The sequence below is a fragment of the Orcinus orca genome, chromosome 13 (assembly GCF_937001465.1).
Source record: "Orcinus orca chromosome 13, mOrcOrc1.1, whole genome shotgun sequence".
In the NCBI taxonomy this organism is placed as follows: Eukaryota; Metazoa; Chordata; class Mammalia; order Artiodactyla; family Delphinidae; genus Orcinus; species Orcinus orca.
Genome location: NC_064571.1, coordinates 37,076,491 through 37,198,386, shown reverse-complemented (window position 1 = coordinate 37,198,386; position 121,896 = coordinate 37,076,491). Strand labels below are relative to the sequence as shown.

At 45.3% G+C, this 121,896-nt stretch overlaps 1 protein-coding gene and 2 long non-coding RNA genes across 6 annotated transcripts; 1 reads left to right on the top strand and 2 right to left on the bottom strand.

The window, feature by feature from the left end:
- The first annotated feature begins 5,702 nt into the window (after nucleotides 1-5,702).
- Nucleotides 5,703-115,960, top strand: SLC1A4 (solute carrier family 1 member 4). 4 transcript variants are annotated; one of them, XM_049696413.1, is made up of 15 exons: nucleotides 5,703-5,718; nucleotides 6,861-6,957; nucleotides 8,209-8,484; nucleotides 8,938-9,042; nucleotides 16,556-16,693; nucleotides 17,664-17,759; nucleotides 19,755-20,002; nucleotides 87,322-87,427; nucleotides 102,809-102,851; nucleotides 104,804-104,866; nucleotides 106,462-106,628; nucleotides 108,877-109,110; nucleotides 110,635-110,829; nucleotides 111,132-111,266; nucleotides 113,096-115,960. In XM_049696413.1, exons 11-15 carry the CDS (start codon nucleotides 106,489-106,491, stop codon nucleotides 113,322-113,324), a joined length of 933 nt encoding a protein of 310 aa, XP_049552370.1. In that variant the 5' UTR covers nucleotides 5,703-5,718; nucleotides 6,861-6,957; nucleotides 8,209-8,484; nucleotides 8,938-9,042; nucleotides 16,556-16,693; nucleotides 17,664-17,759; nucleotides 19,755-20,002; nucleotides 87,322-87,427; nucleotides 102,809-102,851; nucleotides 104,804-104,866; nucleotides 106,462-106,488; the 3' UTR covers nucleotides 113,325-115,960. The 4 variants fall into 4 exon arrangements, with proteins under 4 accessions (XP_049552370.1, XP_033263094.1, XP_033263095.1 ...); XM_033407203.2 differs by lacking the exons at nucleotides 5,703-5,718; nucleotides 6,861-6,957; nucleotides 8,209-8,484; ... (2 more) ...; nucleotides 17,664-17,759; nucleotides 19,755-20,002 and adding an exon at nucleotides 20,051-21,891; XM_033407204.1 differs by lacking the exons at nucleotides 5,703-5,718; nucleotides 6,861-6,957; nucleotides 8,209-8,484; ... (3 more) ...; nucleotides 19,755-20,002; nucleotides 87,322-87,427 and adding an exon at nucleotides 21,690-21,891.
- On the bottom strand, nucleotides 37,145-51,313 carry LOC117196921 (uncharacterized). Its single transcript, XR_007471107.1, has 4 exons — nucleotides 49,738-51,313; nucleotides 44,351-44,480; nucleotides 40,977-41,011; nucleotides 37,145-40,005 (listed from the first exon to the last, which is right to left on the bottom strand). It is a non-coding gene; the product is annotated as an uncharacterized LOC117196921 (long non-coding RNA).
- LOC125960914 (uncharacterized) lies at nucleotides 77,329-80,555 on the bottom strand. Its single transcript, XR_007471101.1, has 3 exons — nucleotides 79,513-80,555; nucleotides 78,518-78,600; nucleotides 77,329-77,884 (listed from the first exon to the last, which is right to left on the bottom strand). It is a non-coding gene; the product is annotated as an uncharacterized LOC125960914 (long non-coding RNA).
- Nucleotides 115,961-121,896: the final 5,936 nt, after the last annotated feature.

Genomic DNA, 121,896 nt, shown 5'->3' with positions numbered 1-121,896 from the left:
CCCCCAATAGTCATTTTCAGATATGACCTAGAACTGGATTCCATACAAATACTATTTGCAAATGTATCATTTCCCCCTTTCAATCCATGTTTTAAGAAAGTAGAAACTGTTTCTTTAATTTACACAGAAACACCCTTCAGGTACATGGGAGTTTATTTTAGTATTCCTATTTGTGTAATAATTCATTTTAAATTAAAATTAAAAAAATTTTTTCTAAAAAATTTTCAAACAGAAAAGAAACATTCAAAATGTTCTTTCAACATTTTTGAAGAAAATCTGGTCTTTGTGAAGAATGATAAGAGGTTATGAAATAAACACCATTATCTACAAAAGGAACTCATAGATTGTAAGCCTTAATCCTTATTAGGGCTATGGTGAAAATGGCATAGCCTAACATTTTAGCTTTGAAGCACAAGAAGAATATAAATAAACCTTTAAAGTATAATAAAGTATAGATAGTAGGGGGAAATTTTTAAAAATCAATTAATCACGCTGTCCTTCCACAACGCCTTCCCATCTTTTCCCCAGCAGCCCCCTCACCCTTCACAACCTTTAAAACTTCCACAATGAGAAACCCAGGCAGTGAGAACACCTGCTGCTCTTGTCCTAAACAAAGGTTGGGTAAATTACGGTCCTTGGGCCATTTCTGGCCCAGGGCCTGTTTTTGTGTGGCCAGTCAGCTAAGAATGTTTTTTTACATTCTTAAAGGGCTATAAAACAAGCAAACACACAAAGGAGAATATGCGACAGAAACTAGATGTCCACCCTGTGGCCATGTGTGATCTGTGAACCATCTCTTCTGTTGGCTGCAGGAATCCTGGTGAAAGGTGGCTTTTCTTCCATCCAGGCAGCAGTGACAAGAGGTACAGCCGAAGTTGCCATGCCGACAGGGAATTCAGTTCTTAAAATAGTCAACTGCGCTCAGGCATTTTTGGGGTGGGTGGGTTTGGAGGGAGGGGGTTAGGGAGAGGGGTGGGGAGAGATGATAAACGAATGAGTCAGACCCAACTGGTGACAGGTGTTCCATCATCTCTCTGGGAAGACGGCAGGAGGGGACTCTCTAAAAGGAGGTCTGAAAGAGACCTTTTCCATTCAAAGAGTAGGGATAGCTCTGTTTCCTTGCGTTATTTTCCTGCCCGACAGAAGGAAATTCCCCCTACCACCTCTCCTCCCCTCCGCCACCCTGCAGCCTCTTCCCTGCAGAGAACAGAAGGGGAAACACACCCATCTCAAAAAGAGCCTGCCCTGATTCGAAGGGACTGAGTGTGCTGGGGATTCGTCTGTGCAGGGGTGGGAGGCGTCCATTCTCACTCTGGGCTGCCTCAAGGCTTCCTCTGTGGGAGGCCCGCGTCTCTTCATCATCTTGGTCATCCTAATCAGCGTCATGGAACCGAAAGGAAAGTGTATCCCTATCAATGTGTCTTTTATCCAGATAGCCCAATCAACCAACAGTCATTCTTTGAGAATCTCCTGTCACCCCTTTGTTGTGCCCCCAATGCCTGGAAAGGTGAACTAAGTCCTTTTTTTTTAACTGTGGTAAAATATACATAACATAAAATTTGCCATTTTAACCAACTTTTTTTTTTTTTGCGGTATGCAGGCCTCTCACTGTTGTGGCCTCTCCCGTTGAGGAGCACAGGCTCCGGACGCGCAGGCTCAGCGGCCATGGCTCACAGGCCCAGCCGCTCCGCGGCATGTGGGATCTTCCCGGACCGGGGCACGAACCCGCGTCCCCTGCATCGGCAGGCGGACTCTCAACCACTGTGCCACCAGGGAAGCCCCATTTTAACCAATTTTTAACTGCACAACTCAGTAGCATTAAATACATTCACATCGTTGTGCAACTGTCACCACCGTCCATCTTCAGAATTTGTTCATCTTCCCATATTCTGAAACTCTACACGTAACTCCCCATTCTGTACCCGTCCCCCCATCCCCTAGCAACCACTATTCTACTTTCTGTCTCTATGAATTTGGCTATTCTAGGAATCTTATGTAAGTGGAATCAGTATTTTCTTTTGTATCTGGCTTATTTCACTTAGCACATCTTTAAGGTTCCTCCATGTGTCAGAATTCCATTCCTTTTAAAGGCTGAATAATATTCCATTGTAGGTATATACACATTCTGTGTATCCGTTCATCCATCAGTGGAAATTTGGTTTGTTTCTACCTTTTGCCTACCGTGGATAATGTTGTTCGAACTTCGGCAGCTGTTTGAGTCCCTAATTTCAATTCTTTTTCTGGCTAAGTTCATTTTCAGAAAGAAAAAAACTAAGCCGAATGAGATCCCACCCAGGGTGCAGAAGATGCTACAGCAACATTTTCTTATCTCTTCTATCGCATCCATTCAAAATCCATCTCTTATGAGGCCAGCAGCCCCTGGTTCCCTGCTGTCTTCCCTTCTCCAGGCTCTAGCCCTCTGCCCTTACTCCTCACTACCTTGAGTTTAAGGTCCTGGGGACTTGCGGTCTCAGATCCTTCATCAAGGACAGTGGAGAACTTTAAGGTTGATAGTTAGTTCTTTCATTTTTTTCATAGTTGAGCATCATTAAAGTAAAACTTTCTAGGTTTAATGCCAATTGTATATTTTAGCATCATTTCAATGTGGGGTTTTTTTTTTTGTTTTTTGTTTTGTTTTTTTTGCGGTACACGGGCCTCTCACTGTTGTGGCCTTGCCCGTTGTGGAGCACAGGCTTCAGACGCACAGGCTCAGCGGCCATGGCTCATGGGCCCAGCCGCTCCGCGGCATGTGGGATCTTCCTGGACCGGGGCACGAACCTGTGTCCTCTGCATCGGCAGGCGGACCCTCAACCACTGCGCCACCAGGGAAGCCCTCAATGTGTTTTTATACAAAAGGACCCATTTCCCACCAGGAGCAGGGAAGGAAAGGATTCAGCGGAGAGGCATATCACTAGGAATTTTTTTGGTCGGGAATGAGTACATGGTCTTAGTTGGCTCACTCAGGCTGAAGGGAAGGAATTTTATTTTGTGGCTGGGCAAGATGTTCTTTTTTTTTTCCCCTGGGGGTGTTCCACTTGTTGCTGATTGAAAGGAAGCTGGGCTGTGGATAAAGCTGACACCTATGGAGGAAGGCCGAGCTAAGAGAATAGCAGAATATGGTGCTAGTGTCCTGATCGTGCAGTGCCTGAAGCTTACTCTACTCCAGTTACCTGTTAGGGAACCAATAAACTGCCTTGTATTTTAAGCCTGATTTGGTAGGGCTTTCTGACCCTCAGGACCAAATTTACCCCAAGAAGAGTGGAAAGTCATTACAAGGTATAAGCAGGGAGAGTCCAGGAAGAGGGTGACATGATCAGATCTGCATCACATGGTTGCCCTGAGCTCTAGCTGCAAGGTGGAAATGGGTTAGTGGGGAGCTGGGTTAGTGGTTGCAGTTGGAGGTGCTACTGGACCAGTTCTGGTGAGAGGTTATGGAGGAGGAGAGAGGGGAGCAGATCTGGGAGATTTTAAAGAAGTTTTCTATATGAAATCACGTTGATCCCCCCGAAACACCAAACACACACAGACACATGGATTCCAACGTCAATGGCTATCCAAAGCCCCCGCCCCATTTCTACAAATTTGGGGAAGCAGGGAAGAGGTTTTCATTTCTCATGGACATTTCTGCCTCACAGGCTCCCACCTCTAAGAGCGGTTTAGTTGTTCTGCCAAGTCATGGCTGGTGTGAAGCTCAGTCCGTTGTTGGTTTCTACAGCCCCTCACGTAGACGGTCCTGGTGAGGCGGGCTCACGCTGCAGTCTTCCGCCACTTTGTCTCACTGCTTTCCTTTTCCTCCTCCCAACTCTGTTCTTGATCCCCTCCCTCATGGGTTCCTTGGGGAGCTCCATTTTTTCTCTCTTCATGGTGGAAAAAATTCAGCTTTCCCAGCTCCTTCCCTCAAACTTGCACATCCGGCCTCTTCAGGGAGCTGGGAAGAACCAAGGGCCCCCATCGGGCACAGTCTGCTCGCCTTACAAGGCAGGTGAGTTCAAAATAGCCAGCTTTCCCCCGTTGTCATTCTCAGTACGGATACTTGTCTCCCACGGCTGGATTACGAACTCCTTGCAAGCCGGACCATGTTGTCCTGGTCTCTGTGATGTCCACTGCACCTAGCGCTGTGGGCACTTGTGCAACTGGTCAAACCCTGCTTGTTCCAAAGCAGCCTAGACGCAGGCCATAGCCAAGTAAACCCAGTGTCTTCAGGAGGATGTTTAAGAGACACTGATTGATTGAGGGCTCCTGTGCACAGGAAAGGCCTGAAATGATTTCATAGAGCAAATATTTGTTGGGCATTTCCTGTGTGCAGCATGCAGTGGCCTGTGGCACTGGGGCATACAAAGATGAAATCGTTCCTCTGCCCTCGAGGTCCCACCATGGAGGGGAAGACACACACACTGCTGACAGCCTATCAGGGGACCAAAATGGGAATTACTGGATATGGACTATGGGACCCAGAAGGAATGGATTCTGTCTGGGGTGGGAAGGTAGGTTGAGTGATTAGGGTGGGAGGGTGAGTCAAGAGGGCTTTACAGAGGATATGACACTATCGTGGGCACTTGAGGCATAACTGAGATGCGAGGAACTGCCTGGTCCCCTCTGAGAGTGGGGAGTAGTTGGCATGACGAGTGTGCCTGGAGCTGGGATGCAGGGGAGGGGCCAGGCTGGACAGGCCCTGTCATGCTTCGCCCAGGAGATGTGCTGCTTTCCTGGAGGTGATGTTTGGGCGCCCAGCAAGTGTTTTACCTTGATTCCCCTCGCTCCATGCCAGGGAAGAGCAGGGGGCGGAATGGGTGAAAATCTTTAAGATGTTGGCTTCCCTTAATCAGCCCCTTAGGCCACTGACATTCTGGTTCCCTGGAGTCTAAGAGGGAAGAAAGGAGTCGATTGAAAGTGAGAAAATTGTCGTGTGAAGGAGTAAAAAACAGCTGCAAGCACAACACTCCTTCGGAGATGGAATGAATAAATGAGATAAAATCCTAAATAAATACCTTGCATGGTACTAATTGCGTTTTAAAGGCTGCCACCGGAGCACAGATAAAACGATGCTGTATTTCATTAGTGGCTCCTTTAATTCTATGGTATTTGCCAGCAAAGCCCTATTAAAGCACTCTGTAATTAAAGACCAGTTCTGGGTCCTGTAATTTAGAGCATTATCAAAATAGGGCAAGTGACTGGAGGTAAGGAAATAGAAACAAACACCACTTTCATAAGGTCCTTGGAGATCACACAGAGTGTGAATTTTAAAAGCTCAGCCTCTGTACCGCCCCTGCCCGAGGGGTCTTGTCCACATCAGTGTTTTCCATTTGATGGGCAACCAGTTACATTTTTATTATCCCACAGGAGTGTAGGTGGAGAAGTAAATCAGTTCTTTTATTAAAATGATTTTTTATTGTGATATAATTCTCATAACATAAAATTACCACTTTAAAGTGTATAAATGAGTGGGTTTTAGTATATTTATAACGTTGTACAGCCATCACCACTATCTAATTCCAGGACATTTTTATCATCCCCAAAAGAAACCCCGTGGCTGTGAGCGATCCGTTCCCATTCCCACCCACGCAGCCCCGATCCAGCCCCTGGAAACCACTCACCTGCGTTCTGCCTCTATAGATTTGCCTATTCTGAACATTTCATATAAAGGGAATCGTACAGTATGTGGCCTTTTGTGGCAGGCTTCTTTTACTTAGAATATCTTCAAGGTTCATCTGTGTTACAGTACGTATCAGGACTTCATTCCTTTTTGAGGCTAAATCATGCTCTGTTGTCTGGATATACCACTTTGGTTTATCCATTCATCCGCTGATGAACATTTGGGTTGTTTCCATTTTTTAACCGTAATTAATAATGCTGCTAGGAACGTTCACGTACAAGGTTTTGTGTGAATCTATGTTTTCAGTTCTTTCAGATAGTGGAATCGCTGGGTCATATGGTAGATCTTTGCTTAACCTTTTAGGAGCTGCCAGGCTATTCTTCACAGCAGCAGCAACTATTTTATGTTCCCAGAAGCAACGTATGAGGTTTTCAATTTTCCCACATCCTCACCAACTCTTGCTATCGTCCGTTAGTTTTTTTTTTTCTTTTTTAATAAATGAATTTATTTATTTTTGGCTGCGTTGGGTCTTCGTTGCTTTCCCCGGGCTTTCTCTAGTTGCGGTGAGCGGGGGCTACTCTTCGTTGTGGTGCGCGGGCTTCTCATTGTTGTGGTGCGCGGGCTTCTCTTCGTTGTGGTGCGCGTCTCTTGTTGCGGAGCACGGGCTCTAGGCACACAGGCTTCAGTAGTTGTGACACATGGGCTTCCGTAGTTGCGGCGCACGGGCTTAGTTGCTCCACGGCATGTGGGATCTTCCCGGACCAGGGCTCAAACCCGTGTCCCCTGCGTTGGCAGGCGGATTCTTCACCACTGCCCCACCAGGGAAGCCCAGGATGTGTCTTAACGTGTATGTCAGGCAGGCTGAAGTCGGGACCTTGTTGTCACTGCCTGGACATCAAAACTTGCTGACCAGCTGTCAGCTGCCAGGGAGAAAACCCCAGAGACAGTAGTGGAGCCTCCTTTTAATGAGGCTGTGTCACAAGCTCTTGGCACCCAGGACAACAATGTGGGGAAAAACACAGGCCACCATGACTCTGAGTCAAAGCGTGACAAGAAGAGTGGACCCCAAGTGTGAGGAAGTTTGGAAATACCATAACCAATTTATTTCACTTGTATTTTGCTTTTTATCAGTGCACAGGAGTGATGTATGGCAAATATCTTTAAATAAATCTCAGAGAGCTCGCTCTTTCAGTAAGTACAAAATAAAACTTGTAAGTACTAAGAAACTCTTGTGTCGATTAATTGGCTTTTTTTTTTTCTTTTTTAGGCAAGCATAAAATTATGACACAGGTTACAATTGCTGGTGAAATACAGACACCTACTTCCCATGGGGAGAAGCTGTTGAGAGAACCGGCTGGGACGCCGTGAGTGAAACACTTACCACCGGGCCTGGCAGGGAGCAGTCCTGTTATCAACACTGATGGTTAAGAGTGTTGTTAATAACAATGTACCCACTCGACTCATATTAGGACATGTGTAATGAGTGACACCTCTTCTGATCCTTCACTGCATGACTAATCCTGGAGAAGGGGAAAACCATAACTAATGCTTTTTTTTAAATAATAGATCTCACAAAAAAAATCAATAAAATCAGCTGTGCTAATGAATATAACATTTCAACAATGTTAGTCAGAGACTCTTAAGGCTTGCTGTGTGCTCTCTGCAACACTGGAAGGTAACACAGAGATGTTGGCCTCTTCCTAGGGGACACGCACTGGGCACCATACACGTCAGTCCTGTCCAGCAGTGGAGTTCTGTGCCCCCAGGGGTGCATGTGGCTCAGCCACTCCCTCTGGGAAGCCCGCTAACTCTGCCCTCTGTTGTGTGGATCTCTTCCCAGCGCCTCACACCGGTAACTTGAAATTGGCTGAGGCATGAGTATTTACACAAGGGGAATTGGCAAACACCATTAATCAGGACTTTTTTAAAAGTTAACTTACTAGCTTACCACTGCATCGAAGGTACTGAGTTCCTGGGGTGGAGGTGGTATCTGTAAACTCAGTCCCACACCACAAGCCAAGGGCCACTCACTGGATCAGCAGGGATGTTTGGGCACCATGGGCATTCGCCCTACTTCCCTGGATACATATTCTTGCCACATCGTCCACTTCCATGTGGCTGTCTTTGGGGTGTGGGTGACCTGTTAGAAGGTTCTTCTTGCTCCTGTTTGTGTGATGAAAGTCAACGTAGAGTCAGCGTCGCTAACAGCGTTCTCTAAAATGGAGCTGAGAGACCGTGGAAGAAGTATGATTTACACACGCCTCGGCCTGGATGGAGTCTGAGCTCTGACCATTTATTGTCTTAACGCAGGCATCCAGAACATTTGCCCCGTGTTCCAGAAACTCAAGATACTTATCAGACCCTCACCCTAAAATAACCCATGACAACCTATCCCTTAAGGACAAATATTTCCTTTCTTGCGTCAGGGTCAATCCTAGTTCTTACAACTCAACAACCCGGTGCCTTTTACCTTTATAAGCCCCTGACTCTTTCTCTTCCCTGGAACACTCTTTCGGTTTTACCTGAACCAGTATCTCCTGAATTGCAATTCCTAATTCCACAGAAGCTCTCTTCTAATTCGCAGCCTTCTGTGTTTCTTGGTCGACATGTTTCAGCTGCAAAACATCTTCCAGACGCTGAGCAACCTTCTCCACGGTTTCTGTGTGGCTGGAATTAGGCTGAGAGCTCAGGCTTCTGAGGGCTGAGTCAGGATGAGAGTGGAACAGAAACAAAAGCACAACGGAAGAAGAAAACAATGCCTGTTTGACTACTGGAAAGAGGATGGAGACAGGCTTTCTCTTAATTCCTTAGTAGAGGGGAACCCAACAGACATTATTAGCATGCTCGGGTGCATAGACTTCCTGCCCCTCCAGCTCCTCAAGGAGAATTCTGTAAGTGCTAGCCTGGTATCTCTACTCCTTCCCTCAACTCTCCTTATGAGGGTTAGAAGACATAGTAATAAAGACCAGACAAGAGAAGAATGGGGAGAGGAGAAAAGCAAGCCAAGTTGCCTGGGGGAGAGGCAGTGTGAGGAACGGGGTGCTAGGACAGCTATGGGGGGAGGGAAGTAGATGGGAGGGCCGGGAGTCTCATGATTCTTGGGTTATTTGAATAGACATACATGCACAAGGGACCCAATTACGAAATCTCCCCCACCCTCTACCTTTGGGCTCCAGCACCCCATTATTTTCCCTAGAAATAACCCCTCTTATTAGTTCTTTGCATATCCTTCCAGAAATTCTCCATGGCAGAGGTTTTCAAACTTCCCTGTGGATGAGAATCACCTGGAAGGTATGTTAAAACAAAGAATGCTAACTGACCCCTGAGTTTCTTTTCTGATTCAGAGGCTCTGAGTGCTGTCTGAGAATCTGCATTTCTTACAAGTTCTCTCTGATGCTGATGCTGCTTGCTGGTCCAGGGACAACACTCTGAGAACCACTTTTCTGAAGGTATTCATGGGAACATTTAACACTTACCCCTTTTTTCTGAAGTAATTTGAGCATCTGTTCCTGGCAATGGACATATTCCTTAGGACACCATTGATGGCCCTTCCCTATGCTGGTTTCTTCCCCTGGGCTACTCTCCTCCCTGACCTCTGTTTATCCAAGGCCCAGTTCAATGTCTGCTTCCTCCAGGCAGTCTTTCTTGGTTCTTTCCCTATATGGAAGGAACCTTCTGCTCCTTTAGACTCTCATAGGAGTGTTTGTCTGAGCCTTCTAAGGGCACCTGTTATTTATGAGAATGGGATGTTAAATGGAACCCTTTCTTCTTTGGTTTTTACAATTTTGTTAAAGAGATATCAGACCCTAAAGTGAGTTTAAGAGATCATTAAATGCAGAATTTAGGTTTCAAGACCTTTGGACTTTCCCTGGTCATAAAATGGTTGATAGGATTTTTTTAGAATTTCTTAGGAGTGGGCTGTGCTGTAAACCTGGAGAGAGAAAGGTGAGACCAAATGGGAGTGTCACTTCTTTCCCCTCAAGCCCAGAGAGATTGGGCTTCAGTGGTTGCTTGAGAGCTTAATGTGGGGTCTTTGCAGCTGGGGGCCTCTATGGACCAGGGCCAGATCAATGCTTGCCTGAGAGAGCTGAAGCAGCCTGGGGCCAGGGAGAGAGAGGGAAGGAACTGCCCTCCACCCAGGGCACAGCAAGGGGAGTGTTGCTTTCCTTGTAGACCAAGAAAAGTGTCCAAGGAAGCCACTGTGGGAACTTCTTAAATCCCATCCAATATGGTCAGGATGGTAGGGGGGCAGCCAAAAAGAAGTGGGAACCTCCAGATTCCATGTTCTGCAGTGACAGAGTCCTGGGAACTGTGGGTAAGCCCCCAGTTTGGGGGATCTTTCAGGAACCCCCAGAGTGCCCACGAGCTCGAGAGTTACCTTAACCCACCTGCCATTCAGAGGACCCTGGGGTCTGGAGACAAGGGTACCATCTTGGATTCTGCCCTTTCTCCCTGTGGGCAGGGACCCTGTTGGCCTGCTGGTGGGAAAGGGGGTGGGGAGGAGAAAAGCTACACCACCTCCCTTCTCAGGTCGCCGGGGAGATGGAAGAAAAGGTAAGGCCACATCAAGTTCAGAGTTTTGATTATATAGGATGAACATTCTACCCACAGGTGACTGTGGTTGGGCCTTAAAGGGGCTAGGGGCTATAACACTGCCATTCCCTAGAGTGGGGGGACAGTCCAGAGCCCTGCTGGAGTTTCCATCAGGGGCTGACAAAGTTGTCCTTCTGATTGCTTATGCACTGTGTTTGTTTAAAATACCAGACACACACACGCATCCCCTACACAATCTTGTTATCGCTTTATGCTCTAAACTCCTTGATATCATGGCTTATAACACCTTTGTGGCCCTTTGGTGCCTAGCTCCATATCTGGCACACAGTAGGCACACAGGGGGTATCTGCCCAGTTACTCCTTTATTCTTTTATCCAACATTTACTGAGAATCCATGCTCAGCGCTAGTGATAGAGCAGGAAAAGAAGTGGACACGCCTCCTGTCTTCCAGGCTCTTGCTGTCTGCTGAGCAGTACAAGAGAAGCTCAGAAGCTCGTGTACAGCTCACGCCAGCCAAGGGGGAGCAAATGCAAATCCCCACGGCAGCCAGGCAGGTTCGTGTACATGGGCAAGCGTAAGACAACCGGGGTGTCGGCAGCTTTGGCAGAACAGGACACCCACCACGCCCCTCGGAAGGCTGCAGCTGCTCTTCGTTGCCTTCTGAGAATTCAAGCCCATTTGTCCAAAAGGAGTAATAAATCTGGATTTTCACGTGAAATGTCCCGAACAAAACACATCTGGTGGGCCAGTTCAGTGCAAGGGTCACCGTTCGGGGCCCCTTTGCTGTTGTTGGCGCTCTCCCTGGTATCCTCCTGTAGAAGGAGGGGCTGCCAGTAATCGAGGACCACGTGCTGCTTCTTTAGGAATTAATAAGTCATGGTTTGGAGAAGCTTTATACAAAGAACTTAGCTTTATTAAAATGCTCCTTTGGCCCAAAGAATAAATATTTAAAAAATCCCAACCCTAAGTGCTTAATCTGCTAAAATGTACAACAAATAAAATGAACGCTCTAAAAAGAGCTTGCTTCCTGTTTTAGAAGAGGCCCCATGGCTCTACAATCTGATTACAGAGAAGCGGCCTTTCCTGCCAGGGGTATGACAAGAAGCCACAAACGGACCACGCCACAGTTTGAGAGGAACTAGCCACAAGTTGCATTAACTGCAATTTCATTACCCTGAAAAGGATTCCATTAGTTGGAGACTTAGTGACTGCGTCTGGGCCTGATTCCTCCTTCTGGGGCCGTCCTATGCTCCCTGCCCTGTCACTGCTGGGATCACAAGGTCCAGAAGCCAGGCTGTAAGTGGAGCTGAAGAAGTTCTGGGAGACAGCACACAACAAGGCAGGCAGCCCAGGAGAGACAGCCAGCTGAAACCCTTCTCTCCAAGTTCTGTTTCCTGTTCTGCAGACAGACCCAGGGGTGACACTCTACACAAGTATGATGTATGTCTCCTTTGGGGTACAAATATAGTCACATTTCTTATTTTTACCATTAATAACTCCCATCTACTTTTATTAGTGGAAAATCTAATCATCTACCTATTGAGCCATCCCTTTAAACTTTCCAAGAATCCTATATTTTTAGTCGGAAGAGGTCAGTACTATGAGCCATACCAGCTCACCAGCGCTGTTGTTTCGATTTCCGCCACAAGGCGTCGCTGTTGAAGACTGGTTTTGCGTAGGTCAGCACAGCACTTGCTCTAGATTTTGGCGATGCCCTTGCCCGTACAGGTCCCTTGCCAGCCACCGTAGTGCCACATTCCAGCTTTTAAGGCGGCAATACTTTTTATTAGTACACATATGTGGGACTTCCCTGGTGGTCCAGTGGTTAAGACTCTGTGCTTCCAATGCACAGGGGGTGGGTTCAATCCCTGGTCTGGGAATTAAGATCCCCCATGCTGCACAGTGCAGACAAAGGAAAAAAAAAAAAAGTACACATATGTATTCCCAAAGCCTGACCCTGTGCCAGGGTGGCTGCCTCTGGATTGCCATTATGTATTTGTATGAAGGTCACCATCCCTGAATCCCCATAACCTCCCTCAAACTTCCCCTTTTGTGGCCCCGGGTGTCCTTTCCTGCTGTCAGACTTTGGTCAATGACATCCCAACGAGCTTTTGTAAGTTTAAATCTCAGAGAGCTTGGGGTAAAGGGGTCTTCGTTCCTTCCCTCCTTTAAGACTCTGAGATGGTTTTGCAAATGCGTCCCTCCCTTTTCAGAACTCTACCTAACAAGGGGTCTTAGTGAAGGGTTGCCTTGCTAAATCAAGCAAAAAGTCCTGTTATTCCTTTTAATTGTCGAAGACAAAGATCTTACACCCAGGGCAGGGGAGGCTGTGTTTGCCAAAAAAAATTTTTAACTAAAAGGGGCAAATAGCAGCTCCTCTCATAAAAAAAAAAAAAAAAAGCCTTGCTCCAACATGACTCTCTCCTAACTGTACTGAGAAGGAGTCAGTGACTTAAAAATTAATTCAGACCTTACCTCACTATGCACCCTATTCCAGGTTGTTGAAGTTAAGAAGAGATAGTTGAGACTCATGGAAGATAAATAAACTGCCCAGGATCACACAGGGGTGGGAGAAGAGCCACGACAAGACTCTGAAGTCTAGGCACTTTCCACTGCTCTGCTTCCTTTCCCAAGAGATCCTGTAGAAGGAAGGAGGAAGGTCACCGGAAGTCAGGGTGGCTAGGAAAGGCTTAAGAAAGAGATCAAGTCTTGACCTGCACACAGAAGTAGGGATAGGGACGCTCCCAGGGGACCGGAGTAGGGAGTCCCTGCATGGCTCATATTTAGGAGACAGGAATGGACCAGACAGCTGGAGAGGGTTCCCAAGGAAGCACCTAGTGATGGGGCGGCTCTAGAAATGCCAGAGGCTGCTATGGTCAACCCCTATATCTGTTCTACCCTATTCCTTAGTTAAAGCCTTCCTGCAACAATGCTTACTTGTCCCACTCTCCCTTTCAGCTATGTGTTTTCATGTGACTTGGTGTGGGCCAATGAAATGTAAGCAGAAATGTTTTGTAGAAACTTCTGGGAAAACCTCTTAAAATAGAACAAGTTCCTCCTTAACCCTTCTTCCTTCCTTCCTCCATCTTGATGTCTGGGAGATATATGTGATGACTGGTCCTCTAGCATTATCCGAGACAACGACTACAAGGGCCACACTTTAGAAATGATGTAGTGATGAAACTGTAACCCCTATAACTGTGGAGCTGCTGTACTATCCCTGGACCGCCAATCTGTCGACTTTCATTTAGGTACTAGGGAGAAACTTCTTTCTTGTTTATGTCATGGTTATTTTGGGTTTTCTATCACATACAGCTGAATTTGTTCCTAACTGCAGTAGCCTGCCTAGATTATTGGGGAAGGGGGGGGGAATCCCTGAGTGCCAGGTCAAGGAGTCTGGACTTTATCCTGTGGGTCAGTGGGGAGTAGCAGAGTGACATGACAAAAGCCGTGACTTATTGATGTTCATTTGGCCACCAGGTATGACATCCACTAGAAGAAAGTGCAAGGCCGCCGACCAGCTAGATGACTTTTACTGTAGCACAATAGCTGGGCTGGTGAGGGAGTAGAGGGTGTGTCTAACCTGATTTCTCAACTGGCCACTCTGAGATATCAGGCCAACCTCCAGAAGTTCTGTTTCCATAAACTCTCCATAGCTTTCTAGAAGGCCAGCAAGACTTTGGGACTGACAGGTCCTGGCACACTCCTCCTGGGATAAGAGAAGGCAGTGGGCAGTGGTTAAGAGCGGAGTTTTGGAGTCAGATCCATCTTGGTTCAAATTCTGGCCTCCTCTTTTGGTAGCTGTATGGTTTAGGGCAGTTATTTAATCTTTCCTGGCTTCAGTTTTCTCATCTATAAAACAAGGATGAAAATACCTGTTTCACAGGATCGAGAGCTAAGCCATGTGAGAAGCTTAGCGTGGTGTCTGGCCGTGCCTGATTCACAGCTGAAATGGCCACACTTGTGTGTTTTATTTGGGGCTCAGTTATCCTGATATTTTTATCACAAGGATCTATTTTAATTTGATAACTACAGACAATGAATACATTTTGGCTTGAAACTTTTGGATAGGCCACCAACCTGTTCTATATTCCTGTTTTTAATGATCGAATCATAGAAAAAACTTCTTCTTCTCCAGTCCTATTCAGGGATGGCCTTGTGTGGTACTTGACAGACTGAGTTAAACTGTGTCTGGTTTTTAGTTCTTGTACTTTTAGACAACGCAACACGACAGTGATGGGGAGGATGCAGGGCCCACTCTCCCACCCCTGAACACTTACATAAACTCTCCCGGCTTGACTTTCTTTCTTTCTTTTTTTTTTTTTTTTTTTTGCGGTACGCGGGCCTCTCACTGTTGTGGCCTCTCCCGTTGCGGAGCACAGGCTCCGGACGTGCAGGCTCAGCGGCCATGGCTCAGGGGCCCAGCCGCTCCACGGCATGTGGGATCCTCCTGGACCGGGGCACGAACCCACGTCCCCTGCATCAGCAGGCGGACTCTCAACCACTGCGCCACCAGGGAAGCCCCCCGGCTTGACTTTCTTACTTCTCTCTCCCCTCCTGCTTCCCTGAGAAAAGGAAGGGACTGCCTCAACTTCCTGCTCCCAAATCTCAAGTCTCCTGCTCGCAGATCCCCTCATCTGCCATTCCCCTTAATCCGAGTGGAGTGGTGTCCCTCCCACCATCAGGGCCAGGCCCCTCCACCTGGGCTCTGCACTCCCTTTCGTCCTGCCTTCTCAGTGCCCTTGCACTTAACCATCGTCCTGGGTCACTCTTTGCTTTCAACCTCTCCTTCTCCTGGTTTCTTCCGATTGACCTTGGAACGCATTCATAATTCATTACACACAAAAAAGTGAAGAACCTTCTTCCCCCTTTATTATTAGAAAGTAGGCTTGGGGCTTCCCTGGTGGTGCGGTGGCTAAGAATCCGCCTGCTGATGCAGGGGACATGGGTTCAAACCCTGGTCTGGGAAGATCCCACATGCCGCGGAGCAGCTGGACCCGTGAGCCATGGCCGCTGAGCCTGCGCAGAGGTTCTATTACTATAGAAGAAGGAGGTTACTGGGTTGGTATAAAGGTGATCATTTAATTTATTTATTTATTTTAAAATATTTATTTATTTATTTTGGCTGCGCCCTGTCTTAGTTGTGGCATGTGGGATCTTTTTTTTTTTTTTAGTTGCAGCATGTGGGCTCTTAGTTTCATGCGGGATCTAGTTCCCCAACCAGGGATGGAACCCAGACTTCCTGCCTTGGGAGTACGGAGTCTTACCCTCTGGACCACCAGGGAAGTCCCCAAAAGTGATCATTTTAATATTATATATGAAAATATTTTGTCCAACTTAAAAGTTCACTTTTTTCCTCCTAATTTAAAAAAGAAGTTACATTTCTCCTCTGGTTCAAGGTGCTTCAGGAGCCTTCGGCTTCCTTGCAGACATGGCTGAGGCCAAGAACCACACCATGTACAACCCTTCCCCATATAGCACAGAAATGGCATCAAGAAACCCTGATCAAAAAGATCTGAATCTCTTAAGGGCATGGACCCAAGTTCCTCAGAAACATGCACTTTGCCAAGAAGCACAGCAAGAAGGATCAAAAGAAGATGCAGGTCAACACCACCAAGGCCACGGGCATGGTGCCCAGGCTGTCAAGACCCTCGTAAAGCCCAAGGGCAGAATGGGAATCCAGATCTCCACCAGGGCCATAGATTTCACAGGCAAGATGGAGGCCTGGCAGAGATGTCCTCAAAATAATTAGCTGGACTCACCCAGGGGTGGAAAGGAGAGTGTTCTACACAATGTCCAGGCATTGAAGCTGTTCTGTCTCAAGGCAGCTGTAACCCCCTGTCAATGAGTGAGGAATGGGGAAGAACCCTAACATAGTCTGCATCCTCTCCTCTTTTCTGCTTTAATATTAAGCCTCTGTAACGTTGAGTAGGTTCATCCTTTAAAAAAAATTTAACCAGTTAGGGTAGGTTAGGTTATGCTGTGGTAACAAATGATGTCCAGATCTCAGTGCTCAGAACAACAAAGATTTATTTTATATTCATTCCACCTGCCTATCTTGAGGTGGCTGGGGCCTCTCTTCCATGGGCCTCATTCAGGGACCACAGCTGATGGAGTAGCCACCATGTGGAATGGCGACAGCAGCAGTGGTAGGAAGATGGAAAATGTGACAAGTTATGGATTGGCTCATAGGGTCAAAGTGACATGGGTCGCTTTCACCCACTCTTCTTGGGCTCCCAAAACTCAGAGGCCTCGAGAGGGTAAGGAAGTGCAATTCCACCACATTTCCAGAAGGGGGAGAATGAGAACGTGGGTGTCAGACTTAGTGATCATCACAATACTTTTAACCTTTTTTTTTACATTGAATTCACAGAAAACCTGTAATGGTAACTAATAGCTTCATTTCAGGGTTGAGGAAATAGCCTGGGTCACTGTCATCCTTAAGGACAGGAAATGCATCCACCTGCTAAGTCGCTGGTGACATCTTGTGACAGCCAAGAAGCAGCCACCTACTAGCCAGGGAGGAGAAGGTGTCCCAGCCTCCAGGTGAGAGTCACCAGAACAGGCCTCTCCTGCTGGGCTGAGACACACGGGGTTGAGGGACTGGGGTTATAGTAGGTTATAATAGGGCCAAGGACTCCTGGGGATCGAAGAAAGGGCTTCTCCTGATAGATTCTCTGGGGCGTTGGGTCTTTGAAGAGTGAAAGGAATGTGACCTTGCACTTTGCCCTCACAGCCAGTGAAGCAGGGCATCCCCTGATGTATGGCTCTCTCCATGGAAACTTTGTGGACATGGTTGGGGAGTGTAGATAATCACATTGCATCATGTCCGTAATATAAGCTAGGTGAAAAAGCAGGATGCAAAAGTACAACTAGACTACAGTTGAAATGTGTGTGTGTGTGTGTGTGTGTGTGTGTGTGTGTAGCACGTATGAATCTCAGCCTGCAAACTATATGAGCAAGAAATGTTTAAGTCCTTTATTTCCTTTTACTCAATTTAATTCTGCCTCCTAACCCTCACTTGTCCTGATGGGAATTTGCCTTCAGTGATTCTCAGGTGTCCCCATCACCACAGTTGTGCTGGGATCCGTGGTCCACAGCAGCAAAACCCCAGTATGCTTCTGTGATTTTTGACCATATATACGCACAGATCCCACAGCAGCCCTCCCCTCCCCAGCCCACTCGGTCCCTGTGGGCTTTAGTGCCTGGCCTGGGTGCAGGAATCTTGGAAATCCTGGAGACTGGCTTCCTCAGACCCACCCTCTGAAGTATCACCTCTGAGGTCTTGCCACCTCCCTCCTCAAATACCTGCCTTTCCTTTTTCCCTTCATCCCTAACTCCCTGCTGCCTCAAGACCTCTCTCCAGCCTGCCCCCTTCAGATGCCTAATCTCTTCAATGGGTTTAAGTTTTTCAAAAGGAAGAAGTATACTAGCCCTGCTACAATACTTAAATAAAGGGATTACCAGCAACATGGGAATTAGATGATTTGAAAATTCTCCTGTTACAAACTCCTAGAAATGCTGAGCTTTCAAGAAAAAAAAAAGAAAGGAAGAAAGAAAGAAACCTTCAGGTGCCAAGACTTCACCTTGCTTTGGGATGAAAGAAGCATTGGTGAGTAAAGAAACAGGTAAACCAGGGGGTAAATCTAAAAACAATAATAATAATTTATAAAACTAATTTAGGATATGTAAAAATGAGATAGGACTAAAACACTAGACAACAGTAATTATAAAATGGGAGCTTAATGATCTGATTTAATGTTTTAATATCATTGAATTGTTTAGGAGGAGAATAAAGACATTGATTCACTTTATATTTTGTCGCATCAGATAAGCATGTTTGCAATTTAGGGTATCCAGTAGAATAATAAAAATTGAGTGCATATCTTCCGTGCAGGAAGGAGGTTAAACAAAGCCTGGATTTCCAGCTGAAAGGGAAATGGAGGAAAAATACAGAGCCTAATATATGAGTTAAGAGTCAGAAAAAAAATCTGCCATACACACACATACAAATACACGTGTGACGTACAGGAATTACCTCTCAGTGCTACAGTGATCATTTATGGAGAGTGAGGGTTCAGGTGAGTTTTATCTTCTTTTTCATCTTTGTGATGAGCAGCCTCCAAAATGACCCCCAGTGGCCCCCACCTCTGGGTACTCACACCTATGCAGTCCTTTCCCACAATGCAACAGGGTTACTCTGTGGTCAACAGAATGCAGCAGGGTTGATGGTACAGCACATCATGTTGAGGTTACGAAAGGCTGCAGCTTCCATTTTAGGTCCTCTCTCTTGCTCTCTCATCATTTGCTCTTGGGGGCGACGTTGTCATGAGCAGCCCTATCGAGAGGCCCACCTGTGGCCTCCTGGCAACAGCCATGTTGAAGAAGAGTATATATATTCTTTGTCAGAATCTTTCCCCTTATAGGTTATTACAAGATATTGAGTATAGTTCCCTGTACTATACAGTAAGTCCTTGTTGGTTATCTATTTTATATATAGTGGTATGTATATTTTAATACCAAAGTCCTAATTTATGCCTACCCCCTTTCTCCTTTGGTAACCATAAGTTTGTTTTCTGTCTGTGAATCTATTTCTGTTTTATAAATAAGTTCATTTGTGCCATTTTTTTAGGTTCCACATATAAGCGATAGCATATGATATTTGTCTTTGTCTGGCTTACTTTACTTAGTATGATAATCTCTAGGTCCATCCATGTTGCTGCACATGGCATTATTTCACTTTTTTTTGATTGAATAATATTCCATTGTATATATATACCACATCTTCAAGGTTGGAGTCTATTAATCTCCCATGGCTCTAAAAATCTGTTAATCAATAATCCTGCTTTAACCTACCATGGAATTTTGGCTCTTCTATAACAAGCTAGCCTAAGCCCCCCCTCATGAGGGACCCTGCTCTGTCCAGTATGGGATACACTAGCCACAGAGGGGCTATTTACTTTTAAAGTAGTTGAAATTAATGAAAATTTTAGTTTCTCAGTTGCAGTAGCCATATTTCAAGTGCTCGATGGCCACAGGTGGCTAGTGGCCAATGTGTTGGACAGCGTGGGGTTAGACCCTTCCGTGTTCTACCGGACAGCACTGCTCTGGGTCTTGCCTCTTAGTGTGGTCCGTGATCCAGCATCAGCATCACTTGGGAGCCCTTAGAAATGCAGGATCTTGGGTGCCTGCCCAGATCTGCTGAATCAGGATCTGCATTGTAACAAGATCCCCAGGTGTTGCCTGCACTTGTGGGTTTGAGAAGCAGGGCTATAAAGAGCATTCCCCACTGGAACTTGGAAGAGCATGAAAGGACAGATGGGTACTTAGTTGTGTCACCTCCCTACAGACTTTTGGGGACTTATAGCCTGGCTCACTTTTAGCAGCTGTGTGACCTTATCTACCGCGTAGGAAACTCTGAGGCAATGATTACCGTGCTTAACACACAGTAAATGCTCTTTAAATGGGCGTTTTGTTATGTTTGGATTTGATGAGGTTTAAGGTCTCTGCAGACTCCAAGCCCAATGCAGACCGCCGTGCAGAGTGGCTCTTTCCCTCCCCGCCACAGGGTGGCGCTGTGACACCAACGTCCTTTCTTCTCCAACAGGCTTCCAGCTGGCTCCCCGGCAGGAAGCCTGAATTGGCCCCGAGACTTCCAGGTCTCTGTTTCGGATTACCAAGCACGAGCGGGCAGCCGGACACCAATCCAAGCATTCATCTGACAGACAATGGGAAAACAGGCCTCAGCTTTGTGCCCCGCTGGAATGCAAAAGCAAGGTCGGCACAGCGAGTTGAATACGGACTGTGTGAAAGTCGTGGCGGAAGCAAAGGGCTCCTGTTGGCAAGCAGGGGGAGGTACGCCTTGCGATTCTTTAACTCAGCTTCGGAGCGACCCGGGCTCCACATCTCACAGATGCACGCTCTGGCTCTTTCCGAGTCAAGTGCGTCCGTGCGTGCGTGTGTGTGAGAGAGAGACGAGGTGATCAGGAGTGGGCTGGTGGGGAATGTTTTTAAGGAGTCACTTTCTACAGTTTCTCAAACTTCAGCCTACATCACAATCACCCAGAGGGCTTTTGAAAACGCAGAGGGCTGGCTTCCACCTCCAGAGGTCTGGGGTGGCCTGATAATTTGCATTTCAAACAAGTTCCCAGGTGGCGCGGAGACTGCTGACCCAGAGACTGCCCTTTGAGAACCACGACTCTAAACTCTTGAAAAGCTCTCAAGCAACAAATTATATAAGCCCAGTTCTAGAGAAAGACGTGACTCCAAAGGAACTTAGTCCAAATCGCCACCCCCCACCCCCCATTGCCTTCTTCACTGCCCTCACCCCTTCCCGCGATGAGGCCTCAGCTGTCTCAGTAACCTTTCAAAGTACCCTCAGGCCGTGGCAGGTACTTGCTAGTCGGAACGTGGTCTGGAAGGCTAGCTGGGAGCCAGAGTTTCTTCGCAGGTGATAGGCCCCCTCCCTCCTTTGCCATAACTCATAATCCTTGCTGGCCCAAGAAGGGTGATTAAGACGCGCAGAGCAAACTTAGCCCCACTTTGAGCACAAAACCTGCAGAGACCATGCTCCTTGCCTGGTGCCACCAGTTCAAGGCAGAGTCACTCCCCCGCCAGAAATAGGTGGAAATGGCAGGGGCCTGGATTTGGTGGGAGTGTTGGATATCATAGAGGAAGTGCAGACGCATCGTATGGGCCCCTCCAGTGGTTGATATGGGCTGACTGGAGTGCATGTCACGAGAAGGAGTCATAGGAAAAAAGCCTGGGTCCCTCCTCTGAGTTCCTCCAGCACCAGGGCTTCTGCAGAGGTGGCACTGACCACTTACTGCCTGGTTACGAATTGTGAGCTCTGCTATTTATTGGAAAAGGGTGTATAGAGCACGCGTGATGTACCAAGCTCAGCACCAAGGTTTGATGGGCTGGAAAGCCGAAGGTCCAACGTCATGGGCTTGTGCCCACTAGGAGGCCACATCCTGAAAACTGAGCAGGTCCCTGTGGGGCCCTCCTGGACACAAAAGCCTTTCCATGTCCCCCATTTCTTGTTTGTAGGAAATAGGCTTCATTCAGCCTCCTGGACCTTCCCTGAGTTCCAAAGGGCAGATTCAAACAGTTGCTAATTAGGAAATGGGAGGGGTGCAGAAACAAAGAAGGAGCAGTCAAGAAACAATAGTGCAACCCTGGGGCAGGATCCTGGTTCCTCCTGAAGGGATACACATAACAATACCTTTGAGCTCTTCTGTAGGAACTAAGGCCTCCACTGAGGTGGAGGATGGCAACTTCAGGCTGAGCATTACCCTGTTACCTCACCACCAACCAATCAGAAGAAAGTCACACACCCTGCCAACCCTCATCCCAAATTTTGTCTATAAAAACTTCTCCCTGAAAACCATCAGGGAGTTCACGGTTTTTAGCATGAGCCACCCATTCTCCTTGCCTGGCCCTGCAGTAAACCTTTCTCTGCTCCAAATTTCAACGTTTCCGTTTGTTTGGCCTCACCGTGGGGTGGGCATACAAACCTGCATTCGGTAACAGTTTTGGTGAGCCAGCCCAGGAGCTCATGCCTGTGGCAAGTCGACCCTGGCCAGGAGCAGCCCTTTCCCCGAATCCCCGGCAGCTGCCGGAGCTCATTTTGCTCTGGGGAACTCAGAGAGACTCTCCGTGGCAGGCGCTGGCCGCCTCAGCCCAAGTCTGTTTGGAGCCAAGGAATGTCCTAAGCTACAGTTCACTTTCGGTGTCGCTTGGGGGTGAGTAGCTCCAGTATGCATGCAGGCTGGGAATTCTCTCCACTCCTTCTGGGCTCACTCTTGTGGGAAGTGAGCCACTCTGGGCTAGCCACTCTGGGTTCATTCTCTTTCAAGAGCTGGGCCAATCTGGAGGCCTCTGTCTGGGAGTGGAAGTGGAATTTTTAGACGACACCTCCCCTGATTTTCTGTGTGACCATACCTTATTTGTTGTTTGTGGTTTTGTGTGTATCATCCTGGCTTGCGCGGGATGGGAAAATTCTACTTGCTCCATCTAGGGCTCACTTCACTTTCAGGGAGTGAGCCATCCAGGGCTCATTGCAAGCCACTCTGGGCCCATTCTCTTTCGGGAGCCAGGACACTCTGGCAGCCTCCATCTCGGAGTCGAAGTGGAATTTGGGGGCTACACCTTGTGTTATCTTTTGTTTGTGGGACGATATTTGTTGTTTGTCTATGTGTGTATATCAGTACTTGTGTTGGCTGGTTGAGACATCTCTGGTCTCTGACAACATGAGGGTATCCTTCCCTATTGCATTGGCTTTTTCTATGGCAGAGGACTGGTTGGGAATTTCCCTTTCTGGAGCCAGGGAATTGTGACCCTGAGAGACCTGCAATTCTGCGTTGCATTGGTTTGCTGTTTGTCCATGAATAATTAGGTATGAGTGATCAGAGAACAATTGTAAGATCTCTGTGTCTAAATAGATATATGTATGTACCTTATAGATACGAGGTGTCTCTGGCTCCAAAGTGGCATTGCCAAGATTGGTTCATGGATGAGTTCTGTTTAATTGGCTTAAAAGAAATTAAGTGCTTATATAAATTCTCAGAAATAAAAAAGAAACTTGTCAGAATGAATTTTAGGTTCAAGTGATCTGGGAGATATTCAGTGCTGAATCAACATCTGGTATCGAAGCTAGCTTAAGCTTGTTGGTTTGACTAATATTGACATGTCTTTAGTGTCATAATGTTAAGTATAGTACTTCTGTTGTACCTAGGTTTACTAGAGGTCAAATAAGACCTTATTTTAGCTGTTGTGAATTTGTCAGCAAGGAAAGTAACTTGATAACTTGAAACTAAATTAAGTTGAATGGTGAGAATTCATCGACTATCTGGGTCATTTCAGATAGGATAAAATATTGGAACATTAATTGCTGGGTGGTAAGTTTACCTACCTTTGCCTTCTTAGGAGAGGAAGACTAAAGCATAAGTTTTCTAATCAGGAAATGCTGGTTTGACAGATAGCTCACAATTACTTGCTCCTTGGTTTTTTGCTGGAGATTAAGGTTTCTAAGGGTTAAAATTATATGTGATTAAATCTACTAAAACAAGAGAAACATTTCAATATGTTAGGAAAGTAAGATGTGTGTTTTCAGTAAAACAGAGTGTGAGGAATGGAACTGCATTTTGTTAAGGGAAAAGAAAGTAATTTTGTCCTAGACCTGGTTGTTTCTAGATGGTTAAAAAAAAAAAAAAAAAAAGTGGGAGAAGGGGACATATAATGTGGATACAGAAAGTGATGGGAAGTTTGTGGAAAAGGAACCTTAAGAAAAGAGTTTTGTACATGGTCAGGATTAGCCAAGATTGGATTAAATTTAATTAGGTAAATGAATTTTGTTATTAAAAGTAGACTGGTGCAAGACTAGACAGAGAACTTTGTTAAGAGAGCAAAGTTTTCTTGGAATACTGCTTTCAATAACAGATTGTGTGAGGTTCTTTGCCTTTAAGTGATCTGTGTTTGCTTTTGAAATCTTTTGCCACTTTGGTTAAGTGAATTTAAGTACTGTTTCACAGTGACCTGTGATCTTATTTGACCAAGTGTTTTGAAACCTCTTTGATATTTTTGACAAACTTCCCAAATATCAGATTCTAACTGAATTTCTTTTGACCTGAAGCTAACTTTGAGATACTTCAGAGGAACCTTGAGGCATCTGAGAGAGAGAGATTAAGTTAACTAGGATTATTTGGTAATGTTAAATTACACAGAAAGCGTTACCAAATGAATGATAAGCCTTCTCAGGTTATACTCTATGGATAAATGATATTAATACAGATTGTTCTAAAAATGATATGGAATTTCTAAACACCTGGTATGTCCTGATAAAATGCTAACAGTCATAGTTCGTTTCTTTATCGATTACATCGTAAGCAGGTGTTTAACCATGTCTTTTAAAGTCTTTCGGTTGTTTATAGACAGTTATCGTTGTACTCTGATGCTTTTGCAAAAGTGCTTCACCGTCAGGAAGAGTCATAGGAGGGACATTCTGACAAGTGCAGGTTTCTGATGAATTTCAGATAAACCTCACTCTGCTCCGAACACAGACGTTTTGGTTTGTTTGGCCTCACTGTGCATCGGGCACACGTACTTGCATTCGGTAACATACTCACAATAGAACACACATAAGTATAAGTGTATGTAAGTAGTTGTCCTCTTATCTCTTGCAGCTGACACCCCTCATGCAGCCACTGGGCTCTGAGCCTTGTTCAGGTTTCCCTTAAAGGGGATCAGAATATGCCACCCCAAAATATGCCACTTTGGCAAGGGTTGTTTTTAACTGAAGACAATTAGCTGTCTGTCTAAAAGCAGGGCATAACTTTCCCTTTGTTAAGGTAACATAAATCTTCCAGAAATACCAGAAAAAGGAGAAGGACTCAATCACCAGAGAGGAGAAGCTTTTTCAGCGGAGAAAGCACCAACTTGAACATAACAAACCTTACTAAATAACCCTATTATCCATTATAATCCATTAGCTTCCCCCATATATTTACCTTCCCACAACTTATACCCCTAGAAGTCCAACCCCTATTCCTTCCTTTGTCTACTTACTTCTCCACAGTTTATTACTCTTTGTTAAAATGGTATATAAGTCCTCAGGTCTAACCACTTCTTTGGGGTTTTCACTTTTTTTCTGTAAGGCCCTCATATGTATGCAAAATAATCTTTTCTCCTATTAATCTCTCTTTAATCAGTTTGATTCAAATGACCAATGTATTGAAACGAAGAGGGTAGAGGGAAGGGTTTTTTAACCTCCCCGGTACCCCAAGACAGCCTTTCACAGAGTGTGCAGTGAGTCCCCCTGGTGGCCCATGAGGTGAGTCAGGAGTTCAGGGACTCATGTTTTTAATTTAAGTAGTTTAAAAAACTTTATCAGTTTAAGATTGAGACAAAGATGAAATGAATTGGTGAAAGTGAATCTTTTAGAGAAGAATAATAGTCATGGAATAGGTGTTTATCTGCAGTTTGGAAAACACTGGCCCACAGAATTCACTTACTCAGAAGCAGTGGTGAGCAGTACAGAGTTCACTGGAGATTTCATGGCAGATGACTGAAGAGGTCTTTATATAGCACAGCTTACAACTCACACAGCCATAAAATCCCACAGGAGACATTTGTGTTCTTCCCAACTGACTGTGGCTACACAGTCACGGGGTCTTTTAATCTTCTGTGTTTCTGCCATCAGGGCCCAAATTCCTAGCTCCATCTGGAGGCCCTACCCTACACCACCCATCCAATTCTTTCCTTTTATTATGAGAAAGAACTTAGCTCTCTCTCAACTCTCACCCTAAATTCTGTGACTGAGGAAAGTTTATACACAGTGATCAGTGAATACCAGTAAAACCATTTTAAAAAAACTTTTATTAAGAGAGTAATGTGAAATGATGCAAGTATTTTGAAAACAGTTTAGTAGTTTCTTAAAATGTTAAACATACACTTACTGTATGACCTAGTCATCCCACTCCTGGGTATTTATTGTATTATATTTACCCAAGATAAATGAAAACATATGCCCAAAGACTTGTACATGAATGTTCATAGCAGCTGTTTTGGTAACCGTTGAAAATGTCCATCAGCAGGTGAATGTATAAGCAAATTGAGGTGTATCCAATTCAATGAAATAATACTCTCAGCAATAAAACAGGCATGAACTATTGATACATACATGGATGAATCGCAGAACAATTATGCTAAGTGAAAGAAGCCAGATTTTAAAAAGTGCATACTGTATGATTCCATTTATATAAAATTCTGGAAAATGCAAACTGACTCGCAAAACAGATCACCGGTTGCCTGGGGAGTGGGTGTTGGCAGGAAGAGGAATGGAAAAAGGATTATCAAGTGGCATGAGGAAGCTTTGGGGGGTGATGGATGTGTCCATTATCTTGGTTGTGGCAGTGGTTTCATGGGTGTATGCTTATGACAGATTTATCAAACTATGCATTTTAAATACATGCAGTATATTGTATGTCAATTAGTATCAATAGAGCTCTTAAAAATAGTAATGCAACTCAACTGTAACAAAACAAACAATCCAAAAACATGTGCAAAAATTGAATAGACACTTTACCAAGAAAGATAGCAAAAAAATGAAGCACACGAAACAATCCTCAATACCATTACTCAGTAGGGAAATGCAAATTAAAACCACAATGAGGTTATCGCCTACCAGAATGGTTACAATCCAAAACACTTATCATATCAAGTACAAGTTCTGGAGAGGATGCAGAGCTACTGGAACGCTCATACATTTCTTTATTTCATAATGTAAGATGGTACAGCCATTTTGGAAAGTGGTTTGACAATTTCTTATCAAATTAAACATATACTTAATATATGACCCAGCAATCCTACTCCTAGGTATTTACCCAAAATAAATTATGTTGATGTAAAAACCTGCACATGAGTGTTTATAGCTCCTTTATTCATAATTGTCAAAAACAAGGAACCAGCCTAATATACTTCAAGAGGTGAATGGGAAACAAACTGCATACATCATCCAGTGGGATCCTACTCAGCAGTCAAAGGAATGAACTAGTGATACACACAATGGCATGAATGAACCTCAAAATAGTTATGTTGAATGAAAGAAGCCAAGCTCAAAAGGCTGCATACTGTAAGATCCCATTGACATGACGTTCTGGAAAAGGCACAACTAGAGTGATGAAGAACCGCTCACTGGTTCCAATGGTTGGGATAGAGAGAGGGTTGACTGTAAAGGGATTTTTTTTTTAGGTGATAGGACTATATTCTTTATTGTTTAGTTTTAAATTTTTATTTATTTATTTATTTTAAAAATACATTTTATTTATTTGTTTATTTTTGGCTGTGTTGGATCTTCGTTGCTGCATGCGGGCTTTCTCTAGTTGTGACGAGCGGGGGCTACTCTTTGTTGCGGTGCGCGGCCTTCTCATTGCAGTGGCTTCTCTTGTTGCGGAGCGCAGGCTCTAGGCATGCGGGCTTCAGTAGTTGTGGCACGTGGGCTCAGTAGTTGTGGCTCACGGGCTCTAGAGCGCAGGTTCAGTAGTTGTGGTGCGTGGGCTTAGTTGCCCCGCAGCATGTGGGATCTTCCCAGACCAGGGCTCGAACCCATGTCCCCTGCATCGGCAGGCGGACTGTCAACCACTGCACCACCAGGGAAGCCCCTGCGTATAACTTTTCAAATTAGTGTTTTTGTTTTCTTCAGGTAAATGCCCAGAAGTGAAAATGCTGGATCATGTGGTTCTGATTGTGATGGTAGTTACACAAATCTACACATTTGTCAAAACTCATAGAACTGTACACCAAAAAGAGTGCATTTTACTGTATATAAATTTTAAAATAATAATTCATATTGTTATAAAAATGTCAAACGATATAGAAGTACGGGGAGGAAGAAGTGTAAGGGCCCTTTACACAAACACAGCAGAGCTGTGAACCTGCTCCCTGAAGCTAACTGTGGTTGCAGTTTACTAAGCATCCTCTCAGATTGTTTCCTATGAAAATACATGAAATTATATAGAGATTTTTTTTTATAGAAATGGTATTATACCATATATATGGTTCAGCAACTGCTTTTTTGTGCAATGTTGTGAGGGTCTTAAAGAAATAAAGCTTAACTCCAAAGCACAACTGGACATAACTTTAAAACCACTGCACCATTTTCAAGGTTACATAAACGATTATGCTATACCAGTGGCACTGGTCTTGGAAGAAGTTAGTCTGTGTCTAAGGCAAATCAGGAAACACTTAGGAAAAGGTAGAATTAACAACCCATCTCCCCACTTCATTAGATTCTCCCTAGTCGATCTGCTATAGGGAGGGAGGCACAAACCTCCCCCCAGAACTGGGGGGTGTGGGAGTATCTTTGGGGGAGCCTGATGAGCCATGGCAGGGGCTAACTCTTGTCAGGGAGGATAGAACCAATGCCAGTCTTCCAAGGTGGGGAAGAAAATTGCTATGAACACAGCAGAATATTTCAAATCTGTTCTTTGAGAAGCTGTGTTCCTTTTGTCTTCTTATGCATTTATCTTTTAAAGCTCCCTTTGTCTTGACAACAGAGTCTAAATCATGTTCTCATCATTGGAAGTTGGCATCGTGAAGAGCTGGGCTCTGTAGTGGAGCAGATGGCCTGGAATCACAGCTCTCAATTTGACCATCTGGGTGACCTTGGGCAAGTCACGACCTTCCCCTATTGGATTCACAGGCTTGTTGTGGAGGTTATTACTGTAGATGCAAATGCCTGGTGATCTGCAGCCATTTAGTACAGTCAGTAATTTTACTGTTTAAATCCTGTCCCTTACTTCCTGTGGCAGCCATTGACCTCAGACCTAAGGAAAATTAAATCCCTCTCTTGGGGGGCTTCCCTGAGTGGTTACTAAATGGGTTTTGCCAACAGCCTCCACCTCCCCGCAGGGCAGCTGGGCTCCTCTCAACTCTTTCTAGTTCAGCACCAGTAAACAGCTGAACCTTGCTGGGGAAATCTTGGCTAACAGGGCCCGTTTTGATTTTGTTGTCCAAGCCTTTCAAGTGGTCACAGCCTCTGTGATCTCCCTAAAATGCCCAGTTACAGAAGCCAGCAGCTTCCCTGAACTACTGCCGGAGACTCATGACCTTCTGGAAAGAAACCAAGACCCCTGGGCCAGTAGGGTCAGCCTTGCCTTTGTCTTAAAGCCCCTAGGTCTCAGGGCTCAGCCCCTTTCACTGGGTTATTTAACAGCTCCACAGATAATGGCTAAGAGGCATGGCCAAGACACCTGTGCCTAATTTTACCTTCCTTCAAACAGCTAACAAATATTGATCATCCCTGCTCTGGGCAAGTGGGGAGCAAAACCCTACCCGCTGCTCTCAGGACTTTTACAGCCCAGCACTGTTCATTTGCTAGGTCAGCGGTCAACAAAGGGAAGACAACCTTAGCTGAGCCCCTGTTGCCCTTCCTGCCAATATTTAAACCAGGTCAATTCTTCCAGCCTAGCACACCATTTAACTCTTGCTGTAGCTGAACTGTTTGATAGTTCTGACAGCTCATTGAGGGCCTGGTAGGGCAGGAGGTTCTGGAAAGAAACCCAGATCCCTGAGATCTGTCTTGTGTTTATCTCGGAACCCCAGGTATCAGGGCTTAGAACAAATATATTGAGGCAAGGCAGGTGGCCCAGCTGGGAACTCATCGCCAACCAGGTGTGTGGCCTTCCAACAAGTCACTTACCTCTCTGTGCTGTTTTCACTTGTCATTTTCTAATTTGTACGGAAATAAGACCATAATCTCAGAATATTTTGAAATGTGACTTTTTCAGTTTACTAAATCCTGCAGGCAGAAGTGAATGGAAGAGCCAGCAACCTAAAAGTGCTAACTACTTTTTCTCAGTTTTTTTTTTGTGTGTGTGATACGCGGGCCTCTCACTGTTGTGGCCTCTCCCGTTGCGGAGCACAGGCTCCGGACGCGCAGGCTCAGCGGCCATGGCTCACGGGCCCAGCCACTCCACGGCATGTGGGATCTTCCCGGATCGGGCACGAACCCGCGTTCCCCGCATCGGCAGGCGGACTGTCAACCACTGCGCCACCAGGGAAGCCCCTTTTTCTCAGTTTTAAACCCAACACTTTGAGTCCTCGTTTACATAAAGGGTCGCAAGACCCTCAACAGACACCCCTCCAGAAATGGTGTTGGGATTCGCAGAGGAGGGAAGTCTTGTACTTAGAAGTAAACAAACTTTTATTTGACATTTGAAAGACAAGTAGATATTTTGAAAGCAGGTGGAATAATAGTAAACAAGGTAAAATATACTCTTGAAGAGAGATTCTATATAAAACAAGGAGAATCTCAGTAAACAAAATAAAGCAAACATCTGAAAAAGTTAAGAGATACATTATAAATTTAATTTTTAAAAGGGATCATGATCATGGGAGAATTGCAAATTAAAACAACAAGGTACTACTACACACCTTTTAGAGTCCAAAGCACTGACAACACCAAATATTGGTGAGGATGTAGAGCAACAAGAACCCTCATTCCTTGCTGATGGGAACGCAAAGTGGTACAGCCACTTTGGAAGACAGTTCAGAGGTTTCTTACAAAACTAAACATACTCTTCCCGTTTGATCCAGTGACTGTGTTCCTTGGTATTTACCCAAATAAGTTGACAACTTAGGTTTACACAAAAAGTGCACACATATTTATGGCAGCTTTATTCATCATTGCCCAGACTTGGAAGCAACCAAGATGTCCTTCAGTAAGTGAATGGATAAAATAAATTGTGGTGCATCCAGTCAGTGGAATATTATTTGGCTTAAAAACAATTGAGCTATCAAGCCACGAGGAGACATGGAGGAATCTTAAATGCATATTATTAAGTAAAAGAAGCCAGTTGGAAAACGCTACTTAGTGTAAGATTCCAACGATATGACATTCTTGGAAAAGTAAGGAGACAGTAATAGGATCAATGGTTGCCTGACCCTAGGGGGAAGAGAGGGATGAATAGGAGGAGCACAGAGGGTTTTTAGGGTGGCAAAACTACTCTGTGTGATACTGTAATGGTGGATACACGTCATCATACATTTGTAAAGAACCATACGTTGTACAACACCAAGAGTGAACCCTGATGTCAACTATGGACTTTGGGCAATAATGATGTGTCAATGTAGGTTCATCGTTGGTAACAAATGTACTGCTCTGGTGGGGGATGTTGATAGTGGAGGAGGCCATGCATGAATGGGGGCGGGGAGTATATGGGAAATCTCTGTACTTTCTGTTCAATTTTGCTGTAAACCTAAAAGTGCTCTAAAAATAAAGTCTATTAAAAAAATGATGGGGGCTTCCCTGGTGGCGCAGTGGTTGAGAGTCCGCCTGCCGATGCAGGGGACGCGGGTTCGTGCCCCGGTCCGGGAAGATCCCACATGCCGCGGAGCGGCTGGGCCCGTGAGCCATGGCCGCTGAGCCTGCGCGTCCGGAGCCTGTGCTCCGCAACGGGAGAGGCCGCAACAGGGAGAGGCCCCGCGTACTGCAAAAAAAAAAAAGGATGGGGTGGAGATCATGATGTTCATTCAAATTTTTTAACTTTTCTAATATCCGACATAAAGTTCTTTTCATTATGGTGGGGAGGCTTACTTATTTTCATCATCACCATGTCTTGAAATACTCTTTTAAAATACTATTGATATTTCAATGCCTTCATAAAATGCTAGTGTATAAGTGTGCCATGGTTTATTTGTTTTCCTAATATGGGATATTTAATTTATTTCCTTTGTGTGTGTATGTTGCTATCATAGATAACACCGCATGTATAGCTAATACTTACCCAGTGCTCACTACGTGCCAGGCACTGTTGTAAGTACTCTGCAAGTATTAACAAACATTTAATCTAGATAACAGCCCTAAAACATTTTACAATCCCTGTGTAAACAGATGGGGAAATTGAGGCCTAGCGAGAGCAGAGCCAGGATTTGAACTAGTCAGTCTGGCTCCAGCCCCTGTGCTCAGATCCAGTGTGCTAAGTTGAAATGCATTGCTGGTTATGCCTCCTTTTCTAGAAGAGGAATTTCCAGATGAAAAGAACACGAACATTCTTCTGGCCACACATAATGCATGTGTTCAAGCCGCTCTCCAGGCAGTGGCACAGTTCACCCTCCTCCTGCACAGTTGCTGGGCCAGACTCATCCCAGCATGGCCCACACTTAGCGCAGTATGTGTTCTTATTTTCTATATGATAGGGGGAAAGTGAGATAGGGCTTAATTAGTCCCTGATAAGTGATGAACCCACCTGACGTCAATTCCCCCTGTAGATGGAAGCCTCCTCTCCCCTGAGTGGTAAAGACTGCTGCCATGTCCTGTCTGCCGTCTGCTGCGCACAGTGGGGTGTCGCTCCAGGACCCTTTGTGTAAGATCCCCCTGTCCAACACATCATTAATGTCTCTGTCACTGTCCCTGGGCTCTTTCTTCAGTCTTGAGGCTGGGCAACTACAAGGCTTGCAGGCCTGCAGGGTGCAGCCCCAAAATTGGTGAACGAGCCAGGAGGCTGAGGAAACTCCCATGAGTGCTGAGATGTCGGGAAATAGGACAGGGAATGGCAAGTTGTAGGGGTGATCCCCAGATGGCTGTCCACTAGCCTGTGGGGCCCTGTGGCAGCTGTCTACTGTGAGAGGTGTCTTCCTCTTCCATTATATCAATGATATGCTATTAACCTCAGAGACTCTCCAGTTCCAAAGTAGCAGCCCTAGGCTCGTGGCTCCTCTGACTGCATGCAGATTGCTGGTGAATACAGACAAATGCAAGGACCTGGATTATCTACAAAAGACAGGCATGCCCCTGACTCATCACCCCTAAACAATCACAGACACAAGGTTTAGGTATATTAACTCAGGGACAGGCTTGTGCATTGGATATGGCCAGTTATCTGGAAGGGTTTGGTTGGGGCCTGTGGCAATGGCCAAATAATAAAGTAACTTTGGGCTTCTGGTCCCAGCTGTGGAAGGGGACAGAGCAACTACATAGTGGAACAACAGCTATGTCCAGTCTACAGTGTGTTACAACAGGTGGAAGACGTTTACCCAAGTTGTCCAGCAATGCTAAAACAAACAAACAAACAAACACACACTATTCAGGGTCTAGAGCTGTGCGAGACATACAGGACCCCCATGGACGTCAACAGCAACCAAGGAACCCGCTTTACTGGCCGTGAAGCTCAGGAATGGGCTGATAAAAATGATCTACACGGGCGTTTCCACCTACCCTCCAACCCCACTGCTGCCAGGCTAATGGAAAGGACGAATGGACTACTTAACAACGGAAACAGAAACTCTCTGTCAACATGCGGACAGGAGGCTAACTCAAACCCTACGAACTATAACTGGACATCCCAGGAGCAATTGTCCTAGTGCCTACACCATGTTAACCCAAAGGCAACTAGTCAATACCATCCGAGTTCAGCTGTTGACCACCGAAGGACCATTGCCAACTATCTGTCAGGACAGTAACTCACTTTTGCCTTTGCCGTAGGATCTACTCCCAGGGGAAAGTATTATAAATGGCCTTGGAACTGGCAGGTAAGTCCCCGGTGGTTTCGGTTTCTAATCCTGTTGCCCATGGGTGCTGTCCCATGGGGAATAAGATTAGGAAGGGACTTAACAGATTTCACCTGTCTTCTACCCAGGCCCACCTAAGACTACTAAGGTAATTAATCCCAGGTCCCTACTGGAGAAAAGCATCATTATATCATACCGCCTCTCCAGTATCCGGCACGGGCTGTGGGGACTGAGGGTGGAAGGGTGGTATGGCACTGCTGGCCAGGACGTAAACCACAGGCAGGAGTGGTATGATCTCAGAATGCTGTTACTTCTTGTATTTTGCTTAATGGTCATGATCTTCACTGTGTTGTGCCTGTTACACATCTTACATTTTGTCTGTAGTCTGAGCAAAGGGCATCTGATCCTGGACTGGGTGACAATGGTGGCCTCACTGTAAAATGGGTCTGATTGCTGAGTTTACACTGAGATGCTGTTGTCGTCCCCCTCTGGGTACGCCATTCAAAACGGGCGTTCTGGGCTTCCCTGGTGGCGCAGTGGTTGAGAGTCCGCCTGCCGATGCAGGGGACACGGGTTCGTGCCCTGGTCCGGGAAGATCCCACATGCCGCGGAGCGGCTGGGCCCGTGAGCCATGGCCGCTGAGCCTGCGCGTCCAGAGCCTGTGCTCCACAATGGGAGAGGCCACAATAGTGAGAGGCCCGCGTACAGCAAAAAAATAAAAAAAGGGCGTTCTCTTGCTCTCTGTACATCCCCTGCTCCACCAGGGCCTGCTTCACTCACATGACTATTCAATCCTCAGATTAGAGGGCTTAATTAGCTCCTGGTAACTGGTGAGCCCCCGTGACATCAATTCCCCCTATAAATGGTAGCTTTTTCTCCAAGTAGTGAAGATTGCTGCCATGTCCTGCCCGCCTTCTGCTGCACATGGTGGGGTGTTGATCCAAGACCCTTTGTGTAAGATCCCCCGTCCAACAGATCACTGATGTCTCTGTTACTGGGCTCTTTCTTCAGTCTCGAGGCTAGAGAGCTACAGGGATTGGAGGCCCGCGGGGTGCAGCTCAACGTGTACCTAGGCATTTTTCTTAGGTTTACCAGTCATTTGTATTTTTGTTTGTTTGTTTCAGCAAATAAGCTGATGTGTTATTTGTCTTTATTTTCATTGAGATTTTGATGTTTTTCTTAGAATAATTCTTTATATACCTTAAGGCTTCAAACCTTTGCATGTTATATTTATTGCAACTATTTCTCAGGTTATGAACAGTTTCATTTTATTCAAAGCACTGTTTCATGTTCAGCCATTCTTCATTTTTGTTTAGTAAAATCTACTCATCCCCCTTCCCACCACCACCATTGTGCTTCCTTTATTCCATTACTCCTTAGAAAGCACTGGGCTAGAGAGGAATCGTTTTTCTTTGGAGTCAGAGCTTGTAAAGCAGGTCCATCCTTCTTCCTTCTCTGGATCCACAGGTCCTCCAAACTCCACACGAAACTAACACACATGCCTCCTCCAGAAGTTTCCATGGCAGCCTATGCTCCGGAGGCTCCCTTACAAGCCTTGTTTGTGAGTTGGAAGCTGCCTATGTTCTAGAAGGGTTTTAACAAGGATTGTTGAAACAAAAAGGCATTTTCATCCTCTGAAGACCTGGATAGGTGCAAGCCTCAGCCACTGTCCTCACCACAAGAGAAGCTGGGAGAGGCCATGACCTCAGCAGTGGTCTTTGCATTCCACAATGTGATCTTTGCCTCCGCCTCATGTTGGATAGGATCACCCAGGAAGGGAGTTCAGAGGCTGGGTGGCCAAAACTTCAACAAATGTCCTTTAGAGCGGAAGGCCAGCCAATCAGACTCTGGAGCTGTGCTCCCTGGCCGGAGGTGGAAGGTGTTCAAGGGGCCATAGGGTGCTCTAACCCAGAGTAACAGGGGCTCCAGGAGGCAGGTCAGAGAAGCTTGGTCCCTGTGGTTCCTAATCAGGGACAATTTGGGCGATGTCTGAGGACATTTGGGGTTGTCACAGTTCCGGAGAAGGGAGCATCTAGTGGCATCTAGTGGGTAGAGGCCAGGGATGCTGCTAAACATCCGGCAGTGCGCAAGGCTCCCTCCACCCCCGACAAAGAATTATCTGCACCCAAATGTCAACAGTGCTGAGATTGAGAAACCTGCTTTATCCCGAGGTCCTCAACCATCACGTCAGCTCACCAGGCACGCCTGCTCACAGAGGGACAACAGCCTGGGCGCTTGGCCAGGATTCAGGGCCAGACTCCACTCCCTTGGCCGGAACAGGAGAAATGAATAGTGTCTGGAAATCAGAGTGTTGCAAAGTCCCCATCCTAAGAGTCTGGAGCTCCCGGGCAAGTTCTGATGACTGAGACTCAGAAATGAGACTGGGTAGGGATTTGCTTGCTAACTTAACAAAATACCAGATGCTGGTACAGGCAGATGCCAGAGATGGGGCAGGACGGCCTGAGGGCTGCGGTTAGTGGGGGGCCAGAGGTGGGCGCTGTGACTTTGGCTCTGGGGAGGAAAGAGAGGAGGGGTAACTTACGGACTGCCAGTTTCCAGACAGACCTTAACACCAACCACAATTCAGTCCTTGAGTACAGTCTCAGAATCTACTTAAACACATAATGGGGGTGGGACCAGAGGAGTGGACTGAGGTCTCTAGAGGGGCAGGAGTTTGTATGATTGGGAAACAAGAGAAATACCTATTTCTCTTCATAACGCTACAGGCAGAATGAAAGTTCAGCCTTCTTGGTTGCTGGGATATTGTTGAAAAAGCTGGAGAAGCTTGATATAGACTTAATTTCTCCAAGTTCCCTCTGGTTTTGATAGGTACCCAGATGGTGCTAATTTGTAAAATGCTTTTTAAAAACTTTCAGAGTTCTTGGCAATTTTGAGCATCTCAGCAACCCTGTGAGATGGGTGCCAGCGTCCCCATTTGACAGGCAAGGAAGCCGAGGCATGGAAAGGCCAGGTGGCTCACCCGACGCCACAGGGCTGGCTGGTGACTGTGATCTCTGCCCCTCACTCTCCTTCTATAGGAAACATTGGTGCCAGTTTCCAGGGGCTCTGTAGGACACTCAGGCCTGGCACTTCCCCCTTATCGTTGTTTTGCTCTGTGGTGAGCATCCTCTCCTCCTGGCCGCCCTCTCCTACTCAGGTTTGGCACACTTTCCCCTTTGGGGAAAAACAGTCTCTTAGCAGCCATCTACTTACAATTTGTCTCACGCGGCCAGGAGCTCTTTAGCAGTTGCTGCTCTTTGTGAAAGGCTGAATTAAATCAAAGGAGGAGTTTGCCTCAGACTCAAAATTTAAGTGTGGGCAGAAACCCCAGGAAATGGCTTCCATTCAAGGAGTCATAGACTATCCTAATCTTAATTTTACTAAATTAATGCTAATTTCTATTGTGAACATGTGCTTGTTTCATTTTTTTTCTTTTAGAGATGTATTTCTCTTAATCCTATTGTTAAACTAATGTATAATCATTGTTTGGAAATATTAATAATCCATCCAGGACTGTTCAAAGGGCAAATATTTTAGCACTGGAAAATATGTATCTTAAGGGTTTATTCTGGATGCAATTATAAAATAACTTATAAGAAATATTTTCCAAACAGTAATTGTACATTCTTATTCTTATGGATTTTTGTCCAGTCTCTTTATTTCACTAGTTTGGGGTGTTTAAGCAATAAGGTGGCACTCATTTCACATCTAAGTCAGCCAGGTTCCCTTTTTTTGTGTGTGTGCGGTACGCGGGCCTCTCACTGCTGTGGCCTCTCCCGTTGCGGAGCACAGGCTCCGGATGCACAGGCTTAGCGGCCATGGCTCATGGGCCCAGCCGCTCCGTGGCATGTGGGATCTTCCCAGACCAGGGCACGAACCCGTGTCCCCTGCATCGGCAGGCGGACTCTCAACCACTGCGCCACCAGGGAAGCCCCAGGTTCCCTTTTTTGCAACCGGTGTTCCTAAAAGCTGAGACTCTTCACCTGCAAAAGTAATTTTTAAATAGCTTTGTTAAGGTATAATTCACACACAATAAACTACATATATTTAAAGTGTGCAATTTGATAAGTTTTGACATATGTATACACCCATGAAACCACCAACACAATCAGGATAACGCATCCATCACCCTCAGAAGTTTTCTCAAGCCCATTTGTAATTACTCACTTCTGTCCCTCTTCACCTCCCTCCTATTTACCAAGAGACCACTGACTTGCCTTCTGTCATTATAGATTAGTTTGCATTTTCTAGAATTTTATACAAATGGAATCATGCAGTATGTCCTCTTTTTTCTTCTGGCTTCTTTGACTCAGCATAATAATTTTGCAAATTATCCATGTTGTCGTATCAATAGTTTATTCTTTTTTATTGCTGAGGGTTATATCCATAGCATGGATGTACCCAATTTGTTTCTCCAGCCATGTCCCTGTCCAGAGACATTTGGGTTGTTTCCAGCCTTGGGCTATTACAGTTAAGGTTGCTATGATCATCTGTGTACACATCTTGTGTGGACGTATGCTTTCTTTTCTCTTGGCTAAATACCTAGGAGGGGAATGGCTAGGTCTTATGGTAGGTGTATATTTAACATTTTAAGACATTGCCACAAAATGAAAAAAAACTGTAAACCTGTTTTCTCAAACATTTTACATTCCCACCAGCAGCACGTAAGAGTTCTAATTCCTCCACATCTTTGCCAATCCTTGGTTAAGACTGGTTTCTAAAATGTTAGACATTCTAATACGTGCGTAGTGGAGATCACTGTAGTTTTAATTTTCATTTTCCTAATGACTAATGGTGTTGAGCAGCCTCTCATGAGCTTATTTCTGTCTTCCTTGATGAAATGTCTGGTTAAATCTTTGCAAAAGTAAAATTTTGCACAGTGATTTCATGCCCCGTGTGATTGATTTATCAAACACCCCAGTGGTGTGACCTACACTGCTTGAGACACTGATTCAATCCTTCTAAGTGTGCAGTTGAAATCCTTGTGTGAGTAAAAGCTAACACTTACAGGGTACTTATCACCTGCCAAGCACTGTGCTAAGTGTTTTTCCACATGTAAATGTGTTTAACCCTCACAACTGGCCCAAGGTCACACAGCCACATCAGTGGTAGGGCAGGGCTTGAAGAGTTGAGTGGGGAAGTGGGAGAGAGGAAGGGAAAGAAGCATTGGTGGGCAGCATTGAGCTTTCATCCAAGGTTTATCTACAGTCTTTATGTAGAAGGGGATCGATGGTGGAACTGACCCAGAGTCCAAAGTTTTGCCAAGGGCAGAGGACCAAAAGGTATAATATTGACTGAGTTGGTTGATGCAGTAGTCTTGGCTAGATAAAGAAGAGGATGAAGACAGAAAGGAGAAAGGGGAGCAGTGAAGGTACTGGAGGGCTCTGAAAGGACAAGAGAGTGCTGAAAATATGAATGGCTTTGGTTAAAGTAGGATGTTGAAGTTTGGGAATTCAGAGGTGATGAGGTTCCTGGTGCTGGTGGTATCCAGGGTACGGGGAGGTTGGATGATAGGAATCAGGAAGTCTCAAAAGGGATTTTCATTTATTTTAATTTTCTTCTGGAGAAAAATACTGAAATTTTGATGTATGTAGACTGTTTCCTATCTTTTTAGTCCTATGTTATTTTCACTCAGTGAAATCTATCAACATTTTCCTTTATGGTTTAGGGTGATTAAGCATCCCAGTTTGCGCGACTCTGTCCCAGTTTCAGCACCAAAAGTCCCACATCCTGGGAAATCCCTTAGTTCCGGGCAAGTTGGGACTATGGGCACCCTAGAAGCCATGGACTCTCTTGCATCGACAATTACAAATAGCCTCCCAAACAGTTCTCTCGTTTCGTTCTCATCTCTCTCCTTTACTGAATTCATTCTGAAACCCAACCCTGATTGCTCTACTCCTAATTATCTGCACACAAAAGAACAAACTTCAGACTGGTAGGAACGTACATCTTCAATCTAATTCCCATTACTCCCTTCAGGTACCCAACGTTCTAGCCAAATTGACTTAATCTAATTCCCCGAACGCTCCGCACCACAGGCTTGCCTATCTCAGGCATCTGTTCAAGGTCTTTTCCTTCCCTGAATTGACTCTCCCTTCACAGCATGTCCACATCCCATTCTTCCTTTCAGATCCTCCTTTGATGTAACGTGGCTCAGGAAGGCTTTTGTGATCTGAAATCTTCCTCCTTAGATCTTTACAGCACTTTGAACCCCTCTATTAATCATAGCAAGTTAGCAAGTGGCAGAACAACTGACACTAACTGGCTCAAACAATTGAGCAGAAAGCAGTCTATGAGGCAGATCTACATTCAGGCATGGTTGGATTGTAGGGACTGAACCAAGCCATCTTCTCTTCTTTCATCTCTGACCTCCAGATGACCTCGGGCAGGCTCTCCCCTTGTGGCTGTACGACAGTACCAGCAGCCTCTTGGGCTTCATTATTCCAGGGAGTGGGAAAAGAGTGGGAGTCATTGTGCCAACATTCCCAGAAGTCCTGAGATGCCCTCTGACTGGACCACCTTATTCCATCACTGTGCCCGGGGAGGATGTGCAGGGCCACGTGGCTGCACAGGTGGTGGTCGCGCACTGCACAACTCTGGGAGGAGCTCTTCACCCAGACTGCGCTGCTGGCCCTGGGACTGAGGAGGTGGGATCTTCACCTCTCTGGGTCTCCGTGTCTTCATCAGTCAGGTGAGAGTGACAGATCTCTGAGGTCCCTTCCAGTCCTGTAGCTCTGTCATTCCAATGTTCTGTGACTCAGCTGACATAGTGTTTTATTGGCCTGGCCTTGTTTCCATGAAGAGGTCCTGCAAAACTTCTTAACCTCTTTTTGGCCCACAGTCGTCCTCTTCTAGAAAAACAAGTGGGTGTGAGGCCTTTTTTTTAAAAGAGGAAGCAGAGAAAGATGTGAAAATAGTACTTTGTGAAAATTCTCAGTTCCATGTGGTCACTGGTTATATTCTATGTTGGGCAACAAGTTTTGATGTGGCTACCATTTGCTTGCGTGTGCCTTATGTGCCGGGTGCTAAGTGTTCTGTATGCATTATCTGATCTAGCTTCTCCTGGTGACCCATGTGGAATAGGTAGTACTGTACTTGGTGTTCCCATTTTATAGATGAAGAAAAAACAGAAAGATCTGGAAAGGTTATGGAAGTTGCCCAAGACCACACGTTTATTGAATGGCAGCACTTGGATTTGAACCTGTGTTTGTTGGGCTCCAAATTTGCACCCTGAATCAATATGCCAAATCACCCATTGGTCAGCGTCTATGCTGGAGCTCCAAGGTTCTCAGGGTTCCTATCCCTGGGGGGAATACTTCCAATGCGTGCAAAAACATGGGTGTTTTTAAAGGAACATTCAAGTTTATAGCATAATTTTGTATTTTTATAGCAGAAGTACAGAAAATAAAATATTCTTGGAAAAGGGGAAACACAGACGAGAGGTGCTTCTCAGTGTATCAGAATCATGGGTGGGGAGTGGCCTTGAGGTTTTTATGTTGCTCTAAAGAAGACATAGCTTTTTTTAAGTTTAAGAAACATAGATCCGCATACAATTTTTGCCAGGTTTTATTTCTATCGCTGTGTGTGTTTTCCTTTAGTCTTCAAATGCTGTCCAGGGCTGTGTGTGCTCTACTAACTTTTCACAGAGAAGCCTGGTCAACCAGGAGAGCCGGCTGGAGATTGCAAGGGAGCCTGGCCTCTGGAGGGGCTGTACGTGGGCTGTGACTCAGGCAGCCTCTTGTCCCAGCCTGGCTTTCTGGGTCTTTGTTCAACCCTGGTGTGACAGGAAGTACACAATGCAAAACCGATCAAAGAGACCTACCTCTGGGTCGCTGCAGGAGACAAGAGCTTTTTCATCTGAAAACATCACGTTAAGGAAGGAACACCATGCAACTCAATGGATGACTGTTTCCATGGAAAAGAAGAACCAAGCTAGTCCACGTCCCCTACGTGGGACACCATCACTTGGTGGTGATAAAATCATGAATAATGTTCTTGTATTCCAATTCACTGGTCAGTGGCTGGTTCACAGACCTGTTTATTTGCAGGCCTAGGTTTTTCTGTGTAAAAATGGAGAGTTTAATCTGGCCTTGGTTTCACACCTACTAGAATGTCCGTAATCAAAAAGACAGGTACTAACAAGTGGTGGCAAGGATGTGGAGAAATTGGAGGCCTCACACATTGCTATGCGAATGTAAAATAGTGCAGTAATTTTGGCAAACAGTCAGGCAGTTTCTCAATAAGTTAAACACAGAGTTACTCTGAGAACCGGCAATTCCACTCCTAGGTATGCTCATGGCAGAATTAGTCGTAATAGCCAAGAAGTAGAAAAAAATTGAAATGTCCATCACCTGATGAATGGATAAACTAAATGCCGTATATCCATACAATGGATTATTATTTGACCATAAAAAAAGAATGAAGTGCCGATACATGTTACAACATGTGTAAACTTGAAAACATTATGCTAAGTGAGAGAAGCCAGGCACAAAAGAGTACATATTGTATGATTTCATTTAAAAGGAATGTCCAGAATAGGCAGGTCCCGAGAGACAGAAGGTCTCTAGGGGGGCGAGTGGGGGGAGGAGTCGGGGGTGGGGACAGTAAATGGGATTTCTTTACGGGATGATGAAAATGTTCTGTGAATTAGTGGTGATGGCCGCAGAACTCTGTGAATATACTGAAAGCTACTAGACCGTATTTTAAAAGGGTGAATTGCGTGGTATGTGATTTTTTTTTTTTAATTAAAAATAAAAATCCTCATCCTCAAAAGCAGAGGTGGGCACGTCTGTGTGGGAGGCTTTTCTAGCTGCAGGACGTTTAGGTATTCACGTGGCCCGTGTCACTAGAAGCTGACAGTGAAGTGTAGCGATGAATTCTGCAGACGTGAATGACAGGGGAAGTGGCACTTCTCCGGAAGAACCCACCTGTCAAAAGGGCAGCTTGGAGCCTCTCAGGAAGGTCTGCAGGAAGCAGCCCATCCTGACCTCTCCAGGCACCTGCGAGTTGGATTCAGTGCCTCCTCACCTAAAAGTCTTTGCAAACACACTCAGGCTTGGCCAGGAGGCTCTGAAGGCAGTTTCTTGTGTGGGCTGCAGGGGAAGGCAGATGGGCTGTTGGAAATGGGAGGATGGCAGGTAACGCAAAGCCAAACCAGCTGACACATTAGCCACAGTGAGGTTGTCCCGGAAAATCCATGGCGACCACTCTGTGACTAAGCCAGTCAGCGTTCAGCGTGAACTTACCGCTCTCTGCGTATTTCACAGTGCTATGCGCTGGGGTGCCAGCCGTTCTCAAAGTATGTTCCTTGTCACCAGCATCAACTGGAAAACTGGTTGGGGACGAGGAGAAGGACAAAGATCTGGATTTTTAAAATTATTAATTAATTTTTTTTGCTGTGTTGGGTCTTCGTTTCTGTGTGAGGGCTTTCTCTAGTTGTGGCAAGCGGGGGCCACTCTTCATCGCGGTGCGCGGGTCTCTCACTATCGCGGCCTCTCTTGTTGCAGAGCACAGGCTCCAGACGTGCAGGCTCAGTAGTTGTGGCTCACGGGCCTAGTTGCTCCGCGGATGTGGGATCCTCCCAGACCAGGGCTCGAACTTGTCTCCCCTGAGTTGGCAGGCAGATTCTCAACGACTGCGCCACCAGGGAAGCCCAAAAATCTGGATTTTAACAAGCCTTCCAGGTGACCCTGAGGCACACTCAAGTTTGAAAATCACCAGCTTACGCACCATCTCTTATCTTCTTCCTCATGACAGAATCCTGGTTTTGTTTGGAGTGACAGGTGCGTGGACTGTCTTGCAGCGGGGTGACCATGTGACATAGTTCTGTCTAGTGAGATGCAAACCTAAAGTCACTGAGTGGGGTTTCTAGGAAAGCTCTCCTGGCCTGTGGCTTTGCTCCATTGCCCTTCTCCCCCTTCCTCCCTGGACTGTGGACAAATGCTGGAGGGAATGCAGCCATCATGGGAGCATGAGACTAAGGGCCACATGCTCAGGATGGTGGGACAGAAAGGCGGAAGGAGCCAGGGTCACTGAGAACATGAGGGTTGCTGTACCCGCCCTGACCTGCATACTAGCCTCTCTAGCCTAGACTTGTGATGGTAGGAAATTCAAACCCTCAGTTTGTGTAGGCCACTAATTTCCATGTTCCTGTTGTTTGCAACTGAACCTAACTGGTGTACCTGGGGACAGGGGTTTGTCCTGGTTGAAGAAGTGTGAGACTTCTCTCTTACTGAAACCAAGTATGCGGATCATTGTATAGGTGAGGTGCCAAGGTTAAGAGCTAGATTTCTGGTTTCAGTTTCTCTATGGGGGCTGGGACTGGCCAGCCAGACCAGGTCATGGTGAAGTGGGCAAGTTTTACCCCGGTCCCCAGTGCCCTGTCCCTTCTGCCTCAGCCTTGGCCACTTTCCCCTACATCCTGGCAGTTGGCAACTCTCTCGTGTGATGAGAAGTGTGGGCCTGGGTGGCTCCAGGGTCAGTGCAGTGGCTCAATACTAATCATCAAGGACCTTGGCCTTTTCTTTTCATTCATTCATTCATTCATTCAGTAAAGATTTGTTGAACAACTACTAGGTGCCGAGCGCTGTTCTAGGTGCTGGGGGATTGAACAGGGGCCTGCTCCCAGGAAGCTCACATTCGTGTGTGTGTGTGTGTGTGTGTGTGTGTGTGTGTGTGTGTGTGTGAATAAACAAGTGAACAAATAAGTCTGTGAAGTGTGAGGTGCCAACATGGGCTCCAAAGAACAATAAAGCAAGAAAAGAGAAGAGAGCGATGAAGGTGCCAGAGGGTGGCCAGAGAATGCCTCTCTGATGAGGTGGCATCTAAACAGGACTGAAGGAAATGAGGGAACAAGCCAGGCATCTGGGCTGAGAGCATCCCAGGCAAAGCAGGACAGCCAGGGCAAAGGCTCTGAGGCTGGAATGTGCTGGAAAAGGTCAAGGATCCGCAAGGATGCCAGAGGGTGGCATGGAGGGGGAGTGGGAGCGAGTGGAAGGATGAAGTCAAGGGAGGCAGCAGGGGGCCAGATCATGTGGGGCTTTACAGACTAAGGTAAAAACTTGGAATTTTTCTTGGAGAAGCAGAAAGTCATTAAAGGACTTTAAGGAGAGAAACAATAAGATCTGGACAGATCTATCTAATAAGATCTGGACAGAATCATCCCAATTACTGTATGCAGAGTACACTGGAGGATACAACCAACCTTTGCTCTGCCATCCTCAGTGTATTGGCTTAGCTCTTAAACTTGTGTCCTCATGGTTACAGGATAGCTGCCATAGCTCCAAGTGTTACATGTAGACACCAGTCATGTCCAGGTTGCTGAGATCTGTAGATAAAATTAGATAACACTACAGATTAATGTCACTATGAATTCACTAACCCCAACCTCACCCGGTCCCTCAACATTGCCTGGAAAAGTCCTTCTTTTTCCCAAGAAAGATCTTCCCCTTTCCCCATAGCAAATATTTTCAAATCATCCTCATTCTCTTCAAACCTTCCAACTTCTCTGCCTCTCAGCAGGTGGCCAACCTCTTCTCTCACAGAGAAGATAGAAACCATCAGATGGAAATCCCCTCCACTGCTGCCAAACCTATAGTTATGACCATGTGTGCATCTTCCCCACGGCCTTCTCCTTCCCTCCATGACAGAGGTGTCCCCCCCACTGGTGCAGAAGGCAGTCCCTGCTGGGCTCCTCTCATCCCACCCCCTCCAGTGCATTCTCAGCGTCGCTTTCTATTGGCTATATCCTCTTTCTCTCCTGTGTTATCAACATCTCCCACCTCTGCTGGCCCCTTTCCATCATCTCCTCAGCCTTCAAAAGAAACAAACAAACGGATGTTAAACAAAAGAAACCAGACACAAAAGGTCACAAACTATGATTCCATTTACATGAAATATTCAAAACAGGTGTATCTATAGAAACAGAAAGTGGATTAATGGATGCCAGGGGCTGAGGAGAGGGGGGAATAGGAAGTGACTACTTCTGTGGGTGATGAAAATGTTTGGAACTAGGTAGAGGTGATGGTTGCACAACATTTTTTTTTTTTTAAATATAGTTGATTTACAATGTTACGTTAGTTTCTGGTGTACAGCAAAGTGATTCAGTTTTACGCATATATATATATTCTTTTTCATTATAGGTTATTACAAGATATTGAATATAGTTCCCTGTGCTATACAGTAGGTCCTTATTGTTTATTTTATATATAGTAGTATCTGTTAATCCCAAGCTCCTAATTTATCCCACACCCCCCTTTCCCCTTTGGTAACCAAAAATTCGTTTTCTATGTCTGTGAGTCTGTTTGTTTTGTAAATAAGTCCATTTGTATCATATTTTAGATTCCACATATAAGTGATATCATATGGTATTTGTCTTTGTCTGACTTACTTCATTTAGTATGATAATCTCTAGGTCCACCCATGTTGCTACAAATGGCATTATTTTATTATTTTTGATGGCTGAGTAGTATTCCATTGTATATCTATCCCACATTTTCTTTATCCATTCCTCTATCGATGGACATTTAGCTTGCTTCCGTGTCTTGGCTATTGTAAATAGTACTACTGTGAACATTGGAGTGCATGTATCTTTTCAAATTAGGGTTTTCTTTGGATATACGCCCAGGAGTGGGATTGCTGGATCATATGGTAACTCTATTTTTAGTTTTATAAGGAACTTCCAAACTGTTTTCCACAGTGGCTGCATCAATTTACATTCCCACCAATAGTGTAGGAGGGTTCCCTTTTCTCCACACCCTCTCCAGCATTTATTATTTGTAGACATTTTAAAAAATAAATTTATTTATTTATCTATTTTTTGGCTATGTTGGGTCTTCGTTGCTTCACGTGGGCTTTCTCTAGTTGCGGCGACTGGGGGCTACTCTTCGTTGCGGTGCGTGTGCTTCTCATCGTGGTGGCTTCTTTTGTGTGGAGTATGGGCTCTAGGCATGCGGGCTTCAGTAGTTGTGGTATGCGGGCTTAGTAGTTGTGGCTCGTGACCTCTAGAGCGCAGACTCAGTAGTTGTGGCACACGGGCTCAGTTGCTCCGCGGTATGTGGGATCTTCCTGGACCAGGGCTTGAACCCGTGTCCCTTGCATTGGCAGGCAGATTCTTAACCACTGCGCCACCAGGGAAGTCCCTATTTGTGGACTTTTTTTTTTTTAAAGTATACAGCAATTTTATTGAATGGGTTGGAATTTGTTTTCATCTTGTCTCCATAACAGCATTTTATTTTATTTTATTTATTTATTCTTAAACATACTTTCTAGTAAATATTTTATTATTTATCTTTTTTTTATTTTTGGCTGCATTGGGTCTTCATTGCTGCATGGGGGCTTTTCTCTAGGTGCAGAGAGCGGGGACTACTCTTCGTTGTGGTGCGTGGGCTCCTTATTGCAGCGGGTTCTCTTATTGTGGAGCATGGGCTCTAGGTGCATGGGCTTCAGTAGTTGTGGTGTGTGGGCTCAGTAGTTGTGGCACATGGGCTTAGTTGCTCTGCAGCATGTGGGATCTTCCCGCACCAGGGCTTGAACCCGTGTCCCCTGCCTTGGCAGGCGGATTCTTAACCACTGCGCCACCGGGGGAGCCCTGTAGACTTTTTTTTAATGATGGCCATTCTGACAGGTGTGAGGTGATACCTCATTGTACTTTTGATTTGCATTTGATTTTCATTAATGATGTTGAGCATCTTTTCATGTGCCTATTGGCCATCCGTATGTCTTCTTTGGAGAAATGTTTATTTAGGTCTTCTGCACGTTTTTTGACTGGGTTGTTTGTTGGTTTGTTTGTTTTGTTATTGAGCTGTATGAGCTGCTTTTATGTTTTGGAAAGTAAGCCCTGTCTGTCACGTCACTGATTGCACAACATTCTGAATGTACTCCATGCCACTGAATTGTACACTTTAAAATGGTTAATTTCATGTTATGTGAATTGCACCCCAATTTAAAAAAAGGAAAAAAAGAAACAAAAAAAGCCTCTCAGTCTCACCATTACCTTCAGACACTTCAAAACCAACATGTTTAAAACTCATCACATCAACTGGCCTCTCTGTCCCCTGTTTCAGTCAGTGGTGTCCAGAACATTGTGTGTGTCTGCAGGTTGTGCCATGCTCCCAGCCAGGAGGGAGTGAGGGAGACGGGGTCCATCTGTTCCGCTCACAGGCCTTCACCTTGTCAGTGGCTGCAGCTGCCTAGAGGGCCCTTTTTCTAGATTTCACAAATGTACCTGTATTAGTCAGTGTTCTCCAGAGAAACGGAACCAGTAGGATGCGTATGTCTACATAGAAAGAAATTTATTACAAGGAATTGGCTCACACAGTTTTGGAGAGTGAGAAGTCCCAAGAGTTGCAGTCAGCAAGTTGGAGACCCAGGAGAGCTGATGGTGTAAGTTCTAGTCTGAAAGTCAGCAGGCTGGAGACCCAAGAAGAGCTGATGTTTCAGCTGGAGTCCAAAGGCAGGAAAAGATCCCCGTCTCAGCTCCATCAGTCAGGCAGGAGGAGTTCCCTCTTACTCGTGGGAAGGTCAGCCTTTTTGTTCTATTCAGGTCTTCATCTGATTGGGCAAGGCCCACCCACATTAGGAGGGCAATCTGATTTACTCAGTCAACTGGTTCAGATGTCGATCTCAGCCAAAAACACCCTCACAGACACACCCAGAATAATGTTTGATCAAACATCTAGGCACACCATGGCCCATCTGAGCACCGTCAAGTTGACACATGAAATTAATCACTACAGTACTTTATGGGCTGGAAGAGGATTGGAAGTGGAACTGAATGGCCTCACCATTCCCCTGCCAGTCAAAAACCTGGGCCTCATCCTTGACCTTCCTGTGAACACACAGAGCCAGCACACACACACCCTGTCCCCACTGTCCACTCAGTTACTAGGTCCTGTCCCTTCTCCCTGTCCTCCTCTCTCCAACTCCAACACCACTACCCTGGCCCGGACCACCACCTTTGATCATGGGAACACTAATTTCCCAGCCTCATGCTTCTAAGACTAAAACCCGTTGTCTCACCCCCCACCCTTGGGTGACACGTATCTGTTTCTCCACTGGGTGGAGCTAAACAGTGAAAAGACCATAGTAAGTGCTGGGGGTTCAGCCTCTCGTATGTGCTCCCGCAGCACCCCCTGCATCCCTAGCAGAGTGCACCTGTACTAGTTAATGCATACGGATTAACTTGTCCGCCTCCCCTCCAGACAGTAACTCTGAGGGCAGGGGCCCTGCGTGCCAGGCTAATAGGTTAGCACTGTGTCCCCTGAGCCTGGCATGGTGTCAGGCGCTCCATAAGTACTGACGGCGAAGCTGTAATTATGGTCATAGCTATCAGTAACTGCAAACTTCAGTGTGCCTAGGTCTGTGCTAAAGGTTTACTAGTATTTTCTCACTTAATATTCCTAAGAGCAAAGTAGGTAGCTTTACCATCCCCAGTGTAGAGGGCCATAATGGGCCCCACCACGTTTATCTCTGCAGGCACAAGGAAACTGAGGCACAGAGAATTTAAGACACTTATCATGGCTATACAGCTGGAAATATGTAAAATGTGTATTGTCAAGTGGAGTGTTTAGCCATCAGTCCTGACAGCCTCTCCCATTTCTGGCAGCGCCCAGAAAAACACACCAAGGCACTCAGCTCAGAGGCAGGGAGCCCCCCCAGCTCGGAGTGATTTCCAAGGCGGGGTCCTAACCAGAGGCTCCTAGAACTGCAGGGTCAGGAAGGACCTTTAGAAAATCCACCCCTCCCCTGGCACACAAGGAGACTGAGCCAGAGGGCTGGGTTGATTTCAAGGCCACCTTGCTGTTTGCTCTTTCCTGCTCCCTAGCCCAGCCTCAAACTTGACAGTGAGGAACTGCAAAAGCCATTCGATCAGAGGCCTGGCACCCCCCGACTGAGAGAACAAGCTGTTGTGAAGACGGTTATGTAAAGAGAGGATGCAGCTCATGGCCCAGCCCATGCCCGGCTGGAACCCTGCTGCGGTGACTTCAGTGTCCTGGCCACACGGGCGAGCCTGGCAGCGTTTGCTTGCCCTTTGCCTTAGCATTGCCATTCTGCTTGCCGGGGTGCCAACTGGCTCCTGAGTGCCCACCACTCCCTGCCACCCTGGCAGTTTCTCTGGCACTCCCAACGGCACAGGGCACCAGGACCCAGAGGCATTGCAGTGGAAGAGGCTGCATCCAGCCCCATCATTTTACAGAAGTGGAAACTGAGTCCCAAAGGGGTGCTGTGACTCGCCCAAAGTCCCAAGACTAGTTGGTGGCCGAGCCTACGCAAGACCCCCTCCCTGTCAGTGGTTTCTTCCTCCTTGTCTGGCTGCTGCCTCCTACCCGGCTCCCTTCCCCAGTGATTCTCCACGCTGCTTCCCACTCCAGACCTGGGAGCCATCCCCTTTTGCCAAGGTCCCAGCTCTAGTCTTCCCCACCTTTGCTCATTCCCAGCCACAGCAGCGACCTCACAGATGCCTTTCGGCCTCCACTCCTGCCCCCTCCAATCCACTCTCCACCCCGAAGCCAGAGAGACTTCTCCAAAAATCAAGTTGGGTTAAGCCACTGCTCTATTAAAAGCCCCAGATAGCTCCGGCTCACCCAGTGGATGGATCCTTAGTGTGGAGTCTGGTCCTCTGCAGCCCAGTCTCCACCTCCCTCAGCAGGGTCGTTCGTAATGTGCACAACTGACCTCCCAGCCACACAGCCCGCCTAACTCAAAGCTGCTGCAAGAATTAAACACCAGCTGATGTGCACGGCACCTGGAACATAGGAACTGCTCAGTAAACATTGGCTGCCCTGGTAGGCTGGGCACTTCCCCTCCAGGCTGGCTTCTAGAGCCCAGTGGTACTCTGCTCTCTGAGCCAGGGGACACGCTCTTAACTGTGACCCCAGCCAGGCCCTCAACTCCCTGTATCCAAGTTACACGCCCCCCCCCCCAAGAAAAGGGGATGTAGAACACCTGCCCTGCCAGCTATTTCTCAGGGACTTTTTTGTTTGTTATGGAGGAATAAAATCGAGGTAGTGCATTTGGAATGGCCACACAGTTCATTATTATTTCCTATCCTCTGAGAGCAGGGGAGCCACCATCCCCTTGGGTCCCTACAGCCACAGCTACAGGTCTCCACTCAGGACGGGGGAAGGACAAGGAATATTCACCCCTCCCCCTCCCCACCGCACAAGGAGGGTAATCGGTAGCAAGTGCTCTTTGTCTTCCAACTACTTATTAGCACAGGTAGGTTCTTGTGGTCTGACAGGCAAAAGCACAAGGGGCTCAGTTTCATGAATGCATTGTATTAGAACCAGAGGTGAGCAGTGAGCAGTTCCACAGCCTTGGGGGATGGCCTCTGTGAGCCTTCATGATGAAGGCAAGATTCCACCATCCATCCAGCCAGCCAGCCAGCCAGCCAGCCAGCCATTTAGCCAGAGGACATTAATTTTGGCTCTCTCCTTTGTTTGTTGCCAAATAAAACACTGTAGAAGAATAATATAAACTGAATGTTTGTGTCCCCCCTAAAGTCATATGTTGAAGCCCTAATCCTCAGTATGATGGTATCAGAGGTGGGCCTTTGGGGAAGTAATTAGGTTTAGATGGGATCGTGAGGTTGGAGCCCCCATGGTGGGATTAGTGCCCTTATAAGAAGAGCTTAGCGTAGGTTGGCGGCCATCTGAAAACCAGGAGGAGGACGCTTACCAGACATAGATTATTCTGGCACCTTGATTTTGGACTTAGCAACCTCCAGAATTGTGAGAAATAAATATTTGTTGTTTATGCCCCCCAGTCTATAGTATTTTGTTACAGCAGCTCAAACTGACTAAGACAAAGAATAAGGAAAATCAGAAGAGCAATCTAGCTCTCCCAGACTTGTTGTGATCCTTTCTTCCTCTTTCCTTCCCCTCTTTCTTATATCTGGAGGATGCATAGCGACTTGCTAAGATGATAAGTTACAAATAAAGTAAACTCAGTCCTTTTTTTCCCCTTTATTGTAGTTAAAATTTTAGCCTTTGGGGCTTCCCTGGTGGCGCAGTGGTTGAGAGTCCGCCTGCCGATGCAGGGGACACGGGTTCGTGCCCCGGTCTGGGAAGATCCCACATGCTGCGGAGCGGCTGGGCCCGTGAGCCATGGCCGCTGAGCCTGCGCGTCTGGAGCCTGTGCTCTGCAATGGGAGAGGCCACAACAGTGAGGGGCCCGTGTACCGCAAAAAAAAAATAATAATAATAATAATTTTAGACTTTGAAGTATTTCAAACATATGGAAAATTATGAAGAATACTGTAACAGTCACCCAAGTACCCATCCCCCACTCCAATGAACATTAACCTTCTATATTTGTTTTGAGGTTTCTGTTTTGGTTTTTGTTTTAAGGAAACAAGATGTCACAGATCCAATTGAAGTGTTTGGGCAGGTTTTGGGCTTTTACTACCTAGGTATAGCTCTATAAACAGTACATAGTTTTTGTAGTTTGGGATTTTATATAGATGATATCATACGACAGGTATCCTTTTGCAACTTGCTTTCTAATTTTACTGGATTTAAAAAATTGTATGTGTAATAGATGCTGGTTGTAACAAGTCGAGCCACACAGACATGGCTAAAAGAAAAGTTTAATCATCTCCATCTGCCCCACCCCCCCTACAGCACTGCCCAAGGTAACGACTGTTGATGGGTGACGACCATCTTTCTGCACCTTTGCTTCTGCTCACACAACATACACAAGGGCTCCAGTGCTGAGGGAAGAGCCAGGGGAAGGATGGAGCAGCCAGGGGTGCCACACGAACAGACCCTCGTGCTATTGAGTATGGGGAAGGGCAGTCAGAGGCTGCAGAGGGAGTTGCAGAGGGAGATGTGCAACTTCCCTGGCCATTAGCCCACAGCCTGCCAGTTTCATCACCCACACCATCTCCCAACAGGCCCTGTGGTCTGTGTCCAAGGTCAGTTAATGAGCAGGGTCTTTCTAGTAGGTGTCCTTGGGCTGGGACATGGGGAGGGTCTCTCATTATCAGGGGGGAGGACTGTGGCGAGCCGTGTGATAAAGGGACCTTAAGACCTCTGCAGCTTTTTCTGATGGACAGTTGTCACCCAGATTGTTCTAGCCAAGAGCTGACCTTGCCTGTGAGTCCCAGATGTTGGAAAAACATTTGGGAGGCCAATCTGGCTTTCGCTGTGACCAAGAAGATGTTCACAAATGTTATGTGTCTTCTGACTGCTCCATGAACCTGGGATAAGGACGTGGAATGCCAAGAAAGTTGGGGGGTTTTATTGTTGTTGGTTTTTTTTTAACTTAAGAGTGAATATGACCAGACATGTTATGCTCAGAGCTGGATTGGAAATTTTTTTTCCTGTGCCAAAAAAAGAGCTAATAGTTAGGGCTTAATTTTTGTTTTGTTTTGTTTTGTTTTTCAAAATGAGTTTCATGTCACAGCAAAGCAGAAAGAGAACCTGAATGTGAGACTTGATCAATCTCCATCATGGAGGCCTGCTTGACTTTTCCACCCTTGAGGCTACAGTAGTTTGAAGAGAAGCATAAACGTTGCTGGGGCTTATAAACCAGGATTTGAGGTTGACCCTAGGGATCCCTCCAGTTGTTAAACTCTATAGTTCCATGTTTTTTCTTTTTTCCCATTCATTTGTTCAATACATTCTTTTGAGTGCCTGCTGTGTCAGCCATTGTTCTAAGAGCTGGGGATATCAGTGAAGGATCAGACAAACCCCTACCTTCAGGGAGCTAATCATTCAAAGAATCTCACAACACAGACTCCCACTCTGTATCAATATTCAAGTCATTCATTCATCCTTCAGACTGAATTGATTCCCACAACACCCTCCTGCCAGTGGATAGGACAGGTCTTCCTAGTCCCATTTTTCAAGTGGAAAGACTAAGCACTAAAAAATAGGAGAAAGGAACGTCAGCATGAATACTACAGCCTTTAAGGAAACACAGGTGGAAAGGCCCCCATCTCATTTCCCAGAACCTCTATCTAGCTCCTCTCACGGGTAGGGAAAGCTTGAAAGTGCACATCTTCTAACTAATACCAAGAAGAAACCTTAGTTTCCAGACGTGACTCAAGAAGGAGGTGATGACTTCTGGAAAATGACACTTGGGTAAGAGAGGTGAGGATTCCTGACTCCTTGAGCAAATAAATGCTCTCTACCCTGCTCCATTTCTCCAAAATGTTTGAAACCCCATTTGACAGCCTAAAGCTGAAAATGGCTTTCTCTCAACTTTCTTTTCTTTCTCTCCTTTTCCCTGGCCTGGTGTTGACCCCAATGACACCAACCTGCATCCAGGCTGGGGCACTGATGCCTCCTCAGGCCCCATGCATTCATCCAATAGCTGAGCCAGGGACTCTAAATTGCCCAGTGGGGCTTTTATAGGGCACTTAATAACTTACCCATGGCTCGGGTTCCTCCAGCTCCAGGCTCCTGGCCAAGTTCTCCAAATTGTTTTCATTAGCAATGAAAGGCCTTCTTAGCCTTGCAGCAGAGTGCAGTGGCTTTTCAATCTTCTCCTTGCAGGGCTGTGGAGTCCCTTTCAGGCTGCTGTTCTCTCCCAGCCCAGATCACCCAGCAGAAAGTGTCCGGTCCCAAATGTGGGCCTGCTGGGCAAGAAGGTAGCTCCCAACAAATTCCCCAGGAGGCTGCAAGTTGGCAGCACAGGCATCGTGGATTATCTGAATGTATTCTGTTCCTAAAAATATGCTGGAGATTTTAGGGTAGCGAGTGTCTATATTTCATCATTCAGTTATGTATGTTCTTTTTCAAATTCTTTTCTATAATGGGATGATTTTTGATTCAGATAGTGAATTTTGAGTAAAAATGTTGCCAAGTCTTTATAGCAAACACGAGGAGAGTGAGAGTTCAGATGGTGATGGATATCTCAGGGTGGAGAGAAACGATGGGTCTCCCTCTTTGAGGAAATCATCTCCATTGGATAGATGGAAACTGGCCTCAATTCTTGACCTGCCCGTGTCCAGTGGGCTCATTTCAGGAGCTAACTCTTTACTCCCTGGAAGGATTACAGACACTCCCCAACCACTTGTTCATGGAATTCCCCTGGCAGTGTGTCCCCCGTCCTCATTTCAGACACAAACATCACAGGTGCATCCTCCCCACAGGTCCACAGGGAAATGGTGGGCAAGGGTTTTATCTTTTATCTTCACTTGGGTGCTTAAATGAAAGAAGTCAATTCACTGAGTCATTACAGAGTCCTGTAGTGGTGTCTGAGTGTGGGAGGACAGAGGTGATCAAGACTGGGGACGCTGACTTTTGTGGGCTTACAGTTTAGAGGAGTTGGAATAGAAATTTTGAAAACTCAAGTCTTTTGCGTCCTGGGGAAGGTTGTATGCACCATGTAATACCTCTCATTTATTATGAGTTGAAACAAGTACTAACTACGATTTAATACTTAACCATCATAGACAATGATTATAAAGAATGCACTGCATACTTAGGACACTTTGTCCAAAAATAACTCCCATGCTCACCACTTCGTGTAGGAAGCTGCATGGTGAGGGGGTCCTCACCCTGACACTGCTGCTGTCCGGTGATCGCTGCAGATGAGGTACTCTGTGAGGGGGTCTCCTCATTTCCAGTCACTGGTCTGTGATCTGGGTGGACGCCTTTCTCTCCTTTCTAGGGTGGGAGAACTGTGAGGGGCTGTGCAGATGAGTGGCACGTTTCCTGGTAGCTTCTCTTGATGAAGAAATCAATAGTGTCCAGTTTCCAAGACTCATCGAAGAACAAATCGTACCCACGTTTCTGCCTGCCCACACCCCTATGCCTACATCCTGAAACTAGAAGCTTCTCATGCCTTGTGAAACAATTAATAGGCCTTTGTTTTCTAAAGCTCAGGTTCGGGTCACAGGGGGGTGAGGTGAGGCTACAAAGCTTACAGGGTGGATTTGACCTGAACAGAGGAGAGACAAGTGCTCTGGAGATGGAGGACCAGGGGGGAAGTAGGGGTGCCACAGCACTGAGGTCTGCATACACTCTCTCCAAAGCCCTGAGGGCCTTGAGACCTGCAGGAGGTTCCTTGTGAGCCCCGTTGAGTCCTAAAGAGTTTCTCTGAGCCCATTCAGGTTAGCAAGGGTGGGACCAGCTTGGCAGCTGTGTCCTGCAGCAAAGTGGGTAACTGTACTGCCGACCGTTCCCCTGGACCAAGGATCAGGGTCCTCACAGCTTCTTGGCATCACATAAGCTCCAGGATCTCCATCTGGTCCCGTGGAGACGGGGGCCGGCTCCAGTAATGGCTACATTGGGCTTCTCATCAGTTGGCAGGCAGGTCTCACAGCTGGATGGATTAATTGGATTTTTTTAAAAAAGAAGAAATATGATGCTTTCACACTGGAGTGTTGTGAAGAAAATTTATACCTATGAGACTTTTTTTTCTCCCAACTTTACTGAGATATAACATTTTGTAAGTTTAAGGTGCACAATGTAATTTAATATACATATGTATGGCAAAATTATTACCACAGTAAGGTTAGTTAACACATTTATCACCTCACATAGTTACATTTGTATATGTTTGTGGTGAGAACTTTTAAGGTCTACTCTCTTAGCAACTTTCAAATATGCAATACAGTATTGTTTGTTTTTTTAATTAATTTCTTTTGCTGTTTGTTTTTTGCGGTACGCGGGCCTCTCACTGCTGTGGCCTCTCCCGCCACGGAGCACAGGCTCCGGACGCGCAGGCCCAGCGGCCACGGCTCACGGGCCCAGCCACTCCGCTGCATGCGGGATCCTCCCGGACCGGGGCACGAACCCGCGTCCCCTGCATCGGCAGGTGGACTCCCAACCACTGCGCCACCAGGGAAACCCCTTTTTAATTAATTTTTATTGGAGTATAGTTGCTTTACAATGTTGTGTTAGTTTCTGCTGTACAGCAAAATGAATCAGCTATACGTACACATATATCCCCTTTTTTTTGGATTTCCTTCCCATTCAGGTCACTACGGTGCATTAAGTAGAGTCCCCTGTGCTATACAGTATGTTCTCATTAGTTATCTATTTTATACGTAGTATCAAGAGTGTATATGTGTCAATCCCAATCTCCCAATTCCTCCCACCCCACCTTCCCTTTTCCCCCTTGGTATCCATACATACACCTATTAGACTTGACCATAGATAAATGTGACCCTGTAACTTCCTGGCAACTCAGAGGCATTGCGGGAAGGGCCACAGGGAAGGAGCCTGCAGAGACTCAGAGAACAAACCCCTCAGAGGAGGCAAAGAGACTCTCTCCTTGGCCGGGAACAAAGAGGGACACACCCTGGGAACAGGCAAAATGGAAAGGATGCCCTTTACCACAGGAAAGTCTGTCAGTGCCGTGTGTGGTCTGTGAGATTCAGAGAAAGTAGGGCAAGCGGTCAGGGCTGTGGACCAATGACTTAGAACATGAGGGTCAAACACGGAGCATCTGCTGTGCTCCCTCAGGGCTGGAGCTTGACAGAAGACTGGGATGGAAACAAAACATTCCAAGACCATCCATGAAATCTTTGGCCATGGTGAGTGAGGCAACAGGCTCTCCCAAGATGGAGGATTTGGCTGTAGAGGAGGAAGTGACCGTGACACATCTCCCAACCATGTAATTCATACCACTGTAGATTCTTCTATGTTCACTAAACTGAATGTAACTGTGTGCCAAGAGCTTGAGGGAAGAGCATTATCTGGTTTAGTGGGATGGATATTCCCAAATGTTAAGACACTGTTTGAGGTATATGCTCAGCAGCTACTCTCTCAGAACCGGCCATGTTTACATCACCCCTTGACCAGGGCTGGTTGGACCAGGGGAGGTCACCTGACCTAGGATGTGCCAGTCAGCTTCCCTTTCTTGGGAATAGGGAATTAGGAGTGAGAGACTGCAAGTTATTCTCAACACAGGAGTATAACAGGTCAAGTCAACTTGGGAGTCATGAGAGGAAGGCAATGAGCATATTCCATCCTGTGAGCCAGAGAGACAGAGAAACCAGGTTATTGAGAGAATGAGGATGAAGTAGAATCATGGAGAAATGTAGAGACAAGGAAGAGTCCCAATGGCCTTCCAGTTCCTGACTCTAGTCCTCCGAGATCTCTTAGTATTCCTGCCCTTGGGTTCTGAGATATACCCGCTGCATCCTTGCAATTCTCCTTTTTTTCCTCAAGCTAGCTGTTACTGGTTCTGTAGCTTACAACCAAGGAGTCTTAACTAACAAACAGGAATAATACATACCAAGCCAAGAAAGTCAGTGACTCACCATATTCTTTTTTTTAAAATTGTGGTCAAATATACATAACATAAAATTTATTATTTTAGCCTTTTTTTTTTTTTTTGCGGTACGCGGGCCTCTCACTGTTGTGGTCTCTCCCGTTGCGGAGCACAGGCTCCGGACACGCAGGCTCAGTGGCCATAGCTCACGGGCCTAGCCTCTCCGCGGCATGTGGGATCTTCCCAGACCAGGGCACGAACCCGTGTCCCCTGCATTGGCAGGCGGACTCTCAACCACTGCGCCACCAGGGAAGCCCCCATTTTAGCCATTTTTAAGTGTACAGTTCTATAGCATTAAGTGTATTCACGCTGTTCTACAATCATCTCCACCATACGTCTCCAGAACTTCTTGCCTTTTCTTAATCAGCGTCCTTATGATGTAAGTATTGATCATCGCAGTTGAGGAGCACAGGCTGAGGTGGTGACGTACACCAGCACTGTGAGTTGGCTTTGGGGTTCATTTGTTTTAGTTATATTCCTAATTGAGTTTATTGTCAGGTGACTTGCTTTTTCCCATAATTTTAGAGTTTAGAAAAAAAATTGTGGTTACTTGAAGGTTCCGGTTAACCCAGTGCTCATTAAAAAAAATTTTGTTGTTGATAAAATTCATTAACAATCACTTTGATTTAATAGCCTTTTGCTAAACATCACAAACAGTTTTACACCTAGATCTACACCCAAATGATCCCCATTTTATATAACAAAGAGTTTATAGGCAGTTCCTTAATTTTTTTCTCCTTAAAACTATGCTAAAATATACAAAATGTGTATATTTCCAGGAATTTCAAAATACTATACAAAAATAATATTTAAATATTCTCAGAGGTTTGAGAAGTATAATATCCCTTGTCTTTCGAACATAATTTTGAGGATATATACCCACCATGTGTGATAGTTAATGTTATGTGTCAACTTGGCTGGGCCATGTGCCCAGATATGTGGACAACATTATTCTGGATATTTCTGTGAGGGTATTGTTGGATGAGATTAATATTGAAATCTGTGGATGTTAAGTAAAGCAGATTGCTCTTCCTAATATAGGTGGGCCTCATCCAATCAGTTGAAGACCTGAATAGAACAAATGATTGAACTTCCTTGAGCAAGAATAAATCCTGTCAGCAGATGGCCTTCACATCTGAATGGCAGATTTTGGATTTGCCAGTCTCCATAATCTCATGAGCCATTCCTTAAAATAAATCTCTCTTTATGTATATGCATACGTCCCATTGGTTCTGTTTCTCTGGAGAATGCTGACTAATATACCATGTTAAACTTTTTTTTTTCATTTTTTCTCTTTTCCTTCATAGTTTAACACAACAGTCAACTACCAGAAATAACAAATATCTACAGCAAGGTTAACTCTTCCTAGCATTCAGTATACCTGACAATCTCCATCTTTGCCTTAACTGAATCAAGTTTGAGCTCTTTATTTTTTTATCAGCAGGATGAACATTTTCATTTTCCCACTCTTTATATTAGTTTTATAAAATAAACACTGCAAATATAATAAAATATTGAAGTAATTGTCCCCAAACTGCCATGCTGACAAAAATGATGAAACTGCAGAACAGAACAATTGGCTGGGAAGCAACTCTGCCGTGTGATAGCTGGAAATGTTTGTTTTTATCAGCTGATGCAGGAGGGTCTGAATTTGGCATATAAACCTCAGTTTGGGAGTGTCAGTTAGCATGTGAAAAGAGTTTAGGTATTTTAAAACCCAACCATTGATGTTGAGAACAACCTATGCTAGGTAGTGAGGTATAATAAGTACACAGCTAACTCTAAAGCCGAATTTGACAAGTAACTGAAAGGGAGACAAGGAAGGACAGCAAGAGGCTGGAGCAAGGTCAGCTCGTGTCTACTTTCAGGGGGAGGGGTTGTAGGGATGGCATTTGGTCCGGCCCTTACAGGATGGAGAAAACTTTGACATGTAGATAGGGATCATTAGGGTTTTAGGAAGTCAAAGAAATAATATCCCTCTTTTCTCCCTATTAGACTTGAGTTTTAAACTATTTGAGATACACACACAGGAGTCTGGCAGATGAAAATGAAAATATCACTCTTATTATCCATAAAGCCACTAAGATAACATGGCTAAGGTCTTTGGCCAAGTGGGTTTACGAAGGCTTAACCTCTGAATTAGACGTGTTCCCCAGTCTGGGGCCCAGCTGGGTGAATGTTTTACGCTGCACAGCAGAGATGTCGGCCAGAACACAGTCGTCTCCGAAAAGAGGAAGGGAAGGGGCCAGCACACCCAGAGCTTTCTCTCAGAGCCACCTACCAGATGTCACTTGTGAGAGGAAGACTGTGGGAGGAAGAAAGGCCGGGAGTGTGGCTCTGGGTAGATGCTTGCACAGGAAACTTGGAAGCCCCCATAATAAGATCTGGCTCTCTGTTCTGCCAATGCTTTGGGTTTCTCTATCAAGTCTGCCATCAACTAGGGATGTGACAACCCCCTTTTTTTTTTTTTTGCGGTACGCGGGCCTCTCACTGTTGTGGCCTCTCCCATTGTGGAGCACAGGCTCTGGACGCGCAGGCTCAGCGGGCTCACGGACCCAGCCGCTCCGCGGCATGTGGGATCTTCCCGGACCGGGGCACGAACCCGTGTCCCCTGCATCGGCAGGCGGACTCTCAACCACTGCGCCACCAGGGAAGTCCGACAACCCCCTTCTTATGCAGGAAAGAAGAAACAGCAAACTAGCTAGATGCCCCACCTCTGATACTTCACGGTCCTCTGAGCATCCTCCCAGGACTGCTGACAGGCAGTGTACATTTTACCCCCAAATGCTCTGGGATGGGTCAGATGAATACGTTAAGTCAACCATATTCCAGTCATCTGTTGCTGCCTGATAAACCATTCCAAATTTAGTGTCGAAACCCAGCAATCTAGTACTATTCTCTCCCACAGTTCTGAGTTGATGAGGCTTGGCAGGCAGTGCTTATTTGGGGTCCCTCTCAGGCAATAGTTGGGGCCAGAGTCATCTCAAAGCCTTCCTCACTCATGTGTCTGGCATCTATGCTGGGAAGACTCACACAGCTGGGGCTTCTTGGGCATCTCTCTCTATCTGTGTGTGACTCACAACGTGGTCTCTCCTGCAGGGTGGCTTCGGCAACACTTAGGGCTCCAAAGGTGCAGGTTGAAATACACAGAGAACTGGGCAGAGGCTGTAACCTCTTTTATGACGGAGTCTTGGCAGTTGCACAGCATCACTTCTGCTGTCCTCTGGCCAAGGCAGTCAAAAGAGCAGTCACGAGGCAGAACACAAAAAGTTCAAGGGCATGGCACGTATAAACTCCGCCTCTTAATGGGAGAGTAGTAAGGTTCTGAAAGAGCACGTGGGACTGGAAATAGTGTTACAGGACCATTTTCTTTCCCCTTTTTTTTTTATTTTTATTGTGGTTAAACATACATAACATAAAATTTATCTTTTTGACCACTTTCAAGTTTCCAGTTAGCAGCATTAAGTACATTCACATTGTTGTGGAACCATAACTACCATCCATATTCAGAACTTTTTCATCTTTTCCAAATTGAAACTCTGCACACTTTGAACAATAACTCTCCATGCCCTCCTCCTTCAGCCCCTGGTAACCTCTAGTCTGTAAATTTAACTATTCTCAGTACCTCGTATAGGTGGAATCATACAATATTTTTCCTTTTGTATTTGGCTTACTTCACTGTGGGGTCATTTTTATAAAATATAATCTGCTACATGCTCCAAAGTCAAGTTGTACCCACGGCTTGAAAATTCACTCTTTATTCCATTTCCCCTCTAAAATTATGTCCAGCCATGCTCTCTAATACTGTCTATCCTTGTTTCTGCAATGAGATTAAATAATCACAAAAAGATGCTGCAATAATTACATGCCAAAAAATAGAGAGGGCCCAAATTTGAACTAAACATTCCTGGCATTATCAATTTCTCGGGTAAAAATAATTCTCTTAAAAATTAATTCACTTAATTCGGTCCAGTGAACCTAAGTCCAAAATTAAGTTAAATTCTAAAGGAATTAGAGTCTAAAACCAAATCATTATGGCCTTGTGAATTAAAGTCCAAAATCCTGAAATGAAACCAAAGTTCAGATAAATCCCTCCTCACTTTTAGATTCTGCTCAGGGTCATTCAAAGAGGTCTTTGATGCCTGGATAAAGTTGGGGCCTTAGTCACTCCAGACTCAGATGTCCCTCCCAAGGATGGACCTTAGAAGTTAATAAGACATGGGAGATTATTCCAGCACCACCTATAACGCTTTGGACTTAAAAAATGTTCCCACAAAGAATGATGTTCCCAGAACCCAATATTTGGTAGAATTTAGACTTAACTACTTCGTCAAAGTCTAGAGCAGGAACTCAGGGTGTTCTGGGGAAGGAGAGTAAACAGGGAGAAGGCCTGGTAACACTCAGTCACCCTGGGCACTGATATCCCATGGCCTGCAGTGGCAAGACAGTTATGTAAAATTATTACCTTTAGATACCTGCAATCAAGTATCCATAGAAGGTGTAAATCAGCTATACTTCAATTAAAAAAAATTAAATTAAAAAAAAGGTGTCTATAGAAGGCAAGGCTCTGGGTGATGCAGTATCTGATGCCATAGAGTATTTTTAATGAAATAAGGAGTATAATTCTTCTAATTGGGTTGGAGAACATAGGAAAAGAAAATGATGGGCTTGGACTTCAAATTCCCAGCTCCAAGGTCCACATTAAAGAACCTGGAAGCTCCAATGACTGCCCTTAAAGAAGTCCTAATCTCCTATCGCCAGGAAACTAAAACCAAGGTCTAATCCTGTGGGTGGCTGAATTACAACACAAATTGTATCCCCAATAGTGTAGTACCTCTTTTGTTAAAGTTAGGCATTGATTGGGATGGAATGGGGCCCTGACAACTGGGATGGGGGTATACGAGCAGATTCCAGTGAAGCTGGGGACCTTGAACCCCACATTCTGCAGAGCCTTCTTTGCCATAGAAGAAGGCTTTTCACCATCTGAGAGGTTACTCTCCTCTTGCCTGAAGATCTTGTAGTGAGCCTCCAAAAGGCCTAACCCCCATCACCATTCCATCTTAGATCTATAACTAAACTCAAGTCTCCAAAGCCCCAGAAGGAGGCTTCCCTGGTGGCGCAGTGGTTGAGAGTTTGCCTGCCGATGGCGGACTCTCCCCAGCATGGCAGGGGACACGGGTTCGTGCCCCGGTCCGGGAAGATCCCACATGCCGCGGAGCGTCTGGGCCCGTGAGCCATGGCCGCTGGGCCTGTGCGTCCGGAGGCTGTGCTCCACAACGGGAGAGGCCACAGCAGTGAAAGGCCCACGTACCACAAAAAAAAACAAAAAACAAAACAAAGCCCCAGAAGGTGAAATTATGATCCATGGGGAGGGGTGATAAACACCAACAAAATTGCATGATTTTGCCAATTGGATCTGGTTGAATTTATTGATAGGGGCTCAGTATATAGAGATTCTAGGTTCAATGTTAGCTCAAGGGGCTAGAAATAGCTTTAACAATTTGCTTTGTTAGTTGACTGAAACCTGGACCAAAATGTTGCCCACAATCAATAAGGTGAAATGGCAGAACTTCCTTGATATGATTTAAAGCAGGGATAGGCACACTTTTTTGTAAAGGGCCAGATAGTAAATATTTAAGCTTTGGGGGCGAAGAAGCGAAATTGAGTATATTATGTAGGTACTTATATAACAAGAGAACAAATTCCTGTCCCACCCCTCCTGGTTTGCCTGGGGTGAGCCATCTCAGTGGTGAGCTGCTTTCTGCCTGTTTGCCCATTCAACAGAGACATTCTAGGGAAGGAGAGCTGCTGGCCTCGGGCAAGGAGTGTAGGGCTGCTGCCCTGTCAGTTTCACTCTGCCCCCATCCCTCCCTCCCGGAGAGCCTGGCTGTGTCCCCTGGGGGCACCACACTGGAGATGAGACAACTTGCTGAGCCACTGCCTTCTGAACTGAAATTCTACTGCTTGTTGCCCAGCGGTTACCAGCAGTAGAGTCCCCGGTATATAGGTGGTAATCAGCAGACCCCAGAGCAGCAAGGTATGACCACCAGCCAGGGAGGCAGCCTCTGGGAGTAGACGGGGGAGAGGAACAGATGGGGATGCAGTGCTAGCTGGCTCTAGCAGTCTCCACTGGTGAAGACTAGATTTGGCCCATGGGCTTTGTTTGCTGTGATTTGAGCAAGTTAATTAATCTCTTCAAGGCTCAATTTTCTCACCTGTAACAGGATGATCATAAAGGTGTCTATCACATAGGATTGTTGAGAAAATTAAGTCGTATAAAACTTGATCCCTTGTACATTGTAAGGACCTGGTGAAAGCTAGTCATCATTATTCATAGCTTCGATATGTGGGCCATGTTGGAAAAATGATTAAGGGTTTAAAAGTTTGCTGTTTTATGGGATACCACGTCAACATGAAATAACAAATGTGGTAAGATAACTAAGTAACAAAGAAAAATAGGTTAAGATGGATCTTTATTCAAATCTTCTTAAACTATGATGGATACTAATTGGATAATAGTTGAAAAATATTTAAGAAATGGTTCAGTAGAGATTCCTCAGAGGGGCTAAGAACCAAAACGTCAACGGTGGAATTCAGAAACGTATTGGCTAAAAATGCCATCAGCTGCTGAGTAAGGAAATATGAGTAAGTTCTGGTCAGCATAACACTCCACTTGGAATCACATCCCCTCATCTGAGAGTCTGATATTATGATAACGCTCTATGTAAAAGGCACAAAACAGGAAGCTTTCTCTCCATTCCTGCACAAAGCCCCCCATTACTGGGCAGGCTTCATTTGCCTGAACCAGGAAGCCACACACGCATAGGGAAGGCCCACAGAGCACAGAGCACTGGGGCTGAAGCAAGAACTTGATAAGCCTTGAACCCCAAACGAGTCTGAATTCACTGATGTGCTGAACCAAACCCCCTCCCCAGCATCACCACCTCATTTGCCCCTCATCTGGAGGGGGATGTGATGTGAGATGCAATTTGGATGATCAAGTTTACTCCCCACAAAGCCCTAAAGCTTAAAAAGAAGATCCAGTCATTTTGGATGAATTTTTCCCCCTAAAATGTCTTGCCTATTTCCTTGCCATCTTAAACACACCACAAGAAACTTATTCAGTTTCTTGTTGATGGGGATGCATCATCACCTTGAACATCCATGCCATCAATACAGGAGGTGAGATTATTAAACTATCTCCCATACATGAAATGGCCCCAGAGCAGTGTTGGTTCAGACATCCTTTTCCTTTGTTTATGCTTCTGATCATTTTACTGTGTCCTCCTTTGTTGCCACCCACCAGTTATCATTTTCTAACTTAACCAATACCCTGGCATTCATTCTATCCTATTCCCATATTTCAATGAAATGGCGACATCTTGGTTTTTTGTTTGTTTGTTTGTTTTTTGCGGTACGCGGGCCTCTTACTGTTGTGGCCTCTCCCGTTGCGGAGCACAGGCTCCAGACACGCAGGCTCAGTGGCCATGGCTCACGGGCCCAGCCGCTCCGCGGCCTGTGGGATCTTCCCGGACCGGGGCACGAACCCGTGTCCCCTGCATCGGCAGGCGGACTCTCAACCACTGCGCCACCAGGGAAGCCCGGATTTTTAAAAGACACAAAAATATTTAAAACACAAATATCTGAAAGACACAAAATATACAAAAATTTTAAAACAAATATACAAAAGACATGAAATACGTGCAAACTACTTTAAAAGTTTTATAAGAACAGGTAAAGTAAAAAGATGTTTTGCTTTAATTTTTTTTCTGAAGGAAATTCATCTGTGAGACCCTTTACCCCGTCTTCTTTCAAACCAGCTTTCGTTGTACCAAATACACACCTGCTAGTGTTCTGTCAATACACTATCATTTTTAATGGATTCCATGGTCAAAGTTAAGTAAGTTTGGGAAACACTATCCTAAACTGATCGATCTCTAATCTCACCAAAAAAAGGTTTAAAAATCATAGTCCAAGAAGTTGAGGAGTTGATGTGGCCTAGGAAATCCAGGTTAACCTTTGTAAAGAGAGCCTACTACTTACTACTTTTATTCAGCGTCCTGTTGTATTTTTTTAATTCATAACAAATCGGGTTATGAAAGTAGGTCACATCCATTGAGAGAAATTCCAATTGTATGGAAGTGCACAAAGTCCTTCCCTGGTGGACTATAGACTCTGTGGGGCGAGTCATGCCCGTTTCATCTACCCCAGTCTCTCCAGGCCCTAACCCTGCACACAGTAGGGGTTCAGCACCCCTTTCCATGGTTAACAGGCTAAGGTGTTGCCCTGCAGACCTTTCCTACACAAAGTTTTAAAAATAAACCTTTAATTTTAGAATAGTCTCAGATTTACAGAAAAATCGTGAAGATAATACAGAGTTTCTATATACACACACCCACTTTCCCCTGTTTTTAACATCTTACTCTAGTATGGTACATTTGTCACAATTAATAAACCAATATTGACACTTTATTCAGATTTCCTTAGTTTTTACCTAACGTCCTTTTCTGGTCAGGATCCCATCCAGGACACCACACAACATTTAGTCATCCTGTCTCTTTAGGTCCCTCTTGGCAGTGACAGTTTCTCAGGCTTTGCTAGTTTTTGATGATCTTGGCAGTGTTGAGGGGCTGTTCAGGTGTTTTGTAGAATACCCCTCTATTGGAATTTGTCTGACGTTCTTTTCATGACTAGACAGGTTGGTGAGTTTTTGAGAGGAGAACCATAGAAGTAAAGTGTCATCCTCCTCACATCACATTAAGGGTATGTATCATCCCTATGACTTATTGCTGTTGATATTAACCTTGGCTGCTTTGCAGATTTAACCATCCCCCACATACAGCCAAATGGAATCCCTCTGCCTTTCACATCAAGATGGGGATCTGATTCCAGTTCGTAACAGTGTCCGCAGTTAGCTTGGACTTGGGCAGCCTAAACACTGAAATGATTCAAAAGAGAAACATGTGACCTTCACACTGGCCCTGAGTATGGGAGGAGGGTGCAGGGTGGAGAGGATTCAGGATGACCTGCCCGCTTCAACGACATGCCAAACCCACCAGGGAGGCTTGCCAAGGGCCAAGGTCAGCTGCCAAGTAGCGCCAAGTGCCCAGTCCTTTTCCTATCCACCAATGTTGACCTTTCACGGTGCAGCTTCTGCAAGTGCCTTCTGTGGGTGGTGACTCACCCCCCGGCACTCTCAGAGGCAGTAAGGGCCCAGAAAAGCTGGGCCAGAATACGAAGGGAAGAGGAAAGAACAAAAGGAATTAGATCTGACAAGTTCACCAGAAAATGTCTAACCTGCCCCTCTGTTACACTGGGTAGTTTTGCTGGACTCTTCCTTACGTTATTCAAGCATAACATGAACAAGAATTCAAATTCTTTTTTTCCCACTTTATAAATTCTTGTTTAAAAAATTTTATTGAAGTATAGTTGATTTACGTGTTAGTTTCTTCTCTACTGCAAAGTGATTCAGTTATACGTAAACTCTTTTTCATATTTTTTTCCATTATGGTTTATCATGGAATATTGTATATAGTTCCCTGTGCTATACAGTAGGACCTTGTTGTTTATCTATCCTATATATAATAGTGTGCATCTGCTAATATCAAACTCCCATTTCTTCCCTCCCTACCCGCCTTGGCAACCACAAGTCTGTTCTCTATGTCTGTGAGTTGGTTTCTGCCTTGAAGATACGTTCATTTGTGTTGTCTTTTAGATTCCACACATAAGTGATATCAATATGGTATTTTGTCTTTCTCTGTCTTACTTCACTTAGTATGATAATCTCTAGGTCCATCCACGTTGCTGCAAATGGCATTGTTTCATTCTTTTTTATGGCTGAGTAATATTCCATTGTATATAGATACCACATCTTCTTTATCCATTCATCTGTCAATGAACATTTAGGTTGTTTTCATGTCTTGGCTATTGTAAATAGTGCTGCTATGAACATAGGGGTGTATGTATCTTTGTGAATTAGAGTCTGGATATGTGCCCAGGAGTGGGATTGCTGGATCATATGGCGACTTTATTTTTAGTTTTTTGAGGAACTGTCATACTGTTTTCCATAGTGGCTGCACCAATTTACATTCTCACCAACAGTGTAGGAGGGTGCCTCTTCTCTACACCCTCTCCAGCATTTGTTATTTGTAGACTTTTTAATGATGGCTATTCTGACTGGTGTGAGGTGGTACCTTATTGTAGTTTTGATTTGCATGTCTCTAATAATTAGTGATGTTGAGCAACTTTTTATGTGCCTATTGGCCATCTGTGTGTCTTCTTTGGAGAAATGTCTATTTAGGTCTTCTGCCCATTTTTTGATTGGGTTGTTTGGGGTTTTTTTGTTACTGAGTTGTATGAGCTGTTTGTATATTTTGGAAATTAAGCCCTTGTCTGTCGCATCTTTTGCAAATATTTTCCCCCAGTCCATAGGTTGTCTTTTTGTTTTGTTTATGGTTTCCTTTGCTGTGCAAAAGCTTGTAAGTTTGATTAGGTCCCATTCATTTATTTTTGCTTTATTTCTATTGCCTTGGAAAACTGACCTAAGAAAACATTGGTGCTATTTATGTCAGAATGTTTTGCCTATGTTCTCTTCTGGGAGTTTTATGGTGTCATGTCTTGTATTTAAGTCTTTAAGCCATTTTGAGTTTACTTTTGTGTGTGGTGAGAGGGTTTGTTCTAACTTCATTGATTTGCATGTGGCTGTCCAACTTTCCAAACACTACTTGCTGAAGAGACTATCTTTTCCCCGTCATATATTCTTGCTTCCTTTGTTGAAGATTAATTGACCATAATTGTGTGGGTTTACTTCTGGGCTCTCTAATCTGTTCCATTGATCCATATGTCTGTGTTTGTGCCAATACCATGCTGTTTTGAATACTGTAGCTTTGTAGTATTGTCTGAAGTCTGGGATGGTTATGCCTCTTGCTTTGTTCTTTTTCCTCAGGATTGCTTTGGCAATTCTGGGTCTTTTACGGTTCCATATATATTTTAGGATTATTTGTTTTAGTTCTGTGAAAAATGTCATGGGTAATTTGATAGAGATCACCATAAATCTGTCTCTTGCTTTGGGTAGCATGGCCATTTTAACAATATTAATTCTTCCAATCCAAGAGCATGGGATATCTTTCCATTTCTTCAATTTCCTTTATTAATGTTTTGTAGTTCTCAGGATATAATTCTTTCACCTCCTTGGTGAGGTTTATTCTAACTTTTTATTTTATTTTATTTTAAAAGGGATTGTTTGTTTACATTCCCTTACTGATATTCCATTGTTAGTGTAAAGAAATGCAACCGATTTCTGTATGTTAATCTTGTATCCTGCTACCTTGCTGAATACCTTTATCAGTTCTAGTAGTTTTTGTGTGGAGTCTTTAGGGTTTTCAATATATAGTATCATCAAATTGTTTTTCATTGGTACAGATAGGATTTGGAGCATTGTTTGTCTTCCCCTTCTTTATTCTGACACATTAACTAGTTCAAGTAACTGAACTAGATCACACAAAATATAATAAAAGTATGTTACATAACTATTATTTTACAAAATAATAATAAAAGTATGTTATATAACTATTATTTTAGTTAATGTTTATTAAGCATTTTACAATGCATCAGGAATTGTGCTAATTATTTTATGTACATACCTCATTTAATTCTCAGCAACCTGATGAGTTTGTTAGCCCTATTTTCTAGAGGATAAAATGAGACACAGAAAAGTTAAGTAACTTGCCCAAGATCACACAGCTAATAAGTGACAAGGAAGGTTATAAATACAGCCTGACTTCTCACTCCATACTGCTACACAGTTGAACAAATCACTACACGATATTACTATACTGTTCAAAAACAGCTACACCACTGCTATACTGTTCAACTAACCACCCACTCTACTGCTACCCTGCTCAGCAAGCCCCTATACTATACAGTAGTGTCTACAATGCTCCCAGCAACTTGCGAAGTGCCAAGAGTAGGAAGATGAATAAAACAGGGTCCTGGCCAAAAGGATCTCACTGTTGGTCCACTTATCCCCAGAAGTGCAGGGGATCCAGAAGTTCCCACATGCCCACGAGCCAACTCTGTAGTACTAGAAGAGTTGGCTATCTAGAGGAGACCTCAAATCAGGATACAGAATTTCAGCATGTGATGATTTGGGGACCAAAGGAAATGGCATGGAACATGACCATGATCCCAAATAACTAACAGTATTCAAAATGTCGAAAATTAGTTCAGTGCCAGCCCATCAGAAAATACATACACCCATCATGATGGAGGACAGGCCAGACAGAACACTGTCAGTTGTGGAGGGGCTGGGATGGGCTTGACATTAGCCTTGAGACAACCCCCAGAGACGGAGAAGCAGGGGCCCTTTGGGTGCTCTCAGTCACCTAGGAGCCCCTCAGTGCCATCATGAGGAACGCTAGAAGGAGGAGGAGGGTTGATTAGGTTTTCAGCATCCCCAGAGTATTATTGTGTGTGGAAAAGAACACCAGCTGTTACTCATGTTTTCATTAATATTGTTTTAGCTTATAAACCTGTGAGCCTGTATTTTTCCTAAAGCCTCTAAGCTCAACATACAGATTTTATTTATTTACAAATCTAGCAATTTTTGTGTTGAAATAAAAATACTCTCTTTAAAATTTTTTATTATTTACAATGTTGCATTAGTGTACAGCAAGATGATTCAGTTATATATATGTATGTATGTATACATACACATATGTGTATATATATATATATTCTTTTTCATTATAGTTTATTACAAGATATTGAATATAGTTCCCTGTGCTATACAATCTTCGTTATTTATCTATTTTATATATAGTACTTTGTATCTGCTAATCCCAAACTCCTAATTTATCCCTCCCCTCCTTTCCCCTTTGGTAACCGTAAATTGGCTTTCTGTCTGTGAGTCTGCTTCTGTTTTGTAAATAAATTCATTTGTGTCGTATCTTAGATTCCATATATAAGTGGTATCATGTGCTATTTGCCTTTCCCTGACTCATTAATACTTCACTTAATATGATAATCTCTAGGTCCACCTATGTTGTCGAATATGGCATTATTTCATCCTTTTTTTATGGCTAATCATCACATATATATACCCCACATCTTCTTTATCCATTCATCTGATGATGGACATTTAGGTTGCTTCCATGTTTTGGCTATTGTAAATAGTGCTGCTATGAATATTGGGGTGCATGTATCTTTTCAAATTAGAGTTTTTCTCTGGATATGCCCAGGAACACTTACTTTCTCTTTCTGTTTGATTTAATCTCAGTAAGCTTATACGTTTGACATTACTTTCTCCCTAAACATTTACAAACTTGACTAATTAAATTCATTTACAGATTTCAAACCACAGTCACCAACATGACATATCTGATTCTCTCAACAACTTCAAACATCAAGCGGCAGACTTATACATTTTAAAAGTAAAATCTTCATAATGACTCAAGTTACTCTTGTAAATCAAAATAGATTTACAAATTTAATAAATAAATCAGATTAACTTAATCACTTAGAGCATCGTAAAGAACAAGCAGCACAAGATCTTTAAAACTTGCTGCTGTACTTAAGCACAGTTGGACACTAAGGTATCAATGCTGTTGATTCATTACTTCACCCTGGAGTTACAGATTACTCACATAACGAAGGCGAAAACAATTGCCATCTTAGACTTGTTATAGCAACTGAGGTCATGGACTCTGGATGTTGGAGGTCCCCAGGGCTCAGCGCTGGGACTTCTCATTTTCTCTCTCTGCACTCACTTACTTGTCATCTCATCCAGTCCTGTGGCTTTGACTGCCATCTACATGCTGATGACTCCCTATTGTACTTCTCGAGCTCTGGTAGGCATTAATGTTGCTCACTCATTATTTCTGGTTCTTCTCTTTCTAGAAACACAGGAAAATTGTACTTCCTTACCCTCAACTTGAGGTTAACTGTGGCTATGGGACTTGCCTTGGCCAAGGAAATGTGAGTGGAGTTATGGGCCACTTCAAGGCAGAAGCATTTCATTGCTGCTGTGAGACTCTGCAGCTCTTTTCTTCCTCTTGCCACAGCAAGAGGAAGTAGAGCCTCTATCAGTCTGACTTTCAGAGTGAAAATGACATGGGGCAGAGCCCTACACATAAGACATCAACTTCTGTTGAGTTGATCCAGTGAGATTTTGGAGTTTTGTTACTGCAGCCTAGCCTTGCCCATCCTAATATTTATCAGCCCACACCTCTCTCCTGAATGCCAGACACAGATTCCAGATACTGACTCAACAGCTCCACTGGGATGTCAAGACAGATATTTCAAACCTAATAAGCCCACAACTGAATTTCTTAACTTCCCCCCTAAAAACCGTGCTGCACTCAGCGTTCCCCACCTCAGGGGGAGGTCAGTTCTGTCCTTCTAGTTGCTTAGGCCAGAAACCTCAGAGCTATCCTTGTCTCTTCTCTTTCTCTCACATCCTATGTCCAATTCATTAGCAAACACCTTCGGCCCTACCTTCAAAGTATATTCAGAACTGAACCATTTCTCATCACCTCCTGTGCCACCACCCTGACCTAAGTCACCATCACCTCTCAACTTGGATAATTACAACAGCCTCCCAACAGGTCTCGCCTCTTCTATTCTAGCGCGTCCTTACAGTCTTTTCTTTTCTTTTTTTTAATATTTATTTATTTATTTGGCTGCATTGGGTCTTTTGTTGCAGCACGCAGGATCTTCGTTGCGGCATGTGGGATTATTCGTTGCGGCACGCAGGCTTTTCGTTGCGGTGCACGGCCTTTTCTCTAGTTGTGGCGTGCGGGTTTTCTCTTCTCTAGTTGTGGCGTGGGTTCCGGGGTGCGTGGGCTCTGTAGTTTGAGGCACACGACTCTCTAGTTGAGGAGCGTGAGCTCAGTAGTTATGACGCGTGGGCTTTGTTGCCCCGTGGCATGTGGGATCTTAGTTCCCCGACCAGGTATCGCACCCGCGTCCCTTGCATTGGAAGGCAGATTCTTTACCACTGGACCACTAGGGAAGTCCACCTTACAGTCTTATTCTTAACGCAGCAGATCATTTTAAACGATTCAAATCATGCCCCAAACCCTGCAGCAGCGCTCCATTTCACTCAAGATAAAAGCCGGGGTCTTTATAATGACCTGCCAGGCCCTACTCAGTGTGATTCTTTCCACACCTCTCTGAACACAGCTTCCATCAGTCTCCCCTTTATTCATTTCACTCCAGCCACACTGGCCTCCTTGCTGTTCCTTGAACACACTAGGTAAATTTCCAAGTTAGGGCTTCTGCTCTAGCTATTCTCCTGGCCTAGAATATTCTTTCCCCATCTCATCTCCTCCAAGTTTTTATCATATCTCACTTTCACAGTGAGGCCTACCTGTTTCATCCTGCAAACTGCCCACCTCAGGGTCTCCTCATTCTTTTTACCCTGTTCTTTTTCTTTTATCCGTAGCATTTCCCACCCTCTAACCTATTATGTAGTCTATTTTTTTATTAGGCTTATTGCATACGGATCTCGCTCACCTAAAACATAAAACTTCCTGAGGACAGATATTTTTGTGTTGTTTTCACTGTTGTACCCCAGGTTCCTGGCATGGTGCACATAACAGGCACCCAATAAATGTTTATTAAAATAATCGGTCAAATACTAAATATATGAATTACTGTTTGGGACTGGAACACAGGATCAGAGTTCTTTTTCCAGGATAATCTTGTCCAAGCATTTTTTGGCTGAGCTAAATTGTTAACTTCCTGGATTTTACTGGTACTACTTAGGTGCTAACTAAATCTGACTGTGGCGTGTGTATGTTTGCATTAGCATAAAGAGCTTTTTCTGCAAACACTACCTGAAACTCCTAACTGCCTTTCTTTGAATGTACTATACTTTAGTTGCTCCTTTTAAGTGTCATTATGTACTCATGTTTTGCATAGAATTTTGTTTTTCCTTTTCAGTGTTCAGGTTGTCACAATCTGACCGATGGGAGTCCCAGAGATCTTTGCAAGCATTTGTGCTTTTTCAAAACAGTAGGATTTTCTAACCCACTTCTGCTTTCTCTGCCCCAAACATAGAATAATAGACTCAGCTGCTCTCCAAGGAGCCCTGGTTCCTTTTAGCAGAAAGTCATACTAGAGACCATAATCTGGGTGCTTTAGGGATGGATACCAGATTGCTCCCTAGGAACACAGGTGGAGACAGCATCACTACTAGACCACTTTATTGACAGGTAGATTTGGTGTATCTTTAAAAGATTTCATTAGTCAGCATCCAGTCAGGAAAACAGAAATCACACTAGGAATTTCCAGTAGGAGAGACATAAGATAGACGATTAATTACAAAAGTGTTAGGTAGCTGGGGGGAAAAAGCAAACAAGGCATGCTGAGGTAAACCAGAGATTAATAACTGAGGGCACAACTGCCACTGGGCTGGGGATCAGAAGGGAAGGGGTGGTGTTACCAGAAACCAGAATTGCAGAGGAGGGCTGGGCAGGCCTGACACCCAGGCCTCTGCCCACAGGTGTGCGCTGGGTCCTGGATGAAGAGGCAGGTGGGTGGGACTCCGAGTGATGAGGAAGACGTGGCCCCGCTGACGGGGGCACCTCCAAGGGGCTGCGCGAGACTGGGGCTGGGACGGCGGAAGGAAGCTAGAAGCGGAGCTGGAGCTGTCCAGGACCGCTAGCCGTCTCCCGACAGGAGGCAGGAACAAGAAAACAGCCTTCTTTTCCTTTCTGCCACCCTCCCAGTCCCCACTAGAACCACAGGAAGCCGGCTGGCCAGGGAAACTGGGAAGGGTGGCTCAGCCCGAACATCACAGAGAGGACGGTGGCCTGGACTGGGGCACAATAGTGGATAACCAGCACAAAGGTCATGAGGTCACCCGGACCTTCCAATTAAACTCCAACTTCTTTTTTTTTAAATTGAATTATAGTTGATTTACAATGTTGTGTTAGTTTCTGGCGTATAGCAAAGTGATTCAGATATATTCTTTTTCATATTCTTTTACATTATGCTTTATTACAAGATATTGAATATAGTTCCTTGTGCTATAATCTATTTTATATATAGTAATGTGTATCTGTTAATCCCAAGCTCCTAATTTATCCCTCCCACTCACCCCTTTCCCCTTTGGTAACCATAAGTTTGTTTTCTATATCTGTGTAAACTCCAACTTCTTTAAGTCCTCTTTTCTCAAAAAAGAGTCTTGTTTTAGTATAAAATATTTTCTGAGTTACTAGTTTCTTCAAATTTCATATCATTTCTTATCAATTTTAATATATCAAATATATACATACTGTCATATAAACCTATGTACTTAAATATCAATATAACATTAATGGACACTATTACTTACTAGTATCCATTTATATTTTACTCAGAGTCTGACGTAGGCTGGAATTACATTCCCTTCCTCTCTCTCTCTCTCTCTCTCTCTCTCTTTTATTATGATAAAATGTACATAATATAAAATTTACCATGTTGGGACTTCCCTGGTGGTCCAGTGGGTAAGACTCCGTGCTCCCAATGCAGGGGCCTCAGGTTCTATCCCTGGTGGGAGAACTAGATCCCGCATGCATGATGCAACTAAGAGTCCACATGCCGCAACTAAGACCTGGCGCAGCCAAAATAAATAAATTAATTAAAAAAATAAATAAAATTTACCGTCTTAACCATTTTCAAGTGTACACTTCAATAGTGTTAGGTATATTCGCACTGTTGTGCAACCAATCTCCAGAACTCTTTTCAGCTTGCAAAACTGAAACTCTGTACTCTCTAAACAATAATTCACAATCCCCCCTCCTCCCAGCCCCTGGAAACCACCCTTCTACTTTCTGTCTTTACAAATTTGCCTACCGTAGGTGCCTCATAGAAGTGGAATCATACAATATTTGTCCTTTTGTGAATGGCTTATTTCACTTAGCATAATGTCTTCAGCATTCATCCATGTCGTAGCACAGGTCAGAATTTCCTTCCTTTTTAAGGCTTTCTAATATTCTGTTATATATATATGTATACACACCCACAGCATTTTGTTTATCCATTCATTTGTCAATGGACATCGGTCGCTTCCTTCTTTTTGGCTATTGTGAGTAATACTGCTATGAACATGGGTGTACGTTTCCCTCCTCTTTCGTAATCTTTTTATAGACCCTCATTCTATAGGAGTGGCTCTTAACATGTCAGACCTAGCACTTTCTCTCATTCTAAAATGAAGTTCATAAGTAATATAGCCTGTCTACCAGATAATTTCAGGAAAATCCATATAATAAAGTATCTATTTCATTGTGAGTAAATACCTGAGAACAATCACACAGAGCACATAACAAAATAGTCATATGTTTGCACGTTGCTCGCGGTGGACACAGCCACGAACGTTCAATGTCTCAGGAGCATGGCATTGGAGATTTGAATACCACAAGTAGCGTTGCTTGGTGGCATGATTTCGTAATATGGGTAACCAACACAGTAAAGTTTGAAACAAAGCAACTTTTTTCAATGTCATGGCAATTGTAATCTTAGAAAGGCAGTGCATATTTATGTTGGACAAAGAATACTTGATGTTTCTGTGTAAAACAGAATTAGGTTCTTGGCTCAGATCTTTTTTTAAAAATATTTTTCCTTTTATTCATTTTTTTTGGGGGGGGTGTTAATTTATTTTATTTATTTTTGGCCGCATTGGGTCTTTGTTGCTGCACATGGGCTTTCTCTAGTTGCAGCGAGCGGGGGTTTTTCTTCGTTGCGGCATGCGGGCTTCTCATTGCGGTGACCTCTCCCGTTGCAGAGTATGGGCTCCAGGGGCGCGGGGCCCAGCAATTGTGGCTCGTGGGCTCTCGAGCGCAGGCTCAGCTGTTGTGACGCACGGGCCCAGTTGCTCCGCGGCATGTAGGATCTTCCTGGACCAGGGCTCGAACCCGTGTCCCCTGCATTGGCAGGCGGATTCTCAACCACTGCGCCACCAGGGAAGCCCCGGCTCAGATCATTTTAAACAGATTATTCCCCATATAGAGCATTGAAATTGGTGAAGAACACATGGGATGATTTGTCATGCAGGATGGTCCAGTGATTTGCAAGACATCTAGCATCTTTAGCCCATGCCACTAAATGCCAGTAGTACCTGCTCAGTCATGAGGACAGTCAAGGAATGCCCCTAGACATTTCCTAAATGTCCTCTAGGAGGCAGCACCACACACATTAAGAACTGCTGCTCTAACTTAGGTGTCCATCGACAGATGAATGGATAATGAAGATGTGGCATATGTATACAATGGAATATTACTCAGCCATAAAAAGAAACAAAATTGAGTCATTTGTAGTGAGGTGGATGGACCTAGAGACTGTCATACAGAGTGAAGTCAGAAAGAGTAAAACAAATACCGTATGCTAACACATATATATGGAATCTAAAAAAAAAAAAAAAAGGTTCTGAAGAACCTAGGGGCAGGACAGGAATAAAGATGCAGACATAGAGAATGGACTTGAGGACACGGGGAGGGGGAAGGATAAGCTGGGACGAAGTGAGAGAGTGGCATGGACATATATACACTACCAAACATAAAATAGATAGCTAGTGGGAAGCAGCCGCATAGCACAGGGAGATCATCTCGGTGCTTTATGACCACCTAGAGGGGTGGGATTGGGAGGCTGGGAGGGAGACGCAAGAGGGAGGAGATATGGAGATATATGTATATGTATAGTTGATTCACTTTGTTATAAAGCAGAAACTAACACACCATTGTAAAGCAATTATACTCCAATAAAGATGTTAAAAAAAAAAAAAGAACTGCTGCTCTATAAGTAACTAGAGTCTCTGTGTCTCTATTAAAGTCTTAACCAATAAAGCTGTGTAACCGTGGCAAGCATAAGGAAAAAAACCTTGCAGACTTATTGGGCTATTTGGCCAATTAGTGTGCTCTGAAATCCACTGCCAAGTTTATGCCAAGGCCATGTGTCCCACGGGTTTCTCCAGCCAATGGCTGGGCACAGTGGGATACTAAGGCCAACCTGTTCCTGGAAGGCTTGAGACTCCTCTGACAGCTGACTTTGCCTTGAGGTTCCCTGGTAGCCTTGCTGACCTTTCCTGGCTGCACGACAGGCTAAGATGTTTCCACCCAACCTTCCTTCCCTCTTTCCTTCACTTGGTGTCAGACTTGCATTGCCCTCTGACAGCTCTGCTAGTTCCGCTCCCTCTCTGTTTTCTCTCAGAAGTGTCTCCACAATAAAATCCTTGTACATTTTATCCTAACTTGGCATATGCTTCTTAGAGGACTTGGAGTAACATAGTAACAAAGAACCACAAAACCCCCATCGCACACAACAGTAGGAGTTTATTGTTTGTGCTTCTGGGGGCAGGGTTCGGGGCTGCTAACCAGACAGCTCTGCTGACCTTGGCTGGGCTTGCTCCCATATCCGGGGTTGACGGGCTGGTTGTTGATCTAGGATGACCTCCCCTATGATGACTTGGGACTCAGCTGGACTCCACACATCTCTCATCCTCCAGCAGGCTAGCCCAGGTATGTTCTGATGGCAAGGGCACAGGCACAAGAGAAAAGCCCAATGTATAAACCTATTTCAAATTTGTGCTTGCCTAGGGTCAGCTATACCCACTGGTTAAAGAAAATCATGTAGTTGAGCCCAGATGGAGTTGTACGACCCTGAAAAGTAATGTGACAAAGGGTCGGGATACAAGGAGAGGTGAAGAATGGGACTATTTTTGTAATCTACCACAGTGTCCGTGCATTTTTCTTATTAATGAAGTACCACTCTTCAGTTTTTTTTAAAAATTGTAACCCCTCTTAAAATAATCACATCATGGTAGAGTCATTTACTGGTAGAAAGGAAGCCTGAAATTTCTGAGTATTTACCAAAAGACTCTGAGTTATCCACACAAGGCTATTTAAACTGGTTAAGATTTCCATTACATTCATTGTCAAGTTAAAGCCATTTTCTCCTCCCTGCAATGACCCAATGCTGTGACTGCCCATGACAAAGATTAGATCAGTTATAGATAGCAAATAACCTACATTTTCTTTGTACTTCAGAGTGATTTATTGAATTTTCAAACACCTTCCACACAAAAGTAGAGAAGTTCAGACATTATTTTTAAAATAAATCTGAGTAATTCAAAATTATCCCTAGGATAATATCACTTACTTGCATTCTTTCTTAAGCAGGAAAATCTGTTGTGTTACAAGTTGGTAGCCAGGAACTACATCAAAGTCGAGGTGCACCTGTGGCTGTGGGCATTGTGTGTAAGCATCACTTGTCATGTATGTGGCCGCAGAGAATGAGTGGAGAACCACAGTGCTAGCCCACAGTGACCTCTCTGCTCCAAGCCCCTGTAACCCATGCCTTCCTACTAAGGTTGCTCAATCTGTTGTGCAACAAAGTGAAGGATGGAGGCTTTCCTTTCCGTTGTTTATTCTCTCTTGCAAAAAAAAAAAAAAAAATTAACGTTTCGTAAATTTGAAAAAAATTTGAGCCTACAGAAAAGTTTCAGGAACAAAACAGTGAGCACCCATATGCTCCTCACCTAGTTTTACCAGCTGTTAACCTCTTGCCTCCCACACTATCGATACATTCTCTCTTTATATACACGTTTCCTCTCTACCAAGCCATCCAAGAGTGGTGGGCAGGCACCCTGGCACTTCACCCCTAAATAATTCTCCATCCTTTCCCAAGAAGGAGGCCATTGTCCTAGTATTGAGAACACTGTTGTCACACCTGACAAACTCAACATTAAGTTCAACATACAGTTTACATGAAATTTGCCTAACTGTCTGAAAATTATCTTTTAATCCAGATCCCATTGCATTTAGTTGTTCTATCTCATTAATCTATTAACAGGAAGAATAAAAAATAGATGCCTGGGTCTTACCCTAGAGCTACAAAAAACAGAATTTCCAGGGTTGGAGCCCAGGAATCTATCCTTTTAAAACTGTTTCTGATGACTCTGATGAGAGTCACGTTTGGGGATCACTGAGTTCTACCTGGAAGGTTAATTATCTTTTCACCTGTCTATGGCTGTTTTCCCAAACAGATTTCAGGGAATTCTTGTGCCAGGAGTAATAAATTGCTGGGAGAACTCTAACTCATTCTAATTGTACCCTAACCATTGCCCCTCCCCTCTAATCCCACCTGCTTCTTACCCCTTAACATTATACTCAGAAGAACTTGAGTGGCAGGTTTCGAAGGCCCAGTCCTAGACTTTATCTTGGACTTCTCTTTAATTCCAAATTCTGTTAATGACCTCATAAATACTTTTGAATTGAATAATCTGGGGTGGGGGTAGGGGGATGTGGGAGGGAAGGATTGGCTTGTTGAAATGCAGATTTCTAGGCCCTCCTCTGGGCTCAGGAATATGCATTTTAGTCAGCTCCCTAAGTAGTCCGTACTCCCTTTTTTTGTATTTCATTCTAAGGGCCTTTCAGGGTGATTTACTCTTAGTAAGCAACTCAGTAAGCCTCTGGTTGTGTCATTGAAATAAACCTCTATGCTTAGAACCCTTGCCCACAAAACAGACAGCAAAAGAACTTTTCTTCCCGTCTTTTAACTCATCTCTTTCAATGCTCCTATTTGACCAATTCTCTCAGTAGAAAATGTCCTTCACAGAGCCTTAGCTTTTCTCTAAAACCATAGAAACAGGCATCTTATTTCTGCCTCACCCTGCCTTTTACTCCCACTCTGACCAAATTCCCTTTTAGTGTTGACTCAAATTGTTTATCTGAGTCTGTGCCTGACCTTTCGGTTCTAGTGACATCTTTATGGCCCCTTTTTTCTTTTTTCTTTTTGGTGGGTAGAGATGATATGGAGGGGAGCCCAGAGGATTACAGATTGTAAAGTCACCCACACTTTGATTCCAGTATGCCACTTTGAACTAAGTTGTCCATCATGGGAGAAAAAGAACCTGTTTATTATTTTGGAATTTCACCTTGCTTGCTCTGCTAGGTAATCTATGTGAAAAGCAAATATTCTTTTTTTGAAAATCACATTGCATTTTCTGCAAAGCTGTGTTTTGCTAACATGGAAAGAGTTAAGCTGAAGTTTAACCTTTTTAATATAGTCGTTAGTTAAAATATCTGGTGTCTCTTAGTCAAGGTAAAGAAGCACTCTAGAATCCAAATTTGCCTGTGATGAAGGATACAATTTTCCTTTTTCAGCCCATTCATTGGCGGAAAATAATTCCTGCCAGGTGCTTGATGCCACTAGCAATTCTAGTGAAATAATGTGGAAAATACGGACTTCCGGGAAGATGGCGGAAGAGTAAGACGCGGAGATCACCTTCCTCCCCACAGATACACCAGAAATACATCTACGCGTGGAACAACTCCTACGGAGCACCTACTGAACGCTGGCAGAAGACCTCAGACCTCCCAAAAGGCAAGGAACCCCCCACGTACCTGGTTAGGGCAAAAGAAAAAACTAAACAGAGACAAAAGGATAGGGACGGGTCCTGCACCAGCGGGAGAGAGCTGTGAAGGAGCAAAAGTGTCCACACACTAGGAAGCCCCTTCGCGGGTGGAGACTTCGGGAGGCGGAGTGGGGGAGCTTGGGAGCCGCGGAGGAGAGCACAGCAACAGGGGTGCGGAGGGCAAAGCGGACAGATTCCAGCGCAGAGGATCGGGCCGACCGGAACTCACCAGCCGAGAGGCTTTTCTGCTCGCCCGCCGGGGCGGGCGGGACTGGGAGCTGAGGCTCCGGCTTTTGTCGGAGCGCCGGGAGAGGACTGAGGTTGGCGGCGTGAACACAGCCTGCAGGGCGTTAGTGCACCGCGGCTAGCCGGGAGAGAGTCCGGGGAAAAGTCTGGACCTGCCGAAGAGGCAAGAGACTTTTACGTCCCTCTTTGTTTCCTGGTGCACGAGGAGAGGGGATTAAGAACGCTGCTTGAGAGAGCTCCAGGGACGGGCGCGAGCCGCGGCTAAAAGTGCGGAGCCCAGAGACAGACATGAGATGCTAAGGCCGCTGCTGCCGCCACCAGGAGGCCTGTGTGCGAACACAGGTCACTAGCCACACGCCCTTCCGGGGAGCCTGTGCAGCCCGCCACTGCCAGGGTCCCGGGATCCAGGGACAACTCGCCCGGGAGATCGCACGGCGCGCCTCAGGCTGCAACGTCACGACCCTCCCTACCCCCTGGCTTGAGTGAGCCAGAGCCTCCGAATCAGCGGCTCCTTTAACCCCGTCCTGTCTGAGCAAAGAACAGACGCCCTCCGGCGACCTACACGCACAGGCGGGGCCAAATCCAAAGCTGAGCCCCTGGGAGCTGTGAGAACAAAGAAGAGAAAGGGAAATCTCTCCCAGCAGCCTCAGAAGCAGCGGATTAAAGCTCCACAATCAACTTGATATACCCTGGATCTGTGGAATACCTGAATAGTCAACGAATCATCCCAAATTAAGGAGCCCTGTGGATGAAAGGCTCTTGGTGCTGCAGCCAGGAGTCAGTGCTGTGCCTCTGGGGTGGGAGAGCCAACTTCAGGACACTGGTCCACAAGAGGCCTCCCAGCTGCACATAATATCAAACAGCAAAAATCTCCGAGAGATCTCCATCTCAACGCCAGCACCCAGCTTCACTCAACGACCAGCAAGCTACAGTGCTGGACATCCTATGCCAAACAACTAGCAAGACAGGAACACAACCCCACCCATTAGCAGAGAGGCTGCCCAAAATCATAATAAGTCTACAGACACCCCAAAACACATCACCAGACGTGGACCTGCCCACCAGAAAGACAAGATCCAGCCTCATCCACCAGAACACAGGCACTAGTACCCTCCACCAGGAAGCCGACACAACCCACTGAACCAACCTTAGCCACTGGGGACAGACACAAAAAACAACAGGAACTACGAACCTTCAGCCTGCAAAAAAGGAGACCACAAACACAGTAAGATAAGCAAAATGAAAAGACAGAAAAACACACAGCAGATGAAGGAGCAAGATAAAAACCCACCAGACCTAACAAATGAAGAGGAAATAGGCAGTCTACCGGAAAAAGAATTCAGAATAATGATAGTAAGGTTGATCCGAAATCTTGGAGATAGAATGGACAATAGAATGGACAAAATGCAAGAATCAGTTAACAAGGACCTAGAAGAACTAAAGATGAAACAGGCAACGATGAACAACACAATAAATGAAATTAAAAGTACTCTAGATGGGATCAATAGCAGAATAACTGAGGCAGAAGAACGGATAAGTGACCTGGAAGATAAAATAGTGGAAATAACTACTGCAGAGCAGAATAAAGAAAAAAGAATGAAAAGAACTGAGGACAGTCTCAGAGACCTCTGGGACAACATTAAACGCACCAACATTCGAATTATAGGGGTTCCAGAAGAAGAAGAGAAAAAGAAAGGGACTGAGAAAATATTTGAAGAGATTATAGTTGAAAACTTCCCTAATATGGGAAAGGAAATAGTTAATCAAGTCCAGGAAGCACAGAGAGTCCCATACAGGATAAATCCAAGGAGAAATACGCCAAGACACATATTAATCAAACTGTCAAAAATTAAATACAAAGAAAACATATTAAAAGCAGCAAGGGAAAAACAACAAATAACACACAAGGGAATCCCCATAAGGTTAACAGCTGATCTTTCAGCAGAAACTCTGCAAGCCAGAAGGGAGTGGCAGGACATACTGAAAGTGTTGAAGGAGAAAAACCTGCAACCAAGATTACTCTACCCAGCAAGGATCTCATTCAGATTTGATGGAGAAATTAAAACCTTTACAGACAAGCAAAAGCTGAGAGAGCTCAGCACCACCAAACCAGCTCTACAACAACTGCTAAAGGAACTTCTCTAGGCAAGAAACACAAAAGAAGGAAAAGACCTACAATAACAAACCCCAAACAATTAAGAAAATGGGAATGGGAACACACATATCGATAATTACCTTAAATGTAAATGGACTAAATGCTCCCACCAAAAGACACAGATTGGCTGAATGGATACAAAAACAAGACCCATATATTTGCTGTCTACAAGAGACCCACTTCAGACCTAGAGACACATACAGACTGAAAGTAAGGGGATGGAAAAAGGTATTTCATGCAAATGGAAACCAAAAGAAAGCTGGAGTAGCAATTCTCATATAAGTTTTATATATATATATGTAGTTTGCTTGAGTGCAGTGTTTTTTGTTTTCTGTACTGAATTCATTAGCATGGGTCGGTATAAAATTTAGCATAGGTCAATATGTAATTTGTAAACTAATAAGGTCTTAAAAGTGAGGAATTAAGTCTTTTAAATTTAATTATTTATTGTAAAGAGCAGAATAGCATACATAAACAGGTGCCTAAGGAAAACTTGTATTCTAATATGGAACTCTCATGAACACCTTTTTTTTTTTCTTCTAACGGTATGATAGTAGGCCATTTGATTATTTTTATGGCTTTAACTTTACAACAATGAAATATTCGTAAATTTTAAAAAGTATTTTTCTTTATTTGATGCGGGTGGGATACTGGAGAAATGAAAGGTCAAACATCTATTGAGGAATCCATACTTGTCTATATATTGTGTACTTTTATTTCAAGAACTGATTTAAAATTCCTAAAAGGATGCTATAATAAGTTATTATGCCATTTTACAGACTGAATTAAGTGAATTTCAGGGAGGTATGAAACTTGCCTAAGGCTATCCAGCTACCAAGCGGTAGAAGTGAGAATTAAATCCAGGTATACCTATAAAAAAAAAAAAAAAAAAGAAGGCGAGGGCAGCACCAGGGTATGGGGTTGTTAGTTTTATAGGGGTGAGTAATTTCATACGCTGATGAGTGGGAGGAGTATTCCAGCTATTTTGGGGAAGGGGTGGGGATTTCTAGGAATTGAGCCACCGCCCACTTTTTGACCTTTATGGTCATCCTTGGAACTGTCGTGGCACCTGTGGGTGTGTCGCTTAGCTTGCTGATGTGTTACAATGAGTGTATACTGAGGCTCAAGGTCTAGTGGAAGTAGACTCGTCCGCCATCTTGGACCTATTTTGTTCTAATCAGTTTATGTTGTGTCCTCGGGCTATGTAATTCTTTTAAAGGTTGTGCCCTGCCCCCTCTCCTCCTGTTTCATATTGAATATATAATATTTACCAGAAAAAAAAAAATTATATGGCAATACAAATTATAAATTAAGAAGCATGACAAGGAACTTTGACTCAGAATCAGACTTCTGGGATGATAATTTTAAGAAATAACTAAAGAAACAAAACCCATGGAAATGAACATATTCATTTTAACATTATCTATTATATGGAAAAAATGGAGACAGTTTATAAGTCAAATAATGAGACATTTAATAAGTAAAATACAGAATATAAAACTCAGTAGAATGACTTAGAGCCATTGAATGGAAATGGCTTTGGTAACAACATGGAAAATCTTTGGCATACAGAGTTCACCAGAAAGAACAGAATACAAAGTTATATGGTCACTATGATTATGACTATGTAAAGCTATGATCAGATTTTATAAGGGAACATATAAAACTGAAACCACTGTATTAGATTTATGGGATTAGAGGTAATATATTTATAAAAGAAATCTTTGGGCTTCCGTGGTGGCGCAGTGTTTGAGAGTCTGCCTGCCGATGCAGGGGACACGGGTTCGTGCCCTGGTCCGGGAAGATCCCACATGCTGCGGAGCGGCTGGGCCCGTGAGTCATGGCCGCTGAGCCTGCGCGTCCGGAGCCTGTGCTCTGCAACGGGAGAGGCCACAACAGTGAGAGGCCCGCGTACGGCAAAAAATAAAAATAAAAAATAGATCTTTTATCACTGTGATAAAATTTCTCTTTACAATTTGAAATGGGAAACCTGAATCTAGGAGAAAGAATTCTCTGATAGGACTCTGAAGTTGGAAGGGAAAGAAATGAAGGTATATTTGTCTTAGGGATTATTGGTTGCTGGAAGCAGAACACCACTCAACCCAGCTTAAGTAAAAGGGAATTTATTGCAAAGAGATAATATGAACACAGAAAGAGAATCCTAGCTGGGTTGCAGAACAGTGTGGGGCTAGAAGTAGAGATGGAGCCACTGGCCCATCATGGCCTCACCAGACACATGAATAAAACATTTTAAATGAAGACCAGATCCAACCCCAGACTTGCATGGCCCTGAGAGTGCAAGCCTCCCTGTCTCACCCTAATCGTGCCCATGGGTTCTGTATTTACAACTTTGACATTTTGTTCACCGTGGATTTTGCATTAATTTTTATTTATTAAAATACTGTAATAAAATATTCTTTGGCTTACTGTTAAAAAAAAAAATAATGTGGAAAATACGAAACTGTCATCAGATATAAAGTTAGAACAGAGATAATCTCTTTACCAGAAGAAGCCAGCATGTGTGTATGATGCCGAATCCAGCCTCTGTACCCCGACACTGAGTTAAATCTTGGAGACAGTTTTGGGTGAAGTAGAAAAGAATAGGTTTATTACTTTGCCAGGCAAAGGGGGCCGCAGCAGGCTAACGCCCTCAAAACTCTGAGTCCTGACCTGGAGGGGGTAGTGAGGAGTTTTATAGTAATGGCTCAAAGAGGGCGTGATCAGCTCGTGGACATTCTGATTGGTTGGTGGTGAGGTAAGTGGGAGTCAGCCAACATCAACTTTCTGGTTCCAACCGGTCTGGAGTCTACCTGCTTGTGGGCAGCGTACTGTTAACTTTTCCCACCTGGTGGAGGTTTCAGTATCTGTAAAGCAGCTCAAAGATATTGTTACGTGTATCCCTTGAGGGGGAACCGGGACCCTGCCCCAAGGCTACTCTATAGTTTCTTGACTATTCCTCCCTTGTCTCCACATCCCCTCCCTTCCCTAATTAGCAACTGTTTAAACCTGCCCGTTGGAACACAGGGAAGGTCATGGAGGCTGAAGGAAGCCTATTTCCTGTTATCAAGAAATGGGGGACACAGAAAGGCTTTTTTGCCCAGGAGCCTCACAGGGTCCTGCTCAGTTTCATGTATAATATCCATCGATACACGAGTATATTGGGAGTGATAAACAGTCACTTTGACAAGGTAGGAAAAACACCATTCTTATCACCACGTAAGTAAAAAATCCATATCATTGCTTTAATGAGGGAAACTGATTCTTCTTCACGATGAATGAGATATCCAGCCAGCCCCAGCTGTTCTAACCACACTAGCCTAGGTGCCAGGAGTGTGAATGAGTCATTTTGGACAGTCCAGCCTCATTAGTTGCAATGTGTAAAAGAACCAAGGATCACAGTGAATATGGCCCCAGCTGAGCCATCCCAGGCACCTCCAGGCATTAAGCCACCCCAGCTGGGCTGCAGGCAGCATGCAGCAGAGATGGGGACCTCTGCTGTGTTCTCTCTGACTTTCTGGCCTACAAAATTATGATCACAGGGCTTCCCTGGTGGCACAGTGGTTAGGGACCCACCTGCCAATGCAGGGGACATGGGTTCAAGCCCGGGTCCAGGAAGATCCCACATGCTACAGAGCAACTAAGCCCATGCACCACAACTACTGAGCCTGCGCTCTAGAGACCGCGAGCCACAACTACCGAAGCTCGCGCGCCCAGAGCCCGTGCTCCGCAACAAGAAGAAGACACTGCAACGAGAAGCCCGCGCACCGCAACAAAGAGTAGGCCCCGCTCACCGCAACTAGAGAAAGCCCGCACGTAGCAACGAAGACCCAATACACCCAAAAAATAATTAATTAATTAAATTTAAAATATATATATATGATCATAAGAAACTGGTTGTTATTTTATGCCACAACATTTGGAGTGGTTTGTTATGGTAATAGATAACTGGGATAGATGTCGAAGAGAGGACTTGTATTACTTGGCTATTGCCACAATAATGCATGACTCCAAAACTCAGTGGGTTTCAACAACAGTATTTATTTTTCTGACTCATGGGGCTGTGCATTGTCTGGGGTGTGAGGGGGCTGGGCAAGGCAAACCTCTGTGGGCTGGTCTGAGACACACTCCTCTCTGTTCTGGTGCCAGGATGAAGGTGGAGCATCTACCTGGGGCACGCTGGGTGATGGATATTCAGGAATCCAAGTGCAACTCTGCAAAAACATTTTACTCCTCTGCTTATTTTATTGGCCAGGTAGGTCACATGGTCAAGCTCAAAGTCAAAGGGGTAAGTACACGCCCATCCAAATGGGAGGAAGAAGAAAGGAGACACTCGCTGAACAGTACTCCAACCTATTGAGAGATTCAAGCATCAGATGATGGTGGTGGTGATAGTGAGTGGTGTCAGACTGGCCCAGTTTTAAGGTATTTCTGTAATTTGGTACTTATACATCTAGAACCCAGAGAGAACACTTGTGAGTGTAGTGGGGGAAGGTGTCTAAATATAGGAATCAATAATTATTTATTTTATTTATTATGTTATAAATAATGTTTCTATTAATAATATAAATATTTGTCAGTTTATATGATTTATTGATACTAAATCCCTACAAGCAGGAGGCATGTAAAATTATGAAAAGACAAAGAAAATGTAATAGAACAAAAGGAGAGGGATTAAAAAAAAGAAAGAGAAAAAGAAGGCAGAAAATGAAACCCTTTACCAGCTGTTGGGGAGGCCAGGAGCAGACACCTGTTTCTTGGTTTGCCTCATATGTAGGCGGAACTGCTACAGGGCAACCAGTCCCTGAAAGAAGTCCCAAGAGACCAGCTCCTCCTTAAGGAGAGGTTTTGCTAATTCAATGACAGATGCATCTGGCATGGCATAAGGCACCTCCAAACACTGCTCTCCCACTCAGCACCATACTTATAGCCAATGAAAGCACCAGCAGTGCAGGGAGTTCCCTACTCCCAGTTGAGGGTTAACTATTAACGCAGCTGTGAAGTGTGTGGGACCAGCCCAAAAAGCTATGGGCAGCAGGCAGAGTTAGAGCAAAGAGGCGTTCTTAAGAAAGGCTTTGGGAGAGAAGTAGTATCTGAACTGGAACTGGATGCAGAGGCCAGAAAATGTGGAAGCAGCACAGTCTCATTTTTGTTGCATGTGTAGAGGGCACAAGGCTGGAGAGTGAGCTGATCATGGTAAATGTTGAATGCCAGGTTGAAGAGCATATTTTTAGTTCAGTGGGAACCCTGAGAACTTTTGAACAAGAAGTAATCTGGGGCTTCCCTGGTGGCGCAGTGGTTGAGAATCCGCTTGCCAGTGCAGGGGACACAGGTTCGAGCCCTGGTGCTGGAAGATCCCACATGCCGCAGAGCAACTAAGCCCGTGCGCCACAACTACTGAGCCTGCGCTCTAGAGCCCGCGAGGCACAACTACTAAAGGCTGCGAGCTACAACTACTGAAGCCCATGCACCTAGAGCCCGAGCTCCGCAACAAGAGAAGCCACCGCAATGAGAAGCCCGTGCACCGCAACAAACAGTAGCCCCCGCTCACAGCAACTAAAGAAAGCCCGAGCCAATCAACAAAGACCCAACACAGCCAAAAATAAATTAATTAATTAATTAATTTTTTAAAAAAAGAAGTGATCTGAAGCTGTCCTCCAATATCATTCTTTCCTACTTCTGTGGTAACAGAAGCCCCAGTTTTTAACCGGGTTCATGCCTGTGCAAATTAAGATTAGCTTTCCTAACTTCTCTTGCAGCTAGGTGTGGTCATGTGACTGAATTCTGGTGAATGAAATAGAAAGGAAATAGTGTGTGCCACTTTTAAGAAGTGTTCTCAAAGGGAGAAGGCACTGCGCCTTTTTTTTTCCCTGCTGGATGGAAGCCCAACCTAATCCTAACAAGCATATTATTCATTAGGAAGATAGGCCTGGGGCAAGGCAAAATATAGGATGAGCACTGGAGGTGGGAAGATCTTGATAGTTGAGGTAAGAAGTGTGGAAATAAGAACTGAGCCAGTATGGCAGCTTTGGGAACGGATGGGAGGGGAGTATGGGATAAATATTGTGCAAGGAGTGTCTGTGGGACTTGGGAATTGGTCAGGTGAGAGGAGACACCAGGAAGAATCAAAGGTCATTCTGAGGTTTCAAGCAGAGTTGACTGGGAAGTCAATGATGCTGGTAACAAAAATAGGGGAATCAGCAGGATGAGCAGGCATGAGGAAGGCCCCCAGGAGTTCAGTCTTGCCCATGTTGAGTTGGGACGCCTGCAGGATACCCAGGTGGAGATGTAAAGCAGGCAGTTGGAAATGGCAAATCCTTTGCATAAAAGTGGTAGTCAAAATGAAGGGAGGGGCTGGTTGGCAAAACAGAGAGTGTGTCTGTAGAAATTCCTCTTTCTTCAGTGCACACAGAAATAAACTTTTGCTCTGCAAAACCAGATAAAAATATGTAAGCTCTTCACCTGATTTGTACCCCCCTCCCTCAAAAAAAACCCTACAAACTCCAGTCAGCAGCTGGCTGGCTGGCTTCAAGCCATGAAATCCTCACTGTCTCAAAATGTGGACATCTCCTTAAAGTTCTTTACTAAGGCGTATTGATTTGCATAAATATCTGTGCTGGCATGTTTTAAGATGACTCCTTTTCAGCAAGAGATCTATAGTAAATTGTCTTCCTCCTTAATTCAGGTTGGCCACACGTAAGAAGGCTTCCCTTTCACAAAAGTCTTAAAAGAACAATTCCTTTCAAAAGCAGAATGAAAAAATATGAAAATCTAATAAATGTGACAGTAAAACGACTCTGCAGAGGTTTTTCTCATATCTGCTGTGACCAGAGCAGATGTTAAAATAAATAAAATTTGAAATAAAAAGTAAACGAATCTAATGTGAACATTAAGGAACTTTTTTTTTTTCTTTTTTTGGCCAAGACACGCGGCTTGTGGGATCTTAGCTCCCCGACCAAACCCAAGCCCTCAGCAGTGAAAGCTCGGAGTCCTAACCACTGGACCGTCAGGGAATTTTCTAAGGAACCATCTGTTCAGCCTGGCTAAACTGCTGTCTGCACTATTTTCATACGATGGCTGGGGCCCAGGGTATGGAAAAGGTTAAAACCCAGTGGCTTGTGTGTTTCAGCTGAGGTTACAAGGTAGAAACGCGACTGGAAGTGGTGGTGGTAAGAGCTCTGTTTCTTCTCGAAGAGTTTTGGTCTTCAGCTCACATACAGCTGACAGCTGCCTGGCGACCCAGGGCCTATCCCGGCGGCCCGAAGCCACGCGCCTAGGAGCGCGCCCAGGATCCCCTCACGCGAGGACCCTTCCTAGGAGAGGCGGGCAGGCTCTCCGGCGGAAAACGGGCCGCGCGGGGGCGACAGCACCAACCTTGTTGGCAACCCCTCCCCTCCCCCAACCCCCAGGACAAGGAACGTCACCGCGTTCCACGTTCTCCCCGACCCTCTGACCCCGAGGGCCCAGACCCCGGCCGGCCCGAGCGGCCCCGGCAGGTGCCAACGAGCCCTGGCTGTCCCTCAGGCCCCGCCACCCCCGCGGTCGCTGGGAGCGGGCCTCGGTTAGCGGGGCCTCCTAGGCTGCGGGCGCCGGGACTGGCCGGCTACACCCGCACCCCAGCGGCCTCAGTAGGCGTCCCGGGCCGGGCCGCCCCTCCCCCCGCGCCGGTGGCCAGGAGCCGGGCGAGGGGCTCGCGGAGGAGACTCTCGAGCGCTGATTGGCCAGAGCCGAGGGGGCGGGGCGGTGGGTGTGAAGGGGGCCGGCCCAGGTCTCTCAGAGCTCCCCCTCTCCTCCGCAACTGCGAGCTCCCTCATTACATCATCTTCGGACCGTAGCCGCCGTGCAGGACTGGGCGCGGCGCGATCCACTCACCCCGGGGCTCCAGCCCGCTCTCCCGCGTCTCTCCTGGCCCTCCCCGCACCTGCTCCAGGGCCAAGACCGGGAGAGCCCCGCGGGCTAGCTCCCAGAACCCGCTAGGCACAGCTAGCGGACCTCGGCAGCTCCGCCTGATCCATTCATTGAGAGCCGCGTATTTTCCCGGAGCCCCAGTCCCCGGCTCGGAGCCGCGGGTAGCGCCATGGAGAAGAGCAGCGAGACCAACGGCTACCTAGACAGCGCCCAGGCGGGGCCTGCAGCGGGGCCTGGCGCGCGGGGGAGCAAGGCCGGACGCGCGCGGCGCTGCGCTGGCTTCCTACGGCGCCACGCGCTGGTGCTGCTCACAGTGTCCGGAGTGGTGGCGGGCGCCGGCCTGGGCGCGGCGCTGCGTGGGCTCAAGCTGAACCGCACACAGGTCATCTACCTGGCCTTTCCTGGAGAGATGCTGCTCCGCATGCTGCGCATGATCATCCTGCCGCTGGTGGTCTGCAGCCTGGTATCGGGCGCCGCCTCCCTTGATGCCAGCTCTCTCGGGCGCCTGGGCGGCATCGCCATAGCCTACTTCGGCCTCACCACACTAGGCGCCTCGGCTCTCGCAGTCGCTTTGGCGTTCATCATCAAGCCTGGATCTGGCGCGCAGACCCTTCAGTCCAGCGACCTGGGTCTGGAGGAGACGGGGCCCCCACCGGTCCCCAAAGAGACAGTGGACTCATTCCTCGACCTGGCCAGGTAACGTCCTCCCTTCCCCGCCAGCCAACACCTCGCCGAGTGCTCAGTGGGAGACTCCAGCTCTCTAATGCACTCTAGTTCATACTCATACACCCTCATATACTCCTAAGAGTTCATTCTTAATTGGCTGCTGGTGGCTCTTAACATTTTTTAAATATCAAAATAACGTCTGGAGGCTTTGCATGTTGACCACACCTTTGCAGACGTCAGCCGGGGGCACACCTGACATTCTCAAGGATCGGTACTGCATCTTTTAGGAAGAACCAGTCCTACCATTAGGTGGGAGTGTGTTAGGGAAGAGGCAGCGGTCTCACCTGTACTTTACTCCTTACACTCTCTGGCTGCCCACACTAGGGAAAACTTTCCAACCACGCCCCAATATCCTCACCCAATTTTCTCCGCCAACGGTGCCCAAAAGCTTCTGGGAGCATTGGTTAAATTTTGCCTGTTGGACCATTCTCGCCTGTAATCTGTGGCCTCTGTTTCAGCCCTTTGGCTGGTAGGAAGCTGGCAGTTTTTTGAAGAGTTGTCAGTGGACCCAAGGATAACAAGGCTGGAGGTAGTTGTGCAGGGCTCATTGCCCAGAAACATGCCTCTCCTGGGAACTTGGGACGGATTGCTGTCAATCCCCATAGTCAGGAACATTGTAGAGTATTATGAGTTTTAAGGGACTTTATTTGTGGGAAGATGTGAATTCTAGAGAGGAGAGAGAAAGAAGCATCTTCACTTAGCTTTGCCTGTTTTTTGTGACTCTTAGAAGTTGCATTTCATCCCTTGAGTTGTAGTGTAGTCTTTGTGGATTGGCCAAAGCCTCAGCCTCTTTTGGTTTCTCCATTAGCCCAGAGTTCACAGATGGGAAAACTGCAGCCTAGAGGTATTTACTGACATGGCCAGGTTCAGCTGAGTGAGGACCTCAGCTGGCTCCCCCTCCAGATTTCCAATAATTCTGGATTCAGAGCCTTGGACATATGTTTTGTCTTGAGTCACCAAAGCAAAGCTCCTCATTGCTGAGGCTGTGAAAAACAGCAAACTCTGGGCAAAGTGACTTGACTCCCTGCTGTTTCGATTTCTCCTTCTGGAAAATGTGATGACTGTCTGCCACTTAAGATTGCGAGTGTTCATTTAATTACAACAGGAATTCCCTGGCAGTCCAGTGGTTAGGGCTGTGCGCTTCCACTGCAGGGGGCACGGGTTCAATTCCTGGTCAGGGAACTAAGATCCCACATGCTGTGTGGTGCAGCTAAATAAATAAATAAATAAAATTACAACAACAACAACAAAAAAAAACCCAAAGGAATTTACACTGAAAAAATCAAAAAGCCAAACCTCTCTGATGAGGGGGACCAAAAAGTTCTTACCAAAACTTCTTACCAAAATGGCAGGTGAAGGTGGCCTATTAGAACTTTGATGAGCTACAGCGTTTGTCTAGTGTCTTAGCAGCTTGATATTTGGAGTCTTTAAAGATCCTTAAGGTTGGAGGACTAACTTTTAAGTGGGTACTGAAAAAGTCTACTGAGGGTGAGAGTACCTTTGGCTTATTACCTTCAGCGTATCAGTCAGGGAGGGAGATTGTGGGGTTAAGGGAGTCTTTTTTGCAGGGATTAGTGGCTCGGAGTGTGGATTCTCTGACCTGCTGGTGGTACCCCATAGAGACGCTAGTAGCATTCTTTTATCTCCGAGAGAGGCAATGGCCGAGAAACAGGGGGCAGGGGGTGGGGGTGAAGGAGGGGTTACCTTATTCCACCAGCCCCAGAAGGGACTTATTTCCTGATCATGGTTTTCTAGTTTTAGATACAAGCCCCTTCAGCTCCTGCTTCTGAAGTGAATGACCCATCCTTATGGCTTAGCGGTCAGTGTAAGTACAGACTTTCGGTGACTCGGGCCACAAATACAGGGAAGGACCCAGAGAACATTTGTCGTAGCTTGTTGGGGGTAGGTAGTGTTTCATAATGCTTCCAAAGGCCAAGCTTATTTAATCCAGCAGGTCATGGATAAAGGTAGGGCAGGTGGTATGAGGAAACTGAGACAGAGATTAAGTGATTTGCTCAAGGACACAGAGTGGTTTGTCAAAAGAGAGATTAGAAGAACTATGGGTCTCATGCCCCCTGGTTCAGGGCTCTATTTCTCCCACTCTTCCCTTCCCCAAGTCAACATGCCATAGAAATGAGGCCATGCTGGCGGGCCTAGTCCCATCTCAGAAGTGTTTGTTCTGATGCGCATGTAAGTGTACCAGGTAAGGGTATAGTCGGCTCGGGGCAGACGCTCACTTCTTGTAAGCAGAGGAGTCGAGCCTCTTCAGTGAAGGAAAGCGAACGTGCAGGTTGGATTGGACTCTCATTGAGCAGCTTTTGAGGGGAAATGGAGTCCTGAGCCACATGGAAATGCTTCCTGAGTCTGGGGACTCTCTGGGTAAACATTTTAAAATTGCTTCTGTCAAAGAAACCAATTTTATGGTTTCATAAAATTTTATGGATGCCAATTTTCAATTTTACGGATGCCAGTTTTATGTGACTCCAGGCATGTTCCCTGGCAAAGGCAGGGCGCAGTCCTTTCTGCCTGTGGGCAAGTGAGTGAATATGAGATTCTGTGGGCAAACACCTCGATGATCCCGCAGGCCTGCCCCTGGTAACTGCCTAGAACCTAAACGCCTGGAAGGAGTGGGGAAAGTCTCAGGTGAGTGATTGCAGCTGCCGCCAAGGCTTTGCTCAAGTCCATGACCTTTCCAGACCGTGGAGTGCCCCCAAACTCCCACTGCATCTCTCTGCCATGTTTTCTAATTTAGTTTTTCAAGATGGAACTACAAGTCAGAGAGAAATGAAGCTAATAGACACTGATTATGCCTTTTAGGAAATTCAGAATGCCGTTGCCAAGTGGTTTGATCTCCCAACACAATGTATTAGAAATAGCATAGCAGACTGGGGCATGGGGGTGAGGCTAGAGCAGGCCCTTTGAGAGCTGAGAAAGGACAGTGGACAGCAGCTGGCAGGTGGGAAAGTCATGGTCTCCTCTTGAGCAGCCCAAGCGCCATGCTTTGGAACCTGGAAGAGTACGGGACTCAGTACTGGGTGTGACCCAAAGTGACTTCTAAGCAGGTCTTCAGGAACCCAGTCATTGTGGAACTTCTTGGTCCCTAACAATGTTTACTGACTGGGTCCTAGGACATGTCCATACCTTTCTGTGCCTTGGCTTCCTCATCTTTATAATGGGGATCATGAGAGTGCCTGCCTCCCAGGATCGTGGTGAGCGTTAAATGAGTTATGTCTGTAAAGATCTAAGAATAGGGCTGACCCAATAGATGCTTGCTCGTGTTATAAATGGGGCAAGGTTACAGAACAATTGTGTGTTTTTGGTTCACATGAGTTAATGGGGATGGCTCTCTCTTCATAGTCTGAAATAAATGAGAGTGAGTGGGAAGAAAAGGATGTTTGGGACCTCAAGATGACTTGAAGCTAATGTAGCCTTTAGGTATATTGGGAATTACATGGAGCCTGGAGAAAAGGTGAACAGTGACTATGTTTTGGACTAATACAATCAACACTGTAGGAGATTTGGAAAACGGAGAAAATCAAAACTAAACACAGAAGAGCCTTCCATTCTGAAATGGGGCAGGAATCCTCACATATTCTCCCCAACATCTCAGTTTCTTTTTCCCCTGCATGACACGTGTCTGGTCTCCAAAGTTGACCTCAGTTTTCTTCACCTGTCAATGGAAAGGATTCAGGCAACTGACCTCAGACATTCCTCTGAGTGATAATATTTGTGGTTTTCAAATGGAAAACCAGAGGCTTATCTGCCAACGAGGCAGGTAGCTCCTGGGCCCGGGACACTGTCTGCCCTAGCAGCCAGAAGAATGATCCCGGGCCACTGTCTTGCAGAAGGGACTACCACGTGCCTGGTAAAGGCAATTGAGATTTTGCCTGTTGCCCAGTTTTCTAGGCTTTATTGCTTTTCTTGCGCTCACTTTCTCAACAGTGGACAGCGCTTGGAGCCTTTCCCTTCACACAGGGTGGTGCTAGGGACTTACCTTCCTTCCCGAGAACTGGGTGAATATGACGCCTCTCAGGCTGCAAAGAACACATTTCTTCAGTCGGTGCGAAGAAACCTGTAGGCGAGATGAAGACTCTTAGCGAATCTAACGTGGATCCAAATTAATGGAGGTTTCTCAGCCTAACTAGTCACTAACAATGGCAGCTTAGGATATTAAAAAAAAATTCTTTAGCTCGACACCATGCCTGAATAGTTCGGAAAAGAACATAAACCCAGAGAGGTAGTGTGGATAGTGATGAAGAACAGACACTGAAATCAGCTACCCGGTTTTGAATCCAGCTCTACCACTTACTAGTTGTATGGACAAGTCATTTAGCCTCTCTGTACCTCAGTTGCCTTATCTGTAAAATGAGGTTAATAATAGTGTAGCTACTACCTAGACTTGTTACGAGGATTAAGTGAGTTAATATTTGAGTGTGTTGCTAATATTCTAGTGTGTCCCAGCCTCTCAGGGACAGCTGAGGGCTACTTGATACAGAGAATGAGTACTGCTCGTAGCCTTATTTCCTCAAACGTCCCCCACCCCAGGGTCCCAGCCTTAGCCTTTCAGGCTGGAATCTAAAACTGGATGTGGGCCTCAGAAAGAGGATAGGTTACTCCCCTACCCCCCACTGTCTCCATAGTGTGAGCCCATCACCCCCAGCCCTTCCTCCGCTCCCAGCCTTGTAGGGGGTACCAAGATCTGAAGGGGCACATCCCTGTTAACTGAACCTGTAACAATAAGCACTAGGGATAATAAATATTTATCAGGTGTACATAGAGTGTCGTATCCTGTTCCGAAGGGTCTTTGAAATTTTCATAAATTCGGTAAAGAATTTTTGAACTTAAATGAAAGGAAATACTTTTGGAACAGAAAAAATATACCAAGCCAAAGTAAATTGTTTTACAGTCTTCTCATATGGAACAGGGAAATGCATACCACCCTTGACAATAGGATCAGAAGAACAAATAGCACCAGATGTATGAAGAAGGAACATTTCTGAAGTTTTTCATGGTGTGAGCTGCACGAATCTGTACAGTACTACTAACAGAAGTTCTGCTTTCAAAACTTCAGCCTGAGCTCATACCAGTTTTTTTTTTTTTTTTTTTATCAGTTATATATATACATATGTTCCCATATCTCTTCCCGCTTGCGTCTCCCTCCCTCCCACCCTCCCTATCCCACCCCTCCAGGCGGTCACAAAGCACCGAGCTGATCTCCCTGTGCTATGCGGCTGCTTCCCACTAGCTATCTACCTTACGTTTGGTAGTGTATATGTGTCCATGCCTCTTTATCGCTTTGTCACCGTTTACCCTTCCCCCTCCCCATAGCCTCAAGTCCATTCTCTAGTAAGTCTGTGTCTTTATTCCTGTTTCACCCCTAGGTTTTTCATGACATTTTTTTTTTCTTAAATTCCATATATATGTGTTAGCATACGGTATTTGTCTCTCTCTTTCTGACTTACTTCACTCTGTCATACCAGTTTTTCTGCTTGCTTTAAGTAATGTGTCCAAAGGTTCCTAAAGCACCGGAAAGGCTCGTCCATTCATTCTCTCCCAATTTGGTCTGACTTGGGTCTCTGGATTTAGTAGTACAGTCTTGGCATTTTTTGCAAACGTTTTTGACTTAGACCCACTATGAGAAATACATTTTAAATAATGGCATATCCACATACAGACACCTTCACTCCCACATATACAATCTGAAACACAAGTCCTACAAAACAACATTTTAAGTGTGATACATGCTGATCTTTTCTACTCTGTCTAATGTATTACATCTTTTATAAAATGCTGGTTAGAGCCAGGAAATTGATTCCATGGCCAACTAATGTTTGAAAAACTTTGGTCTAATGTATACCTGGTATTATGTAATTCAAGGAAATTTCTCGGGGTCAAATAACAGAAAAATGACATATTTGAGAATTTAAATAAAATGAAGAGCCTCAATGGTTAGAAGCAGCCTAATACCCAGTGAAATTGAGTGCTGTGCAGAGGTAAGCTTGAGAAGACCATTTGATCCTTCTGATTTCCAGACTGTGGATCTCACAACTCCAGATCTCTACTATCTAATATGATAGACACGAGCCACAAGTGGCTGTTTAAATTTAACTAGTTTAAATGTAAATAAAATTAAAAATTCAGGGACTTCCCCGGTGGTGCAGTGGATGAGAATCCGCCTGCCAGTGCAGGGGGCATGGGTTGGATCCCTGGTCTGGGAAAATGCCACATGCTACGGAGCAACGAAGCCCATGTGCCACAACTACTGAGCCTGCGCTCTAGAACCCAAGAGCCACAACCGCTGAGCCCGTGTGCCACAACTACTGAAGCCCACACGCCTAGAGCCCGTGCTCCACAACAAGAGAAGCCACCTGCAATGAGAAGCCTGTGCACCGCAACAAAGACCCAACACGGCCCACCCCCCGCAAAAAAATTCAGACCCTCAGTAGCACTAGCCATATCTCAAGTGCTCAAAAGCCACACAACTACCGTATTGGACAGCATAAATATAGAAAGTTCTGTTGGAGAGTGCTGGTCTGTATGGAACATGAATGGGAGATATAGCAAATTGATGTCTCTGGGCACTAAATGAGGGGTTGAATTTGATCACTTCCAAGATCCCTTCCAGCTCAAATATCCCTCATTTTGAAAGCCCAGATGGTTACCCTGTCAATGTGAGGAGCTGGGAAAAGTGCCTGGAGACAGAGCTCTGGAGGAGCAAAACTGCTTGCGTGACGAGCAGCTCATCCCTGAATACAGGAGAGCTCAGGAGTAAGAAAAAGTCCGATTCACAGCAGCATCTTGTTTAAAAGTCAAAGGAAAGAGGGATAAGAAGAATGCAGAGAGAACAAAGTCAGAGGACTGACACACCTGACTGTGAGACTTGCTACAAAGCTGCAGTAATCAAGACAGTGTGGTGTTGTCAAAAGAATAGACAAATATGTCAGCGAAACAGAAGAGAGCCCAGAAATAGACCCACGTAAATATGGTCAACTGATCTTTGACAAAAGAACAAAGGTGATACTGTGGCACAAGAATAATCTTTTCAACAAATGGTGTTGGAACAGCTGGACATCCACACGTTAAAAAAAAAATGAATCTAGACACAGCCCTTGCACCATTCACAGAAATTAACTCAAAATAGATCACAGATCAGGGCTTCCCTGGGGGCGCAGTGGTTGAGAATCCGCCTGCCAATGCAGGGGACACGGGTTCGATCTCTGGTCTGGGAAGATCCCACATGCCACGGAGCAACTAAGCCCATGCACCACAACTACTGAGCCTGCGTGCCTAGAGCCCATGCTCAGCAACAAGAGAAGCCACCGCAATGAGAAGCCTGTGCACCGCAACTCAGAAAGCCTGCTTGCCGCAACTAGAGAAAGCCCCCGCGCAGCAACGAAGACCCAATGCAGCCAAAAATAATAAATTAAAAAAAAATACTTCTTAAAAAAGAAAAAAAAGTGAATCAAAGATCTAAATGTAAAACACGAAACTGTAAAACTCCTGAAAGATAACATAAAATGACCTCTGGTATGGCAATGACTTTTTAAATACAACACCAAAGGCACAAACTATGAAGAGTAGAGAAAAATGTTTTGCCTTACTCCTGCAGCCTCGCATCCTTGCCCCTTGGTGGGGGCAGGGGCATGCTCCTGCCCCTGCTCCTGGCCTGTGGCAACCAGGGGAACTGAAGGAAAGGAGTATGATTCTGTGGGTTCAACTCACTGCCTGCAGGCGATTCCTTCCAAAGGATCAATATTTGAGAGCTGAGTTATGTAATCTAAAAAGAGTTCAGTCATCCCATTGAATGTACGTATTTTTTTTGGTTGTCAGATCTCCTTTGCAGTTAGCACTGTATCTTTTGTCCTAACTTTTTAAGCAATTTTGAGATATGATTTACATACAAAAGATGCATCCATTTCAGGGGTACAGTTCAATGAGTTCTGACAAATAGATAAACCATTTAATCACTACCACAATCCAGACACTGAACATTTTTGTCTCCCATGACCCTTCTCAGCAATTCCCACTCTTCATCCCTGGCCTCAGGCGGTTTTGGATAGAAAGTTTTGCTTTCTATCACTGTGGATTAGTTTTGCTTTTTCTAGAGTTTCATAGTGATGGAATCACTCAGCATGTACTTTTCTTTGTCTGGCTTCTTTTGCTCAGCACGATGGTGTTGAGATAATCCACGTTGTATATATTAGCGGTTGATTCCTTTTTATTGCCAGGTAGGATTCCATTGTATGGATTTATCATAATGTTATTTGTCCACTCATCAGTTGATGGACAATTCAGTTTTGAGCTATTATGAATAATGCTGTTATTCATACAGGTCCTTTTTGCAGACATATATTTTCATTTCTCTTGGGTAAATGTCTAGGAGTAGAATTGCTGGTTCATATGGTAAGTGTATGTTTAACTTTATAAGAAACTGTCAGAACACATCATGATCTTAGGAACTTGATTTTTTGGCAGGAGTCACTGTTTTGACTCTAGTATTGAATATACCCCTCTGTTCCCATTGGATTTTGTAGACTAGATATTGTAGACTGTCTGAAAACAGGTTGACCAAACGGTGGCCGTTTGGTCTAGAAGTTCTGGGTTAGGGTCCGTTCTGGGTGAGACAGTATTGGGTTATTGCTTATGCTAAAGACACCAGGCAGGTCAACAGCTCATTCCTGAAGGATACGAAGTATTTGCAGGGGAAATCGTCCCCCATGGAGAAGACAGAGGGCTTCTAACCCAGCTCTTTCCTTAACTTCCCTGTCTTCTTAGGGGGAGAAGCAGGTGGCCAGCTCAGTCTGAGAACTACTGTGGTAGATGCAGAATGGGCGAAACCTTGGCTCAGGGCCTGTTTCTGCTTCTAACTAGTGTAGCAAATGGAAATGAGATACCAAACGTACTCCTACAAGACTGAGAAGGGTGCTTTGTAATGGAAATAAGAGGCAAATGTAAGTTGCTATTCATCTACACACTAAAGAATAGTCAATACAAATGCCTAGTCTGTTTCTGCCTTTCTTTTAATGTAAATATGCTTGTAATAGGAATCAAACTTCAGATCACCATTTTGCAATGGTTAATTCAACAGAAGATCACATTTTGTCTGTTTAAATACAGACGTGTACTTTTGGGTATTCTCTAAGTATGTTAAAAGCAATTCATGTTTCATAGACAAGCAAGATGGGAAAGGCTGAGTTGCAGTCTCTAGATGCTGGCTGTCTATGGAAGCTTCCTGAGTGTTCTAATGAAGTCATTTTTGTGTCTCATTAACCCTTTTGGTGGGTGTGTTCATTATCTATTGTTGTATAACAAATTACCACCAATTTAGCAGCTTAAAATCACACATATTTATTATCCCATAGTATCTGTGGTATCAGGAATCCTGGCACGGCTTAGCTGGGTCTTCTGCTTCAGAGTCTCTTATCAGGCTGCAGTCAAAGTGTTGGCTGCAGCTAGGGTCTCATCTGAAGGCTTGACTGGGGAAGGAGTCACTTCTGAGGACTCGTGGTTGTTGGCAGAATTCAGTTCCTTGAGGTTCAGACTGGGAGCCTCAGTTCCTAGTTGGCTGTTGGCCAGAGGCCACCCTCCATGTCTTGTCATACGGGTCTTTCCAATATGGCAGCTTGTTTCATCAAATATGCAAGCCCAGAAAGCAATAAAGAGTGTCTTCTAGCAAGATGGAAGCCACAAGTTTATGTAACCAAATCACAAAAGTGACATCCCATCACCTTTGGTGTATTCTGTTGGCTAGAAGCAAGTCATACCCATCCCCCACCCCCATGACACACACACTGAAGGGGAGGGTATTACACAAAGGTGTGACTACCAGGAGGCCTCTTAGACTCTGCTTGCCAAGCTGGGCTACAGTCAGACCTGCCTACCTCTGAAACCGAATGCATGCAAATAGTTGCCTAGAGATTCTAGTGCTATGAACAACTCAACCACAGAAGTAAGAATGAGTGGATAAGATTGGCACAAATTGTAAAAGATGGTCTTTTACTCTTCTAGACTTATTCTTATAGGAAGTGGGTAGAACAAACGGATTATCAGTGGGATTTTCTTGTATATCATGACCAGCATCTGTACAATATATGACCCAAAGGAGGCCCTCAATAAAAACTGTGTGCATGAATAGATTTTGGTTTCAAAATCTAGCTTAACTGGATCAGTTCCACTGCTCTCCTTTTATAACAAATATTTTGTACTATCCTTCATCCTGAAATGAAATCCATAAATAGAATTTACCTACACACATAATTTCAAACATCAATATGACTTGACTGTAATATAAAAAAACCCACCAGCTTGGTGGTTGCCAGAGGCGGGGGTGGAGAGTGGGAGAAATAAGTAGAAGGGACTATTATATATTTTTAAAAATAGAAATAAAAATGTAAGTATGCTATAAAATTTTAAAAAAGAAAAAATACTAAAGGAGAGTAATTTATAATAAAAATAATGTCAGGATGTGAATGCTCTAAACCAAAATGGTTAGGTGCTTGCTTCCAAGTTTAGAGTCACCATTAATGGGACAGCTTTACATTCAGACATTTAGCAGAACAAATGGCTGGGCCCTGGCACTTCCCCCTGAACACACTCCCCCAGTTCCAGGAATGCCCCCCAGTTATTACAACACCAAAACACTCCTTTGGATTTCACTAGTGGGCAGTGCCACTCCCTGTTGAAAACCACTGCACTAGGGCTTAGCCTCTAGGGGAAAGGAAAGTGATGCAATTATTCCGGTTTCCTTGGACACAGCTTACCTCAATATCCAGGGGCACCACGAGGGAGATGAGGATAAAGATCAGTGCACTCAAAGTATCTATTGGGGCCCCGCAGACGAAGCACAGTTGGGTGCTTGGATCAAGCAGAAGATGGCAGTAAATGCTGGACGTGGGGAAAGAGGGAACCCTGTGTGTCAGGCTGTCAGGAATGGGCATCTTAAAGTGGACACTTTGAATGCTGAATTTTAAGAATACTGACAAAATGCTTTCTTTTCCAACAGAAACCTGTTTCCCTCAAATCTTGTGGTTGCAGCTTTCCGTACGGTAAGCTTGATGCTTTGCTAAAAATATGAAACTTTGGGGAGGGGTGGGTTACGTATAAATTACTGCTATAGAGTTAGGTAAGGTGGAACAGGGAGGGTTGTGTGTTAACAACACTTAGTATCATTGGCCTAAAATTTATAGATATACCCCTGGAGCGAAAACAAACAAAACAACAAGAAACCAAAAATTTTTCCGAAATATCCCACTAGTTTCAGTATCTTTTCATATCACTTAATACCCTCAAATCACATTTTTGGGAGCTTTTAAATATTTTAGTTTTTTTTTTTTTTTTTTTTTTTGGCTGTACTGTGTGGCTTGTGGGACCTTAGATCCTTGACCAGGGATTGAACTTGTGCCCCCTGCAGTGGAAGCACCAAATCCTAACCACTGGACTACCAAGGAATTCCCTAGAATTTTTAAAAAATACATTTTAATCTTTTTTTCTGATTATAAGGATAACGTATGCTCCTTGCAAAAAATAAAAATAAAGTGGAAAAAAGTAGAAGAAAATAAAAATCACCCATAATCACCACCTAGAGCTACCCATTAACATTTTGGTATACCTCCTTCCAGTATGTTTTTTCTATACATGTGCACACTCACATGATTTTAAAATAATTATACTACATAACATTGTTAGTATGTACACGTGCTACACATATTGTTCTGTAACCTGCTCTTATTGTTAACATTTTCTCATGTAGGTAAATATCCTTCTGCATAAGTTATTGGCTGTATTCCACTGTATGAGCGTATCATAATTTTACTCAACCAGTCCCTTGTTGATGGTGGTTTCCAGTTTTTCCCTAATTTTAGCAGTTCTTCAAGTAACTCCCCTGCAGCCATGCTTTATATAGAGAAAGAATATAAAGGTCTAGATAGATGGACTAAACTGATTGCCTTTTTCAAGCCAAGACTTTTCTGTTTCTACTTACAGCCTCTCTTTAAAACAAACATACAAACAAACAAACAACAACAAAAAACCCTGCATATAAACATAGCTGTGGCTTGTATGTATAATGTAAGCTAGGAGAAAAATACAAGGTTTGCGGGGCTTTCAGTGCCTGGCACAGAAGATGTGGGGTGGGTTTTGTTTGCCCTGCCATCCTTAATCATGGGACAGCTGAACATCTCTGCCTGTCTGAAAGCTTGATAATCAAAGCTGAGAGAGACCAGAGCTCTTTAAAGGCCGGTTCAAAGCAAGCCTCTGGGTCTGAACCCTCTAAGGGGCTCCTCTTAACAGTTCAGAAGCCAGGGGTCCTTAGAAGGGTCAGGAAGGGTGTCTTATAACAGAGTCCCCTCAACGATAATGTATACTGCCCCAGGGAGACAACTGTGTGCGTTGGGCAGAAGTGTGTGAAGTCAACTGGCAGGAACAAAGTTGGAGGGACGTTTCACCTCTGATGAGTGGTCTCCCAGAAGACTCAGCCCGAAAATGCTGTCTTGCCTTCCAGCCTTTGCTCTGGGGAGTGGAGGCTGAAGGCAGATTAGAAACAGATGCTGAAAAGCAGTCAGGCTCAAATAAGTTCTGGAACATAGTGGAGCATAAATAAATGAATGAACATAAAATAACACATCGAAAAGTGTACTTCGGCATCGTGGAACGAATTCCAAGTTTCCCCAAATAAGGTGAACTCTGAGCTGTTGGAGATATCAAACCATCAGCTTGAAAGTGTGCAGACATTCTCCAAACCAGCGACCAGGGGACATAGGAAATTCTCCCCATTTCCTTGGCTTCCTAAAAAACCAGAAGTCTGGAGTGCATGCTGCCTTGGTCTTAAGTAACTTTTGTACAGTCCTCAGAGGCCCTTGTCAGGCCAGCCAAGTGAGGAGTGCCCAGAAGACCTGGAATGAAGAAGGACAGAGTAGCCAGAGGCCCAGCAGTCCTCTCGGTTCCTCCAGGTGGTCTTCAGCTGTGAACTGACGGGAGTTTTGCTTTCTCTTGTTCACAGTATGCAACCGACTATAGAGAGGTGACCCACAACACAAGCACTGGAAACATAACCCGTGAAAAGGTAAAACTTCTTGTGAGATCACTTGTGGCAAATACTTATAACACAAATAATGCTTCATAACTGAGGGAGCATACACGATGCGTGTTTTTCTCAGCCGGACTGAAGACTTTGGGGTTTGAATGGGCTGTTTGAAACACACGGGTTAGGTTTGCTCCTTTGGCCATTTACCATGTTTAGTGGATCCATGTCATTGAATTGGAACTACTGCCCCCTTTCTTAGAAAAAATAATTTTATAACACCCCTTCTGCTATTCTGAAATATAATTAATAGGTGATTTAACCTACCCCTGCACATAGAATTGGTCTTGGGGGTTTAATTCACTATAACCATCATTCATTCACAAGTATTTTTGAGTACCTGTTGTTTACCAGACACTGAGCTAGGTCCCAGCCTTCATGCTATGTAGCTGGAAGGGACAAGGGACCTCAAGAATTATTCAGTCCAGCCATGGAGCTGCCATGGGGAGAAGGAGGGACTTTGCCCTTCCCCACCCCCTAGTACACCTCCTTAGGGCTTGAGTGGCTCTGAGTTCTACCAGCCTTTCTTTTTTTTTTTTTTGCGGCACACGGGCCTCTCACTGTTGTGGCCTCTCCCGTTGCGGAGCATAGGCTCTGGACGCGCAGGCTCGGCAGCCATGGCTCACGGGCCCAGCCGCCCCGCGGCAAGTGGGATCTTCCCGGACCGGGGCACGAACCCGTGTCCCCTGCATCGGCAGGCGGACTCTCAACCACTGCACCACCAGGGAAGCCCTACCAGCCTTTCTTTGATTGAAGGAAAAGTTCTACTTTTTAAAAAAAAGTCAAAAGCTATTAGTTTAGTCTATTTCACTTCATCTTGCAGATGAAGCACCTGAAGCTCAGAGAAGTTACTCAGTATCAGAGCTGGGACTAGGGTTCAGACTAGAACAGTGGTAAAAGTGCTCTTTCGGTTTTTACCACGCTGACATGTTTCCTGTTCAGAGTTTCATAATGTGTTGTGATGGAATAAAATGTTCCTCTAACATATGCTTAGAGTAGTGAGATTCAGCACTGCTGGAAAAAAAGAATACATTATACCTGTACATTTTAAGTCAGTGATTTAAGAAAGAATATCCTGAAAATACCCACGTTGATTCTGAACATCTTTTTTGAAATTCGTCAGTGAGGAGACTATGGTAAGAGCCTAGCAACAAAGAATTTGTTGACATTTAGGAGGCAAAGTTCCAATCACTGACTCTTGATCTGAAGGACCTTTTCACCAATCAGCTCTTCTTCTAAAAGCAACCCTTTGAAGTGATTGTCCAACCTCTAGCTGAATTTATCCAGTGATGATGAGCTCGCTACTTTCTGCTTCAACCTATGCCCGTTTTGAACAGCTTTCAGAGTTAACAACTAGGTGAAGATTTTGTTTGTTGACTTCCATATCCTCAGACTCCATCTCCCCTTGAGTTTCCTGCCCCTTGATTTGTGAAATCACTGCGGGTTAAAGAAAATCTGAGCCTTTCCTCCTTCCGGGCACAGTGTTTCAGTCTGGCAGAGACAACGGAGCAAATGCATTCTTTAATTCTCACTCATCTGTTGTAAACTTAGACCCTTTGTCCCCTCTGATCCTACAGATCCCCATTGGCACCGAAATTGAAGGTATGAACATTTTAGGATTGGTCCTTTTTGCCCTGGTGTTAGGAGTGGCCCTGAAGAAACTCGGCTCTGAAGGAGAAGAGCTCATTCGTTTTTTCAATGCCCTCAATGAGGCGACGATGGTGCTGGTGTCGTGGATTATGTGGTGAGTGTCACCCTGCCACCTGCTCTCTCTCTCATTTCTCCTGCCATCCAGAAAAGAACCTGACTTAGCTGTTCTAGGTCACCCCTATGGGACCACCTGGACCAGGGCTCTGTATGTGGTTGATGTACCACAGGCCAGTCTTGGTACAAGGGGTGAAGGACCTCAGAGAAACAGGCATGTGTCATGGTTACCAATCACTTCCTCATCACCCACAATGACCCCTGGGTTTTATCATTGGGGATTTATCCATGAGTCCCACCACCATCCCATATCCCATGAGATGCCCATATCATCTTGTGGGGCAACGGATTCCATAAATTTGCTATCTGCTGTATAAAATGAGGCTCATTTCACTTTAAAGGATAGACTTCAAGCTTCAGAAGGGCCCCTTCCTATAGTATTTTACAACATGGAGGGAAAATCCATCTTCACTCCATACATATATGTGAACTTGGAATGGTCTCTCCTTTATGTGAATGTTTCTTTATGTAATATCAATGCAAGGGCAATTGTTTAATAAAAACCATCAGATTGATTTCTGGCTAACAAGGGAAAAGTTGACAAGATCTCTCAAAGTAACTTCTCAGAAATCATACCGATTTCAGTGCCAATGCCTCGTAAGCTTTATCCTGCTGTTTTACTCAAGCCAAACTTTGTGGGTTTTAGCTTCTACCCATTCGTTGCTGAGAAACTAGTTTCTCCTTTTGTGCACAAAGCATCTTCCTTATTGTCAACCCTTAAATATCCCAGAACGTCTCTCTCTTAGATGGCATTGGGATGGCAGCTGCACTGATTTTAGGAGAGAAGCCTGGCATTTGGTAAGAAAGTTTGAGATTCGGTGGGAAGCCAAGTTCGGAGCCTCCCCTGGTGATGTTTATCTTGCTTAACCAAATTTTCTTGCTCACCCCAAAATTCCAGAGTCTGACTCTATATTGTAAACATGACACTTCATATGACTGCTGTTGTTCAAGGGAGAAAAATATTTTCAGAAAGGAAAACATGTTTTCATCACATCGAGTTCTTTTCCTGGCTTATTTTTTTAGTCTAAAATCCTCCCAAAGTTTGGATTAAAGGAAACTGTGGAAGAAAGTGACGTTCGTATGTTAAGACATTTGTTTTCAATCTGGAAACCAATTTACAGTCATTCCTTCAATGTGATGTATTAGTTACAGAAGCAGATATTTGGAAGGGCAGACCCAGCTGAGTGTCTTAACCGCAGTGAGAGATCTGTTGCCTAAAAAGTGCCTATGCAGGCATAGGAAGTAGGAGTGGTTATCAGAGGATGGTGCTGGCTTGAGGATGGTCCCTAAAGGTTTTGGCCTAATCTATAATGTTTTAATTCTTTTGAAAGGAGAATGTTTTCATGTATTACTATGGGATTTTAAAATAATAATACTGCTTAGAATATCTCTGGGAAGAAAACTCAAGAAACCAGTGACATTGGCTGTCTCCTTGGAAGGAAGATGGGTGCTTGGGTACAGAGGTGGGAGGCAGACTTCACCCTTTTGTACCCTTTAAAATTTGAACCATGTGACATTATTATGTATATAATTAAAATTTACAAACAAAGTTGATAGTTATAAAAATTCTTCCTCAATTTATATTAAATGCAAAACAGCAGACTTTTGTTCTTTGTAGCACCCATAGTTCATTTCTTCCCTTCCTTCTTCCTGCCATCCTGCCATTAAAAAAATCTTCACGCTCCAAGAGTGTTCCCAGAGGGTCATTGTTAATGACTTTTTCCCACAGAATCATGTTTTCCAAACCACAAAGAATTTAAAACTTCACAAAAGGCCCAGCTTTGGCTCAATTCTGTATCACAGCAATTCTGCAAAATAGGTGTCTTTTGTGTTTCTAAGTTCTGAGAACAATCCTGAGCAAAGCTGAAAGTCAAGCTCACAGCCCCAGAGGCTTTGCTCTTGAAGAGTTCCTTGCCTTTCCACTTGGGAGCCCATATGGTTGGTTGCATCCAGCTGTTAAGAACATACAATATCCAAGGGGAAAGAAGTCTGTGTCCTAGTCCTGACTCCGTCACCCACAATGAGCAATCATGTTAATTTTACTCAGTTTCACGGCCTGTAAAATGGGCACGGTATACCCCCATCCTTTTCTGTTCCTTAGGGTCATCCTAGGGAGAGGTGAAGACCACCTAGTTGAGAGTCCCTGCGTTCTGTGACAGGAAAGGCCTACATCTCTCAGCCCCAGCATCACCACCCTTACTGACCAGTGCCCTTTGCTCATGTCCTAGGTACGTACCTGTGGGCATCATGTTCCTGGTTGGAAGCAAGATTGTGGAAATGAAGGACATCATCGTGCTGGTGACCAGCCTGGGGAAATATATCTTCACATCCATATTGGGCCATTTTATTCACGGAGGAATTGTTCTGCCACTTATTTATTTTGTCTTCACGAGAAAAAACCCGTTCAGGTTCCTCCTGGGCCTCCTCACACCATTTGCAACAGCATTTGCCACCTGCTCCAGGTGAGTGGGTTTCAGGTGCCCTTGGCTGCCCTGAGCTGTATTAATATGGAACCAGATGAGCCTGTGGTGGATGCACAACCATCACCTTGACATATTTTAATTTCTTGAAGACTCTAAATTGGTGTCATCTGATTTTTTTGTACTACCAGCCCCACAGCTCTTTGGAAGTGGATTTTTAGGATTGCCAGAATGAGGGATTGCCTCGTTCCCTTCTTCTTGCTGCTTAGAGGTCAACTGGACCATTACTTAGTCCAACTGTGGGTCTTCACCCTAATTAGACCTCTGCCTAAGTGAAAGAAAGCAGCTACTTAAAACACATTGCATGGGAATAAAGATGCAGACCTACTAGAGAATGGACTTGAGGACACGGGGAGTGGGAAGGGTAAGCTGTGACAAAGTGAGAGAGAGTGGCATGGACATATATACACTACCAAACGTAAAATAGATAGCTAGTGGGAAGCAGCCGCATAGCACAGGGAGATCAGCTCGATGCTTTGTGACCACCTAGAGGGGTGGGATAGGCAGGGTGGGAGGGAGGGAGATGCAAGAGGGAAGAGATATGGGGACATATGTATATGTATAACTGATGCACTTTGTTATAAAGCAGAAACTAACACACCATTGTAAAGCAATTATACTACAATAAAGATGTTTAAAAAAAGAAAAACTCATTGCAGGGAAGTTTCTAGAATGATACCTGCCCAATTCTTTCTCCCTTTGGATGGGTGAATTATTTCCTAAATAAGACCAAGTCATCTTGGTGAGGGATGCATGCTCAGCTCTCTAGGAGTCCACAGTATTGTGGGATTATCTCACCTTGTCATTATTAAAAATCCTTCACAAAAAAATTGGGCTTTCCAAATACACTAAAGGAAACTTTCAAAGGATGGCAGCACATCGTTTCACTCACACATTTAGTTTTTGCCTCCCTACTGCATGTTTCCTCCCATCCTGACTGGCTATGTATATGACAAGGTCGTGGGGGGAAAGAATGAAGGAGGTAAGTTTCTCCAGCTTAGGCAGAAACAAGCCTACTCTTGGCTGTGCCAGCCACACCCTGCAGAAGCTGCAGAGCCCACTGGAGAGAGCGGGTCTTATTCTTTGTAATCTAGGAATACAGTTACTCTTTCCAAACTCTCAGAGCCATCTCGGCTTCTTGGTCTAAAAGAAAAAAAAAAAAATCATAGTTTGCCTTTTACTTTTTGGGAGGAAAAATATTCAAGAGAGGAGACGCACATTTTGTACCATGAGACAAGGTGTGGTTCTTGAGAAATTTGGAACAGGGGTATCCAGGTAAAAAAAAAAACAGGTAAATCTAAGGAGTCCAATTTTGAATACTTTGGGAGTTAACAAAACCCCACGTGTGACAGAAACTTTGCAACAATTCTGATATTTCTCTTATTTCAAGGGGAGAGTGCCATAAACTAGGATGGTGCCAACTGCTCTGTTCCCAGGTCTGAGCTGAGTACTATGTTAGCCTGGGCAGCAAGGACTATTCTCATGGTTGGTTGTTTGCGTTTCCAGCTCTGCAACCCTTCCCTCTATGATTAAGTGCATCGAAGAAAACAACGGTGTAGACAAGAGGATCGGCAGGTTCATCCTCCCCATCGGGGCCACGGTGAACATGGACGGCGCAGCCATCTTCCAGTGTGTGGCCGCAGTGTTCATTGCCCAGCTCAACAATGTGGAGCTGAAAGCAGGCCAGATTTTCACCATTCTGTAAGTTCTGTAGTCTTTCCTTCATCATCAGGTCTGGTACAAAACGTGAGGTCTTTTTCTTGTGATTTCCTTTGAAAAACTTCATGAATACCAATCTCACCATGATTCGGGTGTCTCATTTGTAAACTGAGAACAGCGTGAATTCATTACTTGAAGAGAGTGGAACCTCTGTCAAGGGCACAGCTGACAGACTCTAGGGTTGTGTGGTCTTCAGTTTCCAAGCCATGGCTGCCATGTTCTGCATGTTTCTGTGCCCCCTCATCCTCTGGGCTAATGGCTGATCCTGCTGTCCCATCCCCTAGAGTGACAGCCACAGCATCCAGTGTTGGAGCAGCAGGCGTGCCAGCTGGAGGGGTCCTCACCATCGCCATTATCCTGGAGGCCATTGGGCTGCCCACTCATGACCTCTCTCTGATCCTGGCTGTGGACTGGATTGTGTAAGTAGCAAGTCCTAAGGGCACCGAATAAAAGAAGGTCTGTAATGAGCTCCCTAGAAGCTTGGCACTCCGCTGGCCTGGGGCATGCAGAGAAACTTAAAACATGTCATTACTGAGAACTTGCTCAGAACATTCAGGAAAGCCAGGGGCCCAAGGGTCTATAGAGATTGGTGGCTGCATAGGGGTCATAGCCATTGGAGCAGCGAGCCTTTGGGAATGGTCATCCTTGGCCTGGAATGTCCAAGGAGTGATTTCTGCAAGGGGAGAAAAGATGAGCCCAGCTAATGCGAATGTCATGGTTTGGGCTCAGGAGCAGAGTTAGGAAGGAGCTGTGATCCAGATGACCATTACCTGGGCTCCCATAAAGACACAGAACAGTTTCTGAGTGTTGCTTCCTTGAGTCCCATGATACCTTTCTCAGATACAAACAATACCTCTTTTATAGGGAAGGTCCGCTGAGGTACTGATGTTGGACAGTAGAGCATGTGAATAAGAAAATGAACACTGGAGCCCAGGAACCTGGGCTCAAATCCCAGCTTTGCCATTTACTAGTTGTATGATATGAACCATCTGTGCTTTGGTCTGCCCATCCGTCAAATGGGGATAAGAACAGAACCTACACCAGAGTTATGGTGGAGACTAAATGCGTTAACACGTGCACAGCACATAGAAGGGTTCTAGGCACATGCAGGAAGAGCATTCAGTCAACACTGGGGAAGAAAGACACCCCTGGCCAGGCTAGTCAGAGCTGGGCATGGGATACCCTAAACACTGGAGCCTGGCCCTGGGCTCGTGGCTCAGCCCATGGTGGTTGGAAATCTTGTGTTTGGAAATCTTCAAGCCCTGGAGACTTGAAGGGGCTTCTCAGAATCCCTACAGCTCCTCGGGGGTGAAATGTGACATGTGCCTTGGAGACCTGCCTTGTCTAGAGAGCACTTGGGAGGGAACTCAGTCCCTGCGATGGTACGTTGCGGTGAGCTGGACGGGACCAGAGCTGCGTCTCAGAGGCCCTGCCTCCTTCCTCACCCCGCTGTTTCCTCTACGTGGGGAGTGCAGGCACGAAGGGGCACTTAGCCAGGACGAGAGACGCAGGGCGCCAAGCGGGCTGCCCAGGCGAGACCTGCAGTCACAGGAGCCCTGTACCACCGTGACCTCTGATTCCACAGCCCTCAGCTTCTCCAATGCCGCAGGCAAGGTCACATTTTCCCCCTTTCTTCAGAATGGGCACATTACTTCCTCTGAGCCCCAGGGATGGGGGATGGTTATGGGGGTCTGGGAAGACAAGCTTCTGGAAGGGACAGCGCTGTTCTCTGTGAGATGGTGTTTGCCACCAGCCAGGGAAAGCATGTGGAGGTTACAATTCAGTAGAGATGCAGTGTCAAAGTGAGAGCAAGAAGGCAGGTTCCCACAGCGCAGCCGTGAGTGGGAGAGGAGCTGGACCCAGGACGGAATCTGTGCGATCATCCCAGCTGTCTGTAACTTTTATACGATGGTGTCTCACACGTGAAATGCATACATTGAAAGATTTCTGGAAGGAAACAGATCCAGAGGTCAATACTGGTTCACTCAGGGTTGCGGAGTATGGGGGGGTGGGGTGACTTGTTTTCTCCTTTGTACTTTTCTTTTTCCCAAGTTTTCTTGAGGATCTGCTGGTTTCATAAAAAGTATTTGGAGAAAATCACTTTAGCATCAAGTGAGGCCCTGTGCCCTTACTAGCTTGCTCTCCCTCAGTGTCACAGCTTCCTGGTGGCTCAGCCCAAGGTGGCATCCGCCCCCTGGTGGCTCCAGGCAGCATTGGCTGTAATGCCTGCCTGTTCTCTTCCCCCCAGGGACCGCACCACCACCGTGGTGAACGTGGAGGGCGATGCCCTGGGTGCAGGCATCCTCCACCACCTGAATCAGAAGGCGACGAAAAGAGGCGAGCAGGAGCTGAGTGAGGTCAAAGTGGAGGCCGTCCCCAACTGCAAGTCGGAGGAGGAGACGTCACCCTTGGTGACACACCCAAACCCCACCGGCCTTGCGGCCAGCACCCCCGAGTCCAAGGAGTCAGTTCTGTGATGGGGCTGGGCTTCCAGCTTGCCTGCAGGGGATGCCTACCCCATCGGTCCGGTCGGCAGACCCGGGCACCGCCTTCACTGACTTCTAGCCTCCCGTGCAATGCTTTGGCCCAGTCACTGGTTTGAGGATTACTTCTCAGCATAGGCATTGGGCTTCCCAGCAGGACCTGGTTCCCAAGGACCAGGACACTCTGCCATTTGGCTTACCATGTCTAGGTGCAACTGTGTACACCCCAGCTCTGTTTGGAAACACACCCTCGAGCTGCCGGGCGGGGGGAGTAACAGGCTCACAGGACCTGGTGGTTAAAGCTTGGAAAATGCACATGTTGCTTCACTGCACCCAGGAAAGCTCAGCCTTGGGTGCTTTCCGGGCAGACCTGGACGGGTGGCAGCCATCTGTCGCATTGCCTCGTGAGCCATAGTAATTGGAAGAATTCCCAAATTCATAGCCGCGGCTGGAATTCACTGAGCTGGGCCTCAGGTGTTGAGAGTCTACACATCGGCCTGACTGGCTTCTGGGTCACTAGGCTGGAGGCGCTGCACGTTGTCGAGTTAGAAATACTCCATGGTGTTAGCACTGCTAGGGTCTCTGGTCAGTGGCACTAAGTAAACAATTATATTCTGAAGTCAAAGAAAGGAGGGGGAGTACAGGCTGCAGGGGGAAGGGAAGCAGCCTGATCAGGCCAGGACATACACACACACACACACACACACACACACACACACACTAATGTCCCCATTCTGGCCCCAGCCCTGGGGAGGTTTTCTGTTTTCATGACCTGGGCCTATGTCAACACTGTGGCTCTATACCCATCTACTCTGATTTGGCAACAGGCCAGAGAGGGGCCCCCCCTCCTCTGGGGAGGTGTCATGTGGTCATCACATTCAGGACCCTGGCTGGTCTAGCAACAGATTTTAATCCAACTAGACCCTCCCTAAAATGCTGCATTGCAGCAAAAACAAAATTTTAAAAACCCCACAAACCCACCCCTTCATTGGAGTGAGGTACCACTCTTCCCAGATGCCCTAGCTTTGGCTGATTTCCATAGACTTGGTTTCCTTTCCCTCCAGGACATCAGTTTAAAATTATAAGCTAAATGGTCCACCTGCTACTTACTGACTTGAGCTGAACCTAGGGGAGGGGGCTTTACGGAGAGAACAAGCATTGCCCGGGATAGGGAAGGAAAACCTAAAAGGCACTAGACTGCTATTTCTCTGTGGCTGTTGGTGTGTATCTGTGGGGTAACCTGCAGCAAGTCCTGGAGCCTCACTTTACCCCATTAGTACAATGGGGCTGATGTCACCTGCCTCTTACCTACCTCAGAGGGATTTGGTGAGGCAAACTGAGTGAATCCGCGAAAAACGACCATTTCGCATTTTGCTTCTTGGATAGCAAGTGCGAACACCCCCGTACCCTCCTTACCGTTACCTAAGTGATACCGAAGTTCTCCAGGAGGCTCCTTCTTCTGGGGAGGACAGCTTTTACGAGCAGGGCTTTGTTCTGTGTGCAGGAGCAACTGTTATCACGTCACTTGTTCTCTTAGTAGTTTCTTGTTAGCATCAAATGCAGCCTCTTCCTGATGTCCTTCATCTTTTTGTGAATTAACTACCCCACCTCCCAGCACACTTCTGGGTACCTGACCTCCCCGCGACTCCCAGACCCAGGCACCATTTCTGCCACCGCACACTGGCCATTAAAACTCCCAAACTTTCAGCCTCGCTCATTCCCTTGTCACAACTGGAATGGGGGGAAGGGGGGACAGAGAGTGAAGCTCCCCTGTATTAAGACTGTGGGGCATGGGCCTGAGCGGAATGGGCGGGGAAGAACCAAGGGGCACGGAGCAGACCTGGCCCTTTTCCCTTCAGCCCTCTTTAAACCAGCTAAGTCACTCCCGTCTCCTGTGAAGCAGGAGTGACCAGGAGCTGGGCTGAGAGGAGCCTGGAAGCCTCAACCCTCTGGCTTGTTGCTGATGCCTTCTGCTTTCAAAGGGGAAACAATCACACTGATGGATCCCAAACTGCAAATCCCAAACATTCACTATTTTTCAGGTGTCATTAGATCTCATCTTTCCTTCTTCCACATATATACATGGCTATGTACGTACACATACATATATGCAGCATGTATGTGGGAGGTAATACATGCGGGTAACATCTATATGTATGTGTGTGTGTATATTTTAGCTCCAGTCCGGGCGAGTTTGAATTTGGACAGAGGTGGACTAACTGCAAGTTGCATGTCTTTGGCATCCTGATTTTCCTGTTTCTAAAGGTGAATTTTACAAAACATGGACAGTAGAGCTGGACAATCAGACTCAGGGACTGCGCATCCTCTATCCTGGACCTGGGATTGCGGTGAGGGGAGTGCCGTGCCTGGGGCAGGGTGCTTCCTTGTAAAATCCAGATGGTGATTGCTCCCCTTCCCTTGGCTTTCTCCCTGTTTTTCTGTCTGCAACAAGAATCAGACCAGGAGTGACCCGGCTGGGGAAAATGCCACTTTCTCATTGTCTGAAGATGTCTCCGCTGCGCTTCTAACATGTTGTCGTAAATACTGTTCATCTCTGACTGTTTTGTATGTGTGACACTTGCCTTAAAACATAGCAGTCCTCAGAAATGAATACAGCCTTTCTACTAGGATCTGCATGTTCCTTTATTCCCTCCTTGTGTTTTGAAGTGGTATTTACTGGTGGAGCTCTTCTAGGGGAGGGCCTGGGGGTGACTGAATTGATTATTTTTTCTAGTAGCGTTTAGCCAGCACGACCCCCTGAAGCCTGGCAGGCCACTCAGGTGTCAGAGCTGCTGCAGGACAGTCACTGATGTGACTTGCGGTGGTGAGCGTCCAGGCTCCTGGGCACCTCCCACTCAGCACTAGCAGGGATCTTGAAACAGTGAGTGGTTTTGCGGCATACCTCCCTAGTCAAGTCTCGTTAGGACAAGTAGGTCAACAGGCCTTAATTGACCATCTACTGTAAGCCTAGAGCCAAGCTGAAAGAATGCCCCATCTGTAGAATTACTGAGAAAGTCCCTGCCTAAAACAGTTGCCCATGCCTACCATCCTTGCCACCACACCCAGCCCATTCTTTTATATCATCTCATTTTCAGTGACACCGCATTCCAGCACAATTAGGGAACTTAGAAACCTCTTATAATACGATTATCCTACAAGCTCCCATTAGCAGCCTTAGTTTCCAGACCCTGGGGCCTCTGAAGGAAGAGATCTCTGGTCTTACCTGGACATTTGCAGCCCTTCCTATAATATAGCTCCACCTTTAGAGGGAAAAGAAAACCATACATCAATCTCAGAAGTGTTCCTTCTTTGAAAAAATTTTTTCAGCTAGTGTCCTGAGGTCAGTAGAGATTCAGTGTCTCTTCACTTTTGAAAAAAATAATACCTTTATTGAGATATAATCCACACACCATAAAATTCACCCCTTCAAAGTATACAATTCAGTGGTTTTTAGTATATTCACAGAGCTGTATAACCATCAACAATCTAATTCCAGATTTTCATCAGCCCAGAAAATAAACCCAGGACCTCTGACAACCACTTACCTACTTTCTGTCTCTGGATTTGCCTATTCTGGACGTTTTGTATATGTAGATACAAAATGCTTCTTTTATAGATACATCCCAGATAAAGAGAATTGGTGTTCAAAATGTAAACACTGCCCACCTTCCCACTACTTCCATTCTCCCCCCACACACCCACAGGAGAGCCTGTAAGATCTTGTTAATCATCAAATACAGATTCAATCATTTTAGCCTATTGGGGCAAAAAAAAGGGGGGGGTTGGATTCCTGGATTAATAATGGATTAACGGACTTCCCTGGTGGCACAGTCGTTAAGAATAAGCCTCCCAATGCTCGACATGGGTTCAAGCCCTGGTCTGGGAAGATCCCCCATGCCGCGGAGCCACTAAGCCCGTGCGCCGCAACTACTGAGCCCGCGCGCCACAACTGCTGAGCCCGTGCGCCTAGAGCCCGTGCTCTGCAACAAGAGAAGCCACCGCAATGAGAAGCCCGTGCACCACAACAAAGAGTAGCCCCTGCTCGCCACAACTAGAGGAAACCTGCACACAGCAAAGAGACCCAACACAGCCAAAAATAAATAAAGTAATTAATTAATTAATAATAATGGATTAACCAGAACACAACTAATTTGAAGAACTTTTCCCCAAATGTATAACTGATAAAGGTCTAGGTACCCAGACCACATGTTAAGTTACGATGTGGTCTGGATCCAGGCAACTGAGTCTGCTAACATTCTGCTCCCTGCACTGTGTGGTTCCGTGCCCAGCACCAGGCACATCATATTCTTTGTCAACGATGCCCCCTGGAGTTAGGGAGTGTGCAGACTTCATGGTTATACATGGCAGCCCTGAACTCGGGAGGTGAGTTGCAGTTAAAAGATTTGACTCACGCTCAAACATAAAGCATGTGGAATATGTCTGCCCTGTAAAAATATTTTTTTTTCCTTTTAATAAGTAGTGGTTAATGAGTCTCAGAGGCAATGAGGCTGAAGTTAAGAGGAACATCCTTAATCAACTTCCCTGGTCAGGTTGGTTTTCCTGTTAGCGTGCCTGTCATAAGGGTTTGTTGCCAGCTACTTTGTAGCATGAATGTACATTTTATCTCTAGGCCACAGAGCACCCTGGGCTGGCTGGGCTGCTCACAGGCCCTCCTGACCTCCAGCCAAGCCCATGTAAGAGAAGCAATCTCATGACAAAAGGATCTTGTGAGTGGTGGCCCACTCCACTCCGTCCTTCCAGAGACACAAGAGCAACAATGGCCAGGACTGAAAGAGGCCAGACACCAAAGCGTGCAATGCTCTGTGTGGTGTTATTCCATTTACACCAACAAAACTGACCTACAGAGTTAGAAGTCAGTTGAGTAGCCTGTTCATGTGGAGAGAGGGGGTGGTGATTAGAGGGGGACTAGAGAGGCCTCCAGAAGTGCTGGCTATGTTCTTGACCTGGACGGGTGTTTGCTTTGTGATAATGAATTAAGTTGACCCCATATATTTTATATACTTTTCCATAAGTGAGTAATACTTCATTAGGAAAAAGAATAGGGGTGGGTAGCAGGACCCAGCAGGAGATCCAGCTCTCTGTAGGGGGTCCCAGTTACTTTGGGTGACCATGTCTTTTCTTAGCTGTCCTGTGGCCCACGGGAAATGCTCTCAGCTAATTGCATCTTGGTCATCTAGAGCAGGGGTTCAGCCAACCGGCCCCCACGTCAAATCCAGCCTGCTTCTTGCTTTCGCGTGGCCCTCAGGCACTGCTCCAACAGACAAGCATTGTGAGCCATGGAGACCAAGCTTGAGTGGCCCCATCCACTGGGTCGGGGCCAACTCACCCATTAGGCACAGTACACACAGGGCCTAGGGCCCACAATATGTGTAGGAGCCCACAAAGATAATTTATTTTAAAATCAGAAGGAAAGCATATAGCCCATGCTGGATTATATTTGTGTTTATAAAATATAATCACAGCTCTAAAATATAATCTTTAATACGTGCTTATGGTGGAAGGGTCCATGTGACAGAAAGGCATGTGTGGCCCCGGTCCCCGTTCCTCCCTCCACTCCCAGCACCAGCCTCCCTGGTTGGTGGCTGCATCTTACCCCTGCCCAGGGTCCACACTGGTCACCACCTGCATGTTGGGGACTTCACTGTTGGCAAATGCTGGGGACCAGGCAGTAGAAGCCCAGTCCAGGTGTTGGCAGCTTGGCAAACTGCCTCCCTCTGGCCAGTGGCCCAAGCTGAGATGACTGGACTTATGCTCTAAGGCTCAGGTGACATTGGCAGAATGAAACAGACTGTGGCAGCCCAGCCTCCCGCCCCGTCTATCAAGCCTCTCCCCATCAGGCCAGTGGTTCTCTGTCCTGAAAATGTCTCCAAGATGATGCCACCTGGGCGTCAAGATATCCACTCCTGGGAATGGCCCACCCCAGGCAAATGGGGTAGGATGGAGCAGGGCAGGAATTTTCTCTTCTGTTATATAAGAACCTACACTATATCCTCTATTTGGCTTTTCTCCCAGAAAGCCTAAATAACTTACCATCTGGTCCTTTATGGAAAAAGTTTGTCAACCCCTGCTCTGAGGAAAATATGTTCCCTCTCTCCTGACCGATTTGCCACTGGTATGGTTTGGTGGAAATTGGAAAGTCATGTACACTGTGCTGTAGTGTTCAGCCCAGGAAAGAGGGCCCAGCCACCCCAACCCTAGGACAATGGCCTGAGGCTTGTTGGTTGGCTGGTTGCAGGTTTTACTAGCTGGAAGACAAACAAAGGCACGTATCTCCGGGACACTCCAAGATGGCCCCCAGCAATCCCTGTCTGCGAGTATTCATGCCCTGGTGGAGCTCCCATCCACACCAAGCAGGCCTCGTCTGCGAACGAGTCTTCTAACCGTAAGTTGGCCTCCAGCCACAAATGCTACTCACTAGAAAAACTTAAATCCTCAGATGCCTATAGTGAGAGGAGAAAAAAGCCACATTCATGAGAATAAATGAGGCGAAGTAGAAAGTCCTACCCAGTGGTTCTCATTAGAATCACCTGAGCTTGATAACTGCTTAAGCCCCACCCTCAAAGAGTCTGATTCGATTGGTCTAGGTTTGGACCTGAATAATTTTCATTTTTTAAGTCCCAGGTGATTCTAATGTGCAGCCAAGGCTGTGAACTGCTGAGCTAGTGATTTATAATAAATATAGATTTGGTCATTCAGGTGACCAAAATCTACTTCTCATATAGAGTCGGTCTTCATCCGCAGTTCCTGGCTCACAGCTCCCCAAACGCTTGGAATTCCCTGAGTGCTAGGAGCAGGGCAGCATCTTTTGTCACAGTATTTGATCTCTTGTGCTCAGTTCCTGAAGTTGCTTCAGAGCCATAAGGGTGAAATGAACGTCCTGTTGTTCATAACCAGCCCCTTTCTACAACTTGGTTTATGTTAATGAGGTGACTTTTGGAAAGCACCTAAGGATGGGAGCTGGTTGCCAGGGGAATCAACCGGTATTAGAGGTTGGAAATTTCAATCCCACCCCCTAACTTCAAGGAGGGGAGACGGGCTGGAGGTTGAATTGATCACCAGTGGCCAATGATTTAATCATTTTTCTTTAAATAAATGCCATTTGTTGTATGTCAGTATCACAGTAAAGGTGTTAATGAAATCTAAACGTCTTCCTCTACAAAAATCATATCTGGGGCTTCCCTGGTGGCGCAGTGGTTGAGAGTCCGCCTGCCAATGCAGGGAACACGGGTTCGTGCCCCGGTCTGGGAAGATCCCACATGCTGCAGAGCGGCTGCGCCCGTGAGCCATGGCCGCTGAGCCTGTGCGTCCGGAGCCTGCGCTCCGCAATGGGAGAGGCCACAACAGTGAGAGGCCCGCGTACTGCAAAAAAAAAAAAAAAAAAAAAATCATATCTGGCTAGGTAGTATGTGATGAAGCCTCTATGAAAACCCAAAAGGACAGGGTTCGGAGAGCCTCCGGATTGGTGAACACATGGAGATTTTGGGGGAGAATGGCACATTCAGAGAGCACAGAAGCTCCACGCCCCTTCCCACGTATCTTGCTCTATGCGTCTCTTTCATCTGGCTGTTCCTGAATTATATCCTTTTATAATAAACCTGTAATCTGGTAAGTATTTTCTGTGAGCCCTGGCAAATTAATCAAACCCAAGGAGGGGACAAAGGGGACCCCTGATTTATAACCAATCGGTCAGAAGCACAGGTGACAACCTGGACTTGCGATTGGCATCTGAAGTGGGGGCAGTCTTGTGGGAGTGAGCCCTTAACCTGTGGAATCTGATGTTCTCTCCTGGTGGCTAGTGTCAGAATTGAGCTGAATTTTAGGACACCCAGATGGTGTTGGAGAATTGGTGGTGTGAGAAACCCAACCGCCCTCCCACCTGCACACTGGGATTTGTTGTTAGAGTTGGAGCTAGCCACTTCAGTCCTTTCTTAGCACAGGTGCCTTCCCTCAGTGTCTAGTCAGTGCTATCGACATGAAACATCTCTAGGCGGCCTTCAGTCCCTATATTCGATTTTCCTGCCGTGTGTCTTTTTGTACAATAAAAGTATACTACGTTTAGCATTGTTCTATGCAAAGCTGTTAGTGCCATTCACATGAGGAATTACAGTTTTGAAGAATAGGGTTAACATATATATATTTGTTAACAATACCCATTAGCAAGTAGATGGAGTATTATACGCCCTCAGCTGAGAGCTGTCATGGCATCCTGTACTGTAAGCCCTGATCAATGAGCACTTTGCTGTGTTTCTTCATTTTGAGTCATGAAAGTCAATGTGTTCACTTCTCCGTGGTGTTTATGTTCTCATGGTAACAGCTGTCAAAAAACATCCAAGTGACAGTACTGGAGGTGCCACAAAAGTGCCAAGGAAGAGTGTCAGCTGGTTTTCAAAACGAACACTTTCAGGGAACTGGATGAGGAAACAGCAGAATCTGCAGTCAGGTAGGGAGTGCTAGAACCTCCCTGACTGATACGCATCAGAGCGCATGGGAGGAAGAGATCCAAACTGTGAACAGGAACTAGAAGAAAGGATAACAGGAGATTTGT

Excerpts from the sequence above, each read along its gene's own strand:
- SLC1A4 (XM_004280625.3), top strand. The coding sequence starts at position 91,250 with ATGGAGAAGAGCAGCGAGACCAACGGCTACCTAGACAGCGCCCAGGCG. Across the intron at positions 91,777-102,808 it reads TCATTCCTCGACCTGGCCAG|AAACCTGTTTCCCTCAAATC; the intron begins GTAACGTCCTCC and ends CTTTTCCAACAG. Across the intron at positions 109,111-110,634 it reads GCATTTGCCACCTGCTCCAG|CTCTGCAACCCTTCCCTCTA; the intron begins GTGAGTGGGTTT and ends TTGCGTTTCCAG.